Source organism: Lemur catta, chromosome 16 (genome assembly GCF_020740605.2).
Source record: "Lemur catta isolate mLemCat1 chromosome 16, mLemCat1.pri, whole genome shotgun sequence".
Taxonomy (NCBI): domain Eukaryota; kingdom Metazoa; phylum Chordata; class Mammalia; order Primates; family Lemuridae; genus Lemur; species Lemur catta.
In genome coordinates, this window is record NC_059143.1 from 26,005,507 (window position 1) to 26,149,685 (window position 144,179).

General features: G+C 41.1%; 1 protein-coding gene across 1 annotated transcript; it reads left to right on the forward strand.

The window, feature by feature from the left end:
• The first annotated feature begins 17,813 nt into the window (after positions 1 to 17,813).
• On the forward strand, positions 17,814 to 71,637 carry GALNT1 (polypeptide N-acetylgalactosaminyltransferase 1). Its single transcript, XM_045528012.1, has 12 exons — positions 17,814 to 17,868; positions 23,334 to 23,575; positions 32,979 to 33,153; positions 43,482 to 43,648; positions 49,697 to 49,904; positions 53,709 to 53,879; positions 56,203 to 56,320; positions 58,065 to 58,245; positions 59,217 to 59,356; positions 64,662 to 64,760; positions 65,332 to 65,466; positions 69,610 to 71,637. Exons 2-12 carry the CDS (start codon positions 23,437 to 23,439, stop codon positions 69,754 to 69,756), a joined length of 1,680 nt encoding a protein of 559 aa, XP_045383968.1. The 5' UTR covers positions 17,814 to 17,868; positions 23,334 to 23,436; the 3' UTR covers positions 69,757 to 71,637.
• The last annotated feature ends 72,542 nt before the right edge of the window (positions 71,638 to 144,179 follow it).

Here is a 144,179-nt window from a genome sequence, read left to right on the forward strand (position 1 = left end):
ATGAAAAATATCTGGTTAAACTTGATTAGGAATTAAGGTTTTTTAAAAACAATGAGGCATCTCATATTTTTATAGTTTATGAATAAATCTATATTTATTATGGTTTCATAGTCTAGCAGCTCCAAGACATTCCATTTCTACGATTTGTGTGTAAATAACATTGGTAAAGTCTTTTAACTTTTCTAAAAGTGTTTTAGAAACTTTTTTTCTTTCGGAGGGCTTAAAATCAGTAGCACTTTAAAAAAAGTTCTTTAAGACCTTTCAGATCTATTTTTCTCTTTCTTTTTTTCCCTTTTCTTTTTATTGTGGAAAATGTCTAATATGTGTAAAAGTATAGAGAGTAGTATAATGAATCGTCATATACTCATTATCTCACCTCAGTAATTATTAACATTTTTATTAATTTAAAACTATTGCTTACATTTGGCTCTTCTAAACAGGAATTTTTTTTCCAGCTTAACTTTGGAGCTAAACTAGACATCTCTTGCTTCAAGGCTTCAGTTGCCTGCTTTTTTTTTTTTTAAGTGCTGTTCTTTTTAGCATGGTAAGAAAGTACAGCACCTTGAAAGTAGTCTTTATATTAACAGTGATGACGAAACAATTATGAATATTTAGGCGTTCACATTTGTACCTATCAGAGTAGGAAGAGATACACTGCTGTGTTAACAAACAGTCCCCAGATCTCGGTGGCTTAAAACAGCAAAACTTGTTGGCTTTGTGACTGATTGGCTGGGGACTCTGTTTTGCCTTATCGTCCCTCTGGGACCCAAGCTGAGGGAGCGGTTACTGTGCAGAATGTTGCCAGCTCTGTTGTAGAGGGAAGGAGAGCAGGGCAAATTGTACACTGTCTCTTAAAGTGTCTGCATGGAAGTGAGGCATGACATTTCTGTTCATATCTCATTGGCGAAAACGAGTCACAGGGCTAACCTATATTTCTAGGGGGTGGAAAAGTGCAAACCTACCATGTGCCTGTGGAGAAAACCAGAAATATTTAGTGCTTAGCACTAATGACTATCACAGTATTGTGAGAAATATAAAATCTTATCTGTCTTCCAACTTTGTGTGTAACAACTAAGGCTTCAAGACTTGTTTACCCTCATGGAACATGTATAGGGAATGGTATTAAAATTACTCTCATTTTCTTAGCTCTTGTTTATTTTAAAAGCCACTTTTAGAGCAATTAATTAGAAAAAGGCTTCAAGAGAGGAAATACCAGTTTCTAGTTTAGATCCATAGTTCTTTCTGGAAGATACAGAGTTTTCTCTTCTCTCAGGTGACGCAGTGTACCAGAGAAGGGGCAAAATAATTGTATCTTCTTTACTTCTCGTTAAAGGGAGACCTTCCTCATCCCTTCCCCTCTTCCTTTTAAAAGTAGCATTTTGCATTTTAATTCTGACATGGGTAAAATCCCAGGTCAGACCCTTGGAATGTTTCAAATGGGGTTTGGGATTCTAGATCAGATCCCTTTGTTTCTATCTTTTCCATTTGGAGGCTGGAATTTAAACAGATAGATTCTGACCATCCTGTGTGAATTAGACCAGTCATAGCACCGACCATATTTATATCACCTTCCAGAGGAAACTCTCTGACCCCCATGGTTCCTGCTCAGAGGTGTTCTCTGTTGGTCCTATTTTGTACCCCTCTGAAGTGTGCACCATACCCAAGGCAGCCAGGTCAGTAGCACCTACTGTGATACAGCCGGCTTGAAAAGATAAGTGGGGTCAACCACTCCACTATCTTCCTGAGAATTTAACTTGCAAGACTAAGACAGAGGCCCCAAGTCCAGCCTGGTGCCATGAGAGTGAAAAGGCCACAGTCATCCACAGACAATTTGAGGAAGTCTGAGGAAGTGAGGATGGAGAGAAAAGGGACAGAGCAGAGTTGATTGGGGATGACAAGAGAAAGAGGAGGTTCCTGGAGTGCAGTTGGCCTCATGGCATCCTTGAGGGACATGCTGATTCCTGCTGCTGATTCCTGCTGCTGGAGTCCTTGGTGTGGCCTTGTGTCCTGCAGAGCCTTTGTGTTTCTGCTTCCCTCTGTGAGGCCAGACTCTGTGGCATTTCTGCCCTGCTTGGCATACCTGGGTTCTTTGCATGCCATAGGATTGGATTGGGTATTAGTAGTTGTTGCAGAGACACAGAGTAAGAGCAGCTGAAGCAGGGAAGAGGTACTTCTCTCCCATGTCTAAGTCTGGGCATGGACAGCTCATGGCTGGTGTGGTAGCTTGTGGCTTCCTGGGATCTGGGTCGTTCAACTTTCTTATCTGTTGATCCAGGGTCTGGTTTTCATCCTTGTGGTCTAAAGTGAAATCTGAGCCATCACATTCATGTTCCTTGCAGCAGGATGGAGGAAGAGTGGAAGAAGGGGCATGTTTTAGTCCTTCTTAGACACCTATGTGAAGTTACATGCAAGACTTCCTCTCATATCAACTAGAACCTCACTGCAAAGGAGAGGGAAATGTATCTTTATTCTAATGGTCCATGTGCTAGTGAAAATTGGAGGTTCTGTAACTATAGAAGGGGACGTGAATATTGGGGGACATCTTATAATGTGCTTCATGTATCTTTTTTCATAATTTTGATGTAAATTTAGGATTGCTTTGCAATTTTTACTAAAAAAAATCTATAGAGATTTTGGCAGGATTACTTTGAATCTATATAACAGGTTTGGAAGAATTAAATATTAACAGTATTAAATCATCTAATCTATAAGTATTGGATACCTCTCCATTTCTTTCTGTCTTCCAGACACAGGAAATAACTAAGCACCAGCCATCATAGGGGCACTGTCAGTCCAAATGCAGATATTCCTTCTTAAAAGAGCTTCGCAGTTCTTCCTTATCAGTGAACAAGAGTCAAAGTTTTCTAAAATTCCTAAACCTACCACAGTACAGAGCAGCAACATATGTGTAATGGTTCATGTCATATAAAATTTTTCTCATTACAAACCACAGTTTTCCAGAAATCCAGCTACCTACTTTTATCAAAACTAATCTGTATTTTGGCATTTTTTACATGGCAGTGTTTGTTCATTGACACACTTGCCACTGGTGTTTTGTTTTACTTTAAATCTAATCTCATTTACTTTTTTCTGCATTTGTCTTTAGAAAGTTGATTTTTGATTGCTATTAGTGGTACTTTAGAGGATATTTACACAGTAAGCTTAGGGTGACATTGAATTTTTATACAAGAAAAGTTCAGGTCAAAGTGCTGTTAGTTTATGCAGAATATATGGGATAACATGAGATTAACAGAGCATTGTTCCTGCGGTCTGTCTCCTGGGATGTAGAAATAGCTTTCTTTTTTCAGACCTCGTCCTTGGAATGTTTTCTCCTGGATAATTTTACCTGAAGCCCATTGGTACCATTGACAGTCTCTGTTGCTTTCAGATTATGTGTTAAATGTATGAGTTGAAAGCATTGCTGTACATAATAGTTCACTTAAATTAATTATAGCTCTAAATTTTATGTTTTAATTCTTAACTGTCTTGGCATCAGAGATATTTTTGAGACTGTCCAAAAACTATTTTCCTATAAGAGAATTATTTTTAAAAATGGAGAATGGGAACAATTTATCATCAGAAGCATGGAAAGTGATGCGTAGGAGGCAAAATGAAATTTTTTATATTGATTATAATCAACCACGCACTCTTCACTTAGTATTAATCCCCTTAGATTATCTCTCTACATTGAAGACATACATTGTAATAATGACACACCAAATAATAATTGTTTTTTATATTTAAAAATGAAATTAATCTCCAGGATTTCTCTTCAAGGTACATTTGATTCTTTTTGATAGACTTACAAAATAGTTCTGAAAGTCATTTTTCTGAAACTAATGGAACATAAATCACTTCTATTTTGTTGTTTTCTTAATCTCCATTGTGCCTGGGACCATGTAGGTATACTTTTATGGAATCAACAGTATGTTTTGTGTTCACATTTCAAGGAATAGGACCAGCAATATAATTTGTGAGGCCATTTCAGAGAGAAATGTCACTTCAGAGCCCATTTCAGATGGAGAAGATACCACCTGTGCGGACATGGAAGCCAGAAAAAGTGTGACAAAATTGTGCAACTAGGAGTGGTTGGATGTGACTGAGAGCAGGGCGTGGGCATGGCTGTGATGGGCAGAGTCCCAAAGGCCTTTGCCTTGAAGGCTCTCCCGTGGGAGCTTCCCGTGGCTGGCTCCTCGCTCTTCCAGTCTCCTCAGAGGAGACTCAGAGAAGCCTTTCCTGATCGCCCAGTGTAAAGTAGCCACCCAATAACTTGCGAACATGCCAACTCCTGTTTTTATTTCTTTACTGAGCGCTCCTTACTACCTGTCACTTTTTGTTTATTGTCTATATCCCAACACTTGACTACATACAGTTCCATGAGAACAGGAACATTGTCTTGTTTATTGCTGTAGACCTAGAACCCAGCGTAAAACTGATATTTAATAAATGTTTGTGGATTGAATATAGGTATGGATATGAATGAATATAAGTACGGATTTTTTTTTACTATAGATTTTGAATTTTATTCTTTAGATCAGTGGTTCTTAATCTTACAGTTCTGTAGATCCATTTATACTTTTAAAAATTATTGAAGACCCCAAAGAACTTATTTTGTGGATTATATGTGTTGATATTTACCACATTAAAGATAAAAACCATAATCTGTCATGGGATTAGTTTAGAAAAAAGATAACCTAGATATTTAAAAATTATTAATTCATTTAAAACAATAATAAACCCATTACATGTGTATTAATATAAATGTATTTTTATGATAAATATTTTCCAAACAAAAAAAGTTAGTGAGAAGTATAACATTGTTTTACATTTTGTGCAAATCTCATTAGTGTCTAACTTCTCACTGCTGGATTCTTACACCTTCTTTTCTATTCAGTCTATTGATACTGCATGTCAGGTAGCCTCTGGACCTCAGCCACATACTTAGGAGGAAATGAGAGTAAAAAGGTAAATGATGACTTGGCATAGTATAAAAATAGTTTGGACCAGACGTGGTGGCTCACGCCTAAATCTTAGCACTTTGCGGGGCTGAGTGGGGAGGATCACTTAAGGCCAGGAGTTTGAGACCAGCCTGGGCAACGTTGCAAGACTCCGCCTCTACAAAAAATTTAAAAAGTTCGCCGGGTGTGGCATTGTGGACCTGTAGTCCTAGCTACTGGGGAGAATGAGGCAGGAGGATCACTGGAGCCTGGGAGTGTAAGCTGTGATTACACCACTGTGCTCCAGCCTGGACAACAGAGTGAGAACCTGTCTAAAAAAATTAAAAAGAAAATAGTTTTGACCTTGCAGATCCCTGGAAAGGTTTTGATGACCCCTGAACTGGGGGGAGGGAGGATCCTGTACTACATTTTAAGAATTGCTGCTATAGGTGGATGGTTTTCAGATTTTTTTAGTAGCAGGAGTACATTTTTAACTAATATCTTCTCACAAGCTCCAGTGTATAGAACAGATAAAAGTGGAGCTGTTTGGGTTAGCGTGCATGTGTGTTGGAGAGCAGGGAGGAGGGGAGGTCCTGGAACCATGCTTTCTATTTCTTTCTCATTCTTTGACTAAGCTACTAAATTGGCCAAGGGATTGATACTTCCCAGGTGGGAATATTGTGTGAGCAAAAGTGAGGCAGATGAATATACCGTGGAGATTTTCCACTCTGTACCACAGTTTAACTTTCAGTATTTTATTTAATAGTTTTTTAATATATCATAGCTTACTACTATCATTTTAAGTATTGAAATATAAGTAATATAAGTACTATTTAATATTTTATCAAGGCTATTTTCCTTTAAGTACATAATCATTGGTTTGCTTTCACAAAAATATATTTAATTACAATCAGAAACCTTATTTTGTTTCTGGGGTTTATTCCAATTTTGTATAAATCAATAAGAAAATTTACTGTCATTTGAAGCAGACTTGTAGAAATATTTATGTCATTAAATATTGTCTGACTCAGGTTTTTAAAAGGCAATTCGTTCTTTTTGAAGATGTGAGGGTATGTAAAATAACATTCAATCAAGGTCCGACACATAGGCAAAAGTAAAGAGGTAGAGGGAGTTAAATTTTGGGAATTGGGTAGTCTACTTCTACTTGCTAAATAGAGGAGGAATTCTCATGGTCTGGAAGTGGAGGAGAGTGGCAACTGGCCACACCCAGACTAGAACTTGGACGGTGTGTTAGTTAACAAGGCGGCTTCACCACCACTAGTGATCTTAGTATGTTGCTGTGTTAAAATTAAAATGTATTTGACTACCTCAGGAAACATTCTCAACTAGGTCTGTTTTGTGTGGTTTTTTTTTTTTTTTTTTTGAGACAGACTCTCACTCTGTTGCCCAGGTGCCAGGTGAGTGTTGTGGCATCAGCCTAGCTCACAGCAACCTCAAAATCCTGGGCTCAAGCAATCCTCCTGCCTCAGCCTCCGGAGTAGCTGGGACTACAAGTGCGTGCCACCATGCCCGGCTAATTTTTCATTTTTAGTAGAGACCAGGTCTGACTCTTGCTCAGGCTGGTCTCCAACTCCTGACCTCAAGAGATCCTCCCGCCTTGGCCTCCCAGAGTGCTAGGATTACGGGTGTGAGCCACCACACCCAGCCAGTCTATTTTGTTTGTATGTGAAAATTTTTCTAATTTTTTTTTGTCTTGAAAAAGGGATCCCAACAAGTTTTAACCCTGTGTTTATGTAAAATGTGAACTCTAGCTTGATTATCTACTTTTTTTTTTTTGCTTTTCTTTTTCTTTATTGTCTACTTTTTAAGAGATAGAACGAAAAATTGAGACATGAAGAGAAAAGTAATGAAAATAATTACAAGGCTGCAAAATAACTGTCTCAGGTTTGAATTTAAGTATTTTAAGGTATGATTTAATAGCTCAACCTCATGCTTCTTGATCAACTTCATGATTCTTGTGAAAAGAGAAAAAAACCTGTTTTAAAGAGTTATAAATAGGGCACATCTCCATAAAAGATAGAAGGAAATATAATTGGACCAGTTGCCTTCTGGATTAGGTTTAAAGTGCAAAATAACTGCTTAATAGTGATACTAATTAAATTATAATTATCTTGAGAAATGTGAAAGATAATTCTGCTCGTTTAACCATTCTGTCAGTAAACATTAAATACCTACTCTGATCCTATCATGCTTGTTTTAAATTTTTAGTTTAATTTTTTGAATAGGTAGTATTATAAATTTTTGAGCATCTCCAATTATTAATATTAAAATGTGTCTAATTTCTATGAAGTAGATGGAGTCCTGTAGTATTAACCTATCTGTAGACTGTCCTCCATTCTACTTCACACTAAGAGAAGAGGAAAATACTCATAGTTGCTTATAATTTTATGTTTAATAAAAATTAATCGGTAGTGTGTTAATGAGGAAGTAAGAAATGTTTTTAGTATTGGCTACCTGGTTTACGATCACAGCCCCCGCACTGCCGGACACTCCTGAGCCTTCCTACCTGACTACGTGATTCCTTCTTTCTTTCCGTTGTTCTTACTACCTTCTGTGCTATAATCCAGTTTACTTACGTTTATTGTTTGCTGTCTACTCCTCTCCTCCCACACAGGCACTTTGAATGCATTAATCTTTGTTTAGTTTACTGATATGTGCTAAGTGTCTAGAACAGTGTTTGGCACATATTTGTTAATTGAATGAATCATTTTTCCTTTGGCTTTTAGAAGTAGAGGTACACTTCTTTTTGGGGAAAATATTCAGTGAGCAGACTATTCAGTATTTTAGAGGCTTCTGTTTCTGTCATGGCAGCAGATTAGAGATTCAAAAAAAAAAAAAGGCCCCATGTAATGAAACATTAAAAATACCGAACTGAATATTCACAGTATTTTTTAAATGTATATTTGAGCTGGTAAACAAGTAAAGAAATTTCTCAGAGGCCCAAGACAAGAAATCTTGACTCCAGGGAGGAAAGGTAAGCTAGTAGTGACACTGGCTGCTTTGCTGAGGGTTCTGGTATCTGTATGTCCCCGGCAGGCTGGAGCTTTGGCGTTTGCAGGGTGACCATGGGGTACTGGACGGAGCCTAGGGATCAGGCGGGGTGAGAAGTAAGATCCAGTGACTTTTGTATAAAGCTAAAATTCCCTGAAAGGTGTCAGTGGGTAAATTAGGACAAAATAAAAAACCTATCCCACAGTGCAGGAGTTGGAAAAATGTGGGGTGGGAGGAGGGTAGGAATGGGGTAAAGAGGGTTGCCTGCCTTAGCTTGTTTTTCATTAGAAGGGTGAAATAATCTCTCCTGAGAAAGTATAACTACAAGTCCACTCTAACTGAATTTGGGGTTGGAGTTCATACTACCTTCAAAAATAAAAACAAAAACCCAAACCTAGAATTTAGTGAAAAGTGGTTTCATGTTGTTAGGACTGAGTATCAAACCAGATCTTCACTGGAGGGATATAGGAACACAGGCCTCAGAAAATTGTTACAGGTAAAGTTTCTAGGAACATGATCTCACAATTGAAAAAAATTCAAAAATACTACAAATAAACCGCAGTGAGTTAATCAGCAGAGCAAAGGGACCATGTACTGAGGCATTCAAATATTGCAAATATCTAGTTGTCAGATATAGAATATAAAATAAATATTTAATACGTTTAGCAAGTAATAAAAATATGGCTAAAGAGTAAGAGACTATCAAAAATAATTAGGCAAGCTAAATTCAGCAATGTATAAAGGAAATACTACATATTGACCAAAGGGTTTATTCCAGGAAGACAAGCTTGATTCTGCATTAGAAAGTCTATTAATATAATTATCCACATAAACAATTTAAAGGTAAAAAACCATATCATTAAAATTAAGATCTTTTCGTTTTTATTTACATAAAAGGAGAGTATAAAGACAAGTTACAAGTACACAAATGGAAGTTATTGCTCATACATTAACAAGATAAGGATTTTTTAATCACAATAGTGTACATATATATGTCAATACATATACATATGTAAGTTTGAAAAAATAAATGGGCAAAAGAACGAAAGAGCCATTTCATGGGAGAAAAACGAATAGCCAGTAGACATTTGTTATCAGGGAAAATACAATTTAAAACTGTAATACATTGACAAAATTGTAGAAGTTGGAAATAACAGTTATACCACTACAGTACTCAATAACAAAGGTTGGCAGACTTCTCTGTAAAAGGCCAAATAGTAAATATTTTAGGCTTTGTAGCCTGTACTGTCTCTGTCACAATAATTCTGCTGTTATAGTGCAAAAACAGCCATAAACCATATATAAACAAATGGATGTGGCTATGTTCCCATAGAATATTATTTACAAAAATAGTATTATGGTTTACTGACTCTTGCTCTATGACACCAAAGTTAATGAACTAGTAGTTATGTCAACAGGGATGAGTCTTAAAAACAACGGAAAGGTAGCAGAGACTGGGCACAGAAGATCATAGTACTTTGGGAGGCCAAGGTAGGAGAATCGCTTGAGGCCAGGAGTTCAAGACCAGCCTGAGCAAGACAAGTCTGAACAAAAGAGACCCCATCTCTACAAAAAAAAAAAAATAGTAAAATTAGCCTGGAGTGGTGGTGCGCACCTGTAGTCCCAGCTACTCAGGAGGCTGAGATAGGAGGATCGCTTGAGTCTGGGAATTTGAAGTTACAGTGAGCTATGATCGTGTCAGTGCATTCTAGCCTGGGCAACAAAGTGAGACCTTGACTCAAAAAAAAAAAAGCAGGAAAATACATTATAGTATGACTCCATTTATGTAAATTCCATAGATAGACAATATAAAGGGTATGGATTCGTGGGTTTTACCATGATTACTAGAACTTGACTAATTTTGAATTCTGGCATTGACATTTATAATCTGTGGGACTTTGGCCAAGTTCCCTAACTTTTTGAAATGTTGGTTTTCTTACCTATAAGATGATGGGCATGATTGTACCTGCTCGTTGGATTGTTGGAAAGATTATGTTACATAGTGCCTGTAAAAATGCTTAGCACACAGTAAGTGCTCAGTAATTGTTGCTATGCTTTTATTCTCCTCCTTTAACTTATATCCCTATTAAAAGAAAGATAGCCTTTATTCCTTTGGGATTTCTAGGTATTTTTTTATCCAGCCTACATTGCATTTGGCTAATGTGGCTAATACTAAGGCTTGAGATATCTTCAAGCTGAAGTCTTGAGTAATGTTTGATTTCTTTACTTAGCACAATTTACAAACAAATTTACAGTTTGTAAAACCCTCTGATGTTTTAGTGTCATGTTTAAATCTGCAAACTCACTGTAGCTTGCTGAATACTTGGCAGAAACAGCTTCCTGTGTCACTTAACTGTTTTCTGTGTCATTTAGCATTGTCCATAACTCCTCAGAGCTCTGGCCTCCTTTGTATGACGCCACTCTTCAGATTCTTCCGTGACCTTGCCGACCTTCTAGTCCTCTAATGTTGATGATCTGCCCACTCCTAACACTTCTGACTCTTCAGCTTCCTCAGCTGAAAATGAAGATAAAACCCACTTGAAAGGGGTGTTGTTAGGATAAAATTCTCTAATGCATGTTCATCCAAAGAGGAGCCCCATACCCATAGATTATGAGTCATTTACGCTGGGGTGGGGTTTGGTATGAAAACAAACAAAATGTCTCCAGTAGTGCCTCTCCTGTTTGAGCAGCGGTCATGGATGAATGTAGTGCATGTGGCACGTTGCAGGAACTCAGACAGCTTCCCTTCCTTTTTCTGTCTGGGGCTACTGTTCTCTATGACCTTCCCAGACCACCAAAAATCCTTTATTACAGGTATTTATATTAACTTTCTCCTCCCTAAGGGCAGTGACATTGTCTAACTCATCTTCTCCCATGGTCTGGTAAAATGCTGGCATGTAGTAAATAGGTACTTCCTAAATTCAAACTGAGTGAACAAATGTATACATGCCTTGAATTTTATTCATAAAACACCAGTGTATGCAACATTTAGCCTACCAAAGTACAAAGTTAAGTCCATTGGTAATCTTAATTTAGCTTTAAGCTATCTGAAACACAATGAAAAGTTATTTCTTTGTTTTAGCTTCATATTTCAAAGAATTCTAACATATAAAAATAGAGGGAATAGTAAAATGAACCCACTTAAACCTGTATCCATCCTCCAGATTTGACAAAGACTAAGATTTTTCCACACATGCTTCACCTCTCAATCTCCTGCCTACCCCCAAGCCCAAGTATTTTAAAGCAATAGAAGACATCATGTCATTTTACCTCTTTCTTCAGTATGAATCTTTTAAAAATGAGAACATTTTTGAATATGACCATAATGCTGTTATTTCTAATAAAACTAACAATAATTTCTTAGAAGCATCTAATAATTAGATTTCCCCATTGGTCCCTAAAGTGCTTGTAGATTTAAAACTCAAACAAGTTTCACACAGTACAATTGGTTTTTATGAAAAAGCTCTTCTTAAAAGAAATATTAATAAAACAATACCTATTTTTATTTATTTCTCTCCCTTTCCCCCTTCTTTTCTTTTTATTAACCTTTGTTAAGATTAGGATTCTCTATAAAGAAACCGTAAACTAAATGAAACCTGTATAAGGTGAAAGTTTCATCTTTTCTTTTAGACTATTTTGCTGTTCTTTTTGGGGGGGATCAAGCACTTAATGTGTATAGGGCAGCACTACAGTTAACAGTGCAGCAAAATGCAAAACTGCAAGTTATAGTTAAATTTAACCATTCTTTCTCATGCAGTGAGATAGCTTTATATGCAATACAATTAGAACTTTTGATGTTGTAAAATGATTTTGTATTCATTAAAAAGTATATACTCTTTGATAATGTTTAAATATATCTTTAAAAAATTTTAGTTATTCCTCATGAATTTATGGTTGTAAGGAGGAAACTTGAGACCAGGCTGTAATGTGTGTTTGGAAAAGATTGCTCATGGATGAACTTAATTCTTAAATTCTCTAAAGCTCAAGTGGAGAAATGTCATCTGCAAAAAATTTATCTTTTATTAGTAGTCACATTTTTATTAGTAATAAAGACAAACATATGCAACTGCTTAGTGTATTTAAGAAGGAAAAGACTGCTAACTGAAGCCTTGGGAAAAAACAAAAAGAAAAAATAGAAGCAAAAAATTTTAAAAAGTTTAAAAATTTTATAAATAAAAACGAAAAAAAAAAAGAAGGAAAAGAGGTAACCCAAGTTTTTAGACGCTTTAGTAGAATGCAATTTTGAGAATTAGATAGAATTTTAAAAAATGATGCAGAAGAGATGTTTTGAGTTATTGGTGTGAATTAAATAGCCGGATTATGTCAGGGATTTTTTTCAACAATTTACTTGTTAACTTTCTATTATATTGTTAAGTAAATGACAGCTTAATTGCACTTTTTTTTTCTGGTTCTGAGAACAGGAAGCAAATCCTATAATTAGACTCCCAAAGCCCAGAAAAAAATTTCAAAAGTCACTTGAGATGTCATACCTTAGAGTGGATCTTAACTAGTATCAGTGCAGAAGCAGTTTGAGATTATAGGGAAGACCAAATTGAGGGAGTGAGGCAAAGAATAGCTATTCACAGAAAAATTAGCAGGAGAGAATGCAGAACAACCATGGAGGTTACAAACTAATAGAAGTTAAATGACATCAGGGAGAAACTAAGAGAGAAACCAAATTAGGAAAACAACACAAAAACTGATGTACCAAATTGCTGACTAGTTAATGAAAGAAAAGGAAGGATACGTGAGTTTTGCAGTGTGTGGTACCTGTGAGAAATCTGTGACTAACTAGAACACTGTCTTTCTGTAACATGCTAGTAAATGAACAGGTTTTTTTGTTTTGTTTAGTTTTTCAATGGTAACTGAATATTTTGGGTTGTTCTTCGGGCCAAAATCTGAAATCTATTCCCATCCCAAGTTTTGGGTTTTATTTGGTCTATTGAGCAAATTTGAAAACTTTTTAGATCCTCAAAAGTTGCTTAAGTTAGTATCCAAGTAACATCAGACAGTGTTTTAAGAGAAGGAATTCTCAAAAGAAACTTCATGTTTGCAAATGTAAAAGACAAAATTTCATCCTCAGAGTACTTTGGTATTTTTCATTTCTTCTCTTCTCCCAGATAATCCAGTTGTGGAGGAGGAAAAGTATGGCACTGAGCTTGGAGAAGTATGGGAATACATAGAGAAGGAAAAATAGGGGAAAGGGAGTGACAACAGAGATTTCCATTTAGTTTGCAAATTGTTTTTGGTCTTTCTCATCCCTAGTCTGAGCGCCAAGAGACTGTGGGATCTTGCAGTCTTGTTTGTTATCCAAACTGGCAGTGTAGTACTGGTGACAATAGGGTAGTGTCTGTGCTCTCAAGAGTGTGGTTGGCAAGTTTCTAGTGAATTCTTTATCCATTCTGGTTGGCTAACTCTTAGAGTATACATGTTGCCTTTGCATTCCCTCTTGACTTGTTGGCCAGCAATTGTTTGTGGGTAACATTTGAGAATCTCTGCTTAAAATCTAAAACGTAAAAGATTTTTTAATAAAAATTTAAAAGCTATAGAGAAGTACAGTTAGCAGAAGATAAAGAACGAGTCATGAACCCACCTTTCCCCTATGTCTTGTCTTGACAGTCTGCCCCGTTTCCTTCTGTGATTTGGCTGCATCTAAAAGATCCCTGCATCCCCCCGCCTCCACAAAAAGGTGCTTTAAATAAGACAGAGGGGTTTTTTCCTTGCAGGAAGTGGCAGCTGTGTGGTCACTAAGGACCCAGCTCCTTTTATCTTTCTGTATTGCAATCCTTAGCTTGCAACTTTCCTTCTCAAGGTTATCTCCTGGTTGCAAAGAAGGTCCTTGCAGCTCCAACCATTGTGTTCACATTCCAGGCAGCAGGATCAAGGAAGGGGTAAGGGCAAAAGGGCCCATCTCCCAGCGAAGTCAGTCCCTTTAAAAATCTTCCCCACAGCTCCACCCAGTGATTTCTGATTTTATTTTATTGGCCACTCTAATCTTCAAGGCAGTCCAGGAGATTGTCACTTTTATTATAGTAATAGAGCAGTTTGATTTGTAAGAAAGAAGCGGAAAATAGACATTGAGCTCAACAACTATTGTCTGCTACGATTTAGAGCTTTTTATATTAAAAAAAGTTCCAATATAGTTAAAGCCTTTCCCTTCTCCCTCAGATATAACCACTAATATGAATTTGGTCTATTATTTTCATCTATATTATTCTGTCTTTACAATATATGTTTGTGTCCATAAGCAATATGTCTTGTTTTAACATGTTTTAAAACTATGTATTAATGGAGTACTGTACATATTTTGTGTATTGCTTTTATCTCATTCAACATTGTTTATTCACACTGTTGCACATAGTTCTCATTTATTCATTTTATGTGCTGTATAGTATTTTATTATACAGTTCATTTATCCATTTTCCTTTTGATGTACATTCAGGTAGTTACTTTGCTGGGGTGGGGGGACGGTGCGTTATAAACAATGCTGCAATCATGTCTCCTTATACGCTTGTGCGCGTTTCTCCAGGGTATGTCCCTAGCAGTGGGATTACTGAGTGATAGGATAGTTAGTGCTTTCTTCAGTTTTACTCTGTATTGCCAGATTGCTTTCCACAGTGGCTGTGCCAAATTACACTTAGAACAATACTGTATGAGGGTCTCATTTCCTTCTTCCTAATAGTTGTGTTTTTGCCAATATGATGAGATCAAATTCATTTTCCTGAGTACTACTGAGGTTGAGCATATTTTTATATGTCCATTGGCTGTTTATGGTTCCTTGTCTTTGATTTGCCCATTCATATCTTTTGACCATTTTTCAATTGTGTGTTTTTGTTTGTTTTGATTTGGAGACGTTTTTAATGCTATACATTCTGATACTAATCTTTTCTTCATTATTTGTGTTGTAGATATTTTTTCCTAGTCACTGGCTGATCTTTTAACTGTCTGTGATGTCTTTGGTTGTATTAAAAATTAATTTTTATGTAGTAGAAATTATTCTTTTATGATTTGTGCTTTTTGAGTACTGTTTAAGGAATTCTTCCCTACCCAGTGACCTGAAGATATTTGCCTATATTTTAGAGTTTTAGAGATTTACATCTTTAAAGGATTAATGATTTTTTTGTAAAGTATGAGGTAGGAATTTTGTTTTATTTCTATATGGATGAACACTTAATGAATAGACTGTCCCTTTCACACCGATTTGTAGTGACATCTCTGTCATACATCAAGTTTGCATACACATGTGGGTCTGATTCTGGGGTCTGTTTTGTTTCATTGGTCTTTTAATCTTTCTCTGCTTCATGTATCACACTGACTTGTTGGCATAGCTTGATATATGGTAGATAGAGTTCTCCCACCTTGTTGTGGCCTTGCTCTTCAATGTGATTTTAGGGTCTACTTCTATTTATTTATTTATGAATGAATGAATGAAACAGAGTCTCACTTTGTTGCCCAGGCTAGAGTGCCATGGCGTCAGCTCACAGCAACCTCAAACTCCTGGGCTCAAGCCATCCTCCTGCCTCAGGCTCCCAAGTAGCTGGGGCTACAGGCACATGCCACCACACGTGGCTAATTTTTTCTATTTTTAGTTGCCTGGCTAATTTTTTTTCTACTTTTTAGTAGAGACAGGGTCTTGATCTTGCTCAGGCTGGTCTCAAACTCCTGACCTCAAGTGATTCTCCTGCCTCTGCTCCCAGAGTGCTAGGATTACAGGCGTGAGCCACTGCACCCAGCCAGGATCTACTTTTAAAAGTCTAGAAAAAACTATGTTGAGATTTTGATTGGAACTATATTAAGTACATAGATGAATATCAAGAGAATTTATTTCTTTACTGTAGTAAACCTTCCACACATGAGCATGGTATCTTTTAATATTCTTTAGATATTTCTAAACAAATTTCTAGTTGTTTTTGGAGCAAAAGAATTCAGTTGAATTTTGTATGTTGATCTTGTATCCTTTGCTAAAGGTTCTCACTAGTTCTAATTGTCTTTATTTTCTTGGATTTTCTATCATTTCTTTTTTTGTTTTCTTTCTTCTAATTCTTAAATCTTTTTTTTCTTCTTACTGTGCTGGATAGGACCTCTAGTACATTGTTGTACTAGGGTTCTTTTGATCTGTCTTTAAATTGACTGACCTTATATTCTTTTGTCTATCATCTGTTAGTCCCATCAAGTGAATTTTCCATTTATTTTCCATACATTTTCCATGTATTTTTGTTCTACATGGTTCTGTGTGGACAGTGTTTTTTTTCTAATGTCTAAGTTCACGGTTGAGGGAAAGGGAAAGACATTTTCTGAAACCCCAACATAGTGTGTTCTATTGTAATGATTTGGTATTTGTCATCAGAGATAAAAATAAAAACATGGGAAGAAATCAATGACTTATCTGGCCATTGCCCTTCAAAGTCCTTAGCATGATAGTCATGGTTTCCCCTGTTCTGTACACACCTCTTCAAGCATATTGCCCATTTCTTCTGTTTGCTATTCCCCAGACGGTCCCTGTGTTTTCCTGCCTCCCTCTTTTTGCTCACACTGTTTTGTCTACTTGAAATATTCTTTTGCCTTTTCCTAAGTCATACCGATTCCCCAGCCATTCTCTCCTCCCAGTTTCTCTCCTTTGGGCACTGTAGCCCCTTAACAACTTTTGGCACCTTTTGCAAAAATATAAAAGCATTTTGTAAATTGTGAAATGCTATACAAACTCACCTTCTTATCTCTCCCTCTATATTGCAAGCTTCTTGAGGATAGAGACTGAACCTTTCTCATGTTTATGTGCATCAAGCCACTTAGCATAGTGTCTTGCACATACTTGACAAAGTTTAAGTGAATTAGGTGTGTGTAATTCTGTGATAGATTAAATAATGCTGTGCCTAAGATGGACATGTCATACACCAGGTTCTAATTGTAACTATTAAATTTATGTTGAAATTCTACTTCCATGTGGTCTCCTATAAAAGTAGGCTGCTTAATTTAGATCCTCCACTGATTGTATCTTCATTTGTTCTTCACAGTATACACACCTATCTAAATTAATAGTTGTAGGCTACAGAGTGGGATGTTTTTGGTCTATAGAAGCAGAATACCCCGTTAATCAGTGAGGGCTCTATCATCTCACGTAACTGGAAGTTTGGACATTAGGAGGTTTCAGGGTTGGTCTGGCTGTGTGGTATTATCAGGGTCCAACGTCCTGTCCATGTTTTCACTTTGTCACCCTCAGCACATTGATGGTGCCATCCACATTGATGACAGTTTCCCTCGTGGACACAAGATGGCTACAGCATTTCTAAGTGTCCAAAGGTGGACATTGTACAGTTTCTCCTTCAGCATCTCTATGAATGGGCATAACTTTTCCCAGTTGCTTCCCTAGAGACTTCCCCTCTGGTCTCTTTAGTCAGGATTTGGTCGCTTGTACTGGCTAGAGGAATAGAAAGGCCATGGTTGTCTTGGACTAATTGGGAGTAGATGGCCAAGCATGATCACTTGACTTCAGTTGGGGGTCCAGTGCAGTGACAAATGTGGGGGTAGGATAAGGAGCAAACACTATCTGTCACAGGTGCTGTCTGTGTGTCTTTGGTCTTCCCACCTGGGAAGTTAAAAGGAAGAAAGATAATTTTATAGTATTTCACTGAGTGTGGTGTTGAATCTCAGTAATACTTTATTCCTTGACTCATTCATTCATGTAACTGAAGACGTCTTTTGTGCCAGGTACTGTGGCAGCATTGGGGGAGTAGCTGGGTGAGACATGGTCCTTGTACTCAGGCGGAAACTGGCCTATAGTCCGGTGGAACAAGGTGGCTGAGATAAGGGGGGGAGGATAGAATTACTCTGAAATAAACTGATTTTAGGAAATTTATTTTTCAACAGGAGATGTGGGACATGTGGATTTGGGATATGAATTCATTTGAAAAACCACTTTGGGGTAAGTTGATAGTTGGAAGTGAATGACTTCAGGGTTCTACTTCTCTTTACATTGGGATTTGATGTTACAGCTCTGTAGGTTTCAAAACTAGTGTTGATTGGACTTTATGCCTCGTATACACACAAGAGAATGGCTTGTACTAAAATTCTAGTTTAATAATTTGGGAAATATAACCATAAAGCATAGTCTCAGTATAATTGATTATTATTAATAAATACATTCACTTCTCATTAGAGAGGTAAGTTTGAATGCAAAATAAAGACCAAGTTCAGAAATCAAAAGATATTTATTATATAGGATTTAACTTGCTTGAGCTTACGCAGTAGTCCTGTCATGTGATCTGGAAATCATTCACAGAGCCCAGAGTGGAAGATACAGGATGAAAGTTTGTCTCTGAGCTTTTCTTTGCAGTGCTCCAAATGGCCATTTGAATTCTTATTGCACCAGTACACATATGAAAGGTTCCTGGTGATTTGTTTCATCTAAGAAAGTGCCTCTAGAAATACCATTTAAAATCTACTGAGTGTGTATGGTGTATGAGTGTGTTGTTCATTCCCTCATTTAATTTAGTGCAATGGGACTATAAGGTGGGTATGTTTTTCTCATTTAAAGGAATGAAGAGGCTCAGGTTTTGCAAATAAAGTAACACTGCGAGGGTCACATAATTACTACGTGTTGGTACTGAAATTTGAACCCAAATTTGAATTTTAGCATTTTGCCTAATAGATACTCACTTTTATTTTAATATGATTATGTTGGCAGTTCCCAGGACCACCCCCAGTTTCAGTGATTGGCTGGGAGAACACAGAGGATCTTAGCTAAGATTTATTACAGCAAAGGGAAAAAGTGCATGGGGTAAAGTCTGGAGGAAACCAAGAGTTCTGTCTCTGTGGAGTCACACAGGATGTGCTTAATTCCTCCAGCAATGAACTGTGACAACATGTGAAATGTGGGAAACTCATTAGAGACTTAATGCCCAAAGTTTTTATTGGGGCTGGTCATGTAGAGACCCTCTGCCTAGCACAGACCAAAATTCCAAATTTCCAGAAGGAGAGCAGGTGTTTAACATAAACTGTGTTGTTTGTATGAACAGTTTAGGCACAGTGAGTCAAACTTATCATTCAAGGAAAATTACCATTCAAGTTCTGGATGCCAGCCAAAGGCCAACCTTGACTTCCAGGCCTTTCTAAGGATAGCAATCTCAGGCCTAGGATGTTAACTTTTTTCTTGTATACTGATTTATTAATTTGGAGAGATTGGGATTATGATCATCTAGCTTTTGACACATAATGAAAGAAGTAGGTATTATGACAAACCGAATTCCTTAATGGTATCTGTTTGCGGGGGGTCCCAATCGCCACCGATTTGCTAGAAGGACTCGGGCAACTCAACATAAAGTTGTACTCATGGCTAGGGTTTGTTACAGCAAAGGATACAATGCAGGGACAGCAGGAAGAGGATGAATGGTAGAGAGGTCAGGCATCAGCTTCCAAGTCTTCTCTCTGTGAGAATCACATGGACGTGCATTTCTGTCCAGCTATGGATGAAAAAGACACATACAAGATGTCTCTAGCTGGAGAAGCACACAAGTGTTCCAGTCCAGAGTGCTTATAGGAAGCTGGTCAGATGGGCACATTCTTGTCATATGACCAACTCTGGTAACAGAAATGTGGGAGCCTACACCAGATACCAGGTACATGTCATAAATCTTGATGAAGTAAGGCAATGCCGACAGCCTGGTACATCCTGACTCACTGCCTGGAGCATACACAGAAAGATCATTAACAGTGACTGTGAACACTCCATGAATTTAGTTCTCAGAGTTTGGCTGGGGTCATTGCCATGGCTCCAGGCACCCCCTGGACAAGATTAGCAAGAACTAAGTAACAGAGACCTGTTATGTTAACTCTTGTTGCGGTATCCTACATGAAATAATGGTGCATTGTGCTGAAGGCGATATTTAATGCCAGATACAGTTTTTAGAATATGATATTCTAAACTCAGAAAAAATAATTGAAAGTAAAATAGTTGGCAAGTTTCATTTCTCTGAGAAGTTTACAAATTCTTTACTTTTAGAGATTTATATAATGGCAACTTTTGGATTTCCCATTTTTGTCCACAATTATTTTTTTTTAATTTCAGAATATTACAGGGCACAACTATTTGTATTATATACAGATATATGTTATGTTAAAGACCAATACAGAAATATTAACTTAAAACAGTTAAGATATAACAAAATTAACCTTCACTTTGTGAAAGTCTTTCTTGTGATTGGCTTTTGAACACAATGGGATTCTTTTTTACAGAATTTGCAGATTCACAGAAATATCAGTTTTGCAGAAAGCAAACAACCCATAGTGTGTTATAAAAATTGCCTGATTCCAGAATATAGAATGAATCTTGACTAGTATATTTATTGCTATTTGAAACCTGCTTTATGTTATACAAAAAAGACAAAGTGGATAGGGAAAGTTTCATGCCTGAAAATGGGAAGTTCTGAGTTAACATAATTAAACAAGTTTATTACAGAACTTCACAGACTCTTTAGTGCGACAGTATCCAATGTGAATCTCCCAGGGTGAGTAGAGTATTAAAACATCTCCCTGACTTACCTGGCCATGGGAGTTTAGTGAGGACTCTCAGGTGTGGGTACTGCAGTATCAGTGGTCTTTAGGACAAAACGGGTCTATGGGAAAGACCATCTTAAGGACAGTGGGAAGCCACTAAAGGATTTTAGGTAAGGGAGAGACAGAAACAAAACAACTGTAGAAAACAACTTACTTTAAACAAAATCTTGTATCTTACGCTGCCTTCTGGTAAAACCTTTTTAGAACCTTTCCCATCTGGATGTTTCTTTTCCTGTCAGGTTTCCTGAGTTGGTGTTTGTCTTTTGTAATGTGAATGGCATGTCTCTTACTGGTGTTTAATAATGTGATTAGGTGTGGGGTTTTGCCTTGGTACTTGTGCCATGTACCGTACCTGACGCACTATCAAGAACATCTTTGGCCAAGACTCAGTAAATATCCAGAGAGCTTGAAATGAATTACGACGCAAAAACACACATGTATCTAATTTTATTGTGCTTCCCAGATTTGGTTTTTTTCTTTCTTTTTCTCTTTTACAAATTGAAGGTTTGTGGTAACCCTGCATTGAGCAAGTCTCTCATTTTTTCCAGCTGTTCATCTCTGTGTCACATTTTGGTAATTCTTGCCATATTTTAAACTTTTTCATGATTATTATATGTTATAGTGATCTGTGATCTTTAATGTTACTATTGTAATTATTTCTCTCACTTTAAATCAAAAGCTAGAAAAGATTAACGTTAGTGAGGAAGGCATGTAGGAAGCTGAGATAGTCCGAAAGCCAGGCCTCTTGTGCCAAATGGTTTGTAAAGTTGTGAATGGCAAGGAAAAGTTCTTAAAGGAAATTAAAAGTGCTACTCCAGTGAACACATGAATGATAAGAAAGGAAAACAGTTCTAGTCACCTGGGGCTTGAATCTGAGGGTGATTTTTCACCTCCGCTTACCCCAGTAGGGTGCGCCACACAGCCCTGCTCTCCCAGACACACCTCCCTCTGCATTTCACCTTCAATTTCAAAATCTAATTATGGCTTCCTTGCAAAAATTAGATAGGAATGCATGCAAAGTTATAAAGATTTATATTTACGTATTCTGGATTGTAGGCATTTTTTGGGGGTGGGGGAATCAGATTTTAGAGACCATAAAGCCACATTTGAAACCCAGGTATTGTACTAGCAGTCAGACTGTTTACTTTGTTTGCCAAGGACCAAAAGAGGTAGCTTTTCACATGAAGTAACTCAAAATATGAATTTATATATCTAGCATCTCGAGTGAGAAATGTTGTTCCCTGACATTGTACACTATAATGCTTTAGGTTCTCCCCTCACCCTTACTGATACTACTGAAGTTATCAGTAGTTGCTCACTGCAGGTGATACCGTGTCAGGTATTGAGTAGCATGATTTTGAGGTAAGATTATGACAGTAGCATCTTTGTTCTCACCTTGCAGCCAGGGAGTGTTGGTTTGGTGAAAGGAGGAATATAGTCAAGAGATAAAGTCCCCAGAGAGATGAATATAAACAATAATACTTTGTGTTTATTAGTATCACCTAGTGTTTTTTCAGGTTGCTGTCCAGCAACCTTGTGAATTCCGCAAGAACTACTGTATCTATGTCATAGATAAACCCCCTGGCCTGCCCTGAATTGTTCAGGAAAATACACCTCTGCTGGCCACCACAGAACACGTCACACACAGTTGCCCTTGTAAGAAGCTGCTGTGTCACTCATCGTGGCAATCCTTCAGAGTATCCGGTTACATACCTTTCAGCATGGGCACACCTGCAAAGTGTGTTTCCTTAGTTCACTGCATCACAGCGCACTTTGGGCTTGTATTTCTCCTGATCATGAGTGACACAGACCTTTGAGCCCCAGAGTCATCTGCTCAGTGGGCAATTCCCTGCCTCTCTAAGGCCCCCCAGACTGCTCTAGCATGCTCCAAGGTGAACTCCTTATATTCGAGGAACCTTTTAAATCAAACTATCCCAAATGACTTTCCAAATTTGGTGGCAGTTCCTCCAGTCATTTTCTCAACAGAAATAAAGGGAGGTAGGAGGGTAGGAAATAGAAACTAAAAATCAGGGAAGTCTATAAAATTATTGTCAGAGCCAAGACTAAGCCTCAGATCTTATGATACACCCTTTTCTTTTCCATTATACTTTCCACCAGTCTGTTTGCTGGATAATTGGTGATTGTTGCATTTTTAGAATGGATTCAGTGGGAAAGAAGGACTGGAGTTAGCCCAATAAGCTGCTGTAGTATAGGCTGAAAGGAGGACTCATTTTAATTCTTGGGCCTGGGACCCGAATGTGAATAGTTGAAATGCATCAGGAATCACTGGTTGCTTAAACGCCTGTGGCAGTTAATAGCTTCATTTTTGCCTTAGTACTTAATACAGCAATTGAATAGAAAGGTAGGTAAGACCCATGTGTTTGATGGCTGTGAAATAGTAGCTCACTGTTGTTTTAATTTGCATGTCCTAATTATAGGGAATGGAACACTTTTCTACATATTTGGTTATTTAGGCTTCCTTTCTGTGAATGTGAAGTGCCTGTTTCCGTCCTTTACCTGCTTTCCTATGGGATTGTTTTATATTGATTTGTAGGTGTTATTTATATGCGAGTATTTTTCTTTCTTTTTCTTTTTTTTATTACTTGGTATAGTCTAGGGGGGTGTATATTCTTGGTATTATAACTTTTTACATATTTTACAAGAATTTTTCCAACTTAGTCTTAGAATTTTTCCAACTTAGTCTTCATGGTGAAATTTCTTATTCTTAGTGATAATTAATAATTTATATTATTTAATATTCATAATATTAATCTTATAATTCACTTTCTAAATTCTAAAGTTTTAAGTTGATCTTTTTTCTTTTTTTCTCTATAGGGTATGAACGTGATTTCTGATGAAACTAGATTGGAATAATTTTCATGATCTTTGTATATTTATATGTATATATTTTAAAATTTTGCATTTGACTTAAAGTGCCATGAGAAAATTTGCATATTGCAAGGTGGTCCTAGCCACCTCCTTGATTTGGGTACTCTTGGATATGTTCCTGCTGCTTTACTTCAGTGAATGCAACAAATGTGATGAAAAAAAGGAGAGAGGACTTCCTGCTGGGGATGGTGAGTGATATTTTATAATACAGCTGTTTGATAAATATGTCACTGGTTTTTACTAAGTTATTTGGATAATTTAAAATTTTAACTTTTTTAGATTAATAGTAATTACTGGCTTCTTGTAATATATGTGATGTTTATATATACAGTTCTCCAGTGGGTTCTTAAACAGTTAAAAGTATTAAAGTATCATGTATAGATTACTAAATTCAACTTTTGCATTCATTATTAAAAGTAGTTAATTTTCTACATGTTACCAAATAATGTGGAACTCTCATAGTTGGAAATAATCAAAATTGTACAGAAGATTAGTCTAATGCTGTAATGCTGAGTGGAACATTAGTATTGCATTGTAAGGTACCAAAAGAGATTGCTCCTGCTTTCCCATCTCAGTCCTAAGGGGAAGAAGTCTTTATAGATAAATGTGATTTGGAGAGTTCTTTTTGTTAATGCTGTAGATAGCTCCAGTTAGTGCTTTTAGGGGGAGCTTCTGAAAAGATTGGGCTATAGAATAGGGGCTGCAGTGAGATCATTGCAATGTCTGGTATGAAAAAGAAAGAAAACATTGCCTGGGTGCAGTGGCTCACACCTGTAATCCTAGCTGAGAGTCCAAGGCGGGAGGGTTGTTTGAAGTTAGAGTTTGAGACCAGCCTGAACAAGAGTGAGACCCCATCTCTACCAAAAATAGAAAAAATCAACCAGGTGTGGTGGCACAGGCCTACAGTCCCATTACTCCGGAGACTGAGGTAGGAGGATTGTTTGAGCCCAGGAGTTTGAGGTTGCAGTGAGCTAGGGTCATGCCATTGCACTCTCCCCGGGGGAATAGAGCGAGACTCTGTCTCAAAAAAAAAAAAAGAACGAACGAAAGAAAGAAAACATACAAATATAAAGGACCTAGTTAGGTAGTACTGATATTTTTGGCAAGGGACATTGGAAAATGCAGGTTTAAGCTCCTCTCGTAGATCAAATGCTGCCTTTTTAAAAATTATTATTTTTATTTTTTAACTATAATGAAAATGACTGCATTACATGAGTCAGTAATCCAGCTGTTCTGGGCTCTGAACTCTCTGTGATTAGTTATGGAATACATGGCTGTATAGCAATTCCACAATTTTTAGGAATTATATACCAATAATTACTCTTTCAATATAAATTTTTAAAAGAATATAGCCACATTTAAATTTTTCGCAATTTTATAATGAGAAGGGCACTTGGTCCCCCAAAATTTACAATAAAAAATTATTGGTTTATATCGGTAACTATGCCTACTTAACTGTAATTTTTATATGTGGGCTTATATAACTGGTTCTGTTTATTTCTTCTTGGGAAATTTGCCTAAGTTAGGCTCAGTTGCTAGCACTAGATTCTAGTAATACCTAGGCTAACTCATAACTTTTAAATTTTCACTTTTCCCATAAGTTTTAATAAAATACATTTTTATCCAAAATCAGCCTATTAATTTGCATAATATTTACTTTATGGCTTTGTTGTTTTTTAACTTTGTTGGGTAACAAAACACTGCCTCCTTAACTGTTACTAGAGCTGTATTCCCTGTCTAAATTTAAATCAGAGTAAGTATGACCATTCACCACTCAGCAACTTGGGTATTCTTTTACCAAATAGAATGGATTAACTTTCCCTTCACCCTACCTTAATCCATTGCCATGTATAGTAAGCTCATGGTGTACCACCTTAAATGCAAAGGCTTGAAAGTAAGAATGAATAGGAACTGTAGCATGTGAAGATTCACTTGATGAGTGTTTTTTAACTTTTATATGTGCTGGGCAGTGTACTAGGTGCTGGTAATACACAGTTGAACGGAAAAATCAGGTAGAATTCTTCCCTTCAGGGAACTCACAATCTAATGGAAGAGAAAGAATATTAGTAAATATCAATGTAATAAATTCCACTCTAGAGATGTGCACAAGAGCAGAAAGGAGGGGAGTGCCTTGGGGTGTCTGAGAAGATACTGAGGAAGTCTGCTGCAATAGAGTATCAGCTTGAGCAGGTTTTTGTTAGTTTGATAAGGGAGGGGAAGACCTTCCAGGCAAAGGAAAGAAGCATGTGCAAGATAAGCAGGTGAGAGAACAGAGTTGATAGATGGGAGAACATGAGGCAGGAGCTTGGAATGAGGCTTGGGAGGCCGGCAGAGGCTGCGTCACAGAAGGCCTTTTATGGCATGCTAAGGATCGTGGACTTCATCCTATAGGCAATGGTGTGTCACTGAAGGACTTTAAACGAGGGAGGACGGCCCTATGGGACCTGGACTTTAAGAAGAAAGCATTGGTGGTCATGTGGCTGATGGCCCGGAAAAGAAAGAGGCAGGTAGCAGAGAGTTTGAGGCTGTTGTGAAAGTTTGGAAAAGTACTTGGGGCCTACACTGAAATGACACTGGAGGTGGAGAGGGAACAAATATATATATGAAAACTATTTAGGTAGTGGAATTTACATAACCTGGGGAGCCACTGAATGTAGGGAGTAAGAGAAAAAGTCTCAGGTGGCCTCACATTCTCCCAGCCATCAGCTCTGTTCTCTCACCTGCTTATCTTGCACATGCTTCTTTCCTTTGCCTGGAAGGTCTTCCCCTCCCTTGTCAAACTAACAAATACCTGCTCAAGCTGATACTCAACTGCAGCAGACTTCCTCAGTATCTTCTCAGCTCTCCCTGGTTGGAAGAGCTGATAGGAAATAGCAGCCCCCAGAGGGGGAACAGCTTCGATGGAAAGGTGGGTGGGTGGAGTTGGGTTTGGAATATTTAACTGTGAGGCGCTTGTAGAGATGTTCTGTGGTGGAGCATGGTCAAGGTGGAGGACAGAGGTGGGAGTTAAAGCCGTGTCTGTATATGAGGCTGTACAGGGAGCATGTGTGCAGTTAGAAGAGACAGACTCGCTGTTAGAGAGGCTATCCTTGGGGGTCACTAAAGGAAGAGAAAGCTTCTCGGGAAGTCAAAGGTAGGAGAAGACAAAGGGAGTGGGTCACTGAAGCCCAAGAGTGACGTTTGTTCGGAGATTTTACCTAAAATGAAGTGTTTCTGATATGTTTGGTGATGGGATGGTGACCCTGGCAAGTGCCATTTCAGGGAGTGGTAACCGTGGAGGCCAGTGGGCTCCATGTCCTGGTAAATTAATAGAGATGTGGCTTATTCTTTAGGAAGTTTCTGCATGAAGGGAAGTGGGTTCCGCGACAGTTAAAGGAATGGAGCAGGCGTTGGTTTTCTGTGTATATATTATTTACGTATGCTGAGGAAGAGGTTTAAAATATAGGGGAAAGGAGGAATACTTGAAAGAACAAATTGTCGGTAGATGAGATGATATGGTATCAAAACCACTAGAAAAGGATTATCCTCAAAGAGGATTTTAAGGTTATACAGGTTTGAAAACCACTGGTGGCATGAGTTTCAAAGAAAAGGAGTATGTTTTGTACAAAGTACAGAAGTACAGAGTAAAGGAGAAATGGTCTGAAAGTAACAGTGTGGAGGTGCGAGATAGCATCATTGCCTCTGGAGAAAAGGGGAAAGAACAGTTTTCCCAGAAAAGGTCGAGGTTGGTGGGCTCTGGAGGAGGGCTGGAGTTGAGTTAAATCTGTACACGGGGCCTGTGTGTTGTGAGACCAGACGAGGAAGAGGCTTTACAGTAGCCTGCGGGTATCGGGTATCGCAGTGTGGAGAGGGGGGACAGATTGAGAAGGAGTCTGCAGTGGGAGAGTGAGACAAGGGCTGAGCCAGAAGCCAGAGGGGGAGCACATAATAGCTAAGGGGAGATGACCTGAGGAGGGGCTTTAGAGCAGCCTTTTGCAAATACTCCCGTAGCCTTCAGGGGTTGCAGGGAGAGGGGAGGAGGGACAGTTGATGCTAATAAGCAAGAACAGTTTGAAAAATCTTCTCCGATGTGAAGTTTTGGTACAGTGGTTGCTGAGAGGTCCCAGGTTGCATCAGAGCCTCTGAAGAGAGCTTTTACTAACAAGGCTGGGGAGGGAGGATGGCACCGAGGATGTAGACTAAATAGAATTAGCATGTACATTTCGTGACCTAGAAGTCTCTCTTGCTAGAACACATAGGGCATCCAGGATCTTTGTTTTCTATGGCATTTGAAAACCAAAAAGTAAAAAAGCAACGAGCATGTATGACACTCCAGAGTAATTGTTTCAATATGGTGAGGAACTTATTTCTGAACATTGTACTTCACGGTACCGATTCGGTGAAATTTACCAAATTCTGATCTTTATGTTGTGAATAAAGGTGTCCTAGATTTAAGTAGAATGGATTGATTATCCTTATGATAATGCTGAAGACCTCTTACAGGATTGTTGTTGATATTTAACAGTTTTCTAGGATTCTTCTGTTTACTTGTTACTTGCCTGCTTCAAGTAATAGTGGGCCAGACTTTGGTGATTGCAGAAGGGTTTGTTTTGTTTTCCTGAGTAGTTCTATATTTGTAGTCTTATACTTATATTTTATGTTCCAGGCTATCTGAATATAGCAGAATTTTTCTGTTGCTAGAGTCGGATTGGTCTCCCTTGAAAGAACAAGGGTGGTGTGGGCTATGGCCTGGGAATATTTTTACTACTCTTCTGCTTTCCAGAATTAGCTCATTTATCCAATTTATAGATTTGGATGTTGTATAGAATATTCAATATTTTTGCAGATGCAGTTTCAAGAAGGAATTAATCCTTCATGCCAGTACTGTACTTGATTTTCAGATCATTAAAATGTTGATGATTCAACTTTTCATGTACTTATGCTGGAATTATTTCAACTGTCAAAATTTAGGAAGCCTTGGAGAAATATAGTTTATAGAAAAAGCTTCCAATGATTAACAACTTAAAAATGTTACTAGTAAAGGCTTTCAGAAATGCTGCTACAATTTTTTTAAGTGTTGAGTTTTATATATGGAACACAATATGACTAAATTGAACATGAAATTGGAACTAGTATTAAAACTGACAAGGATGTTGAAGAAGCAGAGAGTTACCAGTGAATTAAGTTATAGATAATAGTTTGGTTTTTGAAATTTTAAAACTTTAATGTAAAAAGCATTTTTCATGGTTCTTTAAGGAGAATACATTGAAAAAGAACATGGACACTGTACTCTAGGGATAAATTCTATCTAAATTACTTAATGCATCTTACGTGCCCTGTAGATCCCTTAGCCCTCATGCAGCCAGATTCTCTCAGACCGTTTCCAGTGGTGTTCCTTCTTCCATTGTTTATAATCTGGAAGTTCCATTTTATCATGTCCATGTTCATGTCCGTGTCCACGGGCCATATCTGACCTCTCAGGAGCCAACCAGACTAGATAATATTTTGGTGTTTAAAAAATCAGGTAATATGCTGTATTTCATTGCATCTTACATGCTTTCTATTGTTCATAGAATACTTACTTTATATACCACTAGGAAACCATAAACATTCCAAGTATTGTAAGCCACATCCCAACTTGAGTTGCTAAAATGTGGAAAGAAATAGTTTAGAATAGTGAAATATAGTGTATAAAAGACAGTAAAGATGGTATTGTTTAGTCAGATTAGAAAATAGTTTAGGAGAAAAAATTTTAGCCTTTTATTAGTATTTTTTCCCCCACAGTGAAGTCATATAACTTTACTTCTCTTTATTCTACTTCCATGAGAGAAAATACAGATTAGAAATTTGAAAGATGTCTTAAAATATACTCGAGGTATTCTACATTGTTTTTTATGTTAATCTTACTTGGAGGCTTTAAGAGTGAACCTGTAATTGTCTTGGTAAATAGGTATTCTAAAACATTATACTTGTCTACATTATCATATAAATGAAGCTTAACTGAAGAATATAATAAAATGTTTGTTCTCACATAATGCTTTGGAACAACACCTTTCTCCCATGTCAAAGTTAGTTTGATTCTTACGAATGATCTGCATGTAAAATTTTTTCTTTTTCGAGACAGAATCTCGTTCTACTGCCCAGGCTAGAGTACTGTGGCATCAGGCTAGCTCACAACAACCTCGAACTCCTGGGCTCAAGCAATCCTTCTGCCTCAGCCTCCCCAGTAAGCTGGGACTACAGGTGCACACCACCACACACTTGGCTAATTTTTTCTATTTTTAGTTGCCCCGCTAATTATTTTCTATTTTTAGTAGAGAGGGGGTCTCACTCTTGGTCAGGCTGGTCTCGAACTCTTTTGCTCAAACAACCCTCCCACCTCAGCCTCCCAGAGTGCTAGGACTACTGGTGTGAACCACTGGCCACTGCATGTAAAATTTTATGTGAAGATATTTTTTTTCAGTTCATGAAATGACATACAGACCCATTTGAGTTGCCTTCAAACAAAAATTTCACTGAACTCTCAATTTACATAAAAGACTGGTACATAGAATACATGAAAGCTAATGCTTACCATCTTTTTTGTTGGTTGTTTTCTAATACTGTAAGTGCATTGGTAGTAAAAACATATTCAGTAACCATATGCATTTCATCCAAGTCTCTTTACCAAGGAAAATAAGTTTACTAGCCCATTTAATTCTTCACAATATTATAATTTCTTAATATAGTTATTTAGCTTTTGATTAATGACAGTTTTAAATGTGGCTCTGAAATTTCATATGTACCAGTAAGTTAGAGTATATAATGTGGGCACTATACTAGATTTTCAGATTTTATTAATAAATATCAGATTATGATGAAATTTGTAAAATGCTCTATCAGCAGGATTGTGTATGTTGTCCATTTTTGCCTGTCCTTAAGATCTCAACTTTTAAGTTTCTGGTCATATAGTTTCTTATGCAATAAGCAATCGAGTTTATACTTTGTAGTACTTAGAATAATAATTTCTTGAGACCTCCTTTATGCCTCTCCTCCCCAATGGAAAATTTGAAACATAAACAAAAGTAGAAAGAATAGAAAATTAAAGTCCTGTGTACCCATCTTCTGGCTTTAAGAGTTGTCAATTCATGGCTACTCTTGTGGCATGGACACCTCTTTCTCTTTGTCCTCCACCCACCTGTTTTGATGGTTGTTTTTGAAGAAGAAATTGGGTTATTTCTCTTTTCCAGTTTCTCACAGTCAAGATTTGCACCCCTTTAAAGGTGTTTATTGTGTCCCTCCATCCCTCGTATTTCCTGTGAGTTGGTAATTAGGTCCAGAGGCTTGATTGGATTCAGGATCTTCCCCCACATTCCCCACAAAAGCCCATTATAAATGATACATGTGTACCTTAGTACACTGCATTTTAAAACTGCACAGCATGAGAGTTTTTCTATTTTAACTTTTCTATAAAGCATCATCTCCTTATACTAAAATAGGGCACAGGTAACAGAAGGATGTTTATCATCAGGGCCAGTAGATGTCTCCCACCTACTCATTATTATCTGTGCCATCTACAAAAGATCATTGTCACCTTCAGAACTCTGATGTTTCCTATTGACCCCTGAAAGTACCAATCCCAAAATCTATTGATTGTTCTTTACTTTCAGAGACAAGTAAGTAGCAATGACTCTAAGAGTTTTATAATTTATGATTTTTAAAGCTTTAAAAGCTTATTTTATATGGGCCATTATACTTTTGTACTTCTATTACAGTTCTTACTACACTTGTTGAGAATTTTTGTCATTGAGAATTCTTTAAAAATTCTGCCAACCCTTTTATCTAAAGAGCTTACCTACTTGGCAAACATTAAGCAGAATTTGTTTTTAAAAACTATGTTACTTGAATTTTCTATAATTTTAAAAGTTATTTTTCTACTATTTTAATGTCCCTCCTAAAATCACAGATTGTTCTGAGAACAGGGGAAATTCATTGTACACTATTTTTTTCTTCCTAGTTCTCTGAAATAGATTTTTATATTCTGGGCAGAATTGTTGAGGACACAGTGAATAATTTCATATTCTTCAGCTCTGATATTGGTAGGTTCCTTTGGACACCATCTGAAACAGTCATCCTACAGGTCAGCTGTACCAACCAGTGCTGTTCTTGGGCAGATGAAGCTTGACTCAAAGGAGATGGCTTTTCTGCTGCCTTGCTGCCATCATTTTTGCAGAGACATTTTGAGGATGCCTAAAAAACAATCTACAGGAGAATAAAACTTTCAGCTTTCAAAATAAACAAAGTACAAAACATTTTCTTCCCATTCTTGGCCTCACCCCATTCTCTATCCATCCCTTTTAGGTGAGAAGTTTAACAGCATTTTCCAAATATCCCAGAACCTTTTTTTCCTAGAACACTTATTAACATCTCAAAAGCATATAATAAGGAACAAGATTTGGGAAGTGCTGATCTGACATATTATAATGACTATTATCAAGTCTAGGATTTTCATCATGGCTTATCTTGAATAGCATTTTCACTCACATGTTAACTCAGTGTATAGTTATAAAGCTCCCATAAGTCACTGTGCTAAACTCCACAGAAGTTTGAATGAATCACACACACCCTAGGCAAAAAGAGATTGTAATCTAGTGGGGGAAAGGAGGTACATAGACAGGTTTAGCAATCATTATAATAAGAGATAGTAATTGATTAGAGGCATAAGACCCCTATATGAAATGATGTGATAGTTAAGAGTAGTAAATGATCATTATAGAGAGATTGCAAAAAGCTGCGGGCAATAGAAGCCATTTTTGTTGGCCTGGAAAGACAACATAAAGGGGTTTGGTGTTGCCAAGATAGGAGTGGGAAGGGGATGTCAAGGAGGTCTGTGTCAGCAGAGGCATGGAAGCCAGAGAAGGTGGGGCAGGTTGGAAAGGGATATAGGGAATGGCTGTTTGACTGAAGGATGAAGTACCGTGGGAAAAGCCCAGCAAGTGATAGGTTTGGAAAGTTAGGTTAAATTCCAATTAAAGAGGTTGGACTCAACTTTCAGGCCAGGTGCAGTGGCTCACACCTATAATCCTAGCATTCTGGGAGGCCAAGGCTAGAGGATCACTTTAGGTCAGGAGTTTAAGACCAGCCTGAGCCAAGAGTGAGATCCCATCTCTACTAAAAATAGAAAAATAGCCTGTAGTCCCAGCTACTTGGAAGGCTAAGGCCGGAGGATCACCCGAGCCCAGGAATTTGAGGTTACAGTGAGCTATGATGATGCCACTGCACTTTAGCCTGTGCGACAGAGCAAGGAAAAAAAGAGGTTGGACACTAGGAGACCCTGGGAATAGGAATGAAGGCTGTGCTTTAAGGAGGTTAATGTAACAGTAGTATTTGAAATGGGAGCACCAACACTATGCAGTGACTCAGGTGAGTGAGCGAGGTGAGGAGGTCTTGAGTCGGGGCACTGGTGTGCAGGTGGAGGACAGGGCAACCCCTCAGAGGCATTAACAGACCTGGAGAGGGTGGGCTCAGAAATGGTTCTGGTTGTTAAAGGCACAATTTAAATGCAAGTGCTATTAAACAGAAACATGAATCAATTGCTATGAAATTAATGTTAGGTTTCCTCCTTATTCTTAGTTCTAGAGCCAGTACAAAAGCCTCATGAAGGTCCTGGAGAAATGGGGAAACCAGTCGTCATTCCTAAAGAGGATCAAGAAAAGATGAAAGAGATGTTTAAAATCAATCAGTTCAATTTAATGGCGAGTGAGATGATTGCCCTCAACAGATCTTTGCCAGATGTTAGGTTAGAAGGGTAAGTACCTAGTATGGTCTTGATAGTGTTTGAATGAAAAGTATGTTCTGAATTCCCAGTAAACTGCGCTTTGGTGCTGATTGTTCTTGAAGTGAATGTTGTATCACTAAGTCACTATTTACCCAGCTTAGAAAATAATTAAATGCTGATAAAAATAATACCTCAAGCTACTACTCATCATTAGAACTATGTATTTTAGGCATTGGAACATAATCATCTATTTTAATGGATTAGTAAGGAATTTTAAACTTCTTTATTACCACAATATTTTACCTATTCAACTTTTTACAAAAATATTCAAGTTGTGTGTAACTCGAAACAGTGAAGTACACATTCCTTGGCTTACTGAATTTGTACATGTGTATATACCTATGTGACCATCATCCAAATCAAAACATAGAACATTTCTATCACCCGAAAGTTCTCTACGTTCCTTTCCAGTCAGTACTCCCACTCCCAGAGACAACCATTATTTTGAGCTCTCTAAACTTAGATTAGTTTTGTCTTTTTTGAACTTTTTTTAATGGTTCTACGCAGTATATGTTCTTTTGTGTCTTTGAAATTTATATTGTTGCATATAGCCAGAAGTTCATTCTTTTCCATTGCAGTGCAGTGCTGTTATGTGAATATATTATAGTTTATTTATATATTGATAAACATTTGGGTTGTTTCTACATTTTTACTATTATCAATAAAGCTGTTGTGACATTCTTGTACATATCTTTTGGAGGACTTAAGGTGGTCCCATTTCTGTTTGGTATGTGTTAGGGAAAGGAGTAGGTTATACATTTATATAGTTTTAGCATGTGCTGCCAAACATTTTCCCAAAATGTTTATACTAGTTTACACTCCTATCAGTAATATAAGATGTCTAGTTGCTCCATAAGAAGGAGGTAATGCAAGTGTCCAGACTGGAGTACAACAGGCCCAGTCTAAAGCAAGGGAACTATACAGGAAACAGGTGGATTAAGTGGACATGTACCTTCTGCTGCTGGGACCCCCAGCCACCTTGCCCTGTATGGCTCCCATTAATGCTGGCAGCCAGGCTTACCTCTTGCTTGGAGGATCTTTCTCAGCAGAATTGGACTAGCCCTAGAGAAAAAAACCTACAGACACTGACTTTGTAAAGTTTCCAACTTAATGGCACAACCTGAGCACCCTTATAGAAACTCATAGTCAGTAAGCCCCACTTGTGTTTCCAGAGCTCGTATTCAGCCTTTTAGTCTTCTACTCTTAATAACAAACAGGTAAATAAGGAATACTAGACATCACAGGAAATCCTCAGACATAAACAGTAAAGTCCAAAACAGAGAGGAAAGCAACTTGGAGGAAGCAAAGACTATTAAGGAAAAAGAAAACTTAAAGAGAAGTAACTAATAACCTCAGCAAAATAGAAGACATATTACAGCCATAAAATGGGAATAGGATACTATTCAAAGATACACTGACAGAGCCAGAAAGAGCTTTTGGAAATTGAAAAGAAAAAAAAAAAAAAGCAAAAAATGCAGGTTGGGAGGAAATCTTCCATAAAAAATGGACGAAAGAGATGGACTATAGTAAAATTACATGAAAATTGAAGTGACACTGAAGAGTCTAATATTTGAATAATACAGGTCTCAAAAAAATATATAAAGGGGAAGAGAGAATTTACCCACAAAATTTCCTATAACTAGACTGCACAAGTTTTCAGATTGAAAGAGCCCACCAACTTTTTAGAACAATAGATGAAAATAGAGTGCACCCCAAGGCATTGTGAATTTCAGAACACTGGGGATCCCAACCCTCAAGGGAAAAAATCTCGTACAGTTTTCTTAAGAGGCAAAAGCAGGTCACAGTCAAAGGATTATTAATCAGAATGTCTTCAAACTTCTCAAAAGCAACTCTAGAAACAAAGAAGCAAAATTTTAAAGGAAAATAATTTTCAACCTAAAATGCTATATCGAGCCAAACTCACAATCAAGTGCACAGGTTTAATAAGGATGTTTTTGTACACACACGGTCTCAAAGCACTGAACTACCAAACATTCATTCTGTGGAATTTACTAGAGATTGTGTTCCATCAAATGAGGATTTAAATAAACCCAGGGCAAGAAGGACGTAGAATGTAGAAAACAGGAAGGAGAGCCAATGTGTGTGAGAGGTGGCCAGAGACTACAGAGGAGTCCCTGACTGAGAATTGTATAGGCACAGAGGCAACCAGCCAAGACAGGTGCCCGTCACAAAATGTCAGGAGAGACTGGAAGATGTCATTGAAGTTACACCTGGTGTAGCTGAATGTCTTTAGAGGAGGTGATGACAATCGATGGGAAGTTTAGGGTTGAATTAGTAATAAATACATAGAAAATCACAGTGAGAAAAAATTAAACAAGTATTATCTCCAGGGAAAACCTCAAAAAGTTGCTCAGAGAAAACAAAAGTAATCATAGTTTACTGCACAGCATAGCTGTGAATAAGTCATAATCAGATAGCTGTTGAATATTATGCATAAGAGCCTCAACTGTTACTGTTTCGGGTAGAATTGGTTTTGTAATTTTAATAACTCCCCTGGGTACATCACCACTCTCAACATGTTTCATTAAGCATTTATATCTTTTTGTCTTTTATGTGCTTATTAAAGATACTTTTACTAATGAGTAGCTTTTAAGTGCATGGTAAGTCACCAGCTTTTGAACATCAAATAATTTCATGATATTAAGAACAGTGTTTAAATGGTGTGATACAAATGCTTATGCACCAAATTTGAGGCTTAACAAGGACTCCTCAGACTTGACACAGTCCGCCTTTGTGCAGGCTGCTGCCAGGCCTAGGCAGTCCTTCTGGCCAACAGTCAGGGGAAGCAGAATCACTACCACCTCTGAGTAGCCTTTTTATACCTTCTTGCTCCATCTCTGTACTGATATCCTTTTTTTAAGGAAAAAAAAAACTTCTGAAAGACTTCTTACTATGGAAAATTTCAAATGTACATAAAAATAGAGATTATAATATAATGAATCCTCACGTATTCACCACCTAGCTTCAATAATTCCTCACAATTTTGTTTTAATGTAGTCACTCACCCTCTACTATGCCCCCCACCAGTCTCTGCCTCCTGGTATTCACACCTCTGTATAGTCTCTTTCCTTGTTGAGTGAGGGTTGGTGTGTTTGAGCAGTAGAACACAGTACAAGTGATAGAGTTATCACTTTCAAGACTAGGCTGTGGCTTCCACTTTGGTCTTTTACTCTGGGATCATTTGCTCCAGGGTAAGGCAGCTGACACAATAGGAACAGCACTATGGAGAAACCTAGGAGGTTTGTGGCCTTTTGTGAACAACTAGATAAGTAAGATTAGAAGCAGATTCTTCAGCCCCAGGCAAAGACGTAACATTTCTAAATATTTCAGTATGTATCTCCGGAAGATAAAAACTCATAAAAAAAGAAAGAGAAAAATTATGATACCATTTTTACACCTAAAAAATATAAACAGTGATCCCTTAATACCATGAAATACCCAGTTAGTTCAAACTTCCCTTGTTATATCGTATATTTCTTTTTTTATAGTGTAGGTATCAAGATCAAACTAAGGTCTATACATTGCCGCTGGTGGATATGTCTCTTAAGTCTCTCTTACTCGGTTCCTTCTCCATCTTCTTTTTTCCTTACAGTTTATTATTTGAAGAATCCAGGTAGAGTGTCTTATATCTTTCCCCAGCCTGCATTTTGCTGACTGCATCACTATGGTATCATTTGAATGTGTTCCTCAGTTCCCTCTCTTTCTTGTGGACTGGTAGTTAGACCTAAAGGCATCTTGTACCAATATCCTTAAAGTCAAATAAATTGTGTGTTTGTGGTAGTAAAGGTCTGAAATCTGGGCCATAGTGTGCATCATGGCTGGACAGGTTCATTATATGTCTCATTTGTCTGTTTTCTCTTTTGTAGCTCCCATTAACCAGGCATTAAATGCATTGAGGAAGAAAATATTTTATTGTAGTTGATAATGCAAGTACTTACTACACATCAAACTTGTGGGATGTAGCTAATTCCATGCTCAGTGAAAACATGTAGCTTTAACTGCATATAACTTTATAAAAAAGAAGATAGAAAATCAGTGAACTAATCATCTTAAGAAATTAGAAAAAGATCAGCAAACTAAAGAGAGCAAATGTAAGAATGGAAACTTAAACAAAGATTGGAAGCTTAGGAAATAATAATTAACAATAGAGGAAGAGCAAAGCCAAAAGTTGGTTCATTGAAAAAAACTGATAAAATTGACCAATCAAGAAAATATAAAAGTCACAGATCCATATGGGAATGAAAAAGGTAACATCACTACAGATCCAGACCTTAAAAGATGATGTATTGCAAAGAGGAGAAACTAATAGAATACAAAGGCTCAACAAAGCTGAAAATTCTTTGGAAAGAGTTAACAAAATTGAAAAATGCTTTCCTAAATAGCAGAAGCGAAAAACAGGGCATTTCCACACATCCTGCAGACATTTTAAAGATTATAAGTAGATTATATGAGGTATCTAAAATAGTCAAACGTAGAGGCAGGGAGTAAAATGATCATTGCCAGGATCTGGGGGCAGAGGACAAAAGGCGAGTTGTGGATCAGTGGGCCTAAAGTTTCAGTTATGCAAGATCTAGAGATCTGCTGCACGACATTGTGCCCATAGATAACAGTACTGCATTGTGCACATAAAAGCCTGTTAAGAGTGTAGACCTCATGTTAAGTGTTCTTACCACAATAAAATAAAAATTGCTGCTTCACTTGGCCAGCCTTAAAAAAAAATTAAAAAATTAAAAATAAGTGAATATTACAAGTGACATCTCAATTAATTTAAAACTGTAGATTGAAATTACCAGTTCCTAGAAAAATATACCTTAGTAAAACTGACACCAGAGAAAAATGGAAAATATAATAGTACTATAACTATTGAGTAAATAGAATTAATGATTTAAAACCTTTACACATAGACACACATAAACAGAAACTTCCAGGTATAGGTGGCCTTACCTGTCTTACCACTTAGCCAGTGTTAAGTGTTTAGCAAGGCTGATGTTAGATCTCAGTGCTGTATATTTGTTTTTGGTTTTCTGTGCTGGGGAGTGCAGTCAGCTTGCCTCTGTTGCCACCCTTTTGGAACTGGAAGTTGTGTAGATGTGTGGTCCCCACCCCCCTGGCCACGGACCAGTATTGGTCCATGGCCTGTTAGGAACCAGGCTGCACTACAGGAGGTGAGTGGCAGGGTGAGCAAGCGAGGCTTTGAAGCTTCATCTGTATTTACGGCCGTTCCCCATGGCTGGCATCACCACATAAGCTCTGCTTCCTGTCAGATGAGCGGCCGACATTAGATTCCTGTAGGAACGGGAACCCTACTGTAAACTGCGCATGAAGGCAGGGACTCAATTCAAGCTAACTCTCAGACTACATAGTGAATTTCCTGAATCACAGTTTATTCAGTAATGCTTTAAATCATTTATAAAAAGTGTTCAATATGTAGGCTATTTTTTAGTTAGTGTTGTTCACAGGGACATAAATGAAACCACTTGTATTTTCATTCATTGTTTACAAACCAGGGATTTTCATCACCTCCAGGCCACTATGGTAGTGATGGTATAGATTGAAAAACCTGTTCATCTCCACTCATCCTTTCTCAGGATGTACCCTCTGGGTTTGAAATTCATGGAAAATATACAGGAAACTAAGAAAAAGGAAAAACGACCCAGAGTGAAGTGGAGGGGTAATGTTGTGCAGAAAAGGAAACTTATTTATAATGTACAACTCAGCTATGAACAGCATTTTACATAGGCCTAATAGAAACATTAAATAATGATGTAACCAAACTTAGTATGTAACTGCGTTCGGAGACTGAGGACTAGAAAGTGTATGTGTTGGGACAGGGTAGGAGTGAAATGAATCTTCATATTCTGTAGTAGGAAGTCAATATGTGATACCTAGAAATAGAAAAAAGTCAGGAAGTAAATATACAAACATAGGACTTAGAATTATGATGGTAAATACCAAAGGAAACAGGTGAAAGAATTGAAAGTGGTTGCTTTATGGGAAGGGAAAAATGGCAGAGAAATGAGGGAACAGCTGAGTTTTTTTAAAACAAGCTTTGGAGAGTTGTTTGAGTCTTTAAGCTATGTACCTTTGATCAAACTGAAAACTAAAGATATAAAAAATTGCCCTGGTAATTCTGACCTCTCTACACACATCCCACCCCCATCTAGTGCTTCTCAAACTTGCTAGGGTAGGAGAGGAGGGAAATGGGGCAGGAGGGGGAAGGAGTTTATTCTTTCTGACCTTTAGGATACCTCTTTCTCATTCTTCAGATCTGAAGAGAGGACTTCTTGGGGCTCTGCCTCTGTGCCTCCAGTGTACACTTTCAGTTTGTGGATTGCCTTTGAGTGTGGCCTGGCTAATGGAAGGAAAAACCTTGGAAGGGAGCCCCTTCCCTAGGGTTGGGATTCAGACCTCATTGGAGAGGGTCTGATTTGCAGTTTACTGGATGGATAGTGGAAAAGTATGCTGGTTACCCCTGGCCAGACTTGGTGCACAGTACCTTTTGGAGTGCGGACTGGTAGGCAGACCTAACAAGCAGGAAATACACTTTGGTTTGCATTTGGGTGGGAAATCAGAGCCAGAATTGGCAAACAGGAACCATTTTTCCATGGTGCAGGTAGGCAAACCTGGGTAACCAACTGCTGGGGTACCTGGGAGACTCACTAAGAATCTGCCTGTAGGGTGCTGTTGAAATTCAGTGGGTAAATGCTCTGGGTGTTCTCCACACTCCACTGGCAACCACACAGCAGGAGGAAGAAAACAAATGGAAGCACACCAGAGCCAGGAAGGGAAGTTTCTTCCTCCTGCAGTGTCCCTCCAGCACCCTCTACTGGCACAGCTTATGTATGCATCATGCCTGCTGCAGAGGAGAAATGCTGAATAGGGGCCAGCTCCATTTTCACAGAACAGGTAATGAAAGGTATATTTGGAGCTAAGAAGCAATAAAGTGATAATTGGCACACTACATGACAGTGATGAGTCAGTTCTGATAACTGATGTAATACATGTTTGTGGATTCCTGGGTTTTTTGAATTCTTGAGGGTTTTTGTTTGATTGATTGATTTTGGGGACAGAGTCTTACTCTATAGCCCAGGCTAGAGTGCAGTGGCATCATCATAGCTCACTGTAGCCTCAAACTCTTGAGCTCAAGCCATCCTCCTGCCTCAGCCTCTTGAGTAGCTGGGACTACAGGCACAGCTAATTTTTCTATTTTTAGTAGAGACAAGGTCATGTTTTTGCTCAGACTAGTCTCAAACTCCTGACCTCAAGTAGTAAACATCAATAACTATAACCCACAAAAGCTCTTTGGGGTGCTCTAAAGGGCGTTGTAAGTCAAAAAGTTTGAGAACTACTGCTTTACATTATTCTCTTTAAATAAAGTTCAAAAAACAGGCAAAACCCATCTGTAATGCCAGAAGTCTAATAGAATGGTTACCTTGGGAGGGGGCACAAAGGAGCCGCTGGGGTATTGGGAATATTCTTCACCTGGGTGCTGACAATTTAAGGCATTCACTTTGTGGAAATTCATTCAGCTGTACATTTATGATTTGTCAACTTTTTGTATGTAAATATTTCAATAAAAAGGTTAAGACTTCTCTCTCTTCCTAAGCCAAACCTTGCTGTTAAACTTGTATGTAACTTTTTTCACTTAGCATAAACGTGCACTGGCCAGTTTTCATAACTGAGGATAAAAGACTCAGTTGGAACAGGTGGAAAAAAGCTGCTTCCTAAACTTTGCCTGTGGCCTTTCTGCTCATCCTCAGCCCCGTGTCCTACAGACACCCACCTAACCCCCATGGACACGTGGTTTCATGATTGGAAAATCGTAGCTAGAATGCCGAAAGGCTCTTTGGTTCCTCTCAAGTGCTTTATGGCTCTTCCAGGTAGGGGGTGTGTGGGGGTGTGTGTGTGTGTGTGTGCGCGCGCGCGCGCTCGTGCATATCTGTTCTGAGCTTAGTTATGATTTTTCCATATTTTCTCTATATTTTCTGATTTGCTTTGAGAGAATATTATCCTTTATGAATTTGTTACATTCTCTGAATGATTAACTGCTTGATTTAGAAATTTCCTTTTTGTCATCTATTCTTCTGGATCCTAATATTTGCTTCACTGATTTTCCATCCCATTTATTTCTAGTGTTCTTATGGTCTGTCCTCCTTTTCATACCGTTTTAGAATTTAATTCTTCAATGTATCATCCAAGAATCTGGCTTATCGCGTCTTTTCCACGGGACCTGCTGTCTCCACATTTTTCTGTATTCCTTGCTACTTCCTGGCCACTGACATGGCAATCAGTACTGTTCGTACACTGTACATTTTGCCTAATCCTTTTCTGCGTCTCACTTGAGTTTATTGTCTTTGTTGTTTTAGTAAGCTAGCAGCTACATAGTCACCCTGGCTGTTTTCTCTTCCTAAGTCTACTATAATAATAAGTAGGATTAACTTGGAAAAAAAGATTGTATATAACATGATTCAACAAAATGATATAAGAAGCTCTTTTTTTGTGCCCCTTTTACCCATGCACAGGCCGTTCCTGACTTCACAGTCTGGTTCCGGTAGTTGTGAGTCAGGCATTCAGGATGCATCCTCCCATAAAGACAGAGTGTCTTGGCTTGCTCACCTAGGATGTACTGAAGCTTAGCACTAATTATATAGATAAATAATCTAGCCACCACTTATAACATTTATAACAGAATTTTGATAGGAAACTATTTTCAGAAATATTATTAGGAATGATTAAGGTCACTTTTTTTTTTTTCCTGTAGCCTAGGCAACTAACTAGTCTTTTGGGCCCCACCTCTTTAGCTCTGACACTCAGACTCAGAGGGAGGGAGCTGCAGAGAGGGAGGCAGGCTGTGCGGGCCTTCTTGTGGTTCTTGGAGCAAGCATAGGGTGAGAGGGGAGTGGACCATGAGCTGGAGATGAGGCTGAGGTCTTGTGGATCAGTGGATAGATAGTGAGGTCACTGGTAATGGGAGATGGAGACCCTGCTGGGAAAGGGGGTCTTGGGAGTGGCAGAGAGGATGGGAGGGGCTGCAGTGGGATATAAGGAAGGACAATGGAAGCTGTGTGTTTAACCTTTTTTCCTGGGAGAGAGAAGGGACAAGGGCTACAGTGGCCTCTCCTTCCATTTCTCCCTCTTTTGATCCCTTTACCTCGTCATCTTTTTTTCTTCCGTTTTCTTTTTTTTTTCATCTGCCAACCAGCAGCCCTAGGGTAGAGTATTCAGTAACAAGGATTATTTTAGCAGCTTCAGAAGAAGGGTTTTGTTGGTATTTTGTTGGTACCTGTTAATAGTAGGTATAATCTCCTATGGACAGGTGATTACAGGGAGCCCGGAGAGCAAAGGGTTTGGGAGCTTGAGAGAGAGTAGGAAAGAGAAGAAAGTGGAGGCTGGAGCAGCTGTTACAATGGGGATACCTAAGAGAGTTATGTATGCCTTTCTTTAGGGGGCTTATGTTGTAAAAATACATCCCCCGATCTGGTTACTCACTGCTGTTACCGTTCTCTAATTGTTGTCTAGGAGTTTCATCTAGCTAACAAGGTTGAAAGAAGAGACCATGTTGTCTAACAAAGTGCTAGAAACCTACAACTAATACATTGATTTTGGGTGTGTTTGGTCTTTCTGATGATTGCATGTTCAGGCATAAATAGGCTTTACTAAGTGAGATGCATGTTGATATTTACCGATGGAGGCAGCAGCAGCAAGAGTCCAGTCAGCAGGGCATGGGCTGTGGAGTCCTCACTCCGGCCCTGCTGCCTCCTCACTGTCTCTGTGCTCAGTTTCTCCTCTGTGAAACGTGGCTCCAGGTATCTGCCTTACCGAGTGACTAGGAAGATTAAGGGCCTGATACCTAATAGATACTCAGTAAATATTATTTCTCTTCCTTGTTTAGGTTTTTACACTGAGTAAACTCCAGCGGTTCTGATTTTTTGTCTAATTGGATTCTTGAAATATATTCAGTTTGGTATTGATAATATAGCCTTAGCTCATTCTCTATTAAAATAAATCAACTGAAAACATTCATCAGGAACAGGTGCCTCATTTTAAGAATATAAATGACATCTTCAAAATAATTTTAATCTAAATATGTAACTTTAAATAGATACTATGTATTAAACATGGAACATTAACCAAAACTTAAATATTTGAAAAGGTACCAAGAGTCCCACCACTAGAGCAAACTGCTTTTATTGTTCTGTCACCCCCTTCTAGTCCGGATTCATTTATTATGCAATCTTAACAGTCACTTTTTATAAAGACATTTGCTTTGTCTCTAGGTGTAAAACAAAGGTGTATCCAGATAATCTTCCTACAACAAGTGTGGTGATTGTTTTCCACAATGAGGCTTGGAGCACACTTCTGCGAACTGTCCATAGTGTCATTAATCGCTCTCCAAGACACATGATAGAAGAAATTGTTCTAGTAGATGATGCCAGTGAAAGAGGTAAATTTTAAATTTTAATGCCAATCATATGCTACACCTTTTGTCACTGATGGTTAAAAAACTAGTTGCTATAATTTTTAACCTAATAACTTTATACAGACTTCTAATTTATCCCAAAAATATTTATGACATTTGAACTCATTCACATATGCAAAAAAGGACACCCTTGTGAAACTTAAAGTATTACTTTAATTAGCATTTATGTTGCATCTTAATCTTGTTTTAAAAAGAAATAATGCTGCTATATAACGTAAACAATTATGCAGAATAGTGACAAAACCCACATCATTTTGTTAGGATTTCCTCTGTGGGAAGCAGCAGCCCTAGGTCAGAAGAGAGAGACTGGAGCCTACTTACGTCCATGAATGGAGAAATTTAGTTCCACGCGTAGTAGGAAGTATCTTTGACAGAAAAGTGGCGCCTTAGATGGATGAGCCTTCCTTCTCCAGAGTCGTCTTAGGTTTCCCTATTTTGTCCATTTCTAAGTTTCAGGAATGATCTCTAACTAGGTACATACAAAAATCAGGAAGGATGAAAAGGTGATATATATTAATAATATGATTCTCATCTCATGATAAATCTCTACAGTGACTCTGGCCCAAATATCCTAAAAGAATCTCAGAATTTTTTGCCAACTTAGAATCTCCCACCTTGTTTTATGAAACACTCTTTTGGGAAAGGATATAGTAATTAAAGGTGCCTTGACCAACATTATTTATTCTGAATCCTTCCTAGAGATTTCATACTGCAAAATGCTATATAAAAGGCTCTGCTTAGTCCATTAGTAAAGAAACTTGTTAAACTCGGATGCCCAATACTTCCCAGCTTTCTTATTCACAGCACGTCTAGTTATGAATCATTGGTGTTGTGTGTTCTCCCAGTGTTCCTATGTCCACATGAGAAAAATTCGGAAGGAGCCAAGAAAATAGTTCCCTACTGTTTTTTCTTTCATTACCAGCCTTAAACTTCATGATGCATCATTTTATTAGAACCTTCATCTTTTTTGTCTATTCTCTCATTGCATCTGTTAAGATGATTTAGTCAAGCATTACACCTTCTCCTTCTTACACCCCCCAACTAAATATGTGCATTTAATAGTAATTAAGTTTATTCACATCATATATTGATTATCAGGAGTAATTTTTATATTAATAACAATTTAAGTTTTGTTATTTTGCCAGATTGTACTGGTGCAAATGAAGAATAAGTTATACTCCTACCTTCTCAAGCACCTTATATCTTACCTTCTTAACCTAATTAAAGGGACAGTTTATAATCACACAAAAAATTTAAATAATATAATACATAGTATAATTAAATGTCAAAATGAATGGGAGCTGTTATAAATTAAGAATGCCACACTTAAAAGGAAATAATTACTGTTGGCAATAGAAATGTAAACCTCACCTGGATAATTTGTTTGCTAGGAGCTAATCTGTCTTTAAGAAAATTAACTGAAGTTAATATGAAGAACAATATATGCAAACATTTGGCCGGGCACGTTGGCTCACGCCTGTAATCCTAGCACTCTGTGAGGCCAAGGCGGGAGGATTGTTTGAGCTCAGGAGTTTGAGACCAGCCTGAGCAAGAGTGAGACCATGTCTCTACTAAAAATGGAAAGAAATTAGCTGGACAACTAAAAATATATAGAAAAAATTAGCCGGGCATGGTGGCACATGCCTTGTAGTCCCAGCTACTCAGAAGGCTGAGGCAGCAGGATTGCTTGAGCCCAGGAATTTGTGGTTGCTGTGAGCTGGGCTGACGCCATGGCACTCTAGTCCGGGCAACAGAGCAAGACTCTGTCTCAAAAATAAAAAAATATATATATATATACACACACACACAAACATTTATCCTGCAAGTGACTTGTGCTTGGTTTTCTTATATGTTGATATTTACTAAATTAAATATTCCTCCAGGAGAGATGTTTATCCTGAGATAAAATGAATTATTTTTCCATTTCTTCCCCTCATTCTGTGAATGCCTGAGAAGGCTGTGTAGAATAGTAAATTTTTGTAGGATATGGCCTAATTAGAAAGATGCATGGACTCACAATAGGTGACAAGGAAACTCATTTGTACCAGCTCTTTCCCTTCCCTCATGCAGGCTGAGGTGACAAGGAAACTCATTTGTACCAGCTCTTTCCCTTCCCTCATGCAGGCCTTGCTTAATACCCCAACCTGCATAGATTCGTGAGAGAAAACTGGTGTGGGCAGGTATCTACTTCACTGCTTCACTGGGACTCTTAGTCACTAGGCAAGGTGCCTGAGTGCTACCCCAGAGTCCCTGATCAGGGATCTAGTTCTCCTTTATCTTTCTGCCTGGAAAGCCTCAAATATCTGGGTCACCATTTCTAATATCTGAGAACCACTAGGAATTGGTTTTTGTGGTGATAATTACATTCTTGCTATCCAGAGTGAGAATCATCTGATGTAATTCTCTTTGGCTCCATTGTTTACGTGGTAATTTTTGGGTTCAGAAACCAGAACAAGCTCTTTACTTTTATGTAACTCTTTAAATCTGCTTTTTCCTATTCATGAGACACATCCAAGGCACCATCATTTCTCACCTGGACTGCTGAAATAGACTAACTAGCCTAACTAATCTCCCCACATACTCTCTTACCCCTTTCCATCTGTTCACCATGCTGCGTGCAGAGTGAGCCTTTTAGAAGCATGCAGATCTGATCATGTCCCTTCTCTGAGTAAAACCCTCCTCTAAGCCCGGCAGGACCTGACGCCATCTGGCATCTCCAGTCACGTCTTGAACTGTTTCCCACCCACCCCATTCCCACACTTCTGCCCTTTGTCCGCAGTTTTCCTCTTTGATTGGTTAAAAGTGTCATCCTCCTTCCTATCTCAGGGCCTTTGCTTGTACTGGTGCTGTCCCTCCCTCCCCAGAACATGGTTCTGTAGGGAACGTCTTTTCCACCGTCTCCTCGGCCTAGATGACAACCTTCAGAGGTCAGCTCAAGTGTGAGTTTTTTAGGAGCCTTCCTTGACCTCCACAAACCTGTCATGTCCCTCTGAAAACATCTCAGAACACTCTGTACTCATGTATAGCTCTAACCAGAGTTTTAGTTATTTACTTGTCTGTTTAATGTCTGCCTTCACCCAATAGACTATATGCCCATCAGGGCTGTTTGCTTACCATTGTCTCCTCAGTGCCCACAGTGCCTGTTATACAGCAGACAGTCTAGAATTACTGAATGAATGAATGCATGAATGAATGAATGAATCATCTACCGGTCCTTTAATCTTCACATTTACTCCTTCTCTGTGCAGACTTCCTAACTAGATTGTATAGTCTGCTCATGGCCTCAGGATACTTGATTTCACCGTTAACCTGCTGAGTGACTCTGTTTATTAAAGAAGAATGAAGTAGATGCTATAATTATCTCTGTTTTATTGATGAGGAAAATGAGGCTTAGTGTGGTAGAGGAGTAGCCAGACTCTGTATAAATCGAGGGCTTGACCCCTTAACTGCTGTGCGCTTCACTTCTGATTGCTTCTGACGCACCTTTACTGTTATAGGATCTGTAATGAAGTCAGAGTCTGGATGAATGCCTAGTTTATGTCAGAAGTTATGTAATCATCTCAGAAAGTTATCTTAAGACTTAGAATTTATGTAATGTTTCTAATCTGAGATGACTATTGTTTTTCTCATTTTATACAAAAGGAAGCAAAGGTTTATATTTAGTAGCAATTAGGAGTCAGATTTATTAGACTCTAAATTCCTTGCTCTTCCCTACCACTCTTTAGAGTTCTGGCTAATATTTCTCAGATGTTGCTGTGAACAGTGAATTTTCCCAGACATTCACACTCTATGACAACCTCACACTCCGAGAGATGCTTAGGGTTCCATTTATAGGCCAGTCATTGTAAAGATACTTTAATAAACAAGATTTTCCCTTGTTTTTAGATTAAATAGTAGGTTATAACCAGTCACTTAACTCATGGTTTCATTTTTATAAAATGAGGCTTAAATAGGTAGTCCCTAATCCCCCACCCAGCCCCAAGTCCATAATTCTATATCAACTGATAGGAAGCCACCTATTTCTTAGCCTTATTGCATGAAAGCTACAAAGATGTCAAACAGATATGCCAAGAAAATTTGTAGAATAGTAAGTTTTTTGAGTTACTAGACCACAGAATCATGCATTTTTTATTTTGTTCATAGACAAGGCAGTATTATAGCTTTTGGAGACGTGAGGTGTAGGGATCAGATTGCTTTGGTTCTTAAGAAGCATTTTAAACCATCTAATATTTTTTGGAAAATTTGTTGGGAGACACATTGTTTATGACACACCCAACCTTGACTGATCTAAGGTACTAGAATATATCTCATACCCTACTGCATGAGAGGCTATCAAATTCTGAACATAAAGTATTTTAAATTTGTGTCTGATAGGTGCTTCTATAGTCCTAAATTGTTCTCTCTAGAATTGCCTTCTAGGGTTTTCTTGCTGTGGATAAAAAGATGGGCTTTGAAGTTAGGCAGACGTGGGTTTGAATCTTAGATCCACCCCTTGACAAGCTGTATCACCTTGATCAAATTCATGTAATATTCTGAGCCTTAGATTTTCATTTTTAAAGTATGCACAATAATACTTAACTTCATAGGGTGGTTGTGAGGATTAAGTGAGATAAAATATGTAATAAGACTAGCACTGTGCTAAACAGACACAAAGTATGAGCTACTACCGCAGAATGTTTCTTTTCTCTGGGATTGGCATTACCTTTACCCTTTTATTCAGAATCAAGTTAGATCTTTCTGACCCTAAGACTTGGTTCATAAAATCACAGTGATATTTTTCAGATATACTTTTTAGCCCAAATATTAGGAAATACATTAGCAGAAATGGAAATGATCAGTATTCTGGTGTAGTGGGACACATAGACCTCTCTCTTTCACAGCTTTCATATCCCTGACTACTTCATCACTGAGTCATTTTGGTCTTACCAAATAGCCAAGAATCATTTCACTCCATTTGTCTTTCCCACCCCACTGTACAAGAAGACCTTTGGGTCCCTACTCTTAATTTTTAATTAATAGGTATGAGGACAGCCTCTCTAGGAGTCCCATCTCAAGTACTCCTTCCCTAGAGAGATTTCCTCATACCTATTATATGGGGGCTGGTTGGAAAGACATTTGGCCATATTACCATCAGTGGCTTCTCTGGCATAAATTATGCAAACTAACCTGATCTGAAAAATTCTTTCTCTTTGCTTTGAGAAAGCGGTACCTTTTCTGCTTTTAAAAATTAGATGTGAATTTTGGAGGTAGGATATCCTTGCCTTGTCCTATATCCTTGTCTATGTCCTAAGGGGCGTAACCTCTTATTGGAACTCTCCTGGGTAGCTGTTGATTTCATACACCCACATAACTCTCCTTCTCCCCTTTTCCGTCCTTTTTCTCTTTTCCCCTTCAATTGCCCATCCCTTTTAAAAACGTTTTTCCTTAGACCTACTTGTCTGTTAAAGATCTCTGGCTTTGCAATTACAGTCCAGCATTTCTCTTCTGAGCTTGACCTCACTTCTTGCCTCTTGATTAAAAAACTGTGTAGTCAGAGACTGTGGTGATCAACAAGACAATAGTTTCCGCCTTTGAAGAAATTCCACGATTTTCTGAACTCTACAGCTATTGCATATTCTGTTTCTTTTCTCTGTCGGGAGGTCTGGATTTAATAAGCTTGAACTGCTTTCTTTCTATTGCTGATCCTTACGCATGATTGGAAAAAGAAGAATCGAGCCTGACAGAGAGTCTCTTAGAGAAATGTAGTAACATGCCTATCCTTGGTTAAGCCTGAGCCTAAAGGCCCTGTTCTATTAATAATGCCATGTGTAATAAGGTAGCGGCAGCTCTAGTCCACACTCTCAGGTAATAAAAAGACTTCCTTCAGCAAAATGGGTATGCGTCAGGGAGCCCCACTGAGAGTGCTCAGTAAATATGTGTTGAATGAATATTGTCAGTTAAAATTGCTTTACATCTGGGGAGTACCAGGTCACACTTTTTTCATGTTATTGTTTTGATTTGTTAATTTTTCAGACTTTTTGAAAAGACCTCTAGAGAGTTATGTGAAAAAACTGAAAGTACCAGTTAATGTAATTCGAATGGAGCAACGTTCTGGGTTGATCAGAGCTAGATTAAAAGGAGCTGCTGTGTCTAAAGGCCAAGTGATTACCTTCCTGGACGCTCATTGCGAGTGCACAGTAGGGTGGCTGGAGCCTCTCTTAGCCAGGATCAAACATGACAGGTAATTTTCTGGCATCTGTAAGTTTGTTTTCAGTACATTTGTCCTAAACTATATGGTAAATTATCAAATTCTATGTTTTTAATAAATATAAAAATAATTTCCTCCCAAGTTGCCTTTAAAATACCTGTTAAGAGCACTCTAAATGAAATATGAAGAATACATTCTAAAGCCTGGTGGGGATGTTTGCAAATTGTCTTGTTAATGGGGATGGATTAGGAAGCATGTTATTGGAATGTATACTGCATGCTCTGTTCACCGAACAGGAGCAGAACAGGTAGACATTGAACTCAAGGGAGATGGATAAAACCCTTTACTGGTCCCTGCCTTCTCAGCCTGACACTGGGGCAGGAAGATCGTCTCATCTCTGTCTGCGTCCTTATTTGGACTACAGCTCTCAGCTTGTAGCACAACAAGATGTAGAAGAAGATAGAGAGAAGCACATTGTGACCTGAAATGCTTGTTTATGGAGGCACCATATCTTAGATTATACAGGAAGAACATTGGTGCACTGCATGCCTGTGGTTGTAGTCTTCCGTGTTACACATTTTTCAATGAATTTCCTGTTGTTTGGCTCTGGCTTGATTTTTGTGCATCAGAAGGGAACCTAACTTCAGTCTGCTAGACTTACGTTAGTTGAATTTCTACTTGTCATTGCAATTTGAGCTAGAGGCTGACTGTGTCAACATTATGGTTTAGATTTTAGTGGGGTAAACTTTTACTGGTCAAGTGGAGAATGGAGGGGAGCTAAGCCACAGCATCTGTTCTGCTTGTTGGCACATGCTGGACCTACATCTGTCCCTTTTCAAAGATGAATAAATAGGAAAAACTAGCATTGGGCCAATGAGAAAGTACAGCAGCTTTTAGAAAGAGAACATTGCTGTGAAGAATCAAAGAAATAGAATATCTCTATAGATTATCTTCTATAAATAATAGATGACTGATTTAGGAAATATTTGCTTGCATAAAGATAACACATAATCTTTAGAAACGAGAGCCTGAAGCCATACCGAGAAAGCCATGTGAGGTGATGACAGAAGTATGGAAGGGAATTAGCTGAAATAACACCCATAATGACTTCCAGTTAGGACTGTATGGTGAATTAGATATCCTAAATAACGTTTTCAACTGGAAAAGCTGGATAAAAGGCAAACAAATTTTTAAATGCTTCATTGAGTTTGCACAGCAATAAGAAATCTCAGGTCTCAAAATGAAGTACAAGCAAATGAGCAGTGCAAACACTAAAGCCAGCTTTCACTGGTAGAGTCTCCGCTGAACTTTGGGAACACTAAGCTTCAGCCTTAATAGACAAACAAGGCAGGAAGATAGGAGACAAATCCTAAGCTCTGCCTAAGGTGGAAAGATTAATAGCAAACACCTGTATAAAGCTGGGATCTTGAAATCTATACCTCAGTGTAAGTGAGAATGAAAAATAAATCCCACCACATGAAAGAAAATTTGCCTATCTCAACCTTGGTATGGAGGAGAAGAGGAGAGACAAATTTCCCCTAAGGATTTGTAAACAGAATATAGAAAAAAAGGGAACCAACCAAGCTCTTTTTATGAGACTGGTATAACTGTGATATGAAAACTAGAAAAGAACTATGGGGAAAATTACAGCCCAAACCTATTCATGAATGCTAGTACAAAATCTCATAATACCAGCAAACTGAAACAGCAATATATATTATATAAAGCTAATTGCTTTAGCATAATATTACAAAACCAATTCATGTAATATACCCCATTAACATTTTTAAAACTGTGATTACAAATCTATTGAAAACACCTGTGATCACTTCCACAGATACCAAAAAAAGGGTTCCTCTAAATTTAACATCCATTTATAATTAAAAAATACTTAGCAAACTATTAGAGAATAGAAATTTACTAATCCAGGAAAGCATAGCTTAAAAAAAAAAAAACAGCCTTAACAAGCAAACTTCATATTAATGGTGAAATGGTAAAAGCATTTTTAAAAATGGAGCAAGATAAGAATGCCCTGAGTCACCAGTTAGAATTATTAGAAGTCTTAGATTTTGCAGTAATACAAGAAATAAATAAAGTATTTATTTATTCGAAAGAGGAAAACAGGTCAGTTGTAGATGATATGCTTATCTGTGAAGAAAAATAATCTTTACACAAAATAATAGAAATAATAAGAATTTAGCAACGTTGCCAAATAGGAGATCATTATAGAAAAGTCAGTTACCTTCTCCACACCAGCAAGGAATAGTTAGAAAATATAATGTGAAAAAGAAAAGACACTATTTATAATAGCAATGGAAATCATAGATTGTACATAGGATTATATTTATCAAAAGATGCATGAAATATAAAACTATTGAAATGCACTGATAAATCTAAGTGGAGAGAAGGATGAGGCTCATAGATAGAAAAGTGAATGTTATAAAAATATCAGTTCTCCCAAATTGATCTGTAAATTTAATGCATTTTTAATTAAAATCTCAACAAAATTTTCTTTGAGACACTGGACAGGCTGATTCTGTCATTGATGTGCAAATGCAAAAAGAACAAAAATAGTTAAGATGCTCCTGAAGAAGAGTCAGGTATAAGGAGGCTTGCCCTACCACATCAAGATGTATTTTAAAGCTATATTGATTATGGCAGTGATATATTAATGCAGGAATTCGCAAATAGACTAGTGAAACAGAGTAGCATCTAGAAAACAGCCCATTTTTTTATATGCACACTTGATTTAGATAGATTTATGACAGAGCAGGCACTGATAATTATAGCCGAAGAAAAAGAGACCAATAAATAAATAGTGCTGGAACAATTGGTTATCCATGAAGAAAACAAATAAAGTTGGATATTTAGTGTATATCATACCCAAAATCAGTTCCTTGAGGATTAAAGACTTAAATGTGAAAAACAAAAATATATTTCTTTTTAAGACAATATAGGAGAATATATGATCTTGGGGTAGGAGAAGATTTCTTAAATAAGACACCTATTGGATGAGTAGAATATTACGTACTATAAAATATGGCTGCCAAAGTCTATGAGTAAGGAACCTTTCCTTAGAAAGGTCTGTGGTCATTTGTGGATGTTTTTTCAGATTTGTTAAAAAAAAAAAAAATCACAATGCCAAACAAAAAAATCTTAAGTATATGGTCAGTTTGTATAAAGAAACACAAACCTGCAGGAAAAGTATCCTTTCTAATAATTAGAAAATACAAATTTTAAGAAACCAGAGATATTATTTAATGTTGTTATATTAGCAAAAATGTAAGAAAATAACATCCAAAGCTGATAGCATTCTGGGGAAACTGCCAGGAGAAATATATGCATTTAACGTTTATGGAAAGCCATGAAGGGTAGTGCCTTTAATTCAGTAATCTCACTACTAGAAGTTTACTCTTAAAGCAAAAACAAAAGTTTTTTATGTACACGAATACATTCATTTATCTTAATATCAAAAAACTATAAAGAATAAAAATGTCCAAGAGTTTTTTAAGAAAAGTATTACCTTAAAATGGTTAAATATGTAGTCAATAAAAGTGTTGTTTTTGAAAACACATAGAAACATTTTAAGTATTTTTACATGTAGCAAATATGTAAAAGTATGAATGAAAAAGAGATGGAAGGTTATCAACCAGTAAATAATTAAGATGCTAGTTTGGTATAATAACTATACCATGAAAGTTTTTCACCATTATCTTTAACATGATAGAGTTTATTTTTATTTTAAAAACACTAAGAATATAATTGTCATACTGTTGTGGTAGGCATCAAACAGTATAACATTTTGAAAGATTTTTAAATTTGCTTTTATGATTTTAGGAGAACAGTGGTATGTCCTATCATTGATGTGATCAGTGATGATACTTTTGAGTACATGGCAGGGTCTGATATGACCTATGGTGGATTCAACTGGAAACTCAATTTTCGCTGGTATCCTGTTCCCCAAAGAGAAATGGACAGAAGGAAAGGTGATCGAACTCTTCCTGTCAGGTAATTAATTTGTCAAACATTTTCCCTAAAGTTTTATTAGCAGAGGATTGTGAAGCTCTGGGAATCATATCAAAGGAGAAGTGTATTTTGAGAAACGTGAAACATTGTGTACCTTATATGTAGTTAAGAGCCATCCTTCACATATATTGGTATTTTAAAAAGGGGACTTTTTTCCTCCAATCAATTAATAAAACTAGAATTTTTCATTCTGTAAATCTAATGCACATGAAAAATGATGACATAATGAACATTTTGCAAATGTAGAAGTCAGATCTGTGCTTTAATTCAGTTCTTGAGGATTAAATATTTAGCTTAAATTCAATTGCTCCTTAACTAATTGTATCAGTATGTGAAAATATTACCTAAAACTGGGTCCTAGCACCATAATGTAAGATTTTAAATTCAGGCTTGTACTTGTAGAGTTAGGAAAGCTTGTACTAAACATAAAAATAACTAGTATTGACACAAAGTATAAAAAGGATTTCCATTAATGCATTTTCTGATTTTTCTTTGATTCTACACTTGGTCATATATAGATTTTTTTTCAGAAAGGAATAAAAATCTTCATGCTGTTCAGAACATGAAATTGAGACCTTTGGGCTTTCTGAGCCATCCTAGAATTTATCCCAGTTGCATCAACCTGCTGCTTCTGTAGCACTTGAGTTCCTTCAGAACCAAGCCTCAGCTTTCTCCTATTTGGGGACTTCTCGTTGTCTGCTTTCCCTTGAATTCAACTCTAGTTCTAGCAGCGTTGAAGACGTTTATCACTAACTATATGCTCTTTGCCCTAGCCAGCCTGAATTGTTAGCAGTATAAGAGACTTTCCTCTCTTTACTGTTAGTTCTGTTAGTTTTTGTTTCTCTCTCTCTCTCTCTTTTTGGAGACAGGACCTTGCTCTGTCACCCAGGCTGGAGTGGTGTAGTGGTACAATCATAGCTCACTGCAGTCTCTAACTCCTGGGCTCAAGCAATCCTCCTGTCTCAGCCTCCTGAGTAGCTAGGGCTACAGATGTGTGCTACCATGCCCAGCTAGGTTGTTTTTTTTTGTTTTTTTTTTTGCCTAATTTTTTGCAGAGACTTTTTACATTTTGCTATATTGCCCAGGCTAGTGTTGAACTCCTGGTCTTAAGCAATCCTCCTGCCTAGACCTTCCAAAGCACTGGGATAGCTGTAGTTCAATTCACCATCTAAATCAGGGCTTCCTAAATATTTTGAATATGATGGACTTCTTTTAAAAATCTGATAAAAGCTCTGGGTATTCTCTAATGAAGGGGGAAAAATGCACATGCACATACAGAAAATTTAGCATACAAAAACTCAGGTCAAGAAACTCCTGTACTAAATGATAGATAACTCTGGATTTTGGCCTGTTTTCTTTGACTCCTTTTCTCATTCTGTTTGTTTCATAAGTCCAAACCTTTTTTGGTAACAACTGTTTCCTCTGGAAAGACAAATGCTGCCTCACCAGGGCATGTAATGAGTACATTTTAGGGTTACAGAGGTGGCCAGTTCATCTTAAAATATGGTCCTCACAGTATTCTAGGGCCCCAGAACTTAATTGTTTTCTTCTGGTTGGAGTCCACTTTTTCTCCATACTCATCCTTCATGGAAATCAAATAGGCTGATACTCATTTATTTAAATCCTCCTCCATTATCATTTCTCTGTTTCATTTCACCTATTCCTACCCTCTGCATACCTGGGCCATATTTTGATGAATTGGGCTCCTCTTTTAATACACCATACTTAGTCAGGAGGCAGTTTAGTGATTTTATTCTTTATTTTGTCTCCTCCTTTCCTAAAAGATGTTTGGTAGGTGTAGGGAAAGGGCTTCATTGTTTTCATCCTGTTTTATCTTATGTCTTACAGTATTTGCTGCCCTTTGAAAACTGGCACATTAACTCTAACCTGAGTCTAGTTATTTAATATTGTCAGCCTTTATAGTTGGCTCGGAACTGTGGAGTGAGTACACAGTCCAATGGAGAGAACTGTGAGGAATAGTTTCAATTTAAGGAGTTTGAGGTGGAAGCTCAGTCAGGACCTGAGGACCAAGAAAGGTGCTAGAGATAGGAAGCACCCGTAGGACTGTGGCAAAGAGGGATGTTCGGGCAGAAGCTGCAACCGAATGGGTCCAGCAGTCAGCATGGCCGTGGTGCAAGACGTGGCTAAAGACCAAAGAATGTAGCACAAACACACAGAAAACCCCTAGAGGCCAATAAAAGATTTCTGAAAAGTGTGAGAATATGCATTTATTCAGTAGTTATAAACAGTTATAAAACTGCTTAATTGTTAAAATTAATGGTATAATATTATGATTGAATTTCAGAACACCTACAATGGCAGGAGGCCTTTTTTCTATAGACAGAGATTACTTTCAGGAAATTGGAACATATGATGCTGGAATGGATATTTGGGGAGGAGAAAACCTAGAAATTTCTTTTAGGGTAAGTTCTCTTTGAAAAAAATAAATCTTTTATTTAACCTCAAATGTATATATAGATATGCTTTGATTATTCATGCCATCTCTAAATAAGAAATAAAAAATTGAACTTAATATGAGTTTAATTTGACTTCAGAGCCTTTCAGTTCACAAAAAGTTTGGTAATACTATTAAGGGTTCATTAAGTGTTCAAACTATTTGAGCAAATAATTCAGTTATCTTTGTAACTTTTTGTCTTTATATCTTTATAACTGAGTTCAGTTATAAAATTCGAACAAGATTCCCTAGTTTTTAATTTCTGTTATTTTCAAGGAAGTAATTTAATCTCTAAAAAATAAAAACTAATATGCAGCTTGTATATGCTAGTTTGGTATTTAACTGCCAAAACCATAATTTCATATTCATGTTTTATAATATGCTTTTTCCTTCTGGTGTAAAAATTGTTCATTTATATAAAACCTGGTCACTTTTACCAGCTTTGTTTTTTAATAAAAAGAAAAAGGCAAAAGAATTCTGTAATGGCTCTAAATTAATTTAAACCCAGTCAACTTTATATAAAGTGTTTACATTTCATGTTCGCTAAAATCAACATATTTTTATATGACATTATATATTTTTTAAAATAATCAACTTTAGACACATAGTTTATTATAGTGGAAACCACACTGAAGTGTGCTGTAATCTGAACTGGCGAGCTCGTTTTGTTCCCAGTGAATTGTTTTGCCCTCTTGTAAAAGGAGAGGGTTGAACTCTAGATCATCTTGTAGGTCTTATCCAGCTCTAACATTTTATGATCCTGAGAAAACTTGAAGATAGGAACACTGAATATTTAACAAAATCAAAACTTTTCAAAATATGATTTTAATTGCAAATAGTTATGAGATTTTTAACTTAGGGGGAAAATATGTATTTTGAAAGGAGTAGGAGGATTCCATTAAATTAAGGATGTGAGCCCATACTTGATGATCTTTCTTTTACCCCCTTTTTTGCTTTTATTGTTCTAACAAAGACAACAAAACATGCTTTCACTTTCTCACTGAAGAACTCATGATGGATCCAGTCTAGGTTCCTATGTTCTGTTTCATGTACAAGCCGTAACAGGTTTGGAGAGGGGCAAACAGATTAGAATCCGGCCGGGTCAGTTTTTTTGTTTTGTTTTGTTTTGTTTTTACCATGAACCACAGTAATTTATACATTTTATACACAGAAAACACAAACTGTAAACATTTCGTGAAACGATATGTCCTTGTTAACAAGTGCTGGTTGTAATTCATCAATTTGAATTTATGATCCTCTTATGAATCATGGCCTGCAGTTAGAAAAGTAGTGTTCTAGATCTCATGTCTTTTCTGTATTTAGCCTTTAACCTATTCTTTCTGTATTTTAATCTTCAACTTTTTATTTGATTGTAAGCAAAAATTAGAGGAACATTTGCTCCTGAGGAAGCATTGGCTTTGTAGCAGTATAGTAGGAGCCCCACCGTCTGCCGTTGATTCTATGAAACGATGTCAACAACTTTTTTAAAAACCATCAGTCTTATATGTTCCTCTTTGCTGTTATTTTCAGATTTGGTAGTATGAAGATACTTTGGAAGGTTTTTCCCAGTAACTACAATATTTTCCATTTAAGTTTAAAGAAAAACCAAACCCCTATTCAGTTGAAAAGAAAAATGCCATGGGGAGACCCAGGTGAACTTTTCCTGGTTGCCCAGCTCCGTCTTACGTGGTCATCTCTGCTGCTGTTTTCAGATTTGGCAGTGCGGAGGAACTTTGGAAATTGTCACATGCTCACACGTCGGACATGTGTTTCGGAAAGCTACACCTTACACGTTTCCGGGAGGCACAGGGCAGATTATCAATAAAAATAACAGACGACTTGCAGAAGTGTGGATGGATGAATTCAAGAATTTCTTCTATATAATTTCTCCAGGTTAGCATTATTTTGCGTTAAAAATTACAAGACTGTACCTTTCTTATCCCTGATCCTGATGCATTCTGAGGAGACGTGAGAGGAGTGGAAGCGGAGCTTTGAGCAGAGGTGAACACCCACCTCATAAGGTCACTGTAAGGAATAATGAAATCACACACAGTATATAGAAAGTGCTTGGCAGAATGCCTGGAATAATATATTATTAACAGTAGTAATAAATTATCCGGGTCAGTATTGCTAGCCCAGGTGTTACCCGTGTTCTATTTTTTTTTAACCTAATTGCAACATTTAATATTTATTCCTGTGAAGTTTCATTTTGTTGATTTTCTGGCATTTTCCTAGCTTATATGACCTTTTCTTGATTCTTGGCTTCTTCATTCAGCATAATAAAACTGCCATTTGAGCAGTGGGTTCTGAGCATTCCCTGTAGGCAGACCCTCCGTGCCGTCATGAGACCAGTGCAGAGTCCCTGTAACTTGCTACAAGGGGCTTCTCTCCGGGGCCTTTTCTCTGCTGCTCAGGGTTTTGTGAGCAGAGTTGTTCCATCACCTGTAAGTCAGCCTGACATTGTTACTGTGTTGAGTGGCAGTGTGCACAGTTCAGTGAGTTTTGTGAGAAAAACCTGACTGGAAACAATTGCTCTGTTGAATATTTGAGCAAAATAGATCTTGGTATTTTTGATTTTGCTTTAACATATATTAAAGTTTTCTGATCCCATATAACTTATATTTAATATTACTAGCATGTATTCTCACATAAATTTAATTTTTCTTTAAAAAATTACAACACATTTTAATTTCTTTGGTTTATACTTTGGGTGGTGGATTCATGGGATGTCACTTGTATAGCCACACAGCACCCAAGTGATACCACTGTTCTCATTCATCTGGCTTGTTAGATTCAATATACAGATAGATGTATGTTACCTAATAGAACACTAATAATTCAGAGTCAATTATTTCTTTCAACAGGTGTTACAAAGGTAGATTATGGAGATATATCATCGAGACTTGGTCTAAGACAGAAACTACAATGCAAACCTTTCTCTTGGTACCTAGAGAATATTTATCCTGATTCTCAGATTCCACGTCACTATTTCTCATTGGGAGAGGTAAAAATATGTGTATTCTATGTGGTTATTATGTTCTTATTTCTTTATAAAAAACAATAGAGGTTAAACTTCCAATAAGGGAAGGACCTTTATATTAAAATTATATAACCTCAAGTGTAGGGAAATTTTTGCTAGTTCACAGTCTACGTCATAACTTTAAGTCTTATTAAATTTTTTTCATGTTATATTTTATTAAAATAAGAATACTCTACCCCTAACCTTTCACAGTTGGGCCCTTGTTATATCTTTGGTAAGCTTATTATTTTAACAAATTAAGCCATTTCTTTGGGACTGTGTACTCCTAAAGTTAATGTTCTAGTGTTAATTAGCCTAAATCAAAGCTTGAGGAACCTTAAAGTGGAGATAAATTCTAAAGAACTGACAAGGGAACTTGAAAGACCACTAATAATAAATTATATTTTCAGTACACATCTATTTTCCTTTGAGAGTTTTAAATCTCTCCATTTGGGCAGTGAGGTTAGACAAGAATTTTGTTTCTGGTGATGCCTTTAGTTATTTCTCTTAGGATTCAGCACGAAATTTTCTTGAAACATGAAAAAAATTACATATTAATGCTTATAATTAATGTTATAATTAGTTAACACAAAGTAGTTATACTTTGGAGTTTAGCCTTTTTTATCCCTAGGGTGCCTGTACTATAGGATCTGAAAAGAGAAAGATTTACATTCTTACCTACTGGTGTAACTACCATGGTGGTTACAGGAATAATTTCTTGTGCCCTGTTCTACCATATTTCTAGAATGGCAGTAGCTCTCCAACTGTCTGCCAGCCAAGTTTCTGTTCTGAGCGTAGAAATCCAAATAGTTCCTTCTTTTTAGCCCGAAGGTCTGATTTTTTTTTAATCTGAAATATTTAGTGTCTAGGTCAAAATTCTTTTAGAAGGGCAAATTCTTCCCTCTCCTGGAAGAAAACACAGCTGTCTTCACCTCTAGCATTGGTAAATCCATGGTCTTCCTTTTTGTTCCCAAGAAACAAAAGTCATTCTTTTTTTAATTGAACCTTTTCTGTTCCATTGACTTAGTCATCACACTTGTATTTTTGTTTTTATGGTTGCCCTAGACATTTCAATATGCTTCCCTGAATTATTACAGTCTGCCTTAAGTTAGCACTTTCACCAATTTGCAATTTAATAGATTTTTCCTTCTAGTTTTTGGAGCAGAAGTGTTGGGCTACTGCTATGTTCTACCTAGAAGCACTGCTTTTCCTTTTCTTCTTTATTACAGTATAATGCTTCAGGCTTTTGGACCGTAAATATTCTTGGTATCCTTTCTTTGTTTTTTGTGTTTTTTTTTTTTTTTTTTTTTTTTTTTTTTTTTGAGACAGAGTGTCACTTTGTTGCCCGGGCTAGAGTGAGTGCCGTGGCATCAGCCTAGCTCACAGCAACCTCAGACTCCTGGGCTTAAGCGATCCTACTGCCTCAGCCTCCCTAGTAGCTGGGACTACAGGCATGAGCCACCATGCCCGGCTAATTTTTTTTTTTTTGTATATATATTTTTAGTTGGCCAGATAATTTCTTTCTATTTTTAGTAGAGACGGGGTCTCACTCTTGCTCAGGCTGGTCTCGAACTCCTGACCTCGAGCGATCCACCCGCCTCGGCCTCCCAGAGCTAGGATTACAGGCGTGAGCCACCGCGCCCGGCCTTTATCCTTTCTTAATAATCTTCTAACTCCCCAAGATCCTCCTTTTCAAGGTAGTGATTTTCAACACAGCCCAGTAGTACATTACAAATCAATTTAATTGCTTATGACCACCATTTTTTAATAGTCTAGAAAAGAATATATGAAAGTGCATTGCTTGCAGTGAAGGAATTTTGTTTTTACTGGGTCACGATGTAAAATATTTCTTACCATGAGTTGCAATCAAAAAAGTTTGAAGGCAGCTGTCTTTCAACGCATAAAGGACAGTTCTTTGTCTAAATAGCCTTTGTGTTTGTAGGGATTACTCACAATCAGATGGTCTTTATCTCTTTGTTAGCTCCTCCTTTTGTTGTCCACCTTTCTAGTAGATACATAACTGTTTCTGTATCCCACGCCTTCTTTCCAAGAGGACACAGAACTTCCACCTTGTTACAGTGCAGTCACTTCTTCCTCTACCATCCCCTTGCTCAAAATCCTTTGCTTGGAATCTGGAATATTTTTTCTGGGACAGTCTTAGCAATTAAAATGCCTTAGTTGTACATAGGCCCTTTGTAAAAAGTTTTATCCATCCTTGTCTTGACCCGTAATCACTTGACTTAAAGGAAGGCTCTAGAAGAGAGGGAGAAGGAAGAGTTCTTCTAGAAGCACAAGCATATGATTGTCTATGGCAGGGATTAGCACACTTCAGCCTGCAGGCTAAATCCAACCTGCTGCCTGTTTTTGTAAATAAACTGTTACTGAAATATGGCCACGCCCGTGTATTTCCTTCCTACCTCTAGCTACTTTTACACTACAACAGCAGAGTTGAGTAGTTGCAGCAGAGACCCTTATGGCCCACAAGCCTGAAATATTTAGTGTCTAGCCCTTTAAGAAAATGTTTACTAACCCCTGGGATATGCAGTCAGAAGCAATTACTGATAGCCTTCCTTGTCTTCACTCACCAATTGTTCCAGCTTGTCTTTGATCATTTGGAGCCTTCATTGTAGTATTTTCTTCAGTTGATAGAACTAAAATTAAACTTCTCTTGTTTGCTTCCTTCCTCCTTCTTACCCTGTAAGTCTAAATGATACTCTCTCTCTCCCACTCCTCCTCCCTCAGAGTTCAATTTCCATTGAGTTGACGTACCTGGAAATATGTCTGTACTGTGGAATCTTGCCTTTTTTCCACTATTCTTTCACTGTAGCTATGTGTTTTCTTAACAGGCTGCACCATCTGCAGTTGCAAATCTGCAAAATCTGCAAAAAAGACTTCATTGTAAATCTTTATGAACTTCTAATTATAAAATTGCTTTTAGAAAAAAGTAGGAAGCCAAGTAGTAAAAACAATTAACCCTTCTGTGATAGAAATTAATAGAAGGACGAAATTTCCTTCTGTAAGTCACAATAGCAAATGATGATATGTGTGGACAGGGCTACAACCAGGCTGTAACTCAGGATTGAATCTTCCTAACACTCAGGAAAAGTAACCCCCCACCCAAGGAGGTTGTTGCTTCTTCAGTCCTTTCATTCATTCAACAAATATTTGAGTACCTACTATTTTAGGTACTATTTTAAGTACTTAGAACATAGCAATGAATAAAGCAAAAATCCTGCTCTCGTTGATCTTACAGTCTGTGAGGGAAGGTATATTTTGACAAATATACAATATGTCAGGTGGTGGTAAGGGCAGAAGGGATAGAGAATGACTGGTGAGCATGGGTAGTGGTGCTGTTTTATGTAGGGAGGTTGAAAAAGGCCTCTCATAAGGTGATTTTTAGGCAGAGATCTGAAGGAAGTGAAAGAGCAAGCCATATGAGTTTCTAGGAAGAGAGTATTCTGGGCACAGAGAAGAATAGGTACAAAGGTTTCTAAGATGAGGGTGTACACAGCATGTTCTAGAAACAGCATCTTCTCACTGAAGTCTCATTAATAAGAGTCTGTTTCCTTTGCTGAATCCTCATTCCTGTCAAGGAATGCCCAGGGTGAGTGATGCACCATGGAAAGTTTATGGCAGTCTCTCTGTAACTTGCCTTTAGAATTGAGAATGAGGAGTACTTTTTTTCCTTCAAACTGACCCAGTTTTGGACAACGCCTAAGCATTGTTAGCTAGGCCAGAGTGTAGGCATATAACAAAGAAGTGCTTGTCTAACCCACGGTAGATGACTGCCAAGGCAGCTTGCTCTTGCCTCATGTTGACTGGCTTCTGGATAAGCCACAGAGTCTACCCTCTGGGGCCTGCTTGTTATTGCCTTATTAACTTAGCAGCTGGTCTTAAGCCTTGTATGCCCTAATACTAGGTCACATCATCTAGGTTCAAGATCTGATTTCTGGGGCTGAGATCATTCTCAAGCACCTGCCACAGTTCACCCCTGGATCTTGTGTTTGTGATCATAGCTTCACCTATGCGAGCCTTCTTTGGCTAACACAAATTTAGCCTTTCAGACATCTCTGGCTTCAAGGACCCAGGGAATCCTGAGATCATAGATTTTTAAGCAAAAAAGGAAATCAGAAATATAAATATGACTAAGGTAATAAATATAATTTAGAGTGTCTGGCTTCAATTAACTCTGACTTCCATAGCTCCTGTAGGACCTGGAACTAAATAAATGTTGATGTTTATCCTCACATCGACACTATGAGATAAATGCTACTATCCCACTTCACCGATAAGCAAATTGAGGCACAAAAAAATGATTTAAACAACACATGGCTAAGGTCACAACCACAAAATGGAAGAGAAAGAATTTGAACATAGGCTTGAGAGCCTGTGATTTTAGCCAATAACACCCATATTCTTTCTCAGATCTAACCGGTATTTCCCCTGTGGCAGAGAGTGTGGGTAAGTGAATCCAGATTCGCTAATACTGGATTCCAAAAGTGCTTTATCAGGGCTCTTACTTGTTCACCCTAGTGGAGGTACTGAGGCTCTGGTGAGTCTATAGTAGAAACTAAGAACCTCACGCTCTCAGTTCTTGCTTGGTTTCCCAGGAATGAGTGCATTCACAATTATTTTCAACTGCTAGAACCAAAAATAACATATATATGTATATTTTTTTGAAACTGGGTCTCGCTCTGTTGCCCAGGCTAGAGTACCGTGGCCGCCTCATAGCTCACCGCAACCTCAAACTCCTGGGCTCAAGTGATCCTGCCACCTCAGCCTCCCAACGTGCTAGGATTACAGCAAAAATAATATTGTTTAAGTGATAGAGAGGTACACCTAAGTTCCTACTCCAAAAGGGTGGGGGGGTTGAAAAGTTTCTGTGTCTGTTGATAAGGAAAGAAAACCAAGTTACTGTGTGCCTACTACATGCTAGTCTCTGCTAGGTAGGGCCTCTGCGTGTATTATGTCATCTAGAGCATCTAACAAACCTGAGAGATACTTTTACACCTGTTTTACCGATGAGAAAATCGAGGTTATTATAGCAACCTAAGGTGCTCAATTAGAAAGACATGGTATTAGGGAGAAGGGAGTGGATTTTGTGGACAAAAATGTTTAGGCAATGCTCTTTTTTATGTCTTATATCCTCTGTACCACCTGGGGAATTTGAGGTTATTTCAGAGTAGTACCAGGGAAAGTTTAGGTTGACTTTTAGTTTATCTGTATGTGTGTGTATCTGTCTAGTTAATCTCTCTGACTTCTAATATTTTCATTATTCATTGGCCCATAGATAAGAAATGTGGAAACAAATCAATGTCTAGATAACATGGCTAGAAAAGAGAATGAAAAAGTCGGAATTTTTAACTGTCACGGCATGGGAGGAAATCAGGTGAGTTATCTTCGTAAACATTTATCCCGTAATATTCTGAAATAAATTAAAAATATGCATATAGATGCCCTTAGCCCCACCCCTGGGTATTAAAAAAAAAGTATACATTTAAAGGTGATAATTTGCAGATTTGTTTTTACTTTGCCTTTTTTATCCCATGACGTCTTTCAGGAAATACTTTCCTACCTTTAATGAGGAATAAAGACCTTTAGGTAAAGGAAGCCTTCAATCTAATGATTTCTTTTTTAACGAAACATTTGTAAAAGGCCCCTTGTGAGAACTGTATTTACATTGCTGAGCATGAAATTTACTTTGCCCTTTTTAGCCAAACAGATGACAACCCTTGACAGTACACTCGTTGTATACAGAGAACTCAAGGTCATTTTTACTTTCCTGTCTATAAACTTAGTGGTAGTTTTTCTGAGTCATTTCATTCTCCATTATTTTAATAAAGTGTAAAAATCGTGTATCTTGAAATACTGGTATTTTTCCTGCCAAATAATTGGGCACCTAAAATGCTAATTTTTTTTTTTTCTGTTTAAGCTTATATGTGTGCATTTTTGTTTTCCAGGTTTTCTCTTATACTGCCAACAAAGAAATTAGAACAGATGACCTTTGCTTGGATGTTTCCAAACTTAATGGCCCAGTCACAATGCTCAAATGCCACCATCTAAAAGGCAACCAGCTTTGGGAGTATGACCCCGTGGTGAGTTATGCAGTTGCCTGTAGGAATAAAATTATGTGTGTCACTGGGCATATTGATATACTTTATCGCTAAAGGAATGAATTCTTAGGTAGTTTGAATATGGATCAAACTGTTCTTATACACCGAAAATTGACAGATGAGGAAGAATAAGTATATTAAAGATGTTTTAATCTCTCTAGTTATTAGTCTTAGAAAATCACAGTTGCCTCCAGTCCCTGTGCCCTTGTTACTGAGTAGCCACTGTTCCTTCTGTGTGTCCTCAAGTTCTGTAGTCTAGCTTAGGAGAAGCAGAGCAGTAAGTAGGCTTTTTAAATTACTGAATTAAACATTTAAGTAAAAGGTAAGTGTTAATTAACAAAACTCTCCAACTCGTGATGATTTTTCAGTGACACATATAACAAAAGTTTTCATATTTATCTTTGCTTTCCTCTGGAGCCTCTCCCCACCCCCCATAAATTGTGCTCACATAGAGGTATTTAAAAGATCAATCAAAGCATCCCCAATAAACCTATCTTCCTACCTGCCTACCTGCCTGATCTTTCACCTTGTGCTTTTTGCCCTGTGATTCTGCAACCAGGACCAGCATCTTCAGTAATCTCTTGCTCTGGTTCTTTTTTCTTCAACTTACAAACAGAACTAGTTTTCTTCTTCATGTTAGGAAGAACTTTAGTTCCTACTTTACTTTCTGCATACCATCTTACTTTTCTCCCACTTTCTGTAACATAGCGTAAATGGCCGGCACTCATGACTCTGGGTCTTCCATCCCTGGTTCTTGTCTTGGCCTGACACTACATAGAAACAGCTCCTGAATGCAAAGCCAGGAGCATCCCAGTGTCTTTTTCCTTAACTCCTCTATAGCATTTACTGGGTGTTTAGGATTTTTTTGTTGTTTGTTTTGTTTGAGATAGGGTCTCACTCTGTCACCCAGGCTGGAGTACAGTGGCATTGTCATAGCTCACAGCAACCACAAACTCCTGTGTTCAAGTGATCCTACTGCCTCAGCCTCCCAAGTAGCTGGGACTATAGGCATGTGCCACTATGCCTGGCTATTTTTCTACTTTTTGTAGAGATGGGATCTTACTCTTGTTCAGGCTGGTCTCGAACTCCTGTACTCAAGCAAATACTCCCACCTCAGCTTCCCAAACAGCTAGGATTACAGGTGTGAGCCACTGCCCCCGGCCTATAGCATTTATTGTTGCTAAGTAGATAATATTTCAAATTTTCTTGTCACTTGGCTTTAGATGTACTTCTGTTTAAGTTCTTCTCTTAGCTTTCTCTGCTTCTTTATTCTACCTTTTAAATGGAGATGTTGCCCAAATTTATGACTTTGGCTATCTTTTCTCCCTATACTGTCATATACAAACCATGGTCTACTTGAATCAGTAATCTGCTATTCTCTGAACATACCCTCTACTTTTCTGTTTCACATCTAAGAAAAAACTCTTCCCTCTGCCTGATAAATTCTACCCATTTTTAAGACCCCAGCGTTGACATCACTTCCATGAATCCCAGCCTACAATTAGCTCTGTCAGTCCTAACAATTATAAATAGTCTCTGATCCTTATAATGCTGTGCTTCTTTATAGCTATCTATCAATCAGTCTTTTCTCTATTAGATTGTTAGGTGGTAGAGGACGGAGACCATGGTCTTCACATTGTCAAGCTATAGTAAAAATAATATTAAATACATTAATAGCTCAGGAAATGGCCCGAATGTTGTGTTCCAGGGTTTCCCCTGGCGCATGCTGTTGCCATGTTGTGTGTGACCGGCCCATGCTTTGCAGGGTGTGTAGCCTCTCTGGCTGCAGATAGTAAGTGCCAGTGGCACCCTACAGCCATTGTGACAACCAAAAAAATTTTTTTAAATGAAAAAGCTTCCCACTTTTAAGTTCATTAGAAAATGACAGTGTATCCATTTGGCAATATAAAAACCAGTTGAGGCCGGGTGCGGTGGCTCATGCCTATAATCCTAGCACTTTGGGAGGCCGAGGTGGGAGGACTGCTTTAGCCCAGGAGTTGAAGACCAGCCTGAACAAGAACAAGACCTGGTCTCTACAAAAAATAGAAAAGTTAGCCCAGCATGAGCTACTTGGGAGGCTGAGGCAGGAGGATCACTTGAGCCCAGGAGTTGGAGGCTGCAGTGAGCTATGATGACACCACAGCACTCCAGCCGGGTGACACAGCAAGACCCTATCTAAATAAATAAATAAAATGAGAGATCAACTCTCCAATTAAATTTTTTGTTGTGTTTAGTGGTTTTTTAATTTTTAGTTATACAGACTGTGGGCCTGATAAAGGAAGCCTACTGGGAGAAGCTTTGCAGGGACTTCTGGAATGCTTGAGGGGTTCTTTTCTGTGTTGCTCTTGTGCCTGAGACTGAGGCCTTGGCAGCAGTGCGCATGCTCAGCTTCAGCTCCCTGGCTGCTAAGTTGTGTTTGTGGCTGCTCAGGACGTTGCTAAGATGTTGGGTTTTCCAATCGTAGGTAGGTACCATTTAGCAGGTACTTACTCTGGGCTAAATAGCACTTCTACGTACATTTTCTCCACATTTCCGCACAGGAGTTCAGTGAGGTTAAGTATTTTTATCCCCTTTTTACAGACCAGGAAACTGGATCTCAAAGAGGTTAAGTTTTTGCTTGGGGCCACATAGTTGGTATATGACAAATCTGGAATTCACTCCAGGAAGTGTCTGACTGCAAAGCCCAAACTCTCAACCAATGAATTATACAGGGTCTACTTAAAAAAATAAAAATAACCACAACCATGCTGACTCTTTTTCAGGTTCTATTCTTACGCATTTGCAAGCATTAAAGTATATAATACCGAACCTCAAGTCAGTGTTGATGGTGACATCTGCAAATGTGTCCTGCCCTTTGCCAGTTACCACTTTGACCACAACAGGGAGGAATAATAATTGGCCGGAAGCCAAAATAGTTGTATATCATCATTATATTTTGTTTTAAGTTCAGATAGTGCACAAGAGGCCTCAAGAAAATGAAATGCTCCAGATGAAAGAATTACATTAAAATAGAGCCATGAGTAAAAGAATCAGATACATGTGTGTTAAACATTTCACATTTCCTTCTAGTTATTTAAACTTACAGGATAACTCTTAATGCAGATTCCTGTATAACTATTAATACTTGAAGACCAGAGTTTATATCAGAGTCATTGGCATGGATCGTTACAACTGTGTGTCTGTTAACTCTTATCTGTCCTGCCCTTTTGAAATTATCCTAAAAATCAGCTTGTCAGCATCAAATCTAGAGTATAAATAAGTAGATAGGAAGATGTATAGCCACAACTATCAGCCATTTATTAAGAACTTCCTTTTAAATGGGAGGCTTCATACTTTAACCTCATTATCTCTACCTCACAAAATGTGCTCAAAATATAAGAGCTGCCTGGAAAGTATCCAGCCATTGTTAATATAACGAGAACAGTTACATGGCTGGATACTGGTAAGTCCTTAGACTCTCATATGTAATGTGATCCTCATTTCAAAAATGAAAAAACCCAAGATACCCAGGCGATGAACCCAGTCTGTCTGACACATTCCTGTGCTCTTCTTCCTCAACCACAGGATAGTCTCTGGATTGGATCTGGACATAGACTTAAGATTGATTGTAACTAATCTCAGCTGTCCCAACGTTCTTAGGCTTTTAAATCTTCAGAAAGACCTGCGTTTCTAAAAACTTGAGGTTTGGAGTCACACAATTAACTTGAACAGCCTTATCACAGGGAAATGAAACAATTTTGAAATAGCTGTTTGAAAATAGCTTAAGGATCCTCAATTAGGAACCACTAATCTAGCCCCCTCTTTTTTTTCCTTAGGAAACTGAAGCACACAAAAAAGAAGTTTCACATAGTGTTACTGAGCTTATGCCAGAATTAGGACTGAGAATTGAGGTCATCTTACTGCAAATCCAGTGTACCCCGCTGTAGCCCAGTGCCTTTCTCCCTTCCATGTAGCTCTTAATAATATCTTTAAATATGTACCTTTTCCCCATTGTCTTTTAAATAATTTATATTGCCCCCAAAGGCACCTTTTCTATAGAGGAGTTTAATAATCACCAAAAATGACGATTGAGGTGTTTTAATTTTTTTTGCTTTCATGTTAAGTGTTTTTTTCTTTCACTTTCAGAAATTAACCCTGCAGCATGTGAACAGTAACCAGTGCCTGGACAGAGCCACAGAAGAGGATAGCCAGGTGCCCAGCATTAGGGACTGCAATGGAAGCCGGTCTCAGCAGTGGCTTCTTCGAAATGTCACCCTTCCAGAAATCTTCTAAGACCAAATTTACAAAGAAAGAAAAAATAAGGATTGACTGGGCTACCTCAGCATACATTTCTGCCACATTCTTAAGTAGCAAAAAAGGAAAAGTGCTTTCCTCCTCTGCAGGATGTAAGGTTTATCAGCCATTAAAACTTAGACTCCTCTAGCTTTTCACTAGCTGTGAACCAGCCTTCCTGTCCACGGACGTGAAACTGCATAGTAGCGAGACTGTGCACACTGATGTTTACAAGATTGAAAGAGTCTTTCATCAAGAATCATGGTAAAGAATATTTAGACAATGGAACAATCAACAAGATGTGCTTTCCGGAGAGCTGCATCTTTTATGGTTTGCTTGCATATCAGTAATTTCTACTGAATGTGCTGTCATAATGAAGAGATTTCCAAGATTTTTTTTTTTTGATTAGAACTGGTAGCCAGTATATTAAATATTGATTTAAAAATAAATGAAAAAAACTGGAACCAGATTCAGAATCATGAAAACATTTTTACAACAATAAAAAAACTATATTAAACAGGGTTTAAAGAAAATTAAAACAGAACTATGAGAAGTACAATTTGTTATAGTATAGTATCAAATTTCTATATAGATTTTATACCTCAGTGGGGAAAAATAACTGATTCCAATGACATTCATTTTATTTTCATCTGTGATAGTCATGGATGCTTTTATTTTCCTTGGGGTGCTGAAATTGAGCTGGGAAAAAAGGCTCTTTGAACATAGTTTTAATTTCTTTCTACAATTTTTTTTATTTGGTTATTTGGTTTGTGGGCTGTTGGAATTGTAATTTTTAATTGCCTTCTAAAAAAATGGAAATTTAACGTAATGTCTGGGCTCAACTGAATGAGTTAGATATCTTAGTTGCTCTTGGGTCAACTGGCTTATAGACTTTCTCAAACACACGCACACACACAAATTTCTTACCAGATTTCCAACTTCTTAACTTGATTCAACTGATCATGCTTAATACCCAAGATTCATACTACTGTACTACAGATTTGTTTTCACAGCAATAAATCTTCAGTTCTTTGTTTATGATTCCACTTAACAAAAGGCCTGCAGAAGTGATTTATTATTCGGGTATTTGGAGATAATATATTTGATGGTTTTTTTGGAAGACCTTTTTCACTCCATACTCAGATGTGCTTCATTGTCAAGTGCATATTTAGATTAGATTCTTGAATTGTAATGTTGATCTGCTGCTTTTTTTTTAAATAAAATTTGACTGAAAATGTTTAATTGGAATTTTTTAATGACTTAGCCAAAGAAGTGCAGCTGTTATTCCGTATTAATAGTCCTGCATTTCTTCCCTAAATTCCATTTAGGCTAAATTGGTTTTATTTTTCTCTGATTTTTAGTACCACACAACCACCTGAGTGTCAATTTAAAGTTGCTTATCAATTAAAAGTTAATCTTTTAATCTCATAGTTAGAAAACCTCATTGTGACATTTTCCCTGATATGTAAAACAATCCATTGGCAAAAATGCATATATTTTCTTTCTTGTTTGTAAGATTATATTTAATGGAATTCTTTTTCTTTTTCTTTTGTTTTTGATTATCAAAGACTCTCACTGTAGGCAGTGCTATTTCTTGTGCCTAAGAATGTTTCTGAAAGTCACATCACTAATAATACTTGCCAAATTGAGTGTACACAGAGTTTCTCATTTCATGTTCAAGTTCATCCACATCAAGCACATGGGGACACGTAGGGTGAGACTATAGTACAGAATGCATAAACCATGTCCCCAGGATTTTGAAATGAAGCAGGTGCTGGATGGAATTTTTTTCCTATTCCATGAGCTGTGTTAATTCTATCTTCAGTAGACCTAATGCTTGAATAAACCAGATGTCTAATCAATAAATTATTTTCATGCTCAGAATTTGAGGTTTTTGGACTCCAGAGTAGCTTGGTCTTATTTCTTACTATAAGAAAGCTTAACAGCAATGTGATTTAAGGTTTTGTTTTGTTTTTAAGTTGGGAATGTAAGTGATTTAATTCATGGGTACTTTTAGAACCTAATAGATAATCCCATTGCCTTTATTTTTCTAATAACAGAATTCCTAAGTACTTTGAAAATACAAAATACTCCTGAATAGTTTTGCCTTACATTGGTTTTATTTGAAGTTAGAGTGGATCCCTGTTCATCATAACTATTTAGAGATTAGGGAGATGCTAATCATTCTATTGTAAATCAAATGAGAAAGAATGAATGAAAAAGAAAGTGAAGGATGAAAAGATGGGACTATTATTTGACCAGTGAAGAATTCATAAATGTGACAATTAAGGACAATTTGAATCTCACAAATCTATTCACCCCACCCAATCCCAGTACTTTTTAATGTATCTCTCTGTCCTAATTGGCATTCATGAGAAGTAGTTCTGCCACTGAACATTGACAGTGTCACCATTCCACAGATGGAGAACACTGTGTAGGCCATGTTCTCATTACCCCATTCTGCTTACACCTGAAAAACAGAGGCTCCTCTCTGTGAAGATTTGGTACTCTCGTCATTTTCCATGAAGTATACAAAGAGCAAATTTAACTCCATAGTTATATGTTCTTCAAAAGAGAAAGAAATTCAGAAGGTAGTGTTTCTGAGTTGATAACTGTGAGACATTGTATACAAAAAGTCACTGTTTATGCCATTTGGAAAATCAGATCTGTTTCCAATTATATGACATTTCTTACATTCTCTGATTTCCTGAAGATTGCCAAGCATTTTCTTGATAAATCTGCTTGAACTAATAATTTTGCAGAACATGAGGCAAACATATGAAACTCAGTTATGTATCTATCTATACATTAACGACAAACACAAAGTTAAACTTTAACATATGCCATTTATAATAGCATCAAATAAATATTTAGGAAGAAAGTTCAAAGATATGCAAGACCTCTGCCCTGAAAACTACAAAACAGTGCTGAGAAAAATTATAGAACACTACAATAAGTAGATATTCTGTGTTCATGGATTGAAAGACTGCAAAATGTTAAGATGAGTTTCCCACAAATTTATTTATAAATTCAATGAAATCAAAATCCCACAAGGCTTTCCCCCACCTCCCCAGAGAGGGTCTCACTCTTCACCCAGGCTAGAGTACCGTGGTGTCAGCCTAGCTCACAGCAACCTCAAACTCCTGGGCTCAAGTGATCCTCTTGCCTCAGCCTCCCGAGTAGCTAGAACTACAGGTGTACACCACCACAGCCAGCTAATTTTTACTATTTTTAGTAGAGATGGGGTCTCACTCTTGCTCAGGCTGGTCTTGAACTCCTGAGCTCAAGCAATCATCCCACTCGGCCTCCCAAAGTGCTAGGATTACAGGCATGAGCCACCACACCTGGCCACCCACAAGGCTTTCTTGTAGAAATTGACAAGTGTATATGGAAATGCAACAGACCCAGAATATCCAAGATAATCTTGAAGAAGAAATATAAAATTGGAAGACTTACATTAACCCAATTTTAAGTCTTGCTTTAAAGCTACAATAATTAAGAGTGTGATGCTAGAGTTAGGATAAACAGATCAATAGATAGACAAATCCAGAAATAGACCCCCATATACATAGTCATTGGCTTTTCAACAAAAACATCAAGCAAATCCATAGGAAAAGGGAAGTTGTTTTCAATTAGAGCTGGAGAAACTGGATATCTATATGGGAAAAGGATAACATTGATGCCTTCTTCATAGCATGTACAATTTGTTCAAAATGGATTATAAACCTAAATGTGAAGGGCAAAACAAATCTTGCAGAAGGAAATATAGACTATCTTCATGACATTGGGGTAGATGAAGATATCTTAGGGCACAAAATACATTAAACAAAAAACTTAAAAATTTCATTAAGATTAGATACTTCTCATCAGAAAGATACTGTTAATGTGAAAAGATAAGCCACAGCTTAAGAGAAAATATTCACAATACATTGACAAAGAAAAGCAAAGAACTTTTTAAAGCCATTGTAAAAGCAACTCAATATAAAAATAAGTAAATGACTTGAATACACACCTCACAGAACCTTTCCAAATGCAGCTAGCATAGGAGTAACGTTAGTCATCAGGGAATGCAAAATGAAACCACAAGGAAATACCACTGCATACCTGCTGAATGGTGAGAATACGGAGCAACTGAAACAAGTGTAAGGTGGTATAATCACCTCAGGAAATAGTTTGCTAGTTTCTTACAAAGGTAAACATATGCCTACCCTGTGACGCAGTGATTCCACTTCGGGAGATACACCCAAGAAAAACAAGGATGTATTTTCACAATAAGATTTGTACAAGAATCTTCATAACCATTTTATTTGTAATACCCTCAAAATGGAAACTACCCAAAGATCTATCAACAAATTAATGGATAATCAAATAATGGTATGTTTATATATTGGATACCAGTCTGCAATTATTAGTGAAAGAATGAATTACTGATAAAATAATAGGGATAAATCTGAAAAACATTGTTGAACAAGGAAAGCTTGGATTATTCCATTTATATGAAGCTCAAGAATGGACAAGTCTGGGATGGCGACCTTGGAGGTGAGTATAAACTGAAGAGGAGTGTGAGAGAACTCTGGAGTGATGGAAATGTTCTATATCTTGATTTAGATAGGGTAACATGCATATATAATTGTCTGTATAATTTTAACATTCATTGAGCTGTATACTTAGGATATATGAATTTTACTATATATAAATTAAACCTCAATAAAGTGCTAGGGAAAATGAAAGTATTTACCCTGTTGGCATCAGGGGTTTCTAAAAAGCCCTCCACAGCTACGAAATACCCAAAGGCTGAATAAATTGCAACAAACATTCTTTTAAGTGGAATGCTGAGCTCACAAGAAAATATGGAAAATCCCTAAAGGCAGGAAAAATCTGAAAAATGATAAACATAAACTTGAACCACAACCACAATAGTAACTATTATATATGAAAGCCCTTTCTCTAATCTTTTTTTTTTTTTTTTTTTGAGAGAGAGCCTCTGTTGCCCTGGCTAGAGTGCCATGGCATCAGCCTAGCTCACAGCAACCTCAAACTCCTGGGCTCAAGCAATCCTCCTGCCTCAGCCTCCTGAGTAGCTGAGACTACAGGCATGCGCCACCATGCCTGGCTAATTTTTTCTATATAGATTTTTAGCTGTCCATATAATTTCTTTCTATTTTTAGTAGAGAAGGGGTCTCACTCTTGCTCAGGCTGGTCTGGAACTCCTGAGCTAAAACAATCTGCCTGCCTCGGCCTCCCAGAGTGCTAGGTTTACAGGTGTGAGCCACCGCGCCCAACCCCAAAAGCCCTTTCTCTTAGAAGAACAAAATGTAATGCCCAGAGTTTGGGGAATGGGCGCTTAGGCCTTGGACCTGAGCAAAGTTAGAGAATTGAACTGAAAATCACTGCATAAAATTGGGATATTATTAATATTATTATTAACACCTACAAGTGAAGGGTGGGTAAGGAAGTCTGCTTTCTTGTAAAGGAAACCAAAGGGTAATCTGACTAACTCCGCCCCTTTTCCAGGTAGTTAAATGAGATTGTGATGCCTCCTCTGTAATCATAGGCTGCTTTCACATAGATCAGGGATTTAATACCACATTCATGATGTCTGTAGATCAGGAAAATAAAGCGAGTCTTAGATTTATGCCACTTACTGAGAACCATTAGAATAAAACACAAGTCTTTTGGGGAAAAAATAATCATCAATCCAGGTCCCCACTAACTAAATTCAGATATAAAATCACTATCAGGAGGAAACGAGCACCATGTATGAAAGTTAACAGAAAAAATAAATAAATTAGTGCTAGCTTCTGGCAATGTGAGACTAGCTTGTATCAGGAAAAAGCTTAATAACTTCATAACCTTGGACAAAATGTTTTTTAAGGAGTGAAGGCCAGGAGAGTGAACAGAAAATGTAGGGGGAGTCAACTCTTGTTTGAAAGGAGTTGGTTCACTGAGTAAGATCACAGCTTTCCCCCAAAGCATCCCTCATGCATACGGCATGCTGGAGGTAGAGTCCATGCAGATAGTGACTATAATATTAGGCTGAAGAGTCAGCAGTCATATTTGGGAACAAACAGAGTGGGTGGAAATCCCAGACAGGAGGGAGTCAAAGAAATGACCCCCTAAATCTGCATACAAACTTTCCTCGAATCCTTGACTGATTAAGTGTGCACAGCAAGAGACTCTAGAAGCCCAGAGGGAAACAGCAACTGAAAGGCAGAAAGATCTGAGCAGAGAGCTCAGCAGTTGCCCAGCACCAAGAATATAGAAATTGAAATTCAAATTCTTCAAATTTGGAGGGGCTCAATAAACACTGTAGACTTCATGTTGAAACTCAAGAAAGGAATATGTAGGAATAAAGACCCTTTCTAAGGCCTTAGGGCTATTTCTAAGGCTAAGTACAAAATGGAAATAGACCACATCTTAAAAAGTGTAAAACCACACATCTGCAATATCAAGTTGATCTTCCAGTCATTTAACTGCCTTCTTAAATTTCCTGAACAAGATAACAATCCAGAGTCTCTTCACTGCATCAATCACAATGTCCTGTGTGCAATGAAAAATTAATGGATAAAGCAGAAAATGACTTTTGGTTTTTAGAATAGCCAATAAAAAACAGACCCACTGATGACGTAGATGCTAGAATTAGCAAATTCTTCAACATAAGTGTGTGTTTTAAATATATATACAGAGAAATGTGGATATAAGTAAAAGGGAAATTTCAGAACAGATCTAAAAACTAGAAAAAATCATAAAACTGAAAAATATCTAAAAATTAATTGAATGGGATTAACAGCAAATTGGATACATAAGAAAGGATCAGTGAACTCAAGCACAGGTCAATAAAAAATTTCCAAACTGAACCACAGATGGAGAAAATTGAGGTTGGAGGAAAACACAACCTTGATGATCAAGTACATGTATTTGAGGCCCAAAGGAGAGAAGAAAGACAATGGAGGCTCTGGGGGAGACTGTTCCATTTTCTCTTCTCATTTCTGCAGTTGCTGGCAATGCTTGGCTTGTTAGATGCATCACTTCAATCTACCTTTGTCTTCTGTGTGTGTCTGTCTCCACTTATAAGGACACCAGCTATATTGGATTTATAGCCCACCCCTAGTTCATTATACTTTATCTGCATAAACACTGTAATGGGTTGAACTGTGTCCACTCATAAGGAAGATCTGGCCAGGCGTGGTGGCTCATGCCTGTAATCCTAGCACTCTGGGAGGCCGAAGCAGAAGGATCACTTGAGCTCAGGAGTTAGAGACCAGCCTGAGCAAGAGCGAGATCCTATCTCTACGAAAAATAGAAAAATTAGCCAGGTGCAGTGGCATGCATTTGTAGTCCCAGCTACTCAGGAGGCTGAGGCAGGGTGATCACTTGAGCCCAGGATTTGGAGATTGCAGTGAGCTATGATGATGCCACTGCACTCTAGACAGGGTGACAGAGCAAGACTCTGTCTCAAAAAAAAAAAAAAAAACAAAAAACCTTAAGTCCTACCCTTAAGTACCTCAGAATGCAGCATTATTTGGAAGTTGGGTCTTTACGTAGGTAACCAAGTTAAAGTGAGGTCTTTAGGGTGGGCCCTAACCCAATATGACTGGTATCCTTATGAAAAGGGGAAATGTGAAAACAGAGACAGACATGCAGAGAAGGAAGATGCAAAGACACAGAGAAAAACCATCTGCAAAGCAAAGGGTGCCTGAGGCTCCCAGAAGCCAGGACAGAAGCATGGAACAGATAACCCCTTACCACCCTCAGAAAGAACCAGCCCTGCCAACACCTTGATTTTAGATTTCTAGCCTCAAAAACAGAGACAATTATTTGTTATTGTTTCGTTAGTACTTTGTTACAGCAGCAGCAGGAAATTAATATAAATCTTATTTCTAAATTAGGTCTCATTCTGAGCTTCTGTGTAGATAGGAAATCTGGGGAGACACTATTCAACCCAATACATCTACTAAACATTTAAAGAAGAATGAAATCCTTCACAAACTCTTGCAAAAAGAAGAGGAGGGACTACTCCATTCATTCTATGAGGCCAGCATTAACCTGATACTAAAGCCAGACAACACAGACATCACAAGAAAAAAAAAATGCAAAGTAAAGACCAATATTCCTAGTGGATATACAGACATACCTCATAGAGTTTTTGGTAAGAGCAGAGTGGGTTGGGAATCTATCTCTGTTTCTCCTTGTTTTTCCCTGCACTTCTCCTCTAGTGTGGGGTGGGAGGGCCCCTCTGAGGCCAACGCCCAGGGACTGGGTCCTTTGCCATCTTGCTTCTGGACTCTTAGGAACTAGGGAACCCCCCCGGGCAGCGCTCTCCTGTCCAGGTGGTAGAGAAGCTCAGCAAGCCCAGCCCAAGGCCAGTCTCCCCTCCAGGCAGGACCCCATTCTGCCGTCCCTGGCTTCATGAGCGACACGGTCTGGGGAGGGGAGAGGCTGACCTCCTCAAAGGGCTGGCCCCTCTCGCTTCGGAGCATGGCAGGTCTGAAGGCAGAAGAGCTGCTCCTGCAACTGGCGCTTCCATGGAAGCCTGGCAGACAGGGCGGCCCCAAGGACCGGAGCTCCTGCCTCGTCGGCCAGAAGGAACCTTTTACTTTCCAGCCTCAGCTTTGAGCCTTTGCCAGATGTCAGGACAGCAGGCAGCATCGCACTGCACTTCCTGCAGGAGGGGGCAGGCAGACAGGGTCTCTGTTTGTAATTGTGCCATTTGAATGGCTAAAGTTAGGGGGTCAGCTGTGAGAGGAGGCAGTCTGGAACTGCGGAAAGAGCACGAGCTTCAAACTCAGATAGCTGTAGGTTCAAATCCAAAGGGGGCCACTTAGCTGAGGGACCTTTAGCATGGCCTTTAACCTCTCTAGGCCTCAGTCCTGTCATCTTCCTGTCGTCTCTAAAATGCCTGCCTCCTTGGGGAGTTATTACATGGCCTTGATGGAGATGGCATTAACAAATGATCTTTCCCTTCTGCTGTTCTCATCACTTTCTTCTGCTGGGGCTGGTCCTGGGGTGGGGGGAGCACCTTACCTAGCTGTGTGCCAGACCAGACCGGGGACCCTCTGCAGCCAGGCAGCTGGACGAGGATCCGGTCCAGAGGCACATAAATCTGGTCCCCCTTAACCGATGCATGACTCAATTGAGCTCTAGCAAGAACACATTTAAAGCTGCAAAAAGTGAAAAGAAACCTGATCATATTTACTCTTCAGCAATGCCATTGTTACTCAGCCCTGGCCACTCGGCCTCACCCAGCACCCTGAGTGTGCTTTTCAGGGAAGGCTGAGCCACAGACCACAGGCAGCCATAGGAATAAAACGCTGTCATTGGACAGAGTACCCAAGAGAAAAGTCTCAGCCAGTCTCCCTCATGACTGCAGACTCAAAACTCCTAGATACAATATTGTCAGATAGACTTCAACATTAGATTAAAAGAACAATTTACCTCAAGTTGAGATTGTCTCAAAAAGTAGCAAAGATTCAATAGAAAACCTATGAATGCATTGGACCAGCAGATGTGTAATAAAACATTTATACTGATAACCTGTTGCAAAAGCATGCGTTTAACATACTTTTCAAAAAGTATTCTTGTACTTTAACTAATTTAACTTCAAACCAGCAGCCAAAATTATACTTAATGATAAAACCCTTGAGACTTTGCTAGTTAAATCAAGAACAAAACAAGGATGCCTGTGATCACCATTACTCCTTAACAGTGTGCAGGAAGTTCCTGGCAAAGCATTAGGACATACAACAGAAAGCAGAGGCAAAAGATCTCAAGAACAACAATTTGTTCTTGTTACATGCAGATGGTTGTCATTTATTTGTTCAACAATTCACCAAATATACCCCAAGGGCTGCCTCTATGTCTCACACCATTCGAGGACTCAAAATGCAGAACTCCCTGACCTCGTGGAGCTGACGTGGCGGCAGGGAAACAGACAAAACACAAGTCAACAATAAAGAATGTGCCATGAAGAAAACTGAACCAGCTGACAGAGTGACAGAGCTGGCTCATTCTAGAGCAGGTGGACAGCCTACCCAAGGAGAGGATACTTGGCTAGAGCGCAAAAGGCACAAAACAACAAGCCATGGGGCAATTGGGCAGTGTTCCAGGTGGGGGAGCAGTGAGGGTAATGGCCCTGGGACAGGGATGAACAGCCTGGACATGAGTCTTGTAGGCCATGGTGAGGACTTGGGTTTTAATCCGAGTGTGATGGGAAGGATAGTTTGAGCAGAGGAGTGGCATGAGCTTCTGTAAAGCCACTCCGGCTGCTGTGCGGAGAATTTTCTGTTAGCACTAAGAGTGGCAGCAGCGGTCCAGTGAGGGGAATGTTTGCAGAATGCAGTGAGTGAGGGGCTTGGGAGAGAGCAGCAACACGGGGCTGTGAATTTTGAAGATAAAACCAACAGACTTAAAGATGGATTGGATGTGAGATGTGAGAGAAACAAAGGAGTCAAGGATGATGCTCCAGTGTTTGGCCTCAGGAGTGGGGACCAATGATTGCAACCGGAGAACCATGGTGGAGGAGGCAGCAGGGTCATGAGGTCTGTGCTGCTCAGGGAAGCCCACCTGACCACCCACCATCCCACCCAGGTCAGACGTGGGTCCCACAGATTTCTGCATTTTTCCTTCCTGGTCCTTATCATGCTGTCAGTTGCTTTCTTATTCACAAGGGTCTATTTCACATCACTTTTCCCTGCCAGCCTGTGAGACCACGAGGGCCACATCGTATGTAACTTGTTGATTGCTAAGGGCATTTGGTCAGCAAACGTGTAGGGAGAACGTGCTCTGGGCGCCCCGCCCCCCATGGCGCTGGGCTCTAGCATTGCTAAGGACGAAGCACGTGACCTTGCCCACTGCTGCCCGCAGGTCGCCTGCACAGGCCCTGGAGCCAGTGTTAACCGAGGGCCTCCCGAAGACCGTCCAGCTGCCAGGGGCTTGTGAGTGTAGCGGAGCGGGAGCGGGAAGGGGCAGGTGGCAGAAAGGCTAAGCTGGGATCCTCTACAGTGGTCCAAAGGAAGTCCCCACCAGGCCCAGAGCCAGGGCTTCACAGTACTATTTCCAGCGCTGTTAGCACAGGAGGCGACGGCCTACAGAGCGCGAGACTCGCTCTGCGGCCACTGACTGGGGATGCCAGGTCTGTGTGCTCTGAAGCCCCGCTGAGCCCCAAGGGCCCCTGTGTCCCTCAAGAACCCCCTCTGACAGGGGGACCTGGATCCGGGGCCACCTCAACCAGCTCCTTCTTCATCCTCTGTCTGCCACACCCTGAACTTGCTCAGGCCAGGGCCTTGGAAGAAGAGGCTGCAGTGTGCAAACCACCTGGCATCCCACGAAGCATCCTCCTGCCGCCTCACCTGCGCTGCTCCCACCTGCATTCTAGAGCGCATTCTCCCTGCACGTTTGCCCACCAAACACCCTTAGCAATGAACAAGGTACATGCAATGTGGCCCTGGTGGTCTCACAGGCTGGCAGGGAAAAGACCCGGCCTGTGAAATAGACCATTGTGGATGATTACGTAAATAACTAACGGCATGATAAGGACCAGGAAGGAAAAATACAGAATTCTGCGGGAGCCACGTCTGACCTGGGCGGGATGGTGGGTGGTCAGGTGGGCTTCCCTGAGGAAGTGAGATCTTCACTGAGACCTGAAGGATGACAAAGAGTTGGCTGGAGGAACAGCAAAAGAAAGAATGTTCCAGCTGGAGAGAACAGAGCAGGACCCCCCGACGCACAGCTCACGCTCGGCTCCTTCTTGGCCGGGATCCGCGACTGCTGCCCCGCAAAGCCCACGCTCCTCACCTGCAGTCCCCGTGCTCAGGCCACGTCCTTGTGTCGGGTTTCTCTCCTGCCGCTCCTTTGGTGCCCAGGACCCAGCCAGATGGGCTATTCCTGTCCCGAGAGCCTGTGCTGTGTTCCCAGCTCTGTGCCTTCGCCGTGGTACTGTGGTGTCCCTAGAAATGCCCTCTCACCTCCTCTCCGCCTGTTAAAATCCTGCCGTCAGGTGGTTCTGGGCGAGATGGAATAAGCACAGCCCAGCCTGTCTATGCCGGGGACGGCCAACCGGGACGGCACGCACACGGCAGCTTTCTGAAGACCTTGAAAAGTAAATGGTAGCAGGTGCGTTGGGAAGGAAACAAAGTTTGGAGTGTCCCAGCACCAGCGGTGTGTTTACCGCTCTTGTTCCTCCAGAACCCCCTGCCTAGGCCCAAGGCACCCCAAAACCTGGACGTGGATCCAGGTAGGGATGGCTGTGAAGACCTGACCAGCAGTTTGATCCCAGGAAGTCTCGTGAGAGAATCCTTACTGCGTGCCTCTATATCAGTGACACCTGCCATCCCATCAGCGCCTCCACTGGTTTCACCCTTGGCTGCTTCAAGCAGGGGCATCTGTGATCTGCCAGGCTGGAGTCTCTCCAGCACCAGGCCAGACAGCCAGGCCATTGGTGACAGCTGAGAGTCAGTCAACATGTAACAGTTCGTCAAGGAAAGCGTTGGCTTGCACATCCAGACTGCATGGAGTTCCGCCCACTGAGCTGCACCGTTGTGCTCGCTTTCTGTCTTAGGAGATAGTGCTGAGGCTGAACAGCTGTGACAGTGCAGCAGACACAATCAGTTTCAACTGGGCTAAAGGATCAGGGAAGCAGGCCCAGGCATTTAGGGGACTCTTGGTGAGCTGAGGACCCCACTGAGTCAGTGGCTTTGCTTTAGGGGGCAGTGGGGGATAGTGTTTCCCCTAAAGCGGTTGCTGCCCCTTTTTTATGTAAAGCCAGGATGCCACGAGGGCAAGGCCAACTGGCTCTTTTTTTTTTTTTTTTTTTTTTTTTTGAGACAGAGTCTTGCTTTGTTGCCCGGGCTAGAGTGAGTGCCGTGGCATCAGCCTAGCTCACAGCAACCTCAAACTCCTGGGCTCAAGCAATCCTCCTGCCTCAGCCTTTCGAGTAGCTGGGACTACAGGCATGCACCACCATGCCCAGCTAATTTTGTTCTATATATATTTTTAGCTGTCCACATAATTTCTTTCTATTTTTAGTAGAGACGGGGTCTCGCTCTTGCTCAGGCTGGTCTCGAACTCCTGAGCTCAAATGATCCGCCCACCTCGGCCTCCCAGACTGCTAGGATTACAGGCGTGAGCCACCACGCCCAGCCCCAACTGGCTCTTGAATACACCATTTTCTTTTAAACGCAGAGAGGTCTGTTGGGCTCTTTTCACTGTTTTAGTTATTGGGTTGACCCATCCCAAAATGGGGGTGTCAGGCCAAAGAGGTACAAGGCATCTTTGGGTCAGGCACGCAGTTCCAACATGAGCTTGGTAATAGCATCCTTAAAACAAAAAAAAGTGTGCTTGGTGGCTTGTCCAGCAGGTGGCATTATCATACTAGGAAATGGCTTCTGAGTATCCTGGCAGCCATTAAATCTTTAACTTAAATTGATTTCTGTTTCTCTTCCTGTGATTCTATATTGTCTCTGCTGGACCACCAGGTATTGTCTAGGTAGGCAAGAAGGAAATGTGGAACATGCAATGAACAAGAACAGAATGGTAAATATCTGGATAGATATAATCGATTATTCTTCTTGAGCTCTTTAAAATATGTATAGCATTTAAAAGCAAAAATTTAACAGCATTTAAAGGGGTTTCAAAGTATGCAGATGTAATATGTAAGACAATTACAGCAAAGGGGGAGGACAAGGAGGACTGCCTGATGGAAAGATTTCTATATTTCACTTGAAATGGTACAATATTGTTGCTAAAGAGACTGTAAGAAGTCAAATATGTTTATTATAATCCCTAGAATGCTGAAGATTTATACAAAGAGATAACGTTAAAAACATTAGATAACTTAAACTGGAGTGCTGAAAAAAACAGTTTAAGTAAATGAAACAAAGGTAGGAACGGGAAAACAATAATGAAAAATAGAGGAAAAACCAGAACACAAATAAAATAGGAGGCCTAAAGCCTAACATATTAATAATTACATTACATGTAAATGATGTTAACACACCTGTTAACATGTTAAATCTGTAGCAGAAATCCATTCTGCCAAATCTGTAGCTCAACCAAGAAGTGCTGCCATTTTAACAATATTAAATCTTCCAATCCATGAATGTGGGTTGTGTTTATTTATGTAGGTCTTCTTTAATTTCTTTCAACAATGTTTTGTAATTTTCAGTGTTCAAGTCTTGCACTTCTTCAGCTAAATTTATTCCTATTTTATTTTTTTCATGCTATCATAATGGAATTGTTTTCTTAAATTCATTTTTGGATTGTTCATTGCGAGTGTATAGAAGCACAATCAATTTTTGTATATTGATCTTGTATTCTGCAACCTTTCTGAACTTGCTGAAGTTTTAATTGCCTTTTAGTGCATTCCTGAGGATTTTCTGTATTCGATATCATGCCACCTGCAAACAGAGATAGTTTCAGGAAAAATCACATGTGCATGTGTCCAGCACATGCGATCTCTCACTAGATCACTAGATGACATTCTTGTTTGGTACTACGTCCTCTGGTGCCCCCAGGAGCAGGGGCTCTTCTCCTCCAGAGTCAGTGCTCTGTCTGCCTTCCCTGCTTCACTGGGCTCCTAAGAGATGAGCTGCATGGATGCTGTCCCTGCCTGAACCGGCTTACTCTGAACACCTCCCAGAGCCCCATCATTGGCCCCCGGCTCCAGCCCCTTCTCCAGGGCAGAAAGCAATCCTAGGCCTGAAGTGTGCCCACCCCAGATAGTGTCCCCTAAAACAGAGAAAAAGGAAGGGAAGTGGAGGTTTTCACAATTCTGCATTCCTTCCTCCCAAGGCAGGACCTCCACTTTTGAGTCCAGGGGGCAGGAGGCTCTTTGAAGAGGGGACAGGACATGGGGAGAACAGCCTGCCAAGCACAGTGCCATTCGAGCCACATTCTGAATGGCTCCAAATAAACAGAAGGAAAAAGAACTGAATACATGCTAATCATACACTACACATTTTAATATGTAGAAATTTTGCTCCTATATTTATTATATATGTATATAGCAGTTTCAACACATCTTTATTCCTTCCCACATGGACTGAGTCCTCCTCCCAGTTCAGTGATGGAGATGGGTCTGAGCTGTGCTGGGAGGGCTTTGCTCACTCCCCACTGAGTCTGCCAGGTGGTTCTTAGATTGTTCCATGGGTTCTGAGGGCTTTGAAGTGGCCTCTTAGTCCAGGGCACAGGCCCTAGGCTATCCCCTGGCTCCTCCCAGAGTGGGTTCAGGATTTGGTGGGGACAGAGACCATGCTGCCTCTGAGAAGCAGATGGTTTCACCCAGCACCAGGCCAAATTCACCACCAAACTCTGCCCCGGTTGCCTGGTGCCCAGTCCCCTCCACACACAGGCTGGGGCAGGGGCGAGCCCACCTACGACAGAGCCCTAATGTCAGTGCCACTCACCGCCTCATGCCCCATCTGTCAAGACAGGGCAATAACATCTCCTCCATAGAACCGCTGTGAGGATAAGTTGGCACCTGGCACATAGCAAGGCTCTGTGAGCTTCAGTTACCTCCCTGCCTCCTTCCTGCAGGGGCCAGTCCAAGGGGGCACAGGGGCACAGGTGCCAACTCTGTCCCAGAAGGAGCCCCAGACTCTCCCATAGAACCTTCCCCCACCCCAGGTAATCACATCAGCTGCACTCCAATAACACGGGACTGCTCAGAAATATTATTCTCTGCTTTGAAAAAATAACAACACAATTATGAGCAGAGGTTGCTGAAAGAAGGGCTGGTAGCATTTTGGAGATGCATTGTTCGGGATTGGTTTTATGGCACATTTGCATTTAAATAGATTCTTTAACTCTTTTTCTGAACTTCCCAATAATATAACCTTAAAAGTGCTGACTAATAGCGCTGTGTGTGCTTAATTTTCACTTTAATCTTAACACTGATACATTGTCTTATTGTAGCCATTCCGGTCCAAATAACACTTGCAAATGCAAGGTTTAAGTTAGCTTTTTGTTCTTTTTGGTTAAAAATTAGACAGCTCCTGGGCCTGCGTACGGGGAAGGTGTTCTCATAGGCTGAGCTCGCTGTCCTGGGCCCCCAGCTTCTTAGAAGTCACTGCTCTCAGTGGGAACAAGCTTCCCAGTGGGGGAGCCCAGCGTCTTGCGGGAGAGCTCCGTGGCTCAGGGCTCCCTGGCCTGAATCAGAACCCATTCTGGCTTGTGCCACCTCTCAAGGGCTGATTGTTAAATTTCGGGAATTTTGCAAGCTGCTTCTTCAATAGTCATTATTAAAAATTAAGTGATGTAAATCTACAAGTAAACAAAGTCTATTCAAAATGAAGGTAAAAAAATACTCAAAACTCATTACTCCATCATTATTTTACTACTGGGTATGCCCTTGAAATCATTCACGTCTATTTGTGTCTGCGGTGGAAGGACTACATGGTGGTGTTCAGTGAGGTTATGCTGGTGGCTTGAAACAGGCCACAGTGGGAGTGTTGACAAACCAGCCTTCCCCACCCCGCCCCCTTTTTTTTGCAAAGCTGGTTGTTAATCAGCACATAACCACTAGTGACGACTGGCATGACACAGACACAGAGTGACTATGGGCCTTCTTTACCAAAACAGCCTGGCCAGTCTTCATCCGCCCCTCACCTCTCCGGGCCTTCCCTCACTGGGTCCCCCCCCAACCCCATGGGGAGTTATCTGTCAGCCCAGGGAGGGACAGCGTAGGAGAGGAAAAATTTTTTCCCTCTACCATTCTGCATGCTTTGGCTGGTCTACGAATTAAATTAGCATAATTGGGAGGGGGTGAGGGATAAAAATGTACCTGTCGGGTACTATGTACACCACTCGAGTGACAGGCACTCTAAAAGCCCTGACTTCAGCATTATTCAGTTTATCCCCGTAACAAAAACACATATGCCCCCTTAATATTTTGCAATAAAAAACAAAACAAAAATAAACATAAGATAGATTAACAGGACGGAAACAATTTTAATTGTGTACACATGCACTGGAGTCCCAGGAAAATATGACACTCAAAGAAGGGCCAGGTGACCGAGGCTTATTCAGCCTGCTGAGCTTCAGAAGGGAATAGGGGCTGGGCTCCTGGGAGGGGGACACGTATGACGGATGCGGGTTGTCTCATTATGCAGGTACAATCTCAAAGGTGAGGAAAGTCGGTTCTGAGTGGCTCCCTCTCCCTGGAACAGATGAAAATCCCCTTTGCAAAGGGGAGGTTTATACTTTATTTTAGGCAATGAGGAGGAGGTAAGGAGCTTTTCCTGCATTGGCTGGTCCTCAATTTCTTTTAGCTCAAAATAATCAATATGTCAAAATGGCATACTTTGGGGGGACACATTCTGAGCTTCAACAGCATGTGGCCGACTCCTCCTAGAAGGGAGCTGTGAGCACCACGGAAGAGGTTTGGTCAGTGCTGAAGGACCGCACCGTACCTTTATGGACGCAGCCCTAAGTCGCAAATGTAGGCAGCTGAATGCAAAGCTCCGCTAGGTCAGCTCTGTTGCTTGCATACCCCTCCCTCGCTGGCCCTGAGAAAACTCCCCAGAGGGACCTCTACCCCGTCCTTTCCTGCAGTCCCAGACCCACTCCTGGGAGACGTCTGGGGACACAGGTCTTCTTACCCTGAGGACATCCCTAAGTTCCCACCTTGCACCCAGATGATGGCAGCAGCCTGGCAATGATTGCTCAGCCGTCAGCCCCCTCCCAGCCTGCCAGATCTTCACCTCGCAAGACTCTCCCTCCTCTAGGACCTACACTGCCCCCTACTGCTGCCACAGCCATCACCAGCTCGCCTCTGGCTCTCAGAGCCCTGACTACCAGAACCAGTCACTCCTCAGAACCAGGCTCTGAGAGTGGAGAAGAAAGGACATCTTTGCTCATGTTACTTGGTTTTACAAAAGAGCATTTGCCCATCGTGTCGTGAAAGAGGTAAAGCATCCTTTTTGTCAAAGAGAGTCATTGAAGTAGCCCAGATCCCAAGTGCCCACAAGCTTTCTGCCCACAGCCTCTTGTCCCTGCCGTGTCACCAGGCCCTGCTGTCCCTGTTGGAGGTTCTGCTCTGCACTGGCTCTTCCCCTGACCCTGCTCCTTGTCTAAAGCCTGTCCCTGCTTCAGGGCTCACGTGAAGGCCATAGCCACCTCCAATCCTTTGTCACTGCCCTGTTCCGGGGAAGGTGCAAGCCCATGAGGCAGGATGTGTCCGAAATCCTGTGACTTTTCCACTACTCACCCTCATCCAGGACACAAATGGCAGGGAAGGGGGGTTTCCCCGCCACCTCACATACAGAGAGGGGCTTCAGCAGGACCGAGGAAGTGCTGGATTCGTGTTCTCTGTGGTTTGGAGGCGGCATGGATGGTGGGTGATCTCTGCCTGGAAAATGTGCAGGGTGAGGGGCTGGCAGGCTGGCCCAGCACAGCAGGGCAGGGGTGGGTGATGGGGCCTTGCCCACAGCCAAAAGGAGGGGAGTGAATTAGGAAGAGTCTAGAAGATCAGAGAGGACATTCTAGGCAAGAGGAGCAGAGTGCTAGCGTAGAGGCTGCAGTAGAGATGGCGTGTTCCTGCCTCAGGGGCCCCAGCAGTCTGGCTGAAGCACAGAGGGGTCTTGCCAGAGACTGTGAGACATGGTTGAGAAAGCACTTGGGGCCAGGTCAGAGCCCAGACCCCTGCCTGCCTGACTGTGCTCCCTCCTGCTCCGTCTCTTGCACCAACTTCCTCCCGAACCCAGTGCCTGGGATGAGCTTCCCAGGGCTACTTCTAGCTATCTGCATCTCTTTACCTCTCTAGGTTTTAAAGCCCCCTGTGCTGTGACAGCACCTGGTTCACACTCCATGCACTGCCTCCTTTGTATCTCCACTTGGACGTCCAATCAACTTCCCAATCCCGACACATCCAACTCTGAACTTGTGATTTCTCCCTCAAATCCTGTTCTTCCATTTTCTTCCTCTCTGTGAATAACATCACCATCCTCCCAGGTGGAAGTCAGGGAGCCATCCTCGGGTCTCTTTTGTCCACATCCAGTCTGTCACCACACCTGGTCCACTCTCCCTCCAATGGTCACCTGGATAGAGCCATTCCTTGCCACCACCACATGCAAACAACCTTCAGCTGCCCTCTGTGTCCTCTACTCCCAATGGCTTATTCTCTACACAGCAGCCAGAGTGATTTTCCTCAAAATGTAGATCAAATCCTATCACTCCATGGCTTACACCCTCTAATTGCTTCCCATGGCATCCAGAATTAAAGCAGCAACCTTCACCCTGTGTCCTCTGGTTCCTCCCCATGCTCTGAGCTCATTGGGAGTCCTCCTTCCTCCTCCCACCCCCAGAACCCCAGTGACTTCACCCTCCTCTGTCCTCACCAGAGCACACTTCTCTTGACCCAGGGTTTTTGCACACACTGGTCTTACTGCCTGGAATGCTCTTCCCCCAAGTCTCATCCTTAAGGCTCATTTAAATCTCTCCTCCCTGGGGACATGTTCTCTGACACACACCCCTCCACCTTCCACGGAGATTTTTTTTTTCCCTCCACCTCACCCCACCCCACCATTACAGCACTCACTTTTCTGCATGGCGCTACCTTTTTACTCTCTTCTCATTCATGCACACATCCATCCCACAGATAGTGCTGAGAACTGTCCGAGGTGCTGGAGACACAGCAAGGGACCACACAGACCTGGTCTCTTGCCCAGTACCAGCTCCACAAGAAAGAAACTGTCTGTTCTGTGTCCCACAAGCCTGGCACAGAGATGGGGTTCGACAAATACTTGTTAAAAGAATTTCTTGTTTCATTAGTGAATTTGTGCAGGGAATAGGTTTGAACTGATTAAAACAGTGTCTTAGCTGTAAAGTCTCATAGACATAGAATATTTGCAAATCAAATAAACCAACTGGAATATACAAGAAGGCATTTTGGAACCCAAAGCAAATCCTTTTTAAGAGCAAAGAATCCTTTTGTAATGGAAATGATCCATCCCTTCCTCCCAGCTCTTTGTTGTTCTTACTCTAGAGCTTTATCCTTGGGTTCATGAACTCTTTAAAATTATATGCAAAATGTGCATGCGAATACATTTTGTACATTTTTCTGAGGCATTCATATCTTCCATCAGATTCCTGAAGGGCTCCATTACTCCAAAAAGGTCAGGAGACATGGCTCTGTCTTGTGCCTTTTTCTCAGTACTGTTTGATTGTGCCCTTTCCTGGTGAGTCAAGTACACAGATAATTGTCTGTTTTTAGAAAACAGCTCTTTATTAGCCACCAACTTCCATCTAGCCATCATTAAGTGACGCATCAGGTCCACGTACTCAGTGAAAACCATTATGTATAAAGCATAATAGTACTTTCTAATACGAAGATGGAAAATATCTTTTCATTGTACTTCAAAGAGACTGAAAACAGCAAGTCTTATAAAAATATGAAAAGCTAGATATGTTGCTCAAAAGCAGGACAGCCCTTGGACATTTCCTGTTAAAGGAAAAAGAGCACTCTCAGTTTCAAGCTGCCCCTGGGTCTCAGAGTGAACTTTACTCAGTCTAAGATGAAGGGTTTCCTCCCCCAAGATTAACACTGCAGAGGAATTTTTAGAAGTCACAGCCCCTTAAGCAGCATCCCTTAGGAGAAAACCCAGCATGGGTCAGGTGCAGTGGCTCATGCCCGTAATCCCAGCACTTTGGGAGGCTGAGGTGGAGGATCGGTTGAGGTGAGCTCCAGCTCCTGGCATCTAGGTGTGAAAGCCATGCACTCCCCATCTCCCATTCTGCCAGCAACTTCGGTGCCCTAAATGGAGTTGTTCTCCATTTCTGTCCCCTCCCTTCAGTCAAGGCCAGCTCCAGCCATGCCCCAGACTCTACCCCAGGGAGTTTCCCAGGAGGGGAGTGGCCATCACTTCTTCTGAATGCCCACTGCCCTGTGTGTCCTTCCCAGTACCTACCCCATGGTGCCATTCCATTTGTGGACCCATCTAGCCACCCCACCCCATTCCACACCCCAGCCTCTGGGGCAGGCATGGGAGACATGAGAGGGAGGCACGGGGGAGGGAAGGGGCCAGCCTGGAGCCTATACTGGGTCAGGTCAAGCCACCTCCCTTCCCCCACCCAGGGACAAAACTAACCCCACCTATGTTTTGACCCACTCAGAATCCCCCAACCAAGTTGCCCAGTGAGATGCTTCCTGGGGTGCAGAAAGAACGTCATCTGCAGATATCACAAATTACTGAAAGGTCCAGAAAGAAAAGCAGCAGGAAGGAGGAGAAACAGCAATTTACAATTATGCTTGGGGCTGTCCTCTTACCTCCCTGCTTTATGGTCCCTGATAAGGTTTATGATATTTTCAAAGAGTTTCTAAAGCTTTCTGTGTCTGCAGGATGACTGCCTTGACATCGTCCTGACATCCGGTCTGGGGCAGGTCTGGATAAGCTGAGGCATTTGTGCATAATCCTCAAGGTTAAAGAGAGTTAACATGTAGGAGTTTCTTGGTTTGTTTTGGTTTGTCTTAATTTTTATTTCTGCTCACTTTCTTTTTTTTCCCCACAGCATTTAACACATTTTAATGCATTTTACCTAATTATCCTTATGAGGACATGTACCTCCTCCTTCCATGACTTCCTTGAGGACAAGACCCAAATTTTACCCATCTTTAAGTCCCCAGAGATTGGCCTATAGTTGACACCCAATAAATGTTTCCAGAGTGATTATGACTGGTGATTTTGACATAAGATTTTGCTAGAAAGAAATATAGTCCAAGCAACACAGGAGATTCTATTATGTGCAAAGAGCACATTTTACAAGATAGACTCCATCTTGTATTTCTTGGTGCCGAAGATGGAGGCCAAGTATCAGCCACTTCCCACCCATGACCTCGACACCCTGTTCACTTTCTATTATGGAAATTTTCAAACATATGTAAAAGAAGAACTAAGAGAATGATAAACCTATAGATGTATCCCCACCTAGCTCTGACAATTCCATTTGTACAAATTCTGGTTTGTTTTCACCCCTACCCCCAAGAGGATTATTTTTTTTTTTTTTTTGAGACAGAGTCTTGCTCTGTTGCCCGGGCTAGAGTGCCGTGGCATCAGCCTCACTCACAGCAACCTCAAACTCCTGGGCTCAAGCAATCCTTCTGCCTCAGCCTCCCGAGTAGCTGGGACTACAGGCATGTGCCACCATGCCCAGCTAATTTTTTCTATATATTTTTAGTCGTGCAGCTAATTTCTTTCTATTTTTAGTAGAGATGGGGTCTCGCTCTTGCTCAGGCTGGTCTCAAACTCCTGAGCTCAAACGATCTGCCCGCCTCGGCCTCCCAGAGTGCTAGGATTACAGGCGTGAGCCACCGTGCCCAGCCTCAAGAGAATTATTTTGAGGGAAATTCCAGAATTCATAGCATTTCATCTGTTAATATTCCCATATTCTAAAAGATAAGGAATCTTTTATGTAAACATAACCATAATGCAATTATCACATCTAAAAGTTTGACAATAATTCCTTCATATCATCAAATATTCAGTCAATATTCACTTTCCCTGATTGTTTCATAAATGGTTTTGTTTTTATGGCTTGTTTAAATCAGGATCCAATAAGGTCTACACTTTGCCATGGATTGTTAAAGTTCATAAGTCTCTCTGAGTTGGAGTTACCCTTCCAATACCTGTTTTTTCTTTGTGAGGTATTTGTTGGAGAATATGCTTCACCTGTGGACATTTTCTTCATTTCTTGTCATTGCTTCAACTTCCTCTGAGATTCTTGTTTTGTCTTGCTCTGCCTCTTTCTTCAAATGTCTGGCGGAGCTTGGCTGCCCACTCCTTGAGAAGGAGGACAGGAGGTCTTTCTCTTAGGCTTCTTGTTTTCCCACAGGGGGCTGTTCTGTCCCTGCCAAGAGGATGTACATCCGGCCACCGGATTTTCTCTGGGCCAGGTCGGGGAGGGGATTTGGAAGTGTGGCTGTTATATCTTCATTCACTTAATCCCTCCATTCTGGAGAATATGCCCTTCTTCAGCAAGGCCCGGGGCTCTCTGGGTCTCAATCTCTCCAGGGTCCCCTCCTGGAGAACTAAGAAAGTTTGTGTGGGGCAGGGGGGGCACCTGGGATCTGTTGATGTTCATCAGTCAAAGACCACGAGGAGGCTGAAAACACAGGTGCAGCTCATTTTTTCTTTTCTTTTCTTTCTCTTTTTTTTTTTTTTTTGAGACAGAATCTCACTCCGTTGCCCAGGCTAGAGTGCCGTGGTGTCAGCCTAGCTCATAGAAACCTCAAACTCCTGGGCTCAAGCGATCCTCCCACCTCGGCCTCCCAGAGTGCTAGGATTACAGGTGTGAGCCACTGTCCCCAGCCACAGGTGCAGCTCGGACCAGAGAGAGAAAAGACCAGCCCCTGGGAGCTGGCTGGCAGGTCCGCTCTCGCCCCCGCCAGCTCTCAGCGCTCGGCTTCCAGCTTCCTCTGGTTTGCAAGGCCAGTGAACACTCAGACATCTGATTTGCACAATTTTATTGCCTTTGTCTTTGCTCTGGTCTCTTTGTCTAGTGTCTTTATCTTTTGGGGCTTACATCTTTTGTTTTTCCATCCCTTTACTATCATTTTAAAGGACTTGGGTAGAGAGCAGAGATAGGTGACTGCACCCCCACAGCCTGTTTTGTTGGAGGTCCCATCAGACCTTCTGCTCAGCCTGACTTCTCAGAAAACAGCTCCTTGGTGAAGTTCTTCTGCCCTTTGCAAGGGGATGCCTGATGCTGTTTTCAACCAATCTCCTCCTTGATAAAATGAGGAGAAAGTAGGTGGACCACAGGCTGCTACTGGGATGAAGAAAGTTCTAGTTCCCTTGGAAAACATGATGTTAAGTGAAATAAGCCAAGCACAGAAAGACAAAGCTCGCGTGTTCTCACTCATACATGGGAGCTAAATATTAAACTCTTATGTGGGAGCTAAATATTAAAAACAATTGAGGCCGGGCACGGTGGCTCACACCTATAATCCTAGCACTCTAGGAGGCTGAGGTGGGAGGATCGCTGGAGGTCAGGAGTTCGAGACCAGCCTGAGCAAGCGCGAGACCCCGTCTCTACTAAAAATAGAAAGAAATGATTTGGACAGCTAAAAATATATACAGAAAAAAATTAGCCGGGCATAGTGGCACATGCCTGTAGTCCCAGCTACTCAGGAGGCTGAGGCAGGAGGATCACTTAAGCCCAGGAGTTTGAGGTTGCTGTGAGCTAGGCTGACGCCACGGCCCTCTAGCCAGGGCAAAAGAGCGAGACTCTGTCTCAAAAAAATAAATAAAAAATAAAAACAATTGATCTCATAGAGACAGAGAGTAAAATGACAGTTACCAGAGGCTGGGAAGGGTAGCAGGAAGGGGGATAAAGTGGGGATGGTTAATGGGTGCAAAAATATAGTTAGATAGATAGAATGAACACTATTTGACAGCACAACAAAGTGACTATAATCAAACAATAAGTTAGGGCAGACTTTAAAATAACTAAAAGAGTGGAATTGGGACATTCCTAACACAAAGAAATGATAAATGCCTGACGTGATGGATACCCCAATTACCCTGATTTGATTAATTCACATTGCATGTCTGTATCAAAACATCACACGTACCCTATAAAGATATACAACTATTAGGTACCCAAAATATTTGAAAAGAAAAAAAAAGTTCTGGTTCCCTTATTTAATGCACACTTCCCTTTCCCGCAAGCATTCCGCCTCATCACCTGACTGCACACTGAGGCTACAGCATCACAGAGAGTCTCATGGATTCATTTGTTTTCCAAAGTGGATTTCCCATGGCTGAGTAACTTAGTTCCTTTCTGTATGGAGCAGCAGAAATAATTTGCTTCTTAAAAACAGTCAAGGTAGCAAGCAGAGGCTTTAATAAGAACCATACTCCTCGTCTGTGAGATTCGGTATTTTTAATTAGCTAGATGGACAGCTACTTGCCTCCTTCTTTAAGGTATAAATTATTAAAGGCCACAGTGGGGAAATGTCCATTTACTGCAATGACATGCTTATACCATCTGTCTCAGCAACGCAGCGTCGCTCAGTTGGACTCTGCGGAGAAATAATGGCACTAGGACAAAAGAATCATCACTCGGATGTGATCCCAGGGAGACGAGACTGTTCCACCATCATCGTAATTACACATCCCTGGAAACGTGTCAAAGGTGGAGGAAATATCATTGCTGATATCGCTCAAGAAGGAAGCCAGCGCCGGGGATGGCAGGTCTGGCTCTGGCTGTGCGAATCCCCAAACGCTCCTCAGACTGTTTGGCGACTCGTCAGGAGGGGGAGGCGCAGGTGCAGGGGCTGCACGCCATGGTCTGGGGTGAAATCCACTTATGACACATGTTTTCAAAAATCTTGCTCCTGTGTATACGATTTTATTTTTGAAGAGCTGCATTTGCACGTAGACTGGGATCTGTTACTGAAAATGCATATCATCTCTGGACGAAGAGGGCATGTTACTAGAGAGCAGCCATCCTTGGTAGCGGTAGGGACAATACGAACAGTACAATAGCCCTGCCTACTGTGACTTGTAGGGCACCCCTTGTGTGCCACACATGGGGCAAATTTTGTTTCACGACAGTCGCAGTTAGTCGGTGAGGCCAGAGGCCAGAGGGGCTGATACCATGTTCACAGTTAGGCAGTGAGGAAGCCTTCATTTAGACCCAGGTCTGACTCAGCTCAGGACCTCTCCTCCGGGAAGCCTTCCCTGACCTCCATACACTCTCCACTGTGGCACTTGCCTTGTACCCCGGGACCTGCTGTGTGTCTGCCCCCCTTGCTAGACGACACAAGCAGGCTGGGAACGTCTTCCTCATTTATTCCCAATCCCGACCCACAGTAGACTCTGGGTGGTAAATTCCTCCCAGACTCACCCAATGCCAAGCTGTGCCCCCTACTTCGTGGTCAGGTGTTGTCCACTCTCTGTCTCTGGCTGGTGCTCATGGAGACCTGCAAGGAGGGGGGGAGCTCTGTGAAAGGGCCCATGTCTCATAGATAAGCAAAACATGAGGCAGCAGCATTGGGGCTGAGGTTTTTTCCCTACAAAAGGAGCAAAACAAAGAAAGAAGAAGGAGCAAAGCCTGAGAGGGGGCCAGCTCGCCCACAGGACGATCCCATACATAGAAACCCGCTTTGTAGCTGAACTCTGCCCGGGAGCTCCCTGCAGTGAGCAAAGGCAGGAAGGACCCCAGGGAGTTCGTTTAAAAGGCCAGGTTCTGTCCAGCTGGAAGGGTGAAGACAGCTTGTGACAAGAGGCTACAGCCCCAGAGAACTGAGAAGGTAGAGAAAGCCTCATATGTGAAACTTAAACCATATCCTGTTGGAGTCCAAGGGGCGAGGAGGAGAAAGCATTCAAACGAAAACAGTCTTCTCGGTCTGGCGAGGAACGCCAGGTGGATTAAGCAGTGGGTAGTGACATCAGACATCAGAGTGCAGTACAGGCTCTGAGTGCCACCGCCTGGGGTTGGATCCCAGCTGTGCCACCTCCCACTGTGTGACCTTGGACTAGTTATTAAGCTATCTGTGCCTCAGTTAAACCTTGTGAACCGAGGGTGACAATGGTACCTACTTCACTGGGTTATGGTGAAGATTAAGGTTAATACCCATGAAGAGGTCAGAGAGCACCTGGTCAGTGAACACAGCCAGCGTGGGCTGAGCACGTGCCACATGCCGCCTCCAGGTCCAGTGCACTACGTGTGCTGACTCACCTGAGCCTCTTATAAGCCGGTGAGGCCCCTACTTGTATTAGCACATCCCCATTTTACAGGTGTGGAAACTGAGGCACAGATTGCCTATGTATCTTTCCCAAGAACACACAGCTCAGGAGGAGCAAAGCCAGGGCCTGAATCTGGTGCAGAACCCCCTCCCACCACGAGGCTATGCTGCCTCTCAAAATGCTTTTTTTTTTTCAGTATCAAGATGTCCCCAGGGTAAAGGTTCTGCTAATGTGGCAGAAAGGAATTTCAGGACACACACACAACCAAGCTATAGTGGCAAGTTTATTGAGTGACAGTGGACAGGCTTAGGAAAGGCTTGCGCAGAAGTGAAAGTATGCTCTCAATAAAGAGAGTGGGCAGGCTCGAGAGGAGCAACTGCCCCGAACCCCAAGCAGTTGCTGTTTTATTTGTTGAAGTCAAAGAAGGCTGGGTGGTCAGTGTTTGTTCTGTGCTTACTCACATATAATGGGGAAGGGTCGCTTTGTACCTGTGCAACGCTGGGAAATTAGTGGCTCCTTTCTTCTCCTCAGGTCTAGTTTGTTTAAGGGCTGTTTGTTTGAGCCAGTTGACTAACTTTTCCTTCCCCCCTCCTTGCTCATACCTAACTACTCTAACAAAGGTACCTGCTTGAGTAGAATTGTGTCCCCCCCCAACAAAAGACCTATTGAAGTCCTAACCCCCCGTACCTGTGAGTGTGACCACATTTGGAAATAGGGTCTTTGCAGATGTAATCAAGATGAGATGAAGTCATGCTGGATTAGCGTGGGTCCTAATCCAATGACTGGTGTCCTTATAAGAAGAGGAAAATTTGGACACAGAGACACAGAAAGAACACCGTGTGACGATGGGGCAGAGATTAGAATGATGCACATACAAGCCAAGGTTGCCGGCAACCGCCAAAGCCAGGAAGAGGCGAGGAAGGACCCTCCCCTAAGAGCCATCAGAGAGTGCATAGACCTGCCACACTTTGACTTTAGACTTCCAGCTTGCAGAAGTGTCACAGTTTTAAGCCACCAAAATTTGTGGTACTGTATTACAACAGGGCTAGGAATATCACATAGTACCTAAACGTATCCAGATGTGTATTTCTGTAGGAACTTGCTCTTTGAAGAGTGTATAGACATCTTTCTATAAGGTGGCATCTGGTTAGTTAGGCGGGCTTTTGTGCAATTTCCAGCCACAGCTGACTTAGTGAGTAACACATTTTACTAACTGCTACAGATAAGGCCTGTCTCAGTAGGGGAATGAAGTTCTTTATGGGCTGATGGAATTTGGGTTGGAGCTCACATCCTCTCAGGGTCAGATTCGTCAGTCAAGTGGACAAAGACTGGGAAGAATAGAGTGACATCTATTGATACTTAGGTCCTAGGTTAAATGTACGGGGTCCCTTGTCCATGTCCCAGGGTGTTGATCACCAAGGAGCCTCCGCAGAGCAAGTTCTGGCCTTCACATGTGGGAAGGAGAGAGAGGTGCTGGCCAGAGCCAACACTTGCTAAATCCGGTCATCCTTGGAGGAAGGCACAAGGGCTTCTGTAGAAAATTCAACCCCAGCTAAGCTGCAGGGAATCGGTGGGTCCCGTCTGGGCAGTGTGGCACAGGGCTCTGTTACTCAATGTGAATTCTAGTTTGCTGTGCTTCAGACTCTGGGGGGCCACCTGTGTGGGTGACAGAGACAGGACTGTCAGGACTTCTGTCTGTTCTCCTCCTCCACTGTAGACTCCTCCACAAATGCAGACCAGCGATCGGGGGAAGTGATCAGCCTGCCAGGGATGGCCTTGCAAACGTTCAGAATGGTGGCAAATGCCACTGGGCACAGCAGAAGAGACCCAGGGACCACGGGGTCCTACATAGTGTGGACCCTCCACTTCCACTGCCAAGTCGCTGGAGGAAAGTTGCATTTATTGGATCTTTCTCTAAACCCGAGGCCAAGCTGTTGTCCAAAGTCTCAGCTCCACCAAGGCCCCTGAATCCGACACCCAGAGTGACCCTCAGAAGAGGGCACTGGCTGCCTCCCTCCCATGCCCGGCTCTGACTGAGCTCTTACTTACGCCGGGCCTTGCGGAAGACCTGTCACGTTTATATTTCTTGTTCTCTCGACAACTCTATGAGACAGGTATGACATTTTTCCTTTTACTGATGAGGCAATGGCCTGCCAAGGGTCACCTGCTAGAATTCAGACGTTGGGGCTGTGACAGCTGAACGTGTCTCCGACACCACCCTACCCCTCAGAACTCAGCTCCCTGGGAAGGTGTCATGATTGCACTCAAATCACCAACATGACGATTTTCAAAACCATGTGAGAGACTGAGTGGGCAATGGCCAGACCATATATGACAATGGAATTCTGACCCACAACCTCTGCAGCCAGCAGCCCAGAAGGGCCCACACTGACAGCGACTGCAGCTTCCCTATTTTTATCCTGCCCCCTCCCCAAAACAAGGGGCCAATCAGAGAAAGCCAAATATGTGCCCCAAAACAATCAAGTAGGATGCCCTGCTTCCAGTTAGCCCCCATCCAGCTCCCCCTCGCCAGCAGCCTCCACCCAGAGCACACCCGAACCTTCCCTCTCTCCCCTGTCTGCCTGGGAGTCTCTGCCAACACCGGGCTGATGGCTGGGGCGACTCCCGTGCTGTAGCTCTGCGTGAATAGCGTCTGCTTGCTCCCATTTCGGTGGTCTTTGCTTTTTCCACATGTCTAAATTTGTTAAGAATATTCGGCATGTACAACTGTTCAGATAACTGGAGATGAAACTTACCAAATGAACAGGTCTTTGGTGCTAATACCGTGCATGGCCTCAGGTGATGAAAGCAAACTCAGTAAATTAAAATTCTATTTCACAGTAAAATAAATTCTTTCTTCTTAAGAATTCATTAGATTCTGTCTCCACCATTACCTTTGAAATATTGCTTGCCTCGTCACCCCACCCACCCCAAAGGGCCTCTCTTGGCAGGAAGGGGAGATGGTGCCTTTTTGTCACAACTGTCTGACCAAGAAGGGAGAACTGAGTGATGATGTGGAAACAACAGGACACAGTGGCATGTTCCCTGGAGAAAGAGAAGGACAGGGGTACAGGGCACACTGGAAGTGCCCTGTAGGTATGAAGGGACGATTCAGCAACTGAAAGCCATAGGTCAGCACGAAGCTCCTGCTTTGACAAAGAACTCTTGAATAGACATAAGCAAGAGAGCTCTCCAGGCACTGAAGACCTCGTCAAAAAGTGGGAAGGTGGGTCCAGAACTCACAGCTGGACTCACAGCATTTTTCTATTTAACACAAAGAATGGAGGGACACACACTGTGATGTTAACAGAGGTTAATTCTGAGTGGGGTGGGGGTGGGAAACAGATGGCTTCTGTTTTAATTTAATTTTTTCTGTATTATTTTTTGTGCTTTCCATATGTTCTGTAATAAATACCTATAACTTCTGGAATAAGAAAAGTTATTCTTAAGAATATGAATGCTGGGGTGTGTGTGGGGGGGGAGATGATATGTCTTGTAAGACATCATGAAGCTATGGCATGAAAGTCGCCATATAAAACATCACCATTGGCTGGTTGTGGTGGTGCACGCATGTAGTCTCAGCTACTCGGGAGGCTGAAGCAGGAGGATCGCTTGAGCCCAGGAGTTCAAGGTTGCAGTGAGCTACGATCCTGTCACTGTACTCCAGCTTGGGTGATAGAGCAAGACCCTATCTTTAAAAAAAAAAAAATCACTATTGAAAGGCAAGCTGTAAACTTATAAAATTTTACTGTGAGAAAATATTTTACAACTGATAAGAAGTGTTGAAACCTTGGATAGTAAAAAATATGTCAGTATCTCCAGTGTTAGAAATCACAGCGAGCACCGTTCTGACTCAGGGCTCTTACTCTGACTGTTCCCTCTGTCCCAACACTTTTCCCCTAAACTCCTGCCTGGCATCCTTCATTGCTTCCTTCAGGTATCTGTTCCAATGCTTATCAGACCACACTGTATAGAAAAACAGCCCCCGTGCTATCACACGTGTGCTTACCTGCTTATTGTCTTCCCTTCACTAGAATATTAATCTGCATGACAGCAGGGGCTAGGTCTGTTTTGTTCATTGCTATACTCCTGGGGCCTGAAACAATAGATATAATAGGTGCTCATTAAGTGTTTGTTGAGTGAACAAATGAATAAATGAATGAACAAAGTCAGAGGTTTCAGGGGGTGGTACAAATGTCATGGGATTAGGAGACCCAGGTCTCTCACCTCATGGGCTCCCTGAAGATGATATATACACTGGACTCTCAAAGAAAAGCAATGGCCTTAGCCCCAAACTTCAATGCATTTAGTCTTTGGTGAGCTCTTACAGTTCATGAGAAAAGGGTTAAAAGCCTACAGAACACAGACTGCAGCTCATCATGTCAACTCCCACTGAAAAGAACCAGAGCTCCTTAGAGAAATGGCTTATTTCATGCCTAGGGCTGAAAATGTACAAGATGAGTGTGGGACACCTTGTCATGCCTAAAACAAAGACTACTAGGGGGATGACAAAAAAGGCCCAAGGACAGACTTGAAGGGGTTCCCATTGCCCAAAGATGGGACCATTTGAATAATGATGCTAATTGATGCTAATATTTCAAAACACATCAAATACATTAAAATCTATGAGTTCATATTGATACTCAAAAAAATCCAAAACAAAACATAATTAATTGGTCACCTTGAGAAATTACTAAAGCACAAATGTATTATTCTGAAAATTGATGAAAGGAAGAGAACGAATCAAGCATTTATCTTGTTGTCCTCTATGGACTGTATTTCAAGATAACCACATAAAAGGGGAATGTTTCATTCTATAGAAAGCCATTCAAGCTAATAAATGAAGAAGTAATGAGATAATTAGAAAATCACCATATGGAAATCCCAATGAAGTAATGGATCTAGGAATCAATAATTAATGGCTGCTAACCATTAAGTCAAAGTCAGTGGAGGGTGTTGTAATGGATGGATCAGGGTGAAAAACTAAACCCACTGATCAACGTCAGCCTCACTGAAAGTGGGCAACCAGACACACGTGTCCCTCAGACTGATGCAATGGAAAGCACATGGCACCACCTAGAAAGTCACCTTGCACACATACACATGCACACACACAAAGCATGACTCCAACAAAGCCTTTGACTCTAACTCCCAGGAGATGAGAACGATAAGAGATAGAGAAATAGGTTAACAGACAGTCCCAGGAAACAATAAACCAAGTCTAGAAATGTGGGAAATTCTACAGGACGAACGACTCTGTTTCTTCAACAACCACATGGTTTAAAAAACTAGGAGAGGGAACAGTAAGATCAGTGGAGACTTGAGACAGAATAACCGAATGCAGTGTGTGGCCCTTGTTTGCGTACTGACTTGAACAAACCAATTACAAAAATGTTTTGAGATAATCAAGAAAAAGTGAATATAAGCCAGGTATTAGATACTATTAGGAATTACTTACTCTGCTGAATGTGACAATATTGTGGTTACAGTTTTTAAGCCATTACTTTTACAGCTACATATTGAAGTATTTTCATGTAAAATTATGTGATATCTGGGATTTGCTTTAAAACACTCCAGCAAAAAATATAAGTGGGAGAACAGCTGAGACAAGAATGTTGAAAAGTGAGTCTTTTTGAAGGTGGGTGTGGTCCCTGCAATTTTACATCCACGTAGCTTCTCTTCCACGGCAAAGTGGGCTGGTTAGCTTTTGTTTTTTTTTACTCTCCAATTTATTATAAACCAATACTTTTATAAAACATAATAAAAATGAATTACCAAAAAATTAAATACTAAAAATCAGACATACCAAATATAAGTCCAGATTTTTTACTGGACTCAACAAATGTAAAATTATATTTCAACAAATATAATCACAACAAACATACCATATGGAAAGAGAAAAGAATTTGTTAAACCATACAGAGTTTTTCATTGAATTTGTGTATATATATGATGAACGTGAGAAATGTTATTACATTCGACTTTTTGTCACTCCACAATTATAAGAAAATTATGAGTAAGATATTGATGCCCCATATTAAATGCCTCTGCACATAGTTTGAACAACAAAGACATATATCAGCATTTAAAGTTTTTAACGTGAGAAGCTTGCTACTTGCTTATTAATTTATCTAATCTAGTTTTAGTTAATGACAACATTACTCACAGAGAATAACATGCATCTAAACTTTTCTGTTTTGATGTCATGACACTCCCAGTAGAGATATCAGCCTCACGGAGGTATGTTGATGGGAATGGCAGAAGAGATTTTAAAGTAATTTCACAGTAGCCTTATAGATAAGGCACTGGCCTCCTAAAGTAATTTCAGCAAGCTCGAAATATTCATTTTGAATTTCTATCTAAAATAAAGCAAATAATGTTGTATTTTCAAAATTCATCCAGTCCTTGGTTAGTAGCCAGTTTCATCAATTTATTCCGTAATGTCATAGTTCAATTTAAATTATCCATACCTATTGATTAAAGAAATAGATTCCAGAACCATAGATTTCTTACATACGCCTTGATGCCTTGATGGAAAAGAAAATTGAAATTCACAGGTATACAGGTGTACAATAATAGACCATCACCTACATTCCCAATTGTTGTTGAGAGATGTCATAAAAATCTGTAGAAATTCTAATTTGGGGCTTTGTCTGTTGTTGTTTTGCTGAATTCCTTCCTTATATGGAAATTTTAAGATCATTAAAAATGTCTACCGAATACCACATGATCTCACTTATGTATGAAATCTAAAAAAAAAGTTGATATTATACAGCAGAGAGTAGAACAGTGGTTACCAAAGATTGGGGAGGGGAGGGGAGAGAAGCGGATGGGAGAGGTTGGTCAGTGGGTACAAAGTTACAATTAGGAGGAATAAGTTCTGGTGTTCTATTGCACAGTAGGGTGATGATGGTTAACAGTAAGGTATTGTATATTACAAAATAGCTAGAAGAGAGGTTTTTGAATGTTCTCACCACAAAGAAATGATAAATGCATGAGGTAATGGATTTGCTAAATACCCTGATTTGATCATTATACAGCATATATATGTATCAAAACATCAGATTGTACCCCATAAATATGTACAATCATAATGTCATTTTAAAAAAATTAATTAATTAAAAATAAATTTAAAAACCTAAGCTATCAAAAAAAATGAGCAAGTCTGGATGTCCAATTCACATCTTTAAACATTGGATCAAAGTGATTCCTTATCTTGCAGAAACATGATGAATTTGTTCTGCGTTTTATTCCTGACAGAATTCTTCCCTCAACAACCACTGTACCTCAGCATGCAGTAAGAGATCATTAATGTTCCCTTTACATATTATCTCACAGAAGAGGGATAATCTTTAGTTCAGTGCATTTGTCTTCATGTAATTCATGAATTTTTAATTCATTACTAAGTGCACTATTCAGTTCACCTGATTTTGGGGTGGGGCATGTAGCAAGAGCTTCTCAATGAAGGAAGCAGTGGATTGTCACAGCCTCTTAATCTGAGTGACTGTTCCAGGAGGCTATTCTGTCATTGCAGCTGTCAGAACACATTTTCCTACACAAATTTAAACTCCAAGCCACATCTGTTGACAACATATTCTTTCAAAGCTTTATACAGCTCAGAGCTATGTTGATCAGCAGTGAAGCTAAAAACATTCTGCCTACCCCATCATGTCAAACTGCACATATATTAGAATTGCCACATTAGCTGGTCTGCACATTCTTTGAGCTACTGTGAAAAATTCTTTACCAACTTTATTTGTTCTATGGGTTAGTTTTCTATATCACTGGGCATTTCACCTTACTGAGCAAATTTCTGATTTTTCACTTGGTCTTAATGGAATTATGCAGCTCACGGGAAGGAGAACTTAAAGCATTGAAGATCTAAACTCACTTATTAGTTCCAATAGTTTTTAGCAGATTCCTCAGGAGAACCTGGCCATGTTTACATGGTCACTCACTGAGGCCCAGAATTCTCCATCACTGTGCATATTTAATATAATTCCTACTATGTGCAGGCTGTGATTATTGGTATTGGCCAAATTGGTGTTCAAATCTCACCTCTATTGGTTGTGTGGATGTGGCCTGATCACAGAAACCTCACAGATCAAATGAATTTTAAAGATTAAATTGGCCAAGATGCTATCTGGAAAGTGTCTAGCATGTCGACACACTCAGGTGCTCAATGGACAACAGCTGATGTGGGGTTAAGCTAGACCAGACTGTTACGTGTGTGATGGGGACATGGACCTGGCCCCAGAGATGGGAAAGTGATTCTTATTGGACGTGCCATTTCTGGGGCCATTTGCCTAGGAAAGCCTCTTGCACGACAGAAACCAGGACCGAGAGGACAGGCAGGTCAGCAACAGGACAGTCACTCTGGCACCGACCAGGTGCATGGCTTAGATGATGCGGGCTAGTCGTGCTTGAAAGTCGGTATGGCTATGAGTCACTGCAGATGCAGCCAAAGTGCAGGTCTCCGGGGCCCACCAGAGGAGGATCTGAGACACCACGTCTGAGTAGAGCCCGAGACTCTGCACTAACTCTCACCCCAGCTGATTCCCATGCTGGTGCAGAGCAGGCCACACTCTGAGAACCTGTGGTCTAGGGGTGGTGTCCCCTTGCTCGGGGCCCAGAAGGGCAGCGCTAACAAGGGGAGAAAGGCCCCCAGGTCTCTGTGGCTGACCTTGGGCAGTCAGGGAGAACAGAGAGGGAGCCAAAACCACAGTCACTGCCAGAGACGTGATTTTCACACAAGGTAAGCTTGTTTCTTACAGAAACACAATTGATTTTTGTACATTGGTCTTGTGTTCTGAAACCTTCCTGAACTCCCTTATTAGTTCTGATAGTTTTTAGTAGATTCCTCAGGATTTTCTGTACACACGATCATGTGATCTGCAAATAGAGATAGTTTGACTTCTTCCTTCTGGATGCGATTTATTTCATTTTCCTGCCTAATTGCCCTCGCTGGAGGCTCCAGTTAAATGTTGAAAAGTTGTGGTGAAAGTGAACATCTTCGTCTTGCTCCTGATCTCAGGGAAAAAGTTTTCAGTTTCTTGTCATTAGGTATGATGTCAGCTGTGGTTTTTCACAGATGTCCTTCGTCATGTTAAGGAAGTTCCCTTCTATTCCTAGTTTGTTGAGTGCTTTTATCATGAAAGAGGGTTGAATTTTATTAAATGCCTTTTCTTTGTCTATTGAGATTATATGGTTTTTGTCCTTTATTCTATTGATATAATATATGAATTAATTTTTGCATGTTGTATTAGTCAGCTCAGACTGCCATAACAAAATACCCAAAATACCATAGACTGGGTGGTTCAAACAACAGATATTGATTTTCTCATAGTTCTGGAAGTCCAAGATCAGGGTGTCAACATGGTCTGGTTCTGGCAAGAGCTGGCTTCTTGCTATGTCCTCATGTGGCAGAGAGAGAAAAAGATCCCTCTCTCTTCCTCTTCTTGTAAAGCCACTAATCCTATTGGATTAGGACCCCACCCTTATGACCTCATTTAACCTTAATTACCTCCTAAAAGTCATATCTCCAAATACAGACTCACATTTGGTGTCAGAGCTTCAACATATGAATTTTGGGGGATATAATTCAGTCCATAGCAGATGTTAAAACAACCCTGCATTCCTGGAATAAATTCCACTTGGTCATAGTATATAATCCAAGAGTGGGTTTTAGATCCCAGCAAAATTCCTGAGCACATAATTTAAAAAAAAAAAAAACTGAGAAGGGAGGACCCTCACCCCTCCACTCCACAGCCAATGACAAGGGTGAAGTCATGTGGAGCAGTGCCATTGCCTGGCCTAACCCCATCTAGTCCTGCACGAGTTCCACATCCTCAGAAGCTGACGCCCAACGTTGCCAGGATGTGGTGGGAGCTCTTGCTCACCCTTGGCTTCCCTAGAGGGGAAAGCATTGGCTGAGAATCACAGGACCCCACTGCTGCCCTTGCCTGGGACAGCCCAGCTAGTGCTGGAAATAACCCAGCACATCCATTGTTATAGCTCTAACATCGAGAGGTTCAGCGCCCAGCAGGCCCGTGCCTCAGTCACTCGCAGCCTCCTTCCATCACCGCAGAGGCTTCCAGGTGGCAAGCAGGACTTCTGAAGATCAAAAATGATCTGGAATTTTAAATCTGGGGACTAATGAAGACCTAACAGTGTTTGATGCTGTATGGATAAAGAGTGTTTAGTATCCTACCTTTGGATTTATTACTACTGCTACCTTTGCTATTTTTTATCCTGCATGTTTAAAGTCATAACTCATTTCTATACTTTATGAGTATTCAGACTTTTAATGTATTTCAGGACTGGGCAAGTGCCTGAGCCAGTGACTGTCCAAAACCCTTTTCCAATTTGAGAGCCACAGACACATGCTGCCTTTACACAGTAAGGTTTCTAACAGTAGGTTGTGACATCTAACTTGCTATGTTCTGGTCACAACGACAGGCACAGGCCTTTCATCTTGTTTTTACTATTAGTAGTAAGGAGGGTCCCACCCCTCAAGTGCTAAAAAATGTAAAATTTGCTTTATTAGTCACTTCCTTGACTTCTCTGCAATCACTGCTTCTTGTTTGCCTGTACGGCTCATCCACTGACACCCCCATCAGGAGCCGGCACAAAACTGGCCCAGGAAGAGCCTGGATCAGGGCTCGGGGCGGCCTGACAGACATCGGGCTCGTGGGATTTGAACCATGTATGGTCACCCTTTATCATACAGGTTGACTATTTTGTAAGTTCCTGCAGTGCTCATAGAAAGGCATTGTCAGAATGTGTTTCCTCAAGATGAAGCTTCCTGCTTTTCCTTTATGCCCAGTTTTACTAATTTTGGAACTGTCGAGTTGTTGAATATTGCAATGAATAAGAATTTCAATAGATGTCACCAAGAAGTCCTAGGAGTAATTAAATCAATATCTATTACTATGTTACCAGTTGTCAACTTTCTGTAAGATAGAATTATAGTGGCTGATGATTTGTATAGGAAAAAATGAAAATATCTTTAACATAAAAATAAGAAAGAGCTGGCTTTGCAGCAGTAGCAGAAGAATAGTGTCATATAAACTTCCTTTTCTTCATGCCGGGGCGGGAGAGTCAGGAGGCAGGAGGCCAGGGAATGCATAGAGCCTTTGATGTCACCGCGAGGTCTTTAGGGATGAAATGATTAATGCTGAGGGGCATGATGAGGCTGATGGGTGGATTTGCCCCCAGGTAAGCAATGCTCCAGCAGTCCCTTGGTCAATGGTTTTCATGCTATTAGCAGGACTCCCAATTAGGACTCCAGGACTGTCTTTGTCCTCATCTTTTCAACATTTTTTTAGCAATAGCTTTGATGGTTATTCCATTTTCCGACTGGAATATGGGAGGAAGACATAAAGTGGTGGACAACAGAGTCAAGATTTAGGATAATCTTGGGAGTCAGGGATGTCCAGTTAACACTAAGAGAGATGCACTTGCACAAGGACGGAAGTCAGGGTTGACACAGACATCCCCCAAGCCACTTGTAAATTGTGAGTGTGGGAGGAACCTGAAAGAATTCTTATGAAAACACAAACCTGGTGATCTCAGTCAACAACACAGGCCCAGTCAACCAAGAGTGTGAAGTGGCAGCTAAAAAGATGAGTCCAACCCAACTCTGCATGAATCCTTTCCAGAGAGCAGGAGGCAGAGCTGCACCGCCTTCCTTTTGGTCCACCATGTCTGGGTGTTATGTTCAAGAGCCTTCTCACTGGCCTCGCAGCGTCTGGCCTTCCTTTCCCCTCCTTCCTGGCCCTTACAGCCAGCTCTGTCATGCTATGCACTGGGACCACTTCCACACTCCCAGGCCCCAACCCTTAGTGGTGACCCATTACTTACCAAGTCAAGGGCAAAACCTTGGCCTTGATAGTCAAAGCCCTCCACATATTGGCTAGCTCCTCTTTCCAGCATTCTTCTCTCCACTCCCTCTTACATATTTCGACCAAATTTGAGAACTTGTTACTCCTTGAATTATCCCTGTCTTTCCCAACCTCTCGTAGGAAGCCATCTCCCTCCAGGGTCTCCCAGCTGCATCTGCTGAAGGCGCCCCTCCTCTCTGCACCTTGCTCTTACCAGCTCTACCTCAACTCTGCATTTCCCATCCCTGAAACTCCACAGCTGTTCTTGTTCTTCTCTTATGGAATTTCTGTTTCATCATGTCTGACTTGTGAGTGTTGGGATTTCTGGGTGGAATTCTGGTGTTCATCTAATGAAATTAGGCTGAGGGTGCCAGGAATCCTGTGTCATGCTTCTCCACCTCCTCCTCATGGGGGCTCAGATTGAGGAATCTGTACAGAACAATAGCAGAATGAGAATAAAGTTCCGTTATTAAATTTGAACCAATGCCCTTGATCCAAAAAATAGAACCCTCTGGGAAAATTGACTTGGGACAGGCAGCTTTGGCTCAGTGTCAAACTGGAATCCTTACTCTCATCTCCAGTGGGGAGAGAGAGAGAGAGAGACAGAAATGGGGAGTCCACTCATTGGAGTAGACACTTAAAGTAGAAACAGCAGGTGGCTGGCCTGCCACTAGCTTCCAAGTCCTGCTTTGGTGCCAAACAAGAAGGTGGAGAGGGCACCACAAATGGGGGTGACCTTAGGAGGTGGAGACACCAGGTCCTTTAACAAAATATGGCCAATGACTGTCCTGGGGTCTGGCAAACCACAGGAGCAACTTACTGTTTAGAGCAATGACAGTGGGGCAGAAATGCTCTATTTCCAACTGGAAACTCTTGGAGGCCAGGGATAGTGTTTTATACATTTACAAACTATTTATTTAATATAACCCCCAATTCCTAGCATGTAACTGGCACACAGTACTCAATAAATATTATAGAACTTAATTTGTGATTTGCATTTTAAGACTGGGCTGACACGTTTGAGTCAGAGTCAGCCCAGGATATAGCATCCAGAAGGTGGAGAAGTCTGAAAAATGTATAATATGAGCAACAGGATCTGGGTCATTTCTAGAGGTGAGAGGGGATTTTCTACATTACACAAACAGGGAAGAACAAGGAATAATGATCGAAGGATACAATAGGAACATGGTTTAAGGCTCTAATAACATAAGGGAGACACTTCTAATAATCAGCCCTTCAAACCGAGGCAGGGCTGCTTTGAGAGGATGCAAGAGCTTAGAGCAACACAAAAGGGCTTCCGGCCCTGAGTCGAGAATTAGAGTCAAGAGCTTCCAAATCTGCGTCCATGAAAACGAACTTCATAGGGGATTTGAGAGAGAGATAAGGGAATGATTGAGCCAAACATTTTAAAACCAGATTTACATTTTAAAAATCCCATTTAAGAAAAAAGAAATCCCATTTCTTTTCCCTTTATCCACCCTGCTGATAATGTATTTCAAAGACATTGCACGCCCCATGTATTTATGTTGTATTATCATTAGGTCTTTAGAGTCAAATATAATCAGTCTATGGGAATGAGTTTTTGCCCATTGTGTCCTTAAATCATTTATATCCAGGCTGAAATGGATTAAAATAAACATACTTTTTTCTCTAAAAGTTCAAAATACTCTATTGCTTTGAAGTTGGTAATGAGCCTTACTTATAAGGATATAGCTGACATTTGACTAATAAAATGCTGCACTGGGTATAAAGGTGGACTTCATTTAAAGGTCAGATTTTACTCAAAGCTTTACATTTTTTTCTAACAAATAATTTGCTGCAAAATTAACAAATCTGAAACAGTGTAGGATAAATAATAGCCTGTATATGTTTAAATATATGAACTAATACAAGTCACCTTCTGAAGCCCAAAAGAATGACAGATATTTGTAATTTTACAACTGGGTGAGTGCTCTTTTAATTAATGTGGTGAACTTGTGAATTTAGTAAACGTAATTATAGAGGAAATAACTGTATTTTGTTTATTGCATATTTGGTGTGATTAAATTTTACTGGAGGAAAAAAAATTATCCAGGAAAGGTATTTTAACATTTTTCTGAATGCCTCAATGACATTTGGTACACAAAAAAATGGAGCTGTATTTTGTATCTAATGTTGAGTTCTATTTCTTTATCACCAGCTGAGCTAGATTTGATCAGCAGCAGCCTGCTGTAAATCAGCAGCTACTGCCACAATTCACTGGAATAAAACAAATTACAGAAAAATTGTTTATTAACTTGAACCCCTTCTTTATTAGTCATTTGCCACAATTTTATTTTATAGTCTCATTTCATTCTAACGCTTTCTCTATCATAAAATGTCCATAATTTATCTTGGTAGTTTATATTAATTTGTCAAACCAAGTTTATACAATGCCAGATGCCTGTTGTGTAAGAGCTTTGATTGGAGGTGGGGAAGGCAACTCAACATACCATTATCATGTAATATCAAATCTAATTTTTTAAAAAAGTGTATTGAGCACCTTCTATGTGGTAGGCACCACCCTGGGCTGGCAGTACTGGGTAAACAATATAGACCAAGTTCCTGGCTTCAGAAACTCACATTCTGGTGGTGGAGACATACATGGGAAGAAGCCATCATGTTATGATTCAGGGTAGCAGCGCCAGAAGAGAAGAGGGGTGCTAGCAAGCCAGCCTAAAAGAAATCACGGTATTATTAATAATTTTTCTTTTTGGAGGCCTCTTGACTTAGGGGTCCTTCACTCGATTCCATTCAATTAAGAGTAACAGCATGCATTTAGATCTCTTCTTATTTTAAAATGTGAAGTAACTTTGTGTTTTGGTGGACTGTGTAAAGCAGATTGCCCTCCCCAATGTGGGTGAGGATGGACAAAAAGGCTTGGTGAGGGAGAATTTCCTCTCTCTCTCTCTCTCTCTCTCTCTCTGCCTGTCTTTGAGCTGGGACATTCATCTCCTGTCCTGAGAGTTGGACTTGGACCTTGGACTGGAACTTACACCATCGGCTCTCCTGGGTCTCCAGCTTGGTGACTGCAGAACTTGGGACTCCTCAACTTCTATAATCACATGAACCAGTTCCTTATAATAAATCAATCTCTCTCTCTCCCATCCCCCAGATGCTTCACAGCTTACGATGGTGTTATGTTCCAGTAAACCCATCATAAGTTGGAAATTCCTTAAGTCAAAAGTGCATTTAATACACCTAACCTACGGAACATCATAGCTTAGGCTAATCTACCTTAAATGTAAGTGTTCAGAACACTTACATTAGCTACAGCTGGGCAAAATCATCTAAATATTTAATATTAAAGTGTTAAATATCTCTTGCAATTTACTGAATATCGTATTGAAAGTGAAAAACAGAATGGTTGTTTGGGTACTCAAAGTACAGTGTTTACTGAATGCCTATCACTTTTGCACCATCGTAAACTCAAAAAATTCTAAGTCAAACCATCTTAGGGACTATCTGTCTACAGTAGTATATATGTACCGCATTCACATACATATAGACACACACATAGGAGTGCCCCCTTACCTGAAGTTTTGCTTTCTGCAGTTTCAGTTACTTGTTGTCAGTCTCTGTCTGAATATATTAAATGGGATATTCCAGAAATAAACAATTCATAAGTTTTAAATTGAACGTAGTTCTGAGTCGTATGATGAAATCTTGTGCCATCCAGCCTGGCATGTGAATTGTCCCTGTGTCCAGCATATCCATGTTGTACGTGCTACCACACATCAGTGACTTAGTGGTTGTCTTAGTTACATAGGGTTTGGTACTGTTAATATCTACTGTTTCAGGCATCCACTGAGGTCTTGGAGCATAGCCTCTGAGGGTAAGGGAGGACTACTGTATAAACACACACAGGCTCACACACACACATCCGATCAGTTCTGCTTCTCTGGAGAACCTGAATAATACAATATACATAGTCAACCTGTGAATAATCACCAGTTTCTAGTAGAAATTGTGTTTCTGCCTCCCCATAGGCCTTCTCAACCCAATTAGTCAAATTGAACCAATGTTAAACTATTTCTTCATTGACCTAAGGTGGGCATGGGCGTGAGCATTAAGTGGAAAGTGCTGGTCAATTTAATTTTCCAGTTAAGCAAGGACTAATCCATTTCACTCCCAAAGACTCCAAAGCATTTTCCCTTCTGTGAGTTTCACCTTCTGAAATGAACATTGTAATCAGAAGGGAGAACCAAGATGGCCTCTAGGACCGTCTTCCGAAAACTAGGGTGCTAGGATTACCTTCCAAAACCACTCAGGGCCTTGTTAAAAGCGTGGATTTCTGGGTTCCCTCAGATGCCCCCGGGGAACCCTTTGGGGGTGACTGGACTCCATGGACCCTTGTGAGTTGGAGCACAGTGCCGCGAGGAGGTCTCAGAGCATATCCAACGGCCATTTTCATTGCTGCCTTTTACAATTAATTCTAGCACCACGTGCTTTCTAAATGCACCATTATTTTGTTTTGTGTCATCTTTTTTTTAGAACCAGTTCTGGTTTCTGTCATTTCAAAACAATCTTAGCTTTTGCAACCTTGCTAATTCATACACTGTCCACTGTGGAGTAGATTTGGAGAAGGAGATTATTTCCTCTTGTTTTTCTCCACTGGTGTCCTAGGTTTTTTCTGCTTAACTAAAGAAATCAGAAATTGGTTGAATCTGTATTTTCAGAGGATTTTTTTCTAGCTCTGTTAGGGCTGTAGCTGGTAATATAATGCAGAATAAATCCATGATTGATAAAATGTGCCATGTCTAGATGTTCCAGCAATAAAACTGTGCCCTCAAGGTGGGGTCCTTTGAAGAACCCCTCAACAAGGGAGAGGTCCAGTTGGATGGGGTCTTTCATTCTCCCCCCAACTTGCTGTCCTTGCCTCCTGGGGCACATCTCCTCTCCCTAATCTGGAGAAGAGAAGTCGGATTTTAGATTGAGATGTTTACACATCATTACCCAAGTGCCCCAGTCAAATGCATGAATGAGTTGGTATGATGACCTTGTTATATAAAGTTTATAATTTAACTCACTGACCTTTCTTCTTCTAGAGGCTTCACCCAAATGTCTATCACCTGATGAATCGATAAAATGTGGCATAGCCACACAATGCGATGTTATTTGGTCATTAAATAAATGAATGAACCTAAAAACACGATGCTAAATGAAAGAAGTCAGTGACAAAGGCACTTGAAGGGCTCTGCAGTACCAAAGCCACAGGACATCTGTACCCAAATGGCAAATCTGTATTGGGGGCTGTGAGAAAAAAAACTCTTTCCTACAAGGAGAAGAAGGATGGCTCAGCAATCTGTTCCTAGACTTGGGACCTTACATCTGCTGGCTTTATGGCCTTAGTCAAGACTCAACTCCGAACGTTAATTTTCTCATCAGTAAAATTAGGATAACAGTGCCTTCACTTGTGAGGACTGAATGAGATGGTGTGTTTCAGTGCTATGATAGTTCATTACCTATATGGGTCCCCAAACACTCCTTCCTATATCTACACCCTTGGTAGTCTCCTCCCATGTTGATTCTGGGGTTGGTTGTGTGACTTGCTTTGACCAACAGGGCATTAGCAAACATAATGCAAGCATGGGCTTAAAACATACAGTGCATTGGGGGTTGCCTTATACCACTAAAGTCTACCACACGAAGATGCCTGGGCTAGCCTGCTGGAGACATGCGGCCAGCCCATGTGGCTGTTGGCCAGCCCAACCACCAGCCATGTGAGTGAGGCCATCTTAGACCATCTCATTCCAGTTGAGCTGCCAGATAACTGCAGCCATATAAGTGATTACAGGTGCAGAAGAATCATCAGCTCAGCTCAGCTCACCTCAAATGGTTAACCCATACATTAAAGATTAGTAGGAACACATTCATAGTCAAAGAAAGTCAAAGAAAGCCTTATTTAACTTGCTGCAGCAAAGAAGAGTTATGCCAGAGGAACTAGGAAGGGGCAGTTGCAGGGGCTTATTATAGGATGTGGTTGTCCGCTGGGTAATTCTATAAACAGTATAGGGTAGTGGGGGCTAATTTTCAATTGGGTGCTGTCAGGGAGTGATGGCAATTCGGTGACTGGATTTCGGTAATTTTTATATTTAAGGCAGGAGGATTAAAGTGGGACTGGAGTTGTCAGTGGTAACTCACATTAGCTGGAAGGTAGAGGGATGTTCAGTTATTTTTGAGTTGCAGAATGTCCTTGTCTCTGTATACTTTCAGGCATGATCACAAAACAATCTCATCTCTGCCTTATTCCTCCATGGTTGAAAAATGGTCTCATCTGAGTATTGTTTATATGCTGCTCAAATTGTTTATATACATTCAGAAACACTACAGCTGCCGGCTGCGGCTGCTGGAAACCATTTTTACTTTCTGACACAGAATCATAAGCAAATAAACTGGTTGTGTTAAGTTTTGGGGTGGTTGTAAACCCAGCAAAAGATAGCTGATATGAACTCTTGGTAATGCCTAAATGCTGTGAAGACTTCTAATGCCTTCAGGGGTCAAACATGCAAAGAGCTTCAGCTCTGTGGGATTCTGAGTGGAGAAGGTGTGTAGAACGTGGAGAGTCACCCACGACCTGCCAAGGACAAGGGACAGGAAAGGGTCTTGGATGCCTGAGGTGGCCACACCCCTGGCACAGACAGGACCTGTTTAACCATCTCCTCCTTGAGTCTGCTTCTGCCTCTTTCAATGCTGCTCCCCAGGGCCAGACCCTGATGCTCTAAACTCTCGCTCAGCCCCTCCTCATCCAGGGCCCACTCAAGGCTCGAGAGGCAGCAGAACCAGAGGCAGGACCCCTGGGACTGCTTCTTGGTTAACATGTCTGCCAGACACAGGAAAGCCTGATCATCTTTGCATGAATGGTCTATTCTGTCCACAGAGCCGTTGTAAACCACAGCGAAATCTGTTTGATCTTCGGTAGAAGGATTTACCTGTCATTGCTCTGGGTACAGAAGGTGCCGACACATTTCAAAAAGGCATCACTGAGGAGTAATAATTCTTGGTTATTGTTTCACCCCTTGAATGGCCAATAACCTAAGAGTGAACTCTTCTGCTTTTTGACCAGGCACCCTTGGCTTAAATCACCATCAGCCAGGTCCTGGTCATAAATCTCCCGAGGACAGGTCATGCTTCTTGCAGTTACTTCTTCTCTAGCCAAAACCTTCAGTGGAGTTCAAGGAAGAAGAAAGAGCAGTAAATCTTATTTTCCTCTTATAAATACTCTGTAAGCTGTTGCCTACTGACACTTTAAAAATGGACTCGAACTTAACCAACTTCTTGGAGGTGTTCTTTCACTCAACCACGGGAATGTGTTTTTCCATCCATTCGCAAAGCCAAAGGCAGTCACTTTATCAGAGTATGTCAAAGTCAGGTTCAGAAAGATACAGATGGCTGGAAAGCAGCCACTCACCTGGCTTCGCAAAAAGGAAGAAAGTCAATCCCAATGGGAACACTGAGATATTTGTCTTGGTTCAACAATTTCTTGCAAGAGAAGAAGCAGCACTCGCTTCCTTTGAAGGTGTTGACTCACATTTTATATGAGGGATTATTATTACTAATCACAGGGGACTTTGGGGTTTCAGTGGACCCCTCCTTGCTTCTTGCTGTATCAGAGCAGTAAATAGCCAAGCACTGGCTAACTGCAGAGTCAGACATAGCAACTCAATCACTATAACTGGTCCTTCCATTCTTGACTGTACAATTAGTTTGTCAGACAATGTCAATGCCAAAATATAAATGAAATGCAAACTCTGAAGACACAATCACTCAGCAAAGTGTTTCCACCTTTGATTTAAAAAAAAGTTCACTGGCCAGAATCCTGGCTCTGTTCCCCTCAGGCTGACTCATAAGGGTTTTCTATGTCAGTGCCCTTGTTTGCAGAATGTGTTCCTCTCCATCTCACAGGACTGGTATGAGGAACAGGTGAGAAAATGCAAAATTGCTTTGAAAAATATAAAATAACAAGCATATTCTCTGTTAGACTTTTTACATTTATTTGTTACTTCATGGAAAATTACCATAATTCTATCATAGTAGGATAGATGGCAGCAACTTAAAACACATCCTTCCCAAAAGTAACAAGAGTAACTTGTGAGCTCCTTGAAGGTAACAGTTGTTTCCAACCCCCTGTATACACACTGCATATCCCCCAAGGGGAGGTCTCCAAGATATGTTTGTCAAAATAGAACATGGAATACAGAGTGGATGGAAGAATGGATGGACAAATGGATATAGGTGGATGGATGGGTGGATGGATGGATGGGTGGATGGGTAGATGGATGGGTGAGTGGATGGGTGAATGGATGGATGGAGGGGTAGATGGGTGGATGGATGGGTGGAAGAATAGATGGATGGGTGGGTGTATAGGTGGATAGATGGATGGATGGATGCAGGGCCAAGATGGTATGCACCAATATGGGCATTTGGATTGTGAAAATATTAAAGTATATTCCCATCTTTCCCTGAGCTCCTCAAGTGCCCACCTATTGTTCTAGCTACCTTGGGTCTTCATTGTCTCACGAGACCAGCAGTCTCCTCCACAGTTGGCAATAAAGGGTTATTGTCCGGTACAGCATCCCACATTAGCAGGTAATCTAAGTGGTTGGTGCCCATGCACCACCCAACTGTGAAATAATTTGAATATCCCTGTTGCTTGGATGGGTAACTATTTCATCACTTGGATAGTTTTAGGCCACTGGCCCTACACAATTTTCTTAATAAATCCCATGAGATTTAAATTTGTATTTCCAAGCTCACAGGATGAAACTCCTCCAAGATATTATGCTGTAACCTGAGGTCCTTTAAGGCTTTAATTTTTGTTGTTGAGTTTCTTTTCTTCACCGCACTTCAAATTTTCCAAATAATGATTGCTATATGTGGGGTGGGACTTTTTTCTTAAGTAGTTACTTATTATATTCACTCACTTTCTTAATAGTGTGGTATTTGGAAGTTTCTGGGGGTGGGGGAAGGCCTGCTCTGAGTATTGTGACCAATGGGTGCATCTAAAACAGGTGTTCATTAAACCCTGGAAGAACATGTAACTGTTGGATATGAGTTCATTTTCTGTTATGTTTGGGGAGAAGAGGTATTGGTCTTGCCAAAAATGCAAAGAAGCACTACAGTAATATCAGAGCAGTCACCTCCAGCAGCACCTGCCAACAATGCTGTCTCCACCTATTCCAGCCACATTGCTGGTGGCTCCCAGCAACCCATGGGCTTGGGCTCCTCCTCTGCTGAGCACCATTTAGAATTCTGGGGCTGCTGCCCTCCACCCACACTAGTACCACCACTGCATGGCTTTGGCAGAAGTGGAGTCCCCGTTCCACTTGCCTCAGTTTCCTGCAACAACCTTGGGCAGTAATGTCTCCCTCCCAACACCCACAATTCCCAATGATAAATTATAGTTTTCAGAAGTAAAACAGTGTTGGGCACTAGCTGAGCCCTTTATCCATCCTCCTCTTTGCAGTCCATGCCCAGAGTACAAAAGAAGGAGCTCTTTCTCACCCCTCATCAAACAGCTGAGAGCTTTACTTGACAAGCTCTGGGTCAGAGCCTTGAAATGTAAGTTCTTGCCCTTGGGCCAGATTGGAGCTCTTAGGAAGGAGGCCCCTTCTCACCCTTCCACTCCTCCAGGACTCATAAACAGAAGGGTTACCCCTGAGAATTTATTCTCCAGGTTGGAGGGCAGGAAGGGAACTCTTCCAGCCCCAGTTATGTCTCTTTCTGCAGCAAGTCACTGTTTCTTAAAAATAAAGGATGCATCATCTGTTTGGAAAAGTTTCAAAGGGAAGTTGCCATAAGAAATGCAAAAGCATCCAGAATGTTCACCATAAGAAAGACTGTTACACAGCCAGGGCCAGGCAATGAAATGTATCAGTTGCTTCTCATTTTGAGAAGAGAAAAACACAGTGGCTGTCATCCTTCAACAGAGAGTATATTGAATGATATTTTATAATTAGCTCCCACTTCTCTGACACAAAGAATGAAAGAATTGGAATATCTCAATTCCCTCCATCAGAGCATTGGGAAAGAAGCATTGCAGTAATATCAGGGCAGCCACCTCCAACAGCACCTGCCAGATTTTAAGCAGAGATTTTCTTTTGCCAACATTATTCTCCATTCCCCTACCACTAGGGAACTCGCTGAATTTTCTTCTTCAAATGTCATACAGTATTCCTTTTTTTTTGACAAAATATAATAACTATAGTGTCAAATAGTAACACGTTAGAAGAAATAAACATAGCATAGATGAATGAAAGCCTCAGTGTTTGCTGAATATACAACCACATGGGTCTCCAGGGTGACAGGGTTGATTTACGTCATAATCAACTGCTCATTTCCCCAGCACCCCATCCCCTCCCATGCTCCCTGGAGACCCCAACACAGCGAATAGTATTTGCAAGTTCCCATGCAAGGTTCCCTTCAAGCTCACGGCCTCTGCCTGGCAGGCCTGGGTCTGTGCATCTGTGTGTTTCCAGGGCTCGGCTCCTGCCTGCTGAACTGAAGCATTGAGCCATGAGCCTCACCAGGCAGGACTTGCAGCCTGGCTCCCAGCGGGTGGTGGCAGCCATCAGGGAGTGAGAAAGGCACTAGATGCTGCTAGTCATCTGACCCCCTTGCACTGGGGCTGCCAATCTGTGGGAAGGAGGGGCACAGTCCATTCAGTCTAATTGGAGGGTCTCATCATCGCTGCTGCTCAGGGTTTTCCTTACTAAGAGGTAACTTCTATAATCACAACAAATAGAAATTTTTAAAAAGAAAGAAATGAGCTTTGGCCTCCTCACTCCCAAGATGGGCAGGAAGGAGCAGATGAATGAGTCTCTTCTCTCGATGGTTCTCAAAGCACTTAGTAAGAATTGGCCTTTGAATGGAGGAATTTAATACAGGAAATTCATTCATCAGGTGACAGGAGAATAGAGAATTTAAACAGGGACAGTCTGGGTACAGTGGCTCATGCCTCTAATTCCAACACTTTGGGAAGCCAAGACAGGAGGATCACTTGAGCCCAGGAGTTTGAGACCAGCCTGGGCAACATAGTGAGACCCCATCTCTTTAAAAAATTTAAAAATTAGTTGGGCATGGTGGGGCACACCTGTAGTCCCAGCTACTCGGGAGGCTGAGGCAGGAGGATCACTTGAGCCCAGGAGTTTGAGATTGTAATGAGCTATGGTGCCACTGCACTCCAGCCTGGATGACAGAGTAAGACTTTGTCTCTAAAAAAATTAAAAATGAAAAATAAACAGGGGATGGGGGCAAAGGCAGAGATCAGCCACAGCAGGAAGCCATTAATACATCAGGGCCCATGAAGCAGTGGAAGCAGGGGTGTTACCAGAGGCTAAACCAGTAGATACTGAAACTGGTGGGATGGCCTGGTGGACCTGGGACCCTAAGGGAAAGGCTGTCTGGCAGAAGCTGTGGCCATGAAGGCAACATGGCCATTGCTGAGATGCAAGAAATACTACAAAAGGGAGTAAAGCACCAGCCATTTTCTTTCCTCTCTTTTTCCAATTTCCCCACTGGCCATGCCTACTGGAAGCCATGGAGCAAAGGAGCCTGGGAAAGGCAGTTCCCTGTGATTGAAAATGGTGCAGAGGAAAGGCTGGAATGGATCGAGGCACACTGGGCACCCAGGCTTTCTTTGTGCCCTGGTTTACACATCTGGAAGACTAAGACCGAGAGGTTAGACGACCATCCCATAATAAACTCCAGTTTAGCCCTTCTGGCACCATCATATCCTTGAAAGGAGGAGCAAGAATGTGCTCAGATGGAATAAGAAGATCCCAGAAAAAACTGGGGAGATCTAAGGAGTGAGAGGACCATAATGCAAGTTTGCTTAGGCTGGATCCATTAGGGGACCTAGGGTAGAGGTGGTCCATGATAAAGCAGAAGGAGAGAAATCAGACTAGGGCTTCCAGCTGTGCAAAGGTGATTCTATAACCATGCCATGTGCTTGCATTGGACGATCTATATACTATAATGCTTTGCATTATAATAAAATTGTTCTTGCACTTTATAAAGTTGGTGGGGGTGTGCTGTTGTGGGTTGGGACAGCTTACTGGTTATGAGTTCAGGCAAGCCTGGGCTGGAAGTCCAATGCCCCAGCTACTGTCATTGCCACGACCAAATTATCTTACGTGTTTCCTTTTCCAGAAGATGGGGTTGCCAGCACAGAGCTGTTGTAAGGATTACATGAGACATTGAACTTAGCAATGAAACACTTAGCATAGAGCTTGGCTCCCAGAAAGTGCTCAACTAACATGAGTCTGGTCTGCAGGGGAGAGAGTTCTCTCACAGCCTCGAGCAGGACCCCTCATCCCCAAGGACCCCTGGATGCTCCTGTCCCAGGCTGGGGCAACGAGAAGGCACAGTGAGGAAAAGCTTCCTTGCCACCTGCCTTTACTGCTGTTTGAAAAGGGAGCCCAAAGAGCAGATTGAGGGTGGCAAATGACCTTCCCAGCCTGTGGCTCCTTAGCCATGCACACGCGCGCGCACGCACACACACACACACGCACACAAACACAAACCCACAAATCACAGCCTGTCAACACAGTCCCAGAAGCAAAAGGAGATCAGAAGAGTGTACTTTTGCTGGCCAAATTTACAGGCTTCATATGCTTACGAAAGTCTTGCAGTATGATGCGTCCTGTTATGTGGGGAAAAAAGAAAGAGGAAGACCCTCATGGAGAGAAGGAAAAATATGCTGCGCTGTCCCCAGTGTTGAGGAGGCTGTGAGCCATGAGCCAGGGGCCGGGCTCCCTGGAGGTTGGGGGTGCTGCTGGGTGGGGTGAAGGAGCACCCCTGGGCCTGCAAAAATGGACAGACGTCTCTGAGTGTCATGGGTCCCTGTCTGGGCTCTGCAGGCAGTGAGTGAGCCAGGAGGGTGACCGTGGGAGGGCAGAGGCTGCTGAGGGGGGTGGTTGACCACTCGTCATCATCATCGAAGGCCATGGGGGGACGTGAGGACCAGCACACAGAGATGAGGAAGGCAGGGGAGCAGGAGGGAGCCGGGCTGGAGGAGGCTGGCGCTCTGCAGCAAGAGCCAGTGGAAGAATCAAACTAGTGACAATGAAAGTAGGAGTAGGTGCCAAAGGCAGCCACTAAAATACAGTGTCATGTAAGTGTCGGGAAAAAGTCGAATTGCCTCTCCAAGAACTTGGTCTGCTTCATGTGGGCTTTTCAGTTGTGACTTCAGGGCAGGAGCTGCCTGCCACGACCCCTGCCCCACTGCCCACCGCGGTCAGGGTGCAATCACAGGCTCTGCAATTCGCCTAGTGTCAACATAATGGCCTTAAAAAACAAAACTGCAGTTCTCGGGGGACGGAGGAAGAGAGAACAGAGGAGAGAAGGCTCTGGAAACTCTGAGGAGGGCCAGGGCCTCTGGAGGGGGCAATGTCCACTCAGAAACGTTCCTTGGGACCACAGGGTGCAGATGAAGGGGAGGCTGCCACGCTCTGCCCCTCACTGTCCGGAACAGGAAAGAGACAGCCCGAGAAGATACATGCTCTCATGCAGGTAGACAGCAGGATGCACCTGTTCCCAGGCCAAAGGTGGGCACGATGGGAGGGAAGGGCAGCTCCGACGAGAGTCTGGCAAGCACCTTGGTCAACAAGAGGTCTGGGTGGAGTCTTGCGGCGGTCGTGGTGGCAGAGCTCGGGCCTGGGAGAGGAGGCTTCAGGGAGGGGCAGGGCTTCAGCAAAGGAGCAGAGATGGGACAACAAAGTATATTCTGGGGACAGTTAATCAATTTGATGTGTCTGGGGTGGTGTATCTGGGGAGGTATCTTCCTTCAGCTGGGATGTATTGACTTATGTTAACATGTCACGCAGGGAATTCATTCCTTATCGATATTCATTTTATTGCATTTTGGGAGCTAGGGGAAGAAGCTGAGCCCCATGCACCCAAATCAACAGTCAAATGGTGGCCGGGCGCGGTGGCTCACCCCTGTAATCCTAGCACTCTGGGAGGCCGAGGCGGGAGGATCGTTTGAGCTCAGGAGTTCGAGACCAGCCTGAGCAAGAGCGAGACCCCGTCTCTACTAAGAAAAATAGAAAGAAATTAGCTGAACAACTAAAAATGTATAGCAAAAAACTAGCCAGGCATGGTGGCACATTCCTGTAGTCCCAGCTACTCGGGAGGCCAAGGCAGAAGGATGGCTTAAGCCCAGGAGTTTGAGGTTGTTGTGAGCTAGGCTGACACCACAGCACTCTAGCCCGGGCAACAGAGCGAGACTCTGTCTCAAAAAAATAAAAAAATAAAAAATAGTCAAATGGTGATTCCCAGGTGCTCTCTGTGAGGTGGGACTGTGCGGAGCATTGTGTTGTGGCCGGCAGTGGGGCCCCTGAAGGACTGTCCCTTGGGACAGGCTCACAGAGGGTGACAGACCTCATGGGCCAGCCTGGCTCTGTGAGCCTCCAGCCTCCCACCCCTCCTGCCCATGCTGCCCGCGGGGGGGCCACACCCGGGTGCTCGATGGGACACATGCACTTGGCACAGCTCTTGCAAATGCAGGCATGTCTGCATCTCAGGTCCTGGTTCCTGAGAGCTGTCACAGTGGTGCCACTGCAGGGGAACCCGTGTCACCACAAGTACATTCTATGCCATGCAAATACTAAAATAAATGTACACAAAAGTACATTGAAGTAAAATATAAACAAATGCTTTAACAACCATTTAAGTAAGATTTACATGTTTTTTTTTTTTTTGAGACAGAGTCTCACTTTGTTACCCGGGCTAGAGTGCCGTGGCATCAGCCTAGCTCACAGCAACCTCAAACTCCTGGGCTTAAGCGATCCTACTGCCTCAGCCTCCCGAATAGCTGGGACTACAGGCATGCGCCACCATGCCCGGCTAATTTTTTTGTATATATATATATATTTTTTTAGTTGGCCAGATAATTTCTTTCTATTTTTAGTAGAGACGAGGTCTCACTCTTGCTCAGGCTGGTCTCGAACTCCTGACCTCGAGCGATCCACTCGCCTCGGCCTCCCAGAGCTAGGATTACAGGCGTGAGCCACCGCGCCCGGCCAGATTTACATGTTTTTAAACATTTAAACTCTGCGCAGGGTGGAAGGCATCCAGACGGGGGATGCACAGCACAGGGTCTCTGAGTCCCGGGGAGGGAGGAGGGCAAGGGGCAGGGCTGAGGTGGGGGGGCTGGCTGCTTACAGGGGACCTGCCAGAAAAGCAGGTAGATTAAGGGCGTTGAGAGCCAGGCTTCTCACTGACAGAAAAAAGGTTACAATGAGGAAGGAGAAGACTAGAATGAACTCTGTGGTGCTGCATTTAGTAGTAGCAGAGTGTGTACATACGGGGTGTGTGTGTGTGTGTGTGTGTGTGTGTGTGTGTGTGTGTGTTTGTGTGTGTGTGTAGGAATACAGAGAGAGATATAGACACAAACGTTTATATGTGTGTGCGTAAAAATATAGACCTATATTCCCTAGCTCTGGCCTTGCCTGGGAGCAGTGACAGCCCCGAAGCAATGGACTCACTGAGACTGAGATGTTGGCTTTTTAATACCATTCACCACTGCAAGAACCCGGGGCTCCTTATAGAAATGGCTGGTTCCCGGGCTGGAACAGGAAACACACAAGGTGAACCTGGAGCACCGTGTGTCAGAAAGCAGGCAAGTGCTCAAAGAACAATGGGGACCTGTGGAAAACACTATGGCCTATAGGTCAAATCCGGGACAATTTGAGCATCCAAATAAACGATAGTGTTGATGTCTGTCGTTGAACCACTTGGGTTCATAAGTCCTTACAGGAGCAGAGAAGGCAACCATGGGGACCACAGAATCTCAGTAACAGGGTGTAGGGAAAAGCCTATGATAGGATTAGATTTGGCTGGCAAAGGGTTGGGGAGAGTCCAAGAACATGGGGTTCACTCTGGATCGTCCGCTGTCAGAAAGTGGGGACAATTCTGTGATCGGGTATCTCAGTCTTCTCCACAGGAAGGGCAGAGTAGAGCAGGGATGATGCCGGAATGGCAAAGCAGCAGCCATCCCTCTTATTGGCTGGGAGAGAGGGATGTTTGGGATTTTGTGGGTTGCATCTTGTTTTGGTCTGTGCCTAGACGAAATTACGGAGTGGCTTTGTTTTGCCTCAATTTACCATGGTCTCAGAGTGACTTTGTCTGATGTTGGTGCTCTGGGAGATGATTTCTGTCCAACAGAAGAACATACGGGGGCCGGCTATGAGCTGAGGCCCAGTTGAACCAGGCCAGTCCCCAGACCTCAAGGCCTGCCCTCTTCTTACTCAGTAATCATGGGCTGTAACCCATGGGACAAATAAGGATCTATGAGTCCACACAGACATAAAGTAATTATTTAGTTTACTAAATGGGAAGAATGATGAGAAATGGGTTTTTTTTAATTGATAGACTTTCCATTTTAGAACTGTTTTAGGTTTACAGGAAAAGTGGGTAGAAAGTACATGTTCCCAAATTCCCTCCCTCACCACCCACGGTTTCCCCGATTATAACATCTCACGTTAGTGTGGCACATTTGTCACAATCGATGAGGCAATATTGATATATTATTACTAACCAAAGTCGATAGTTTACATTAGGGTTCACTCTGTGTTTCATGTTCCATGGGTCTTGACAAACGTATGATGACATGTATTCACGATTATAATACAATTCAGAATAGTTTCAGTGCCCTAAAAATCCCCTGTGCGCTGACTATTCGTCACTCCTCCCACCCACCAAACCCCTGGCAAACCCTGACTTTTTAATGTGCTCCGTTGTCATATAGCTAGAATGCCATATAGCTAGAATCACACAGCATGGAGCCTTTTCGGATTGGCTTTTTTCACTTAGCAATATGCACATAAGTTTCCTCAACGTCTTCCTGAGGCTTGATAACTCATTTCTTCTTATTGCTGAATAATATTCCATTTTCTGCATGCACCACAGTTTATTTACCTATTCACCTATGGAAGGACATTTTAGTTGCTTCTAATTTGGGGGAGTTATGAATAAAGCTGCTACAAACACCGGTGTGCAGGTTTTTGTGTGGACATACCTTTTCAACTCATTTTTGTCAATACCTAGGAGTGAGATTGCTCGATCATATGGCAAGCTGAAGTTTAGTTTTGTAAGAAACTGCCAGACTGTCTTTCAGAATGGCTTTATCATTTTTCATTCCCACCAGCAATGAATGAGGCATGACAACTACATGTAATGTGGTATGCTGGCTGGGGTCTTGGAACAGAAAAAAAAATTAGGCAAAAACTAAGGAAATCTGAGTAAAGTATGGGCTTCAGTGAATAATAAGGTATCAATATAGATTCACTAGTTGTGATAAATGGATCACAGCAGTGTAAGATACTAACAATAGGGGAAACTGGATGTGGCGTATACAGAATTCTCTCTACTGTCATTGCAAATTTATTGCAAATATAAAACTGCTCTAAAATAAACAGTTTATTTAAATATTTAAAAAGAAATGACAGATATCATCATTTTGCAACCTCCCATGAATTTATATAGTCATTAAGTATCAACAATTCCTGTGACCACATAAAAAGAGACAACCAGACGTTATGTGCCTCTGTAGTCTTGCCAACAGAATTAAACTTGAGTCTGGCCTAGACTCTAGCTTCAGCTGCCAATTTGCAGGAAATTGAAAGGACAGAGGAGCATGTTTATCCACATTATAAATGAATAATCAACAGAATTCAATATCTCCTATCAATAGTGAAACAAAACTCCAAAATGAAAAACTACCAAGGAGAATGTAGCAATATACTAAAAAATAATACTTTACCATATAGTTTCAACAATAGAAAGAAGAGGTTAAAAATCATAAAGGAAAAGGCAAAATTAATTTTATTTGGGGAGAATACAAATGAATACCTGGAAAAAACAAGATAATCAACTGAAAACTATTAGAAATGAATTTCACAAAGTAGTTTTAAAAACTAATAAACAAAAGCAATAGCTTTCCTATATGCAACTAGCTAGCAAACATAACAGAATAAAATATTCTACTTGAAAATGACACAAAAACAAAAATGGACAATAAGATTATTAAAAATGTGCTGTATGAGCCGGGCGCAGTGACTCACGCCTGTAATCCTAGCACTCTGGGAGGCCGAGGCGGGAGGATCGCTCGAGGTCAGGAATTCGAGACCAGCCTGAGAAAGAGCGAGATCCTGTCTCTACCAAAAATAGAAAGAAATGATCTGGACAGCTAAAAATATATATAGAAAAAATTATCTGGGCATGGTGGTGCATGCCTGTAGTCCCAGCTACTCGGGAGGCTGAGGCAGGAGGATTGGTTGAACCCAGGAGTTTGAGGGTGCTGTGAGCTAGGCTGACACCACGGCACTCTAGCCTGAGCAACAGAGCAAGACTCTGTCTCAAAAAAAAAAAAAAAAAAAGATAAAAATGTGCAGTATGAAGAAAAATTTTAAACTTTTGACAAAACTGAAAGGACAAATGAATAAATGCAGACATACCCTGTTCAAGATAAGAATATATACCATAGGCTGAGCCCAGTGCCTCACGCCTGTAATCCTAGCACTCTGGAGGCTGAAGGGGGAGGATCACTCAAGGTCAGGAGTTTGAGACCAACCTGAGCAAGAGCGAGACCTTGTCTCTACTAAAAATAGAAAAAATTAGCCAGACGTGGTGGCATGCGCCTATAGTCCCAGCTACCTGGGAGGCTGAAGCAAGAGGATCACTTGAGCCTAGGAGTTTCAGGTTGCTGTGAGCTAGGCTGATGCCACGGCACTCTAACCCGGGCAACAAATCCAGCCTCTGTCCCCCATCCCCGCACTGGCCAAAAAAGAATATATACCATAAAATGGTATCAATAACCCCTAATTTTATCTACAAACTTAATGTGACCCCAATAAAAATCGCATCAGTTCAATATCCAAATAATAGGAATTGCAGAAAGAACAAACAAAGAAAATAGTAGGATAAAATTATCAAAGAAAAAATACAGTTTCTCAATGAAAATATTCAAGATTTAAATTGAACTTGAATTTCAGTAAATGAAGAAAGGAAAAAAAGACTCATGCCAAGCCCTATGACTGAGAAATTATAGAACAAATGTATTAAAAGGGAAGCTCTTAAAAACTCACAAGAGGGGGAAAACCAGGTGACATACAACCAAGGATCAGAAAAGCACTAGACCTCTCAGAAATGAGCCCTGTGAGTCAGAAGACATCAATGGAGAAATCCCTCTAAAAAAATTTCTATCTTATAGTTCATATCCAGATGAGGTATCACTTAAGTATGGGGACAGAACAGTGACATTTTGTAGTTGTTTTTCTCATTTTTGTCAAAAACCATTTATTTAAGGTAAAACATATTTAAAAGGAGAAACCATAGCATAATTAATTCCCGTGTACCTAACATGTAGGTTTAACAATAATCAGATGATGGCCAATCTTGCTGTATCTATACTCTAGCCATATCTCCCTTCCTGCCCTATCAATGTGTCCCTCTAAAAGATAAGGGGTCCAAAATGTAGGAATAATGTTATTATTACATTTAAATTAAAATTGAACAATATCATCAGATACCCAGTGTTCAAATTTCCAATTGTCTCATAAATGCCACACATTTTTAAAAGATATAGTTTGTTTGAATGAGGACTCGTATAAAGTCTGCACATTGTAAATAGTTTGCTTTCTAAATCTTTTCATCTATAGTTGTTTCCTCCTCTATTTTCCTTGAAAATTGTTTTCTTGCAAATGCTTTTCTTTTTCCTGGATATTTATTTGTTGGAGAAACTGCATTGTGTGACCTGTCATGTTCCCCAAGTTTGGGACTATTTTGCTGACTGCTTTCCCATGGTGTCAGTATTCTCCTCTGTGGTCTCTATTTCTTGCGAGTTGGCGTCAGGACCTAGAGGAGAATGAGCATTTCCCTTGCCACCCTTTCTCAGGAAGCTAATGAGGACGTGTTCCAGTAAAATGACAGAGTAGACCAAAGACCTGCGAGTCAGCTCGGGAGAGTGACAGGATGCTTTCAGGATGCTGTGGAGGTGAGTCCCCAGATAACAGCTGTGTAGCAGATGCTGCGGGCAAAGTCCAGATGGGAGCAGAACAGAAGGAGCTCAAAGGAGAATGTCTCCAAGAAAAAACTGAAATTGATGTTACACCTGATGTGTTTGATCATGCTGAGAGCAGATTTTCAATTCTATAGCTGAATTCGGGAAGGACTTGGTGATAACCACATAGGAAACAATTACTGTGTAAGAAAGGAAAGATAAGCATAGTCCACTGTTCAGCCATGACTAATACCCAGTAGTAATGTAAACACCGAATATTGGTTTCACTTAAAAAGGTAATATAACACTATTGAGAGGACTGGAGAAGAGAATTGGGGATGGGGTGCGTGTGTGTGTGTGTGTGTGTGTCTGTGTGTGTGCACGTGACTATGTTGAAAGGAGTGGGATTAGTGAGCCAAGTGTTCATCAGAGCAGGAAATCAATCAGTAACACCTGTAACAGGCTCCATGAACAAACACAACATGATGCTCCACCATATATATTTTCCCTATAGCTGTCTTATGCTTTGGATCCCCAGCCCAGTGGTGCTCAATTACCAAAACATTATGACCTTTCTGTTGAGCTAACCTTTTAACCTTTTGGGTTGTCTCCCAGAAATGGCAGATTCTTTGCAGGATGACACCACCAGGACTCACCATTCATCACCAGCCTGTGACTTCTGAATTAGACCTCCTGCATGTGTTGTTTTCAATACAGGCTCCAAACACAAAGCCACTTTTCTGAAACCGCTTATAAAAATCCCTACCCTCAGCTAGTCAAAGAGAGAGATTCAAGACAGTTCTTCCATCTGCTGGATGATGTCATCTGTAATAAAGTCACTCTCTTCCTTTGCAATCCTTGTTGTCTCGGTAATTGGCTTTCTGTGCAGTGAGTAACTGGACCTAGACTGGAACCGCCTTGTGGGTTTGGTAACACAACTACAACTGAAAGATCAAGAAGCATTAGAAAAGGCACAGGTGGTAGGATGAGTAATGGCCCCCGAAGATACTCAGGTGCTCATCCCTGGAATCTGTGAATGTTACATAATATGGTAAAAGAGACTTTGAAGATGTGGTTGAGTTCAAAATCTAAAATGAGGAGATTATCCTGGATTATCTATTAATAGCTGAACCTTAAATATAATCACAAGTATACTTATGAGAGAGAGGCAGAAGGAAATTTGATTACAGTAGAGGAGGAGGTGATGTGACCACAGAAGCAGAGATTGGAGTGATGGAGCCAAGGAATGCCAGCAGCCTCCAGACACGGAAGAGGCAAGGAACAGATTCTCCCCGGGAGCCCCCAGAAGGAACCAGCCCGGCTGACACCTCAATTTTAGCCCCTTAAGACTCATTCTGGACTTTTGATCTCTAGAACAGTAGCAGAATAAATTTGTGTTATTTGAAGCCACTAAGTCTGTGGTAATTTGTTACAGCAGCAACAGAAAACCAATACAGCATATTGTTTAAAAATTGAAAGGTAAGTATCCGAAGCAGCAGCTAAAATATTGAATGAGGATGACTCGAGGGCTGGATGGGACTTGATATGAATAGCTTTTATTACAAGCTCGGTGGCACCATCTGACTTTTAAATATGCACATATATTACATTACTGTGATAAAAATGAAAATGCAACTTAAAAAATATACCAGATCAGGTAGTCTTACAAATGAGTTATGGCAAATACTCAAGGAATATTCTTATATAAATAGTTCCAGAGAGTAGAAAAAGAGGGAATTCCTCCAATTCATTCTATAAGGCTGGAATAACTGTGATAACAAACTAGACAAAAACAACAGAAGAAGAAATTGTAGGTCAAACTCACTGATGAACAGATATGCAAAAGGGCTAAATAGAGCATTAGCCAACTGAGTCCAGCAACGTGGGTAAGTGTGTGTGTGTGTGTGTGTGTGTTTGTGTGTGTATGTATTAGTTTTTTTTTTCTTTTTTTCTTTTCTTTTTTTTGGAGACAGAGTCTCACTCTGTTGCCCATGCTGGAGTGCCATGGTGTCAGCCTAGCTCACAGCAACCTCAAACTCCTGGGCTCAAGTGATCCTCTTGCCTCAGCCTCCCAAGTAGCTGGGACTACAGACGCACCACCATGCCCGGCTAATTTTTCTATTTTTAGTACAGACAGAGTCTTGCTCTTGCTCAGAGCTCGTCTCGAACTCCTGAGCTCAAGTGATCCTCCTGCCTTGGCCTCCCAGAGTGCTAGGATTACGGGCATGAGCCACAGCGCCCAGCCCATATTAGTTTTCTATTGATGCCATAACAACTTACCACAAACGTAGTGGTTTAAAACAACACAAATTTATTATCTCACATTTCTGTAGGTCAGAGGTCCAGTGTGGTCTCACTGGGTGAAAATCAAGGTGCCCACAGAGGTACATCCCTTTCTGGAGGCTCTAAGGGAAAGTACATTCCCTACTCACTCAGATTGTTGGCAGAATTTAGTTCCTTACAGCTATAGGACCAAGGGCCGCATTGCTGGCTAGGCTATTCCCAGCTTCTAGAGGCCACTGACATGCCCTGGCTCCTGGTCCTCTGCCTCCACTTTCAAAGCTAACAACCCCAAAGTGAGGCCTTCTCCTGCCACATCTCTCTGACTCACTCTTTTGGCTTCCTCTTCCACTTTCAGGGACTCATGATTATATGGAACCCACCCCATCTTAAGCTCCATATACTAAGGTTTGTAACTTTAATTCCATTTGAGAAGTTCCTTTCAACATGTAAGATACCACAGTTACAGGTTCCAGGGACTAGGGTGTGATGCTCTTTGGGGAACTGTTATTCTGCCTGCTATGGTGTGTTTATACCTTTACATCACGATCAAATAAGGTTTATCTCAGCAGTGCTAACAAGGATGTTTTATGATGGTTTAATACTAGAAAATCTATTAATGTAATTCATCATATTTATAGATAAGTGAAAAAATGAATGTAAGATCATTTCAATAAATTTAGAAAAAGCATTTGATAATATTCAACACTCATTCGTGATAAATACTCTTATTAAATCAGAATTAGAAGAGCTTCCTTAACCTAAAACCTAAACCAAATATCATTCTTCATGGTACAGTGTTTAAGCCATCTCCTTAAGCCAGAATAAGGCAGGATACTCACTATTAATGGTTCCAACCACCATTGTCCTAGCCATTCTAGCCAACACAAGAAGACCAGGAAAACAAGTAAAAGTCTCAAAAGGCAAAAAACCAAGATTGTCATTATTCTCATGTAATATGATTATCTTTGTAGAAACTCTTCAAGAGAATCAACAAAAAACTAGAAAAAATAAAAGAAATCAACAATTTTGTTAACTACAAGACCAATATAAAGAATTCTCACATATCAACAATGGTTATATATAAATGCATAGATAGAATTATACATATTCTGTATATATAAAATTTAAAATATATGTGACATTAAAAATGACAACAAAAACTATAAAGTACCTAGGAACAAATCTAACAAAATATGTCTAAAATCTAAAATATAGAACTTTATTGAAGGCTATAAGAGAAAACCTAAAGAGACAAAGAGATACACTGTGCTCATGGAAGGAATACCCAATATTGATACCCAAATAAATCAGTAGTTTTAATACAATAGTAATCCAAATCCCCACAGGGTTTTTTGTGGACCCTAACAAGTTGATTTGAAAATTCCCATGGAGGAGCACAGGATTAAGAATAGTGAAGATGCTCTTGGAGAAAATAGAACATTTAGACTTCTTAGAAAACCACATGGGATACAGAGAATGAACTCACCACACTGCACTATAATTGCTGTTGGTGGTGGTGGTGCTGTTTTGAGGACTATTCTCCACTAAGTAAATTCCTTGACTGGTGCCATTGTTCCTGGCACACGGAGAGGGTTAATATAAGTTTGCTTGATGCATGAATCAACCTTATTCCTTTTCTTTGGAAGGTGGGAATCCCACACCTTGTGCATTTGGCTCCCATGGCCCACACAGATGCCCCTCCCAGGTGCCAGGCTCCGGGGAGAGCCCAATCTTACCCTGCCAGGAGTGTCCACCTGAGTCAGCCCCATCCAGCCTGCCATCCTTGCTGGTATTTTAAAAATTAGTTCATGTATTTGCACGTGGATAGTACTTATTATAGAATAAGACAGAATTCAGCAAAGATTTGATTCCTATTTTTCATTTTCATCAATGTAAGTACTGAATATCTTTATTCACATAAATAAGCAGATGGGTATGGGAGGGGATTTGTTATTAGCAATTCATTCAATTCTTTGAACTCCTTGCGATTTTATGCCAAAAATCACAAAGAAACATATCATCAAATAATTGAAATTTAAAACTTTAAAAAAGTGTCTTTGCCTATAGTACTCCAAGTATTAAAAACATTTCTCCTGGATTGAATTAAGATTATAATTATTCGTAGTATGTATTTTATTAAAATATGTCATTTTAGGTATTATTGATTTTGAAAAGCAGTGATTAAACATAGAAAAATTAAGAAAAGCACTTCCAAAATGTTACTTTCAATTATCGGCTTTCAAAAACATGGAAGCAGGCATTATGTTACAGGAAGATATTTAGTTTTTCATTTCAATTATTATACATATCCTGCATTACAAAGAACTCTGTTGGGTGATGAATAAAGTTTAAGTATTTTATAATAGGATAAAATTATTGGGGAAATAGATGGACTAGGGGTGCTGGGGACTGATGCTCAGAGTTGGAGACCAGGATCTGGGAGCTGGGGGATCTAGGGGCAGGGGTTGGGACCAGAGGAGCCAAAACTGGGGACTTGGAGTCCCAGAATGTCCCCTCTCTGTACCCAGCTTCCTGACCCAGGACCACGGGCCTCAGTCTCTTCTCAATAGGCTTTTTCTTCAAATGTTTGTGAAAAATAGACACGGTTCTCTTTTGCCATTTTTCCAGATTACTTTTTCAATGTGTTCATATTCTTTCATTAACCCTTTCAAATGCTGAGAGCATTTAACTACCATAAGAACCCCATTGCTACCCAAATATAATTTGAGGCAGCTCCCTCTCTGAGGGAGACATTTATACCAGCCTACCTAGGACTAAAACCTGGAGATGCAGGTATTTTAAGAGTCTAGGGTTGGCCGGGCGCGGTGGCTCACACCTGTAATTCTAGCACTCTGGGAGGCTGAGGCGGGTGGATCGCTCGAGGTCAGGAGTTCGAGACCAGCCTGAGCAAGAGCGAGATCCCGTCTCTACTAAAAATAGAAACAAATTAGCTGGCCAACTAAAATATATATATAGAAAAAATTAGCCGGGCATAGTGGCGCATGCCTGTAGTCCCAGCTACTCGGGAGGCTGAGGCAGTAGGATTGTTTCAGCCCAGGAGTCTGAGGTTGCTGTGAGCTAGGCTGACACCACGGCACTCACTCTGGCCCAGGCAACAGAGCGACACTCTGTCTCAAAAAAAAAAAAAGAGTCTAGGATCACGGGCCTCCTGGACAGGTCTTCTCCAGACGACCAAAGACAAGGGACTTGGACAGGGACGTAAGAGCTCCCAAACACCCATAATACAGGGTTTCCAAACGGGGCTCTCAGAACCTCGAGAGGAAAGCGTAAGGGTGACCTCCCTTCCCAGAACCAGCAGTGCCGTCTCTGGAAGCCATAATGAAATGGAAACATCAGCATGTTGGGAGGCAGAAATCGGCTCCAGGGCTCCTTCCATCATTTGTCCTCTACCAAAATTCACAACCAGTTAGAGAACATTTCCTACTAGTAAACTCAATGTCAGCAGTGTGGCTTTAGCAAAACATAATCTGTCATTAAATTATTGTCTTTAATTTGAGTTTTGTTGATTTTATAGCTGAACATTTATTTTGGTTTTATATGAACATATGTTCTATGTTTGTACTTAGTATAAAAATAATTTAAAGTCACCCAGGGGGTGAGTCTGCTATTTATTTTTTCTTTGAAGGGGGTCTGTACCTTGCTCGGATTTGGAAAACGCTGCCTTAATGTACTGTATTATACAGACTTTGAAGGGCAGCAGTAATGAGAAAGGAAACCCAGGCCCCGACTCAGACATGCTGCGTGCTACCACCCCAGAGAGGAGGACTGAGAACCGGCACTGGTGCTGCTCCGGGGAGCTGTGGGTTGGATATAGGAGGGCTGCTCCAGGAAGGTACAAGGGGGTAACCTCTCCAGGGCCCTGCAGCACTTGGGACTCTCGGCTGCTAGGAACAGACACCCCAACTCTGACTGGTTCAGGCCCAAAGGGAATGTCCCAGATTTGGGAGGGCCCAAAGCCAGTTGGACTCTCCAAGATAGCTTTGAGACCCTTTCTTCTTATGTCCAGCTGCCCTCTGCATCTTAGCTTCATTTTGACCAACTGCAGGAGGCATTCTCCCATTGGGGAGTGGGGACAAGACTCAATTTAACATCTTCCCTGTTTTGCAATCTCAACAGAAGAGGCCTTATTTCTGCCATGGTCTGTGTATCAGGTCCAGAGCACGTTGGCCAGCCCATGTCCAGGGAATGGGCCAGGCCATTCCTATATCCATCCTATGGCCAATGAGAAGCAGCGGGTACTACAAAAAGGTGATGATGGGGAAACTATGCTGGCCAAGGCAATAGCTATTCATTCTCCAGCCCAGTGTGCCTGCTAGGCAGTGTCCTATAACCCCAGTCCTCTAACAATACCAAGTCCTGGCAGACAGAGTGGTACTCTGTGAAAGGGTTAAAGAAAAAATTATTTCTACACTTGTTAAAATGGTAAGAAAGTCTTTATTTAAGACTGCTGCAATAGGATTATTGTAATAGGGAAGAGAGATTGGACTCAACTTTGAATACAGCATAGACAAGTGGGGATTTATAGCTGTAGGAAACCAGAATGTGACATCCTAAAATATGACTGTAGGGAACTAGAATATGTCACCCCAAACTATGCCTTTTTGGCATAAGGATTATTTTGAGCTGATTATTTTGAGAAACTGTAGACACAGGAGAAGCTCTGAAAACAGAGTGGGAGTTACCCTTTTGTAAGGGAAATTTACATCTGAAAGGAATTCTTCATTTGTAAGGGTGTCTCCCTCTCTGTACCAGGAAAGAAGGATGACTAAATCACTGGAGCCTCTTATTGATGAAAAAAAGTACTGACTTAGATTTGCATAACAAACCTTACTCTTGTTGACCCAGGCTTTTTCTGGTCACCTCTCCATAACCAGCCTCCTCCTCACCCTTCTTGCTTTGTTTCAGGGGATAATGGTATTTAAGCCTGAATTTAAAGCCTTATCTTGGAGATGTATTCATTTCTCTGGGTATTGTAAGGTTTTTTGTATCGGCCAGCGCCAGAGAAAGAAAGACAAGCAGAGTGGAAAAGGGCAAGCAATGAGGCTTTATTGGGGTGCTCCCGGGCGAGGTTCACGGGTCCAGAGAAGTTGCATTGCCCAGAAGTTTTGAGAAGAAGCCCACGAGACCTGCTGGGAACAATGCCTGCAAGGCCCAGCTAAGTTAAAGGACGACCACACCTGGATGGTTACCCTGATAAGAGTCAACGGTTCCTGGAGTCCACACATACCACCAGCCCCTCCTATTTCTCAATACCCACCCTAAAACTACAACGGAAAATTCCTTGCTCTCCCCACCATAAATCTTCCTGCCAAAGAAACCCCTACCCCTAGCGCTAAAAACATGTATAAACCCACTCAAAACTTCTGGGCGATGCGACTTCTCGGGTCCCCTCTCTAGGGACCAGTGAACCTTGCCCGGGAGTGCACCCCAATAAAGCCTCATTGCTTACCCCTTTCAACTCTGCTCATCTTTCTTTCTCTGGTGCCGGCCAATCCAAAAAACCTTACACCAACAATCAAATATCAAGGGCAGCAAATTCTCTCTCCAAACTAACGTAGCAGGATTCTTGCTAAGACTGGGCTATGCAGGGCTGGCAAGGACAGGACAGACACAGAAGGCCAAGGTTGAGGCCAAGTAGAGAAGAATGCTCAGAGGAGGCCGACTAAAGTTTGGTGAAGGAGTCTTTGCCAGAAAAGCTGCCTAACCTGGGGCTTGAGGGAAAGAGGGCCCAGAGGAGAGGGGCTTTGCTCTCCATTGTTGGAGGAAAAAATCAACCACAGGAATAGGCTCCTGAGAGCTAACCCAGGATGATGACACCCCTTAAGGAAGTCTTGAGGCTGCCCTGGAGCTTTGAGCACAACTCCAAAAGTGTGAAGGATCCAAAATGAAAGCAGAATATGCCCCTTTAAACTCGTGGGAGCATTGCCTAACACATCTAAGGGGCATTTGCTGCCCTAGGAAAACCTGGCTTGACATACTATTGTGTCAATCTAAATTACAGACAGACAGAGTCTCTCTAAAAGAAAATTATATTTTTTCAGGAATATGGCATTGTAAGCAATGGGAATACAAGTGTCACAATGAACTGTGTATTTAGGGAGGTAAAGAAAAACAAATATTTTTAAAAGGAAAAATGAGGAGAATTGTATAATTGTTTTGAGATAATTATCCTCAGCTATAAGGATCAATAACAGAGATGGCACCAGTCTGAGGTTGAGCAGGCAGTTGCTGGGCAGATGTCCTCGCAGAAATATTTTTTGTGTAATATTGCAATAGCCTTTGTAAAAGGTTGTGGGTTTTGCAGTCTTTGGTAATAGTTTGTTATTAGTCATATGTGCATGAGAACCTTCCCTTCCTGGCCTTCCCTGGCTTTATTTGTCAGGGTTTTTTTTTTTTTCCTAAACACAAGTGACTCTGTTTTAATTCTAACACCTTTCACAATTAGCTATTATTGACCTACCGTTAACTACCGATCAGACTGTGATGCGAGATATTGACTTATGGATGATTGATAAATTGCAAATGATTTCTGTCCAGTGGTTCTGTGTTTCTTACCCTGTGGACATTAACCAGTTCTGCACCTAATTTAGCAATCTCATCTCTGCATTCTTTCTTTCACTGGCTGCGGTATACAGGGGTTTCATTTCAAACCATTCTATTGCTTAGGCAACAGACTTGAGCAGTGTTTTTCAACTAGTTTATGCAAATTCTCACACTAAGCTGTAATAATGGCCACTCCCAGGATGATCTGAGCATTCCACCTGCAGAAGAGTTAAAACGCTGTCAACTTGAGGATTTTTTAGGGCCCCCACAGGTACTAATCTCAGCAAGGGCGGTGGGAGCAGTCTATTTGCATAACTCTCACTTCCTTGGTTTAGAAACTTATTGATTCAAATATGCAAAAAAGCCTGGGGCAGGGACTGAGTAGGTGTGAACGACAGCCTGATGGTTCTGCTTAGCATCAATTAGCATTTCAAAAAGTGTCAAGTTACTGGAAGACCTTTTTTTAATTGCTGCTAATCGTAGGTTCTAGAGGGAACAAAGGAGCTATCTGGGTGCAAATCCTATGCAAGAGAACTGTGTCCGAAAAGAGGGATGGGTGGGGCTTCAGCCATAAGTACAAGAAGAGCACTTGGAGGATTTTGAAATCCGTAAAGCTTGGCTCTCTGCGGAACTTTGTGAATTTTCCATTCACAGTGGCTCCTCAGCCCAGGGTTGGCCACTTGCCTTAAACACCCCTGTGGGTAATGCAGAGACAGCTCCAACCACTAAGAAAAAAAGATGGTTTTCTGTTCCCTGCTGTCAGTTGATTGTATTGTTTTAAAGGAAATAGAGCCCATCAGTGCAAAATCACTCCCTTTTCATTACTGAGGATATTTTCCCTTTGAGCAGTTGAGGGTAGGAGATGGCAGGAAGCTGAAAAGTGGAAATAAACAAAGTGCCCGAGAACAGTCAGAGGGGGACTGGCCACCCCACCATCAGGCATTGGGCAGAGACCCCAGGGCCAGCGGGGGAGGGGAGTGGGGGCGCTTCACAGCAGAGGAAGGGAAGGTTCAGGTGTGTGCCAAGGGGAGGCTGTTGGCATGGGGGAGCGGGAGGCAGGTGGCCTAGAGCCAGGGCATTCTATGTGACTGCTTTGGGGCGCATATTTTGGCTTTCTCTGGTTGGTCCCCAGTTGGGGAGGGGGCAGGAATGACAAATAGGGAAGCTGCAGTCACTGTCAGCCAAGTACTGGCCCTTCTCGGCTGGTTGCCGTGGAGACTGTGGGTCAGAATTCCATTGTCACCTACGGCCTGGCCATTGTCTGTGTGTATAGTCTGTCTCCCACCAGGGTCATGTTAATCATAAAAACTAAGATAAACAGGAAACAACTTGTTCTCCCATCACAGTAAGAGCTCTGACAAATCTGGAGCACACATGGCAACCAGTTTAGAAACACCTACTATTATGCTTGAAACAGCACTCAAGGGAGCCCTTGTCTCCTCGTCCCATTGTCACCAGGAAAGTGGGCTGCTCGAGCCAGCTGCCAGTGGCAGGCAGACAGGCAAGGCTGCTGGGCTATGGTCCAGAGCTCTGAGGATGCTTGGCTGCCATGATGCCTCCCCTGGGCTTCTTGATCAGTGGGTCCAGAGGTTGCATGTGGGGGCCTCTTAATCAAAGAGCATGTTCAGTGCAGATGCCCAGGCTGTGGTCAGCGCCAGCCATGGGCAAGATGCCTGCATGGGGGGTCAGGAGCAAGGGGAGCGCAGTCACGGGGCCTGAAAGCTGACCATTTCAGGATGGCCCACTGACCACCCGACCAAGAGGCCCCTGGTCCCAGAAGACTGAAGGGGCAGAGCTGGAGGAAAGTCCAGCGTGAAAGATCAATCAGTGGAAGAAACGAACCCAGGAGCGCTAGAAAACCGGAATAACTTGCTGTCACCACAGTTCACCAAGTCAGACAGAATCTGTTTGGGGCTGTAGCTCAGGCTGCTCAGAGCAATACGACAGAGAACAGAGGAAGTGCTCTTAGCAGCAGCTGGTCACGACAAAGAGACAGGCCACCCAAACGGAACCTCAAGTCCTTCCTTACTCTTTTCTCCAAACAGACGAGCCCTATTGCTTATGCTGTGGCCAAAGTGGACCATTGGTAGAAACGTCTTTCTCATTTGCCTCCGTTTTTCCTTCCCCAGAGCCTGTGCTGTGGGCTCCCAGGCTAGAGAAGCAATGGGACACCTGTGGAGGCCATTGTGGAAACCCGCCCTGGGTGGCGTCTGTCTGCACTTCAGCTAAAGGAAACCTGGCCCTTGTGGCTAAGTGGAAAAAACTTTGGGTTTAGAGTCAGGAGACCTGGGTGTCAGATGACCCTGGCTAAGGCACTTCAACTCTTGCTGTTTATTTTAGGACCTGCCAAAATTAGGGATGCGTCGCTGTCTGGGCCGGGTCACACTCTCCTTTTTATTGCAATGTGATATAAAGCATGGGACTCTGAGAAACAGCAGACAAAAGGTTATTCTCTTGCTCCCTACGAAAGGCAAGTCCTATAAAATCCACACATGACTTGGCTGCTGCTCCCCTGCCTGAGACTGGGATCCCATACCTGACCAGATGCCCCAGAGCTGGCTCGGTTTACTTGTCTTTGGGGGCAAAAAATAGAGAGGTGTATGACTGAGGCTGTCTCTCTGCCACCTTTCCTGGAGGCAGGGGGTCCTGGCTTACCTTTGTAGGGGCCATTGGAAAATTTCCCCTTTGCCTTCTGAAGGTTCACTGAAAAATCAATTCACAAAAGGCAGAGTAATTGGAGACAAGGCACACACCTTTATTTAAGATGGACACTGGAACCTTCAGAACGAAGACCCAAAGATACAGGGGAAATTTTCCATTTTTATGCTTAGGTTCAACAAAGTATGGACACGTGTAGAAATATGATTGGGAAAAAAGAGTGTGATCTAATGCTGACAGACTGATTGGGGAAACCCAGCAAGGTCTGTCTAGACTCTTTTGAGCAGTATTCCTTCTTCTAGGCATGGGGCAGGGCCCTCTTGGGAATGGGGGATCAATCTTATGACCTACAGTCAAATAAGGTAGGTCAGGGACTTTTTTAATGACCAGTCTATACACAGATAGGGCAGAAGGAAAGTTAGAGTAATATTTTTACACTGTATGGCTGGCTTTGGGGAAAAGAGGCTCTGGTTTCTATGGCTTGGGGAAGAGTGACTCTAGTTTCTATATCCAGCCTTGAGGGAGAAAGGGATGAGAGACAGGCAAACTTTTGTTTCTGAGGCTGTTTCTGGGCCTTCATTTTGGGGTTTTGGGGTCCAAGTCCCGGCACTTTTCTTTCTTCAAGGCAGAGATCCTGGGTTAAAGGGGACTTCTAATCACAATGCTCTTACCTCATCGGGGACACAATGAGACAAACGCCCCTCTAGTCTTGACCAGAAATATTTTTCAGTAAGCAGGCATGACTTCTAAACAAAGAGGGAAAATTAGCTGGAAATTTGCAAACTTGCCTGTACTTTTCCTTGTTGCCAATACACACTGCATGTCCTGGAAAGGAACATACTAATCCTCGGATACGTCACTTAAGAGAAAGAGACTATTGTTTTATCCATCCCATCTGCTGCAAATGAGAAGGGAAAATCTTTGGCGCCAATAAAGGAAATTCTCTCCAAGGTCTTTCAAAATAGCGTCCGGGTTTCTCTGCCAGTAAAATGTTGCACCAGTTTGGTCCATGTCTGCGTTCCAGAAACGGAGGCCGACCGGCAAGAAATATCCCCTGAGATGGAAGAGAATCTTGCAAACAAGGGATGTGTGCTGACCAAGAAAAGACAAGGTTCTTGCTAAGGATACAGGGCGAGAGGAAAGAAGGCCAAGGAGAGAACAACACCCAGCCTTTTCTCTCATCTAAAGTGAAGCTCTTGATCTCACTAAAGGGGGAAGAAACTTACCAAAGAAGGAAAGTGGCCCACAGAGCCACTGTGGAAAGGAGCCTGCAGGGGACAAAATGGTGGGAATGAGCTTCTCAGCATCCCCTGCAGCACCCCATCCTGCCCAGAGCTCACAGGGTCCCCTCACAGTGGACCCCACTGGCCACAGCCAGCCAGAGAGGCTAAGGGGCTTGCTCAGAGTCACATTCTGACTCAGAGACTGTGGTCATGGTTTACACCATAGGGAAATAACATTTGGGGACCCATCTTTAAAACAGTTTTGGAGACAGCAGTGTACAAAGTTGCCCCATGTCCTAGAAGCATTTCTAGAAGCAGCGTGGGACTCCTGCAGGCCAGTATGGGCTGTTGTGTGTGACCAGCGACCCAGACGAAGGCCGAGGGGGCCTGAGCATCAGACTCCAGATGCTACTGAGTAGGAGGGACAGCGGATGTGGTGACAGCGAGTGGAAATACTGATCCCAGAAGACCCTGTCAGGCCAGCCAGCACCCACAGCCCTGTAAATCCAATATGAGGAAATTCAATGGGGACGAATGTGAACTTGTGCTTGTGAGCTGAAGTGCAGGCAGGATCCCATGGGAAAGAAAACCAGAAGTTTAACTTCTCTCCACACTTCGGTTAGAGTCTTGGTGGACCAATGCAGAATCTTAGGGCCGAGAAGAATGCAAGAAATGATCTAGCCCCTCCTGTCATCGTACAGAAATGGAAACTGGGGCCCAGAGAGATTGTGACCTAATGAAGATCTCCCCAACTCTGATGGAAGGGGGGCGATTATATGTGCTGGCTGTGGAAATTTGCACAAGCTATTTACCCTCTCTGTTTTCTCATCTGAATGTGGCGTAAAAAGTCAGTGCCTGTTCATAGCACATTTTCAATAAACGTTAGGTATTATCCACATACTGTGTTTCGTACTTTTTGGAGCTCTTCATATAAATGAACATAGATACAAATAAATAAGTATGCTTTGGAAATCTGTATACAACTGTAGGATGGAGAGGACCAAAGACCTGATTCTGAAAAAAAAAAAAAAAAAAAAAGTCCATTTGAAAAACTCTGAAAGTCTTAGTTGAATGCAAATTCAACAGGAACCAAGGATGTGACCGGGCTGCTAAACAAGCTAATGACACTCCAGGCTCCATTAGAAGTATCCAGAGAGGAAACAGCCTCAATGTTTTCTGGGTTAATGAGATTACATTTAGACCATTGTTCCCAGCTGCAAATCACAGTGGCTGTCACCAAGCTGACATTCAGAGTGGTGGGAGAATCTGGAAACCTTGTCCTACAAGGAAAATTTGAGGCAATGGAGAGTATTTAGCCAACAGAACACTTGGATGTCAGGGTTGGGATATGATGTAGTATTTAAAGTCTGTCATGAGAATGACAGAAAATGATTCAAATAATAAAGCCAGGACACTAGATGGGAGTGAAAGGGATGGATATTTCACCTCAGTATAAGCGTGAAATTTGTAGCCATCATAGGTATCCACAAAGACGTGGTTTTCCATCCCACGGAGAAAGTTGTGCAGCACTGTGTTTGAGCAGCAACTAGCTGTTGTATAACGGTTCCTGCATTTAGTAGTTGGAAATGATAACAGCTACTGTTATTAGCTATAATTCTTACAACAACTTTATAAGGTAAGGTATACTGTCTTCATTTCATAGATAAGAAAACTGAGGCTCAGAGAGGTTACTCAACAGTCCCAAGGTCATGCACCTATTAATTAGACAAACCAAGATTCAAACTCATATCTGACCCTAAACTGCACATTCATTCCATTGTGCCACGAGGCCAACCTGCCACTTCACTTTTCCCCATAGCTCCCATCAATTTTACCTATCCACCCTGTCTCTACCTGGTCGGTCAGACTAAATGCAGAATAGCAAGGGCCCTCATTTACCTACCTCTGCTCAAAGTTGCTTATATATTTTGGAAAGAACTCATAGGATCAATAGAAAGGAAAATTCAAATAAAGAAATATTCTTGGCCAGGCGTGGTGGCTCACGCCTGTAATCCTAGCACTCTGGAGGCCGAGGCGGGAGGATCGCTCAAGGTCAGGAGTTCAAGACCAGCCTGAGCAAGAGCGAGACCCTGTCTCTACTAAAAAATAGAAAGAAATGATCTGGACAGCTAAAAATATATATAGAAAAAAATTAGCCGGGCATGGTGGCACATGCCTGTAGTCCCAGCTATTCAGGAAGCTGAGGCAGAAGGATCGCTTAAGCTCAGGAGTTTGAGGTTGCTGTGAGCTAGGCTGACGCCATGGCACTCTAGCCCGGGCAACTGAGCGAGACTATGTTAAAAAAAAAAAGAAAAAGAAAAAGAAAAAGAAAAAAAGAAAGAAATATTCTTAACAGTCAAATTTCTTAAATACAAATGCAAAAAAAATACTTTAAATAGAAGACAAAATATATTTCTTACAACTCAAATGAGGCTGGGCGCGGTGGCTCATGCCTGTCATCCTAGCACTCTGGGAGCCAAGGCAGGAGGAATGCTTGAGGTCAGGAGTTCAAGACCAGCCTGAGCAAAAGTGAGACCGCATCTCTACTAAAAATAGAAAAACTTAGCCAGGCATGGTGGGGTGCACCTGTAGTCCCAGCTATTCGGGAGGCTGAGGCAGAAGGATCGCTTGAGCCTAGGAGTTGGGGGTTGCAGTGAGCTATGATGACACCACTACACTCTAGCCCAGGTGACAGAATGAAGCCCAGTCTCAAAAAACAAACAAACAAACAAACCTCAGATGAACACAGGGCCAGATTGGCAATGGTCTCCACAGAGTCAAATGAACACCCCCTCTGTCTTCTCTCTTTGCATAGTTACCATCCAGTGCTGCTGCCGACCACATGGGGCTCTAACTTCTGACCAGGAGGAAATGCCAAGACCTGTGCCAAGGTCAAGGAGCCCATTGGGAAGAGCATGTCAAGGGAAACTTTCAGGTCTCCCCCAGGATGTAAGAGCAGACTATGTGCAAAGGCTGCTTCCTTTTTATTCTGCAAGTGAAGAAACTGAGACCTAGAGAAGCAGAGTAACTCTCCCCAGGGCCCAGAGTAAGTTGGCATCAGAATCTGGGAGCAGGAGCACAGCCTCCACACTACACCAGCGGGAGTTATATT

Coding starts and splice junctions, on each gene's coding strand:
- GALNT1 (XM_045528012.1), top strand. CDS start 23,437: ATGAGAAAATTTGCATATTGCAAGGTGGTCCTAGCCACCTCCTTGATT. Junction 49,905..53,708: donor GCCAGGATCAAACATGACAG/GTAATTTTCTGG, acceptor TTATGATTTTAG/GAGAACAGTGGTATGTCCTA. Junction 65,467..69,609: donor TTTGGGAGTATGACCCCGTG/GTGAGTTATGCA, acceptor TTTCACTTTCAG/AAATTAACCCTGCAGCATGT.